The sequence below is a fragment of the Equus quagga genome, chromosome 15 (assembly GCF_021613505.1).
Source record: "Equus quagga isolate Etosha38 chromosome 15, UCLA_HA_Equagga_1.0, whole genome shotgun sequence".
NCBI lineage: Eukaryota > Metazoa > Chordata > Mammalia > Perissodactyla > Equidae > Equus > Equus quagga.
Window position 1 is genome coordinate 16,563,402 of NC_060281.1, and position 144,179 is coordinate 16,707,580.

At 37.4% G+C, this 144,179-nt stretch overlaps 4 protein-coding genes across 9 annotated transcripts; 1 reads left to right on the plus strand and 3 right to left on the minus strand.

The window, feature by feature from the left end:
* Window positions 1–3,973: 3,973 nt before the first annotated feature.
* On the minus strand, window positions 3,974–8,480 carry C15H6orf141 (chromosome 15 C6orf141 homolog). Of its 2 annotated transcripts, none has more exons than XM_046638832.1 (2): window positions 7,391–8,480; window positions 3,974–4,891 (listed from the first exon to the last, which is right to left on the minus strand). In XM_046638832.1, the coding sequence occupies exon 1, from the start codon at window positions 8,289–8,291 to the stop codon at window positions 7,695–7,697; it is 597 nt and encodes a 198-aa protein (XP_046494788.1). In that variant the 5' UTR covers window positions 8,292–8,480; the 3' UTR covers window positions 3,974–4,891; window positions 7,391–7,694. The 2 variants fall into 2 exon arrangements, with proteins under 2 accessions (XP_046494788.1, XP_046494787.1); XM_046638831.1 differs by having other exon boundaries at window positions 7,309–8,480.
* A 17,169-nt stretch (window positions 8,481–25,649) lies between these two features.
* Window positions 25,650–42,294, minus strand: GLYATL3 (glycine-N-acyltransferase like 3). Of its 4 annotated transcripts, XM_046639156.1 has the most exons (6): window positions 42,228–42,294; window positions 38,103–38,219; window positions 33,556–33,663; window positions 32,687–32,813; window positions 29,771–29,897; window positions 25,650–27,570 (listed from the first exon to the last, which is right to left on the minus strand). In XM_046639156.1, exons 2-6 carry the CDS (start codon window positions 38,178–38,180, stop codon window positions 27,144–27,146), a joined length of 867 nt encoding a protein of 288 aa, XP_046495112.1. In that variant the 5' UTR covers window positions 38,181–38,219; window positions 42,228–42,294; the 3' UTR covers window positions 25,650–27,143. The 4 variants fall into 4 exon arrangements, with proteins under 4 accessions (XP_046495112.1, XP_046495114.1, XP_046495115.1 ...); XM_046639158.1 differs by lacking the exon at window positions 33,556–33,663; XM_046639159.1 differs by lacking the exon at window positions 33,556–33,663 and having other exon boundaries at window positions 38,103–38,193; window positions 42,228–42,251.
* Window positions 42,295–46,734: 4,440 nt separating this feature from the next.
* Window positions 46,735–65,085, minus strand: CENPQ (centromere protein Q). Its single transcript, XM_046640325.1, has 9 exons — window positions 64,983–65,085; window positions 60,539–60,681; window positions 59,720–59,774; window positions 58,529–58,655; window positions 57,870–57,938; window positions 54,875–55,004; window positions 49,197–49,316; window positions 48,981–49,058; window positions 46,735–47,654 (listed from the first exon to the last, which is right to left on the minus strand). Exons 2-9 carry the CDS (start codon window positions 60,638–60,640, stop codon window positions 47,523–47,525), a joined length of 813 nt encoding a protein of 270 aa, XP_046496281.1. The 5' UTR covers window positions 60,641–60,681; window positions 64,983–65,085; the 3' UTR covers window positions 46,735–47,522.
* Window positions 65,086–65,213: 128 nt separating this feature from the next.
* MMUT (methylmalonyl-CoA mutase) lies at window positions 65,214–96,363 on the plus strand. Of its 2 annotated transcripts, none has more exons than XM_046640553.1 (13): window positions 65,214–65,345; window positions 69,792–70,216; window positions 71,233–71,600; window positions 74,798–74,955; window positions 76,672–76,843; window positions 78,383–78,631; window positions 81,052–81,163; window positions 82,251–82,366; window positions 84,320–84,435; window positions 85,998–86,129; window positions 87,298–87,445; window positions 91,183–91,350; window positions 96,023–96,363. In XM_046640553.1, the coding sequence occupies exons 2-13, from the start codon at window positions 69,832–69,834 to the stop codon at window positions 96,149–96,151; spliced, it is 2,253 nt and encodes a 750-aa protein (XP_046496509.1). In that variant the 5' UTR covers window positions 65,214–65,345; window positions 69,792–69,831; the 3' UTR covers window positions 96,152–96,363. The 2 variants fall into 2 exon arrangements, with proteins under 2 accessions (XP_046496509.1, XP_046496510.1); XM_046640554.1 differs by having other exon boundaries at window positions 65,223–65,326.
* Window positions 96,364–144,179: the final 47,816 nt, after the last annotated feature.

Below are 144,179 nucleotides of genomic sequence, written 5' to 3' on the forward strand. Positions count from 1 at the left end.
TGGTGGTGTATACTTAGTGAACCTAACACCAGAAGCAGATAATTTTTAATACCAATATGAGAAAATAATGTTCAGCAATGATCATATAGTAAAACAAATAACTTTCATCTTTTGATTAGTCTGATATAACAATTTGTGTAAATTAATTGTCAAGTAAATTGTTAAATAAACTTTAATAAAACTGAAATGTCAGTAAAAGAAACAGGACCACCACTAAATTATACCACTCAAGTAATGTTTTATTTTCTTGAACCATTCTTTAGTTTTAAAATAATGAGCCATAGAAAATAGATTTCATGTTAAATATATTCAAATCCAGTAAAATAGTTCACGTGTGACCTAAGTTTGCTCTCATCAAACAAAAAATACTACATTTTGCTGTTTCCCTATGTAAAATTTTACACAATAAGTCACATATAATGTCAGAATTGAAGTAACTCAAGCTCGTTTTCTTAATCACTACAATCGCTGTGTTATTTATATTGCATCTGCTCTTCAAATGCAGGAATAGATAGAAGTTGGGGACACAAAGAACACTCCAAGTGAGTTTGAAAGATTTTGAGTCCTTAGGAATTTACTGTCAAAATGAATGCAGGTAGCTGCTTTTATGTGTGTGTGTGTGTGTGCGAGCACTGTGTTTATGAGGAGGCCAGAGAGATTAGGAGGACAGTGCTGAGGGTTCTTTAAATTATCTTTCACATAGAAAAATATAGCAAAGGAAAAATTAAAATGTGCTAATTCAAAGCTTACATCAGTATTATTAAAATTCAAACAATAATCACAGGAATTTTTTAGAATTTGGATCAAGAAGACTTTTTTTTTCAGAGAGGGGTCTTTGATCACTAAGCACATGGTGATGATAAAAGGCAGACAGACTTTTAGTCCAGCTTTATCACTGTTTTAAAATCTTGAAAGATGGTGCACTGCTTACTGCTCACTCCTGGGGCAAACTCTGCCTACTGCCCAGTCTTTGGCATGCCGCTGAATATAGGTCACAGAATCTCCTTTCTTCCACTCCAGCATTTTGATTATAAGGTTATTTCACTTGTAAGTTTGCACATTTTCCCACCCAGTTATGTTGGGATGGAAAGACTGCATAGCCTGAACCTTATAACCTCGGGGATCTGGGTCAATATTGAGGTTGGCTTGGGAAGTCCATGGGCACGCTCAGGGCTTCTCTCTGAGACGTGGACATCAGCTGTCAGAGAATCCTGAGAGAAGCTGACTGTGTTCAGAGACCCTCCCTGAAAGTTCTCTTGGTTTGGTAGAAACTATCTGGTACCCCTTATACCATCCTACTCTTCTCTCAAGTAAGTTGAATTTGGGATATTCAATTGTACCCACTTTTGTGTAGACCTAGAGGACTTTCAAAATAGCTTTAAAGTCACAAATTATTATGGAAGTAGGACATGTGCCCAAGGATGAGCCAATGGGCATAGAATCAGCTTTGACGCTCAGGGTTCTGAGCCTGGGGAAGATTGTCCAACAAACCAGTCTTAAGCTCAGGCTTATGCACTCAACACCCTCAGTGACCACTGCGTAATACCCCATGCCTGGGAGTCTACACAGCTCTTCACTCTCAGTAAGATGGCACTAATCCATTATATAGCATTTTGTCAAGCCTGAACTATGTCAAAGAATATTTCACCCCCATAAAGAAACTACTTGAAATCTGCATTCTAGATGTTTCTAGAATATAATGTGATTGTCTTAAAAAAGAATTCTGTGACTGGGTCTTCTAGTTTCTAACTATCTTCAAGATTGTCCTAAAACTAATGCGAGACCAAATATATAAATAGACAATGACTAGACCACAGATAACATGAAAAAAGAAGAATCTTCACAAAAACCACTGGTTTGGGTTTGATATGATTTCTGGTGTTGTATGTATTCTGCTCTTTGTTATTAAAGACTAAAGCCTGGTTAGGATGAAAAGTGAACTAAACAATAACAGTAACAGCTAATTTTGAGTATTTTCTGCTGTTCTAAGTACTTTTAACTCACTCCTAGAGAAAACCCTGTGAGGTTGATACTATTTATCAAGTTGCAGAACTCCAACCTACAATCTCTGGGGCAACTAGCTTGGGAAATCAGACCACAGCCTCTGCTGCCATCAGCCCAGAAAGATCAGAACTTGGTCAATGACTACCAGCTTCCCAAATTTGTTGCACCCTTCCAACTGAGGACCCAGCCGAGAAAGCCCTAAACCAATCACATAAGAAGCCCTTCTCGATAGCCCACCTCCAGCTTCCCCATGCTAATGGCTTCCAATCAGAGTATACAGGAAGCCTTCCTTTTCCCAGTTGTCAAAGAAAAGCTGCACCAGACGGAGTTAAACAGGCAAGGAAGACTCTATTCAAGACTATTGTAACAGGAGAGAGTGAATTCAACTCCTTTGAAACAAAAGGGGGAGGTGATTTTGAGCACGGGAGTGAGGTAGTGGGACAGTACTGGAGGACGTTAGGGAGGAGGTTGGTCAGTACGATTAGGCCATCTGTGTTTGCTAATTGATGCTTATATGGAGCTGGGCTCCTACCCTCTCAGAGAGACTAGGAGTTAGGGACCCTGTCTTTCTTCATGATTATATTTCAAAGGGATGGCTCCCAAGTCCTTGAGAAAGAGATTCCTGGGCTGTGAAACTGGCAAGAGATTTTTTAGAAGATTTACATCTCAAAGCGGGCAGAGAAAGAATCTACAATTGAAAGTTTTCTCAAGCAAGTGCTCTAAGATAAAGAAATCAGGGACCTAGAGTCAGGAAGAAATCTATTTAAAGTTTAGTTGAGCTGAGGATAATTGTAAAGTCATCTTGGTCACTATGATGCTTTCCCACCGCCCGCCCTGCCTGTCTTGTCTTCCCTGCCAAGTGCAAGTGATGCTGGTTGACTCCCTTCCTACACTGAGCTCTGAATAAACAGCCTCTGTCCTACTTCTGTGAAGGCTGCAGTCTCCTAAGAGTACTCTTTCTGTCTCATACTTAGACATCCGAGTTTGAATTTAAAGTTAATTCCTTGCTTTGAAGCCAACCAATTTTATGCTTGGTTAACTATTGGCTGCATAGTGCCTAAGAAGTGATTATAATTCTTCACCCTTTCCAAAGTAAACTGGATTGTTTTTCTCCTTATCTTCATCTAGAGAAGTGAACTTACAAAGATTTGCCCTCCCTAATTAAAGAGCAAAGTACTGACTAGAGTTATAAAGATATCAGGGTGTTCAAGAGTCACGGCCTTTGTTTTCTTACCTGAATCAGTTGATTCAAATTCAGCCTCCACCTTTCCCCTCTCCCCCGGCCATTCACTACAAGTGGCTGACAGTTCTGACTCAGCCAGCAAGGGCTGCAAGAGTGCTTTTCTTTTTTTAAATTTTTATTTCACTGAACGTAGGGTACTGCATGAGAATTATATACCAATTATTTTTCAGTCTGCCTTCCCCTCTTATTTTTTAAAAGATTGGCCCTGAGTTAACATCTGTTGCCGATCTTCCTCTTTTTCTTCTCCCCAAAGCCCCCCAGTACACAGTTGTATATTCTAGTTGTAGGTCCCTCTAGTTGTGCTATGTGGGATGCCACCTCATCATGGCTTGATGAGTGGTACTAGGTCCGCACCCGGGATCTAAACCAGTGAAACTCTGGGCCACTGAAGCGGAGTGTGGAACTTAACCACTCTGCCAGTGGGCCAGCCCCTTGTGCTTTCTTTAATGACTTTCTGGCCTTCTTCCCTGAAGGGGTTTTAAAGTATTGTTTCACATTCTCAGGCAATAAAACAACATTTCTGAAATAGTTTGAACTCCAATAATCAATGTTTCATTAGGAAAAACTTTAGAATAAGGCTCTTTAAAAAAACATTATAAAGCTTTTTAGAGATCTCTTTGCCAATTCATAAACCAGTATATATTTCACTCTTTTGCAACCTCTAAATGTTTTCATAATTCTACAGAGTATTATTTCCATGGCATTCTTAACAATTAATGGAGAATATAAAAAAAAAAAAGTTTTATTTTTGGTAAGTGACAAAGCAGGATACAGACTAAATCCAGCATATATGTCAATGCTTCTCAAACTTTAATGTGAATCACCCAGGGATCTTGTCAAAATGCAAATTCTGATTCAAGTAGACCTGGGGTGGAGCCTAGATTCTGCATTTCTAAAAACCTCCTTGGAGATGCCCACGCATGCATCATTCTGTGCCTCGTTCACAGACCACACCTTGAGTGGCATCAGTGTATGTTAGTTTATATAAAGACAATACTCAGCTCTTATACACAGTTTATGGTCAGGAAAGTGTACACACACTCAGGAAAGTGTATACACATTAAAAACAGATTAAATAAATAAAACCAGATGGAAATATACCAAATATTTTAAAAGATTTGGTGTCATGGAGAGTTCTTTTCTTTTATTCCATTTTTCTTTTTCCTCACAAAGTAATATTTCTTCAAATTTTCTGCAGTGAATATAACTTTTTATTTTAATAGAAAGTTTTTCTTTTTTTTTTTAAGCAAAAAGTCACATCAAGTGCTGGTGATGACCAACAAGAGCAACAAGTCAAATATAATGAATCTCCAAGGACAGAAGTGGTGGACAAAGGTTTTAAGAGAGGTTGACACTGGCCTGATCCATGGTGGTTACGTGACTGTGTATTCGTCTTATGGTCGCGTGAGTGGCCAAGTGGCTTCCGGAAGTCCTTGCTGTGATTAATCCCCCTAAGAATTTTACACGATCACATTTCCTGGTGACGTGGAGGTAAGACCCAAGAGTCCAGACCCAGCCATTCTCAGAGACTTCTTAGTATTGAGGATGCCCAAGTTTCACTTTGGATTCACTCCCAGAACACTGTGAATGGGAAAAGATTCCTCAGGCTCCTCACCTGATGAGGTTCTGCTTGCATCAGGAAACCTGTGAAGCAAATTCAACAAGACTTCAACTTACTGCTTTTTATAAGAGAGAGACATCTGTTTAAAAGAAATCTATAAGCATGTTGTAGGCAATTAACAGGAAGGTTGGATACGTGTTTTAAAAATAATTTTTACTTAAAGGAGATAAAATTAACCCAAATATATTTTGATTAAAGGAATTAAAATGACTTGCAAAAATGCATTTTTGACAGAAAGGAGATAAAACGAGGATTGTGCCTATTCTGCTTTTCTGAGACGACAGGACATCAGATTTAAAATTCTAAATCGAAAACAAACCAACATGACAGGTTCTAAAGAAAGTATTCGAAGTTCCTACTGCCAAGGGGAACCTACTGGTCTGTGAAACCTCTTCAAAGACTGTCAGGGAGTATGGAGCACCTCAGGACTTTGACCTTTAGGATGAATCTTTATCACAAGAAGTGGGCGTCATTTGTAAGGAATTTAAAGAATGTATTTACTTATCTATGAAATGTTGGGAAAAGCTAGAATAAGTCTTTTCTTTCAGGAATTCAGAAAAAGAACCAATGAAAACCATTGGTTTGAGTTCTATAAGATTTCTTGTTGTATGCCTTCAGCTGTTTTTTCTTAAATAAAAGACTAAAACCTGATTAGGATGAAAGTGAACCAATCAATAACAACAACACTGATAATAATTATAGCTAACTTTGAGCATTTATTGTATGCCAAGCATTGTTGTAAATATTTTTCATTTAACTTAATCCTAGGAAAAAGCCCTTTGAGGTTGATAGTATTTATTGCCTCTATTTAACCAACAAGGACACAGAGGCACATAGATATTAAGCACTTGCTGAAAGTCACCCAGTAAGAGGCGAAGTGGTTTTGAACCCAAGAAGCTGAACTCCAGAGCTGGCCTCCACAGAGAAGGCGACCAAATGATGCTACCATTTGGGTCAATGTTAATAAGGCTTTTCTTGTTGACCATATTCCATGCTCAATCATCTGGGGCATATAATGACTCACAACCAAATTTATTCAGTCAGGTGTGAAATTTGTCTGCCAAGAAGTTTAACCTCACATAGGAGCCAGGCAGGTTGTTCGAGGAAAGATAACTCACTTTCCGGGGCCTATATTACCTGTTCTCCCTACCAAGCAGTTTTGAACACAGGTGATGTCAGGTGCTGAATTCCTCTCTCACATGAGGATCTCACAGGCCTGAGAATGCTAGTGGTGATTCTCCAGCCAACAGGCCCTCAGGACTAGGGACATCAAGGGGATTGTAGTACTTCTCATAACAGGAGTCAGTCAGGATGCCCCCAGTCATCTCCTGATCCCATAGAAGTAAGCCCTTCTAAAGCCCACACCCAAATCTCTAAGAGAGAGATGATCATATTATTATCTACTTGGTAAGCACATGCAAGTACTAGCCGTGTGACCTACACAAGCCACATGACTTCTAGGCGTAGGTTGGTTCATCTGTAAAATAGGGACATGTCTTAAGTATCTTGTCTGCCAAGAGGCAAGACGTGTATCAGAGGATGTTTGAAAGCATTTCAAGCTCTAAACTGAAAATAAGGTGCAAAGAGGGAGAAGCCGCATGGGGGGCACTGTCCAACAGTTTGCTCCTCAGCGGCCAGAGTCCCACTTGTCTTGTTCATTCTTGCAGAAACCAATTACTCCAGCAGCAGCGCTAAAGTCACCAGTGCACTTCTGGAGGGCGCAGTCTGCCCCACACAGATGTTCCAACCAGGCCACGCGACTAAAGAGTTAATAAAGATAGTGTTTAATAAAAAAGAGGAATAAAAAAATGAAAACAAGTTTCAATAGCACCAGGAGAGATTATTTCCAACAACATCAGAAGAGATGTATATTCAATCCAGTCTTGACCACAAATGTTATTAAGAAAAAATTATGAGTAAGAATACTATATACAACCATTTTACGGCAAACTATACATTTCTATCTACCTTTAGATCACAAGATTTATCTGCAGTATTTTAAACATTAAAATAATTAAAAATTTCAGGTTAAAAGCATTCTTACTGGACTAAATTAGATACGTTAGGGCATTTCACCTTCAAAGCTCAGTCTTCTGTTCTCCCCTCCCTTCTTTACCTAGCTCCTCATGCTTCCTAACACTTAAATGTGAAAAAAAGGAAAAATGTGCACATCAGAAGAGAGTAAAAAGAAAAGACCTTGTTCACTTGCTGCTGTTTTAATTTTCCCATTTCTTTGTACTTTCTTTTTCAGCTTTTAAAACAAGCCTCTCCCCCATCCACTCCCACCCCCTTTGCAGAGAACAGACCTCAACTTCACTTCTGCTTTTAGGCCTCAAAGAGAAAGGAAGGAGGCAGAAAGATCAACTGAGGCTTGCAAAGTGAGTGCTAACAACAGATTTTCTTATTTCAAAATTCTCGCATTCTGCCAATTTGAAAATACCTTTTCTTCTCCTCTTCTGAATGGCTTAGGTCCCCAAACCGTCACAGTATTTGAGCCACAATGGAGGTATTATGTTGCTTACAGTTCTTCAGTGGGGATTGGGTGCCATCGTCTGCCTCCCAGAAGCGCTGCGCCAGCCTCTCAAAAGGTTCTTGCTGTTGGTTAATTACAGGTTGGAGTTCCCGGAAGAGCATTTTCTTTTCTTAAGGATTATCGCTCATTCACCAGCCCGGAGCATTCCTCAGGCTCCTCTTTCCTGTTTAATCTCCTCGGGGAATCAGGTCCTTGGGGACCGTAAAAGGAGCCTCTCTCCGCGGCGTGGACACGGGGTGCCTCTCTCTGTGTGCCCGGGGATCTCCCGTGGTCCCGGCGCCCCACAGTCTGCCTCACTCCCTGTTGGTGCGAAAAGTGACGGCGGTCATGGAGCACTCCTCGGTCCGTGTGGTCATGCAGCCCTTCGTCCACGCGGTCTGCAGGACTTCTTCTGTCACGTGATAATCCACGACCCGCACAAGCACGGATTTCGGTGGGGCTGCGGCGACTCGCGGCGGGGCTCCAGAGGCAGCATCTAAGTCTATACCGCTGCCAGAAATTCCCTTTTCTCGTGGAAAGAGGGGAGAAGGGCAGTCGAGTTCCCGATCGTCTCCGCCTGTCTGGGAAAGATCCTCTCCACCGGCCACCTCTTCCCGTGCAGGGTCCTCTCGAGTCCCCAACCACCTCTCAGGGTGCAGAAGAAAGAGCACTTTCTCTCTGACCCAGGACTCACGATCCACGTTCTCTCCGGGCCGGCGGTCCTCGTGGGCGCCGCCCCGGCTTACTCTCGTCCCCGCCGCCGTGGTTTTCGGGGCGTGCGGGGACAGGGGAGCCCCGCGCCCCACTTGGCGCGGAAAGGACGCAGCGCGCCCCAGGCTGCGGGGGAAGTCCTTGAGATTCGTACCTCCGCGGGGACGCGGCGCCCCCATCCCGGTAGGAGGGTCATTCATTCGTTGGGCGTTTCACCGGTTCACGCAGCCGACTCTCGCCAAGCTCGGAAAGCGCGGGACCGGCAGGCCCCGGGCGCGGTCTCCGCGCCGCCGGGACTCCTCGCGGTGAGAGCAGGAAACCGGATCCGCCTCGGGCCAACTTCGCGAGGAACCCCGCCTCCTCTCCCTCCACCCTCCTCTCCTTCCACCTTCCTCTCCTCGCATTCTCTTCTCCCTGCTCTCTCCTCTCCTTCCACTCTCTTCTTCCTCCTCCCTCCTCCCTCCTCTCGGTCCTCCTTTCTCTCTCTTTTCCCTCCTCCCCCCTCCCTCCTCCGTCCTCTCCCTCCACCCTCCTCTCAGCCTCCTCCACCTTGCGGCTTTCTAACCATTTAAAGACAAAAAGCGTGACATCCCTCCCAGGCGCTCCTCTTCTCCTTCTTACCCCCACCCTGGCTCTGCTGCCTCTGTCGTACTTCTGATTCTATCCTCTTTTACTTCTCAGCGCTATCCGAGTTTCCATTCCCACCTTCGGTTTTGTCCAGAGCTGAGGCACCAAACACACCTTTCGCACTGCGCCCGCTGAAATGCCCAAGATGACGTGCGTCTTCTTTCGAAGGTCACTTCTCCAAGTGTAGGAACAAGGAAGCCTCGTTTTTAAAAAATTACTTGATTTAATCAAATTCTTCTGAAAAGGGTTTTGTATCCACCCTCACCGTGCTGCCAAGATCATCGAATGCAGATGGAAGGATCGGATTGGAAAAGTGGAAGCCTTAAAGAAAACGGCTTTTGGTTTGTTGTTCCTCCTTTGGAAGGCCAGACGCTGTGGGACGGTGGGCACACCTGTCCTCATCTGGGTTCTACTCATTGCCTATCCCAGGAAGGGGCTTAGTGCCCTTGATCAAACAGAAACGAAATAAACAAAATAAAATGGCTCAGTGTACTTTCTCGGGATTTAAAATTTTGTGTTCACGTCGTTTTTAAAAGTTCCCCCTTTACTCCCATCCCCACCCCCGCTCCCCTTATCGTTAACTGCAGAGGTTAAAAAAGGGTATCTCTGATAGGCTTTTGAAATCTACTCATTGCCAGGCCCTCTGACACACCAACCTGCCTGCAGTTCATGCGGAAGGCTAGCTAATAGAAAAGGAAGGCCTTAGTTTGTGATTTCCAGTCCACCCTTGGGAAAAGGTGCTTGTTTTATTAGAAAATGCTCAGCTTTCCTGTCTGATGTAGCAGAATGACTGCCATGGTGGAAATTTCTGTCCATATAGGAAGGACCAAGCAGTATGTGAAAGAGCTATTTTGGAAGGAGAGGATCTTCTGATATCTGCCAAGTCTTGTATATATTTTTAAAAAGTGTAGGAGGAGCGAGAGAATTTAGATCAGATCTGACTGAGTGGATGCCTGGCCTTGGGCTGGTTGCTGCTAAATCATAATTAATTAAAGTTTTTCAGTGTTTTAGACAAGAATTGTTCTAAGCACTCAGTATGTTTAAACATTTATTCTTCACAACAAACTAAGGAAGTGGTACTCTTACTACAGTCTCCTTGAGAACTTTGAAGAACAGGGAGGTTATTGCGCAAGGTCCAGCAGCAATAAACATGGAGCCAGGATTCTGACATAAGTGCTTCCTCCTGTTTTCAATTACTTTCCTATTTTAAGCCTGTGGCTTCATGTTCTTTTCTGTTCATCTAGTTAAATAGTAATCACTGAGTGTGTGCTAAAGGTCAGCCACTCTTCTAGGTGATGGGGACATCTGGGGGAACAAGCCAAATTGCCCTGGAAGTTTGCATTCTTTATATATAGTAACACACATCAAAGCCTCTGTCCAAAAGTAGGAGATAATAAATTAACTTTAATGTACATGAAAATCTCCTGTGGATTAATGCCCTATTCTGTTCTCAAAGTTTCTGTTATAGGTTTGGAGTATTGCTTAGAATATGGATTTTTAGCAAGACCCTCAGTAATTCTGATGCTTGTGGTCCATGGACAGCATTGTGAGAAACATTACCAAAAATCTGCATAGATAAACTCTGGGAGTTTTTTGCTGCTTTCAAGTGGCAATAACAACACTGTACTCTCCTTCCTTGCAGGAATATTGGGGAATTCCATTGAAGGTGTCTGTACTCTGAGGGAAGGGTAGTGTAAACCACAAGGTTTGTTGCTTTAAATCGTTTTCTTGCCATTGGGTTTGGGTGAAGGCTTAGAGTGGGATGGGGAATGGGGAAAACCTATTTGGTGAGGAATCAGACAGACTCACCCTTTATATAACACCTGAATTTCTAGATGTCAAAAAGTTATGTATTAATGCATAAAAGAATATTAAGAGCAAATGCTAAGTAAATTAAACTTCAAAGAGATAGTCTAAAAAGAATATAAAACGGAGAAACAGGCAGCTTCGCCAGGTTAGTGATGTCTGCTGTGCTGTAATATCTCCAAGTGCCTAATAGGCTGATAAGGGTGCTAAAGTGAACCTGTTTACTTCCTCTCTGAACGCCTACCACACGTACAAATATACAGGCCAGTGAGCTGTAGCTAAGCAATTTCTATCCCTGGAGTCTGAAAGTGATGGCAGACACTATGCCCTGGGAGGGTCAAAAGAAGCCTGTCATTGGCAGCCCAATCTCCAGGGGCCAGGGCCTCGCACTGTGCCCGTTAGATTCAGAACTTATTTTAAATCCTTATGCTACAGTATGACTCTCAGTTATTCTAGGGTCCCTGCCTTTAGAAGGTTTATGCTCCACTGGCACGCTTCTGCCTTTAATTTATACTCATGCTAGTATTTTATAGCTTTCTTCTCCTATTAGATCTCAAATTCTTGATTTAAAAACAGGTCTACCAAATGATTTTTTACTTGTGAGAAAGTAACAAGCAGTCCTGCTGGGAGCCGGGCCAAGTTGGGCCCAACTGAACATAATCAACGCTCACAGAATGTAAACATGGTCAACGTTAGGGGCACTCTGTGAGCAGAAACAAGGCCACTATAAAACCATAAAAAAGGTTCAACATCCCCCTCTTATGGCCAACCTAAGTGACTATCGCTGCTTTACCAATGACGCGTGTAGTCTACTCCTGCTTTAATTCTCTCATTTCCTAGATAAAAATTCACCAAGGTGACCTTTCTCAGAGCTGCCCCATTTCTTGACAACAGCAAATCCAGCACAGCTCCTACTTCCTTAAAATCATCTAGCTCAAGTCTAAATCCTATGAGAAGCCCCTCCCAGCTCCACATAGCGAAATGTCTCGTAATTTCTCAAGGGCACACTCTTACTTGCTGCAGCAAGATAAATAAACCTAACTTCATTTTTTTAGTATAGGCGTGTTCCGACCGGTCTTTGGTTACTGGGATTTAAATTGGCCAATTTGGAAAGCAAACAGTGCCATGCCCCCAACTGAAACAGGGCCATATGTTGGGGAGGGATGGGTGGATAGTGAGGGGGACAAAGTGGGGCCAGAATGGACTTGTAGTCATTGGTTACAAACAGCTGTAGGTGGCTCCAGCCTTAGGAAATGAATCAATGCATCTATTGAATCAATACATTAATCAGATAAAGCATTAATAGAGTTTCACTTTTAAAAGTTAGGAAATGCAGAGGGCTGTGCAAAGTGGAGTGATAAAGAAGAACTTTTCTGTTTCATCATCTTAGCTACAGTTTGCCTTCTTGATCTGGTTCTAAAGTGAATGGGACACTCCGTTCTATAGGAGTCCTTGGTACACTGGCGGATTAAGAGCTGACTGTTGCCTCTGGTAACAGAATTCACAATTCAGACAACAGTCTTTCTTTCAGCAAGGATTCTTAGGCCCACTTACTCTTATTGGGTCCGTTGGTAAATAAATTTGTCCAGACAATTCTTTTCTTCTTTAGAAATAAATGAGCCTGCCATGTTATGACAGGTTGTGCTCACTCACACATCAGTTTCATCAGGAAATAGGTTAGCGGTGGTTCTTAACTATGGCTGTTCGTGAAGCTCAGGCCTCTCCTGATACTAATAAATCAGATTAGGGAGTTGGGAGAGGTGCAGATAGGAGTACTTTTTAAACCACTGTGTCTGAAATGATTAACAGACCACCAGATAATAGAGCTTATTTATTGTTTGCCAGATATGCACCCACCATGACTAACTATGCTATTCTTAAGTAAATGCAAGAATTCCTATTTCTAGGAATTTACAATCAGGTTAGGGAGACAAAACTAATAGATATGAAACAGCCATATTTTTCAATTTGTGAATGAGACTGAACTACTTCATTACTTTTCAAACTTGATTGTACGTTGGAATTACCGTGGGGGGTGTAAAAATAAATGATAGTATTATCTGGCCCGCACCAAAAAATTTTGACTTAATTTGGGGGCAGCTTGGGGCAGTGGCAAGTTTAAAAATATCTTCCCAGATGGTTTTAACAAGCCACCAAATATGAGAACCACTGAATTAGATTATCTTTAAGGCTATGACACTAAAGAAAGAAAAATTAAAAATAAAATTTATATTAGGGACAGTTAGTTTTTGTTTTGTTTTTGAGGAAGTTTAGCCCTGAACTAACTGCTGCCAATCCTCTTTTTGCTGAGGAAGACTGGCCCTGAGCTAACATCCGTGCCCATCTCCCTCTACTTTCTATGTGGCATGCCTACCACAGCATGGCTTTTGCCAAGCGGTGCCACATCCGCACCGGGATCTGAACTGGCAAAGCCTGGGCTGCTGAAGCGGAACATGCGAACTTAACCGCTGTGCCACTGGGCCGGCCCTGGGGACAATTAGTAAAACAAAAAAAATTAAAGAAATCTAGTAAAGGGAAGATAATGGGTAAGAGCTAGAGTAGTTGAGAAAAGCTTTACAGAATAAGTGGAATTCTATCTGTATTGGTTTGTATACTTTGGTTGGAAGTTCTAGAAACCCAACTGCTGTGGACCGAATTGTGTCCCCCTCAAAAATCATATGTTGAAGCCCTAATCCCCAATATGTCTATAGCAGGAAATAAAGTCTTTAGGAGGTAATTAAAGTTAAATGAAGTCATACGGGTGGGGCCCTAATCTGATAGGACTATGGCCTTATTCTCTCTCTCTCTTGTTCTCTGCCATGTGAGGACATAGCCAGAAGATAGCCATTTGCAACTCAGGAAAAGAACTCTAGCCAGAGCCCAACCATGCTGGCCCCCTGATCTCAGCCTTCCAGCCTCCAGAACAGAAATAAATTTCTGTTGTTAAGCTGCCCAGTCTATGGTATTTTGTTATGGTAGCCTGAGCTAGCTAATACACCAACTCTGTGTGTATGTGTGTGTGTGTGTGTGTGTGAGGAAGATTGGCCCTGAGCTAACATCTGTGCCATTCTTTCTCTTTTTGCTTGAATCTTCCTCCTTTTGCTTGAGCAAGTTACACCCTGACCTAACATCTGTGCCAATCTTCCTCTATTTTGCATGTGGGGCACCGCTACAGCATGGCATGATGAGTGGTGTGTAGGTCTGCATCTGGGATCCAAACCTGCGAACCCCAGGCCACTGAAGTGGAGCATGCGAACTTAATCACTACACTAGTGGTCCAGCCCCATACACTAACTCTTAACTAGTTTAAGGAAAATAAGCTCTATCATAAGGATATTAGGAACTCACAGATTTGTTGGGAAAGTGTGAGTCCCAGACTTTAAAATAGGTAAAATTAAAGCAATTGCAGAGAGATGGGAAGTTGGTACTACCTAAACAGATTCCATTGCTGGGCTGAATGAACTCCAACTCTCTCACTTATCCTTGTGACACTTACTCAGGAGTCAAACTCCACCTCAGAAGTATCTAACTGGCTGAGTTTATGCAACCTGCTTACCCCTTAACAATACAGAAAGTAAAAAGGAAGATTTAGTTGGAAAAGCCCCTGGGAACCCCCTTGCATCTGTAATGGAAGAGCAACCAGCTGGACTTACCACCTAACAAAATGGTACAATAGGGAGAGGTAATATTCCCAAAAAGAAGTCAGGGTGTTGTTAAGAAGAGGTTAAAAAGCCCTCACTAATGTTACCACACTAAGTATTATAAGTAGAACTTGGACATGGAAGTGATGAATAGGGTATTCTGGGTAAGGAAACATTATGAGCAATGGTGCAATGGTAAATATGGAAGCATACGTAGAGAATGGTTTTGCCCTTCACATTTCTCTTCTCACAAAGTCTGAAATACTCTCCATGATTTTATCCATTCCCATGGCTTCAAATGAAACCTGTAAACTGATGATTCTCAAATGTATATCTCTATGATAGACCATGATGCTTATGTCTAAACTTGAGGTAGCTTATATTATTGTATCAAATGATGGTCCTCTTCCTGAAAGAGGATCATATTTCCTGGGTGTCTATCACATGACTTGCAATTCTCCCTCTATGGGAGTATACTTCCCTACCCCATTGATGTTGACTTTGGCCATGTGACTTGCTTCTGCTTATAGGATGTAAACAGATGTGACATTGGTTGCATCTGAGCTGAAACATGAGGAGTCATTGCCAGGTTGTCTCTGGGCATGCCCCAGGTTAGGGCTGCTGTCTCGGCTGTGATCCGAGAATGAAGACAACACATAGAAAAGAGCTGAGTAGAATCCAGCAGAGCTGCAGCAGATGATGAGTATTCTAAGCAAGAAATAAACTTTTGTTATCACAAACCAATGAAATTTGGGTGCAGCCACTATGGAAAACAGTATGGAGAGTCCTCAAAAAGTTAAGATCTACCATATGATCCAGCTATTCCACTGCTGGGTATTTATACAAGGAACATGGACACATAAATGTGTAAAGATACATGCACCCCTGTGTTCACTGCAGCCTTATTCACAATAGCCAAGACTTGGAAGCAACCTAGGTGCCCATCAAGGGAGGAATGGATGAAGATGTAGTAATATATACACGATGGAATACTACTCAGCCATAAAGAAAGATGAAATCCAGCCATTTGTGACAACATGGATAGACCTTGATGGTATTATGCTAAGTGAAATAAGTCAGAGGGAGAAAGTCAAATACTGTATGATCTCACTCATAAGTAGAAGACAAAAACAACGACAAACACATAGAAACAGAGATTGGATTGGTGGTCATCAGAGGGTAAGAGGGTAAGGAGGAGGGTGGAAGGGGAGATTAGGCACATGAGTGTGGTGAAGGATGGTAATTAGTCTTTGGGTGGTGAACATGATGTAATCTACCCAGAAATCAAAATATAAAGATGTACACCTGAAATTTATATAATGTTATAAACCAATGTTACTGCAATAAAAAAAAAAAAAAGAAAAAAGAAATTTGGGGGTTGCTTCTTATGTGGGGGACTGGAATTGGCCACCCCAAGATATATCTCTCCGGCATGAGGATTATTTTGGGCCAGTTACTTTTAAAAACTGCCGACATGAGAGAAACTCTGAAAAGCAGAATTTACTAACCCTTTGTTAAAAGACATTTATGTTTGTAAAGGAAATCTCCATCTGTAAATGTGTCTCCCTGTCTGTACCAGGGAGAAGTGAGGATGACCTTTCTCTAGAAACTCTTATCAGTGGGGAAGGCAAGGACTTCAATCTGCATAATAACTTTACCTTTGTTTACTGTGCCTTTCTGGTGATCTCCCATAACTGGCTCCCCCCACCCTCAACATCCTCTTTTGTCTTTAGCTGAGGATGGTATTTAAGGTAAGAGCTTCTGCCATTTTGGTGAGTTGCTCAGTTTGCCTGAGCCTCTCCCATGTATACATTTTATAAAGCTTTGTTTAATTTTCTCCTGTTACTCTGCCTCATGTGGGTTTAATTCATTGTCCAGCCAGAAGGACCCAGAGCAGGTAGAGGAAATGTTTTCCTCCCCTAGACTTACCACAGTCCAACCTAATGAAAAATGTTTCTGTTCAATTTTTTGTGGACACCTCTTCTGAATGTTCCATGCTCACTATAAACCCAAAATACCTAAAGGTGAACTTATCATTTTTTCTCCTAAATCTGCCCCCTCTTTATTTGTTCCTTATCTCAAAGATGAGTATGATTGGCAATTCTATTATCTTTCCTTTCTCTTGATGGCTACTTATCTTCATATCTACTATTTAACCAAGTGTGGCAGACGCCACTTCCTTAATATACATATATATATTTTTTCCTGTCTGTCTCTTGCTCTCTAATCCCTTCAGCTACAAAAATGGTGTCAGACTCTTAGGCATGGCAGAAAAGGTCTTCATAAGCCTACCCCAGCCTGTCACTGTACATAGTGGAATGAATGAATTGAAGAAGGAACAAACAAGCTGCCTAAATAAACACAAAGTGCAGGTTTGAGAACAGTGCGAGGGTAGTCTATAGAACTAAAATCCAGCCTGATTATGGATGGATCTTGAACAAGCCTTTTAAAAGAGATTTTAATCATATTTCCTTTGACAACTAAGGTTCTCATGACCTGGAAAACTCAGACACTGGAAAAGAAAATCAACACTGGACTGAGTCAGGAGACTCTGACGGGCCTCGTTATCTTGGGCAAGTCTCCCAATGTCTGTAAACCTATGTTCTCATCTGCAAGGTAGACATAATACTTGTCCTGCATGCTTCCTAGGGCTGTTGTGGAGATCAAATGGAACAATACTTCTGGTAACACTTTGAAAACTACGAAGCCTGCAAAATATTTTTTTAACTTAATTTTAAAGTTCATCATTAGTTTTTAGAACTGGGAACTCAAAGAGGAGTTTTTAATGAGATCCTCAGGGAAAGATGCAGTAATCAAGGGCTCGAGCTAGAAAATGAGAACCAGACTCATAATCTTGGGATAGAGGAGCAAATATTGGTAGGTATAAATTGGGGAAAAAAGAGCAAGAGTGGGACTGTGGCAATCCTGTGAATATTGAGCAATTTAGCCCAGCGGCCTGATGTAAAATGGAAACTGGGGCAAATTTTTTAAAAAGCGATCTTTGTCTTCAGTTTTGAGTGACCAATAAGTTCTTGGGAGAAGAAAAAAAGGGCTTAGTTTACCTAACATGTGGCCCTAAGACTAACCTGCTCTACATATTTTCTGAATGAAACGTGAGCATGTTGTCTTTTCATTCCATAGAGAAGTGGTGGCCCCTAAATGATGTTAGCCAGACACTTGGAAATCTAGGGGTTAAAAGACAAAGAATACTAGGTTTGCCAGGTAACTTCAAGGGATGACTCATGTAGCACTCTGAGTACTGGCTGCTCAGGTAAGAGTTTTAAATTGTAATTCAGTGCCAACTGTCTGCATTATCCAGAGTTTTAAAGTCTAGTCATCATCACCATTCTCTCCTGTCAGAGTCCAGGATTTAAGAACCAGCTTTCTCATTGTGTATGAGTAAGCAACTTATTAAACAGGAAGTTGAATCATTAGTAAATGAGTCAGCATTTAATGATGATAATAAAGAACAAGTGTTCCTTCCCTACATCCATCTTGAGCATAAACAAAAGTTGACCTGTTCAACAGCAGCACGTAGCATTATTCTAGAGATGATTTGATCTTGACTTAATATGGGTGAATCAATGTTTATTAAATATTTCAAATAAAATAAAACTCAGATTAGTAGAATAAAGGTCATGATCTTAATACCCAATCTTGATTAGGTTATAATAAAAAATTGTAAGGGGGCAAGGCAATTTTTCTTCCCATTATATTACTATATTAATCAATGTACATGTGATCAGGTTAGGAATATGACAGCTGTGGAAATCCTCAAAAACATTTTACAGCCACAGAGACTTCATTCCCCAAATATCTAGCTGTTATAATGCGCTACGTTACATCAACAAAGCCCAGAGTGGGTGGAAAATACTGAGTGTCTCGTTTAGCAAGTCTGCAAACAAGTTGATCCAGAATGTCGATGAATTCAAAGAAATTGTTCATAGTAATCCCTCTTTATCTCTTATACATACTTCATAATTCACCCCTCAAGGGCAAGGCTTGGACAAAATGGTATAGCAGGTTGAGTTGGTCGTTAGTAACCCCACTGCCTATCTCTACTCCCCCCTCTTTCTCAACTCTTGTATTAAGGACAATCTTATGTTATTTTCTTATTTTCAATACCATAAATTCATAGAATTTATTGAATTCATAGACAGGCATAGAATTTAGTCATTCACTTTAATACTCCTGATAGCAATATTTTCCTCTGACCACATTTTGTGTCTCTTTTACCTTTTCTCTGTGCTTTCTCCCCCTCCTTGCTCTATTTTTTTTTTTTTTTTTTTGTCTTTTATGCAATTCCTTGCTTGCTTCCTAATATTATATAGGGCAGATTTTAAGAGTGTGAGTGGTGGATCCAAACTCCTGGATTTAATTCCTACCCCTACCACATACTAGGTGCAGACATTAGGTAGCATACTCACCCTTTCTTTGCCTTAGTTTACTCATCTGAAAAGTGGGGGTAAGAATAGCACCAATCCTACAGGGTTGTTGTTGGGATTATGTGAGTTCATGCATGTAAAGTCCCTAGAACAGAACCCACCACAGTCTTCTCTTCTGGGATGAGTGAAGGCAGGGATTTTTGTCCGTCTTGCTGACTGCAATGGAACTATCACTGTTCCATCCCCAGTCCTAGAACAGAGCCTGACTCCATGGTTGAATTAATCAAGTTTCTGTTTCTACCGTGTTTCTCTTTCAGTGTTTTCTCTGGAGCCCTGTTTCCTCTCTCTTTCCTCCTTGAGTCTCCTTTGTTTCTACTTCTGCATTCTTTGCCTCTCAGGTTTCCATCATCTATTGCTGACCTAAATTGTCTCCTTTGTCTGGGTTTAAGGTTTTTGAATAGAGTAAAACATCGCAAATTCAATATTTCTTAATAATTATTAGTTATGGGGTTACCAATGAGAAGATAAAGAAGAAATCCTTACTCACAGAAAAGTGAGAATAAAATATCATTTTAAATATAATGTTTTATATTAAATTTGTGGTAACGTTTGTCATTTGTGCACAGTTTGAGCTACTTGTAAATCTGCCACTTTTTTAACCATACTTTTACTTCGATTCAAACATAAAAACAGTTGAAAGAGTAGTATAATAAACTGCTTTGTACCCTTCACCTGGATTCACTAATATTAATATTTTATCATATTTGATCTCTCTCTGTCTCTCCCACCACACACATGCACACACAAAATTGTATATACATCCCTTCACTAGGAAACTAATGGAAATTGTTACAGATATCATACTCTAACATTGAATACGTCCCCATGCATCTTAAAAATTAAATTTCTATGTAACCACATTACCAGTATCATACCTAAAAAAATTAACAGTAATTCAATATTCTCATTTAATATAGAGGCCACATTTAATTTTTACCTATGGTCCCTAAATTGTGTATTTTGGATTTTATTCCCCTGATCTAGAATTCAATAAAGGTTCATAAGCTGCAGTTGGTTAAGTCTCTTTAGTTTCTTATAATCTAGAATGAAGCACTCATATCTTTTTTTTTCCCGTGACACTGACTTTTTTAAAGAGTTCAGGCCATTTGTCTGATAGAATGCTCCACATTTTGGATTTTTCTGAGTGTTTCCTTTATGATTAGATTTAGGTTAAGTTTTGGTAAGAATTCTCCATGGGTGATCTATTGCGCTTCTCATCACATCATATCAGAAGGCACATGGTGTTAGACTGTCCCACTATTGCTCATGCTGAGCTTGATAACTTGGTTAAGATGGTGACCACTAGACATCTCCATGATAAAGGTACATTTCACCCTTTACAATTAATAAGCAATCTTTAGGATGAGAATTTGACTCTATGTTATTATCTTGTTTCCCAACAGCCATTCTTATTACTACAAGTTCCCCATTGTGTGGATGTATCATAATTCATTCAACTAGACACTTAAGGATGGGAATTTAGGTTGTTTCCAGAAGTTTGCTATTACAAATAACGTCAGATGAATAACCTTCTGAAAACATTTGTTTTATATTTATGGATGAATCTTCAGGATAAATTCCTTAAAGTATAATTGCTTGAATAAATGCATATGTATTTTATTAGATATTACAAAATTCCCCTCACTGGAGTTATAACATTTCCTGCTCCTATTATCAATGTATGAGTATGCCTGTTGTCTACGACTTCATCAACCTTGTGTTTGAATGTTTTTATTTTTGCCAATCTGATCGGTGAGAAATGGTATCGCGTAAAAGTTTAGCGGCATTTTTCTCTTAAGGGAAGTTAAGCGTTTTTTCATATGTTTAAGGGCCATTGTTTGTTTTTCTGTGAACTAACCGGGTCTCTTGCCCACTTTTCTATTGAGTTAGTATTTTTTCTCCTCTCAATTTTAAAGGTTCTTTATATTTTACAGAAATATAAATTTATTTCTGATATAACTTGAAATAGTTTCTCCTAGATTGTCATTTGTATTTTGACTCTAGCTATGGTGCACGTGTACATATATTTATTTATCAAACAAAAGGTTTTCTTTTATTACTCCTGAATTGGGAGTTTCTGAATTTGGAAAGGTTTTCCTCATGTCCAGGTTATAAAGGAAGTAAACCATGTTTTCTTCTGGTATTTGCATGACTTCTTTTCTTTTTAAAGGTATTTATTTATTGATTGATTGATTACTTTGGAGTTTATTCTGGCATAGGGTGTGAGGTACAACTCCAATTTTATTTTACTTTTTTCAAATTGCTATCCAGTTGTCTCATTGCCATTTATTTAAAATTCCTCTTTTACTCCAGTGATTTGAAATGCCACTTTGATCTTATTTTAAACTTTCCTGGGTATTTGTTTAATTATTACTGGGCCTTTTTTTTTCTGTCTCATTGTTCTACATAATCATGTACCATTACAATACTTTAAATTATATAATCTTTATAGTATGTTTTGCTATTGGTGGGGTTAATTTCCCATTTTACTCTTTTTTTTTTTTCAGAATTTGTATTGCTATTCTTAAGCATTTGTTTTCCATACAAACCCTAGAATAAACTTGTCTAGCCCCAGGAATATACTGAAAGGAAACAGTGCAAAATGCAGCAAAAATTCTAATGAAACAATTAGAAGTAATTCAAGTGCTCTCTCTTTGGGAAATACTCTAGAACTAAAGTCTGACATCTAGTGGTCACTTTAGTAACTGCATGGTACTAACTAAACGTCTGATAGTCTTCCTATATTATAAGCAATGCCTTTTGACAGTGTTTAAAACCTAGAGCATATTTTGCCTTGGAAAAACGAAGATCTGTTAGCGGAAGAGAAAGTGGTACATAAATTAATAAGAAGAGTAGCCAGATGTTAGCTATTCTTATTCATAATTGTTTAAATCACAAGAGTAGGGATAAGGGGAAGTGAAAAAATTCTATTGAGAAAAAGTTCGTTCAGGAAGTGAACAAAATTGGAACAGGGCTGGGAGCATAGGGCACACCAGCACTGCTGAGGTAGGAGGGGTCAAGAAAAGCGGAGAGGCTGGGAGTGGCTACCTTCCCTCTTTTATCTCATTCTTCAGGTACAGTAAGGGAAGGGCCAAGATCAGAAAAAGCAAAGTACCGGCAATTGCGTTTTATAGTTGGAGCCAAGATTTCTATCAGAGATTGAGAAACTTAGGCTATTAGAAACTTGGTTAAAGGGAACAAGGCTGTTAATTCTAGTTACACTGATATAGAAAAACCCCTCCATCTGTATTTTATATATCTACTATTTTCATTTTCGCCGCTGAAATCACTTTACTTTTTAAATCATTTTAATGAAACTAGGGGCCAAACTTGCTTTAACTATACTCAGTTGGTTGTTTGCAAAAGCAGTTGGATAATGCATTACTGAAGCCCACCCTATATAGATAACATCTCTGATGTTTGCCTCACCATGGTAATGAGTGCTTAAGCAGTTTTTCAGGGACCAAGAGTCCACTCCTGGTCCAGTTCAGGCTGGTTAAGACCACCAACTCATCAACTGGGCCTGCATGAAATGCCCAACAGGTGACCCTTTGACGTCAGGGGGCTGAGAACTCCACCCTCAGGGCATGCTAACACCACCATTTTGTGAACGTGTCCTATGAAGAGCCAGGAAATTGGACTGCACTTGCACAGATCATCGAATACCCCAATTATCCTTACCTCCAATCATCTCTCCCCACCCTTCAGACCACCGTGCCCCTTTATCCCATGAATATCTCTAATCCCCATTTTCAGGGAGGCAGATTTGAGACTTGTTCTCCTGTTTCCTTGCTTGGCTGCCTTGTGAATATACCCTTTCTCTGCTGTGAACTCATTGTCTTGATGATTGGCATGCCCTGCGACAGGCAAAACAAGCCTGGTTTGGTAACATTAATGCAAACATCCCAGGCTAGAAGGAAGAAATCATCTTTGTACTTGGCGCTCTGCTATTCCACCTGCTGTGTTTTACTTGCAGGTTTTATTTTTGCCCTGCCCCTAGTGTTTACTGAGCTTAGAGATAGTGAATACAAAACTGTAGGTGTTATCATGGGCAACTTAAAGAAATTTAATTCATAGTTATTTCATGCTCTTTCCCAAAATCCAAATCACCAAAAAAAACTTAGTGGTTAAACATGCAAAATGAATAGGATTAAACTTGTATTATTAGATGAGATTCTGTTCTAGAGGATGTTCAAATGTCCCCCAAAATTGCACTGCCTTATCCTGTTCCCAAAGTTCAAGCAGACTGAATTCTCTGTTTTCCTCTATCTTTCCCCTTTGTAGGCCTGAGGCAGAATGAATATTCATTCTTGCAAATAACACAGACACTTGCAAAACCTAGTCAACATCCACCCAGAGCAAACAAGACAAGTACACACCTCAGGAGAGCTGACCATCTTACCTGCACTGGTTCCTCTCATCATCATATCCAGCCATGGCCACACCGTGAAATACTTGCTACCACTTGCCAAAGTCTTCTGCCTTCCCAGTAAAAGCCATTAGGCAGCTCTCCAAACTATCTATCTATCTGCTTCCTTACAGTTGAATTTTAAATAGATGATACATACTTTTCTATAATTGCTTTGCACTGCTTTGCATTTAGTATTATCATGTACATCCCTTCCATGTCAGCAATCATAATCTTCTAGTGTTCTGTAAGAGTTCCATTGAATGGTTCTGCTATACTTAATCAGTGAGTTACTTAAAATACTTAGTATATTTTTTATCTTTACAAACAATTCTGTAATGAACATTCTTTTATATAAATCTTTGCATACTTGCTATTATATCAGTAGGATAAATTTTAAAAAGTGAAACTGTTGGGTCAAAGGAGTATGCCATTTTTCCCCCCAGATTCCAGGCTTGTTTTCTGTTAATGGGTATTTCATATTGCAGTGTAACATACATACAGAAAAGTGAATAAATCATAATTGTATAGCTTGATGAGCTTTCACAAAGTGAAAACACCTGTGTAGCCCAACCAGGTCAAGAATCAGCATATTACCAGAAACCAGAAGCTACTTTCATGCTCTCTTCTGGTTGCTATACTTCTGAAGGGTAACTATTTCCTGACTTCTAAGGCTCTAGATTAGTTTTGCCTGGTTTTGAACTTTATGTAAATGGAATCATACAGCGTGTATTCTTGTTTATTGCTTCTTTTTGGTATATGTATTTAAAATATTTGATGATGCAATGGAAAATTTTCATTCCTTACATGTTCTTGACTTCTCATCATAATTTGACTCCGTTGACTGTCTCTCAATCTTGAAATTTTTCTTCTTTCTCTTCTATCATCTCCTGACTTTCCTCCTATCTTCTGGCTGCTCCTTCTCCTATTCCAGAGCCTTCGTCTTCACTCAACCTTAAATCTTTGATGTACTTAAAGTCCAGTTCTAGGCAATCTCAGGCAAATACATGGCTTCCGTTACTATCTATATGCCTATGACTCCTAAATTTATATCTCTATTGCAGACAACTTCTCTGAGACTCAAATATACAACTTGATTTCATCACTTGTATATTTTGAAACTCAACATCCCAAAACTGAGCAAACAATCTCCTCTACTCTCAATTGTCCCAGATTTGGTGCTGTTCCAATGTTTCCTACCTCAGTGAAAAATACCACCAGCCATGGGTTTCACAACATAGAAACCTAGGAGTCATCTTTGATATTTCTCTCTCATCGTTCCATGCAGTCACGAAGTCCTGACAACTTTTCCTCTTAAATAGCTTTGGTAATAGTTGACTTCTCACCATTATTATTGCAAGCATTCAAATCCAAGCTAAACTTGGATCATCTCTTACTTAGACTATTGCAAATAGCCTCCCAACTGATTTCCAAACAGATTAATACTCTGCTTAAAACTCTTCAACGGTTTGTATATTACACTGAAGAAGTTCCTTAAATCAGCCTTAAGGCCCTCTGCTGATCTAGTTCCGTCTTCCTCCTTAAATCTCTCACTTGTTTCCTTGCCTTTCTCCGCTTACTCCAAAATTTGCTCTATACCATTCCTTAAAAGGGTCAGAAACAGAGTTGAAAGTTGAGCAATGAAATCCAACATGGTTATCTAGAAGATAAAAGTAAAAAAATAATGTCATAGGTGCAATTTGGTGGGTAAAAAGCATCTTTTTTTCCTTCTTAAAACTTCAAAATATATAGTCCATTGTTGTGGTGGGGGTGGAGATGGAAAATTCCGAAAGCAATGAGATAAAGGAATAATTGCCCCAAAGAGTTCCAAGCTGCTTAAGAGGCCAACTAGCATAATAACAGTACAGGCTTCAAATCTGACAAACTCAGGTTCTGATCATGACTTGGCCACTTAAAATCTGCATCACTTTCGGTGAGTCATACCACTCTGAGCCAGACTTCCTGCAATAAGACAATACCTTACCCTTTACAAGGAATAAATTATATATACACTTAGTATTTGGCACAATTATTAGCACCTACTTAATTTTTAAATAAATGGCAGGCATATGATTACAAGGAAGAAAAGAAGGCTATAATATTATTGCTACCTACCAGGCAGGAGTAACCCATGCTTAACCAATGCTAAAGATAATGAGTATCCCGAGGGCAGAAACACATTCTCCCTAGAGCTCTATGAACTCCCCTTACTGGTGCTCTTCCCTCTACACCAAGGATGTTTCTACGTAACCACCGGCTCAGGACGACCTAAACAATTCACTCCCAAGAAGTGATCTTTTTATTAAAATGAAGCTTTCCTTCAGCCAGTTTTTTGACTTTTCTCAGTATAAACACCTAAAACTTGGATTTCCTCTTATCTTTGTAGTTGGGATTTTGTGACCTCCACTGGGATAAGAAACTAATATTTTCTATATGGCTGAGTAACTATGCAGACTAGACAAATCCAACCATTGTGTTTGTGCCCGCTTCTACTGCAAACGCAAGAACACAGCTCTTCCTTTACTGTTCTCAGAAGATACACAAGCAATTTGAACTCAAATTAAGAAACACTGACAAGGATAAAAGACTAACGAAAGTACTGTTTTATTTAAGCATTTAAATTTTGTTTACAAAAAAGATACATGGTTTAGTGAAAAGAATAGATTGAAATCTAAATGACAACATTCTGGCTCAGCCTCCAGGGCTGATTATCTACATAATCTTTTTCTTTTTTTGAGGAAGATTAGCCCTGAGCTACCATCCGTGCCCATCTTCCTCTACTTTATATGTGGGACGCCTGCCACAGCATGGCTTGCCAAGCTGTGCAAAGGTCTGCACCCAGGATCCGAACCAGTGAACCCCAGGCCGCTGAAGTGGAATGTGCAGACTTAACCCCTGTGCCACCAGGCTGGCCCCCTACACAATCTTGAAAAAGTCATTATGTTCCCTGGTCCTCAAACTCTTCATATGTAATAAGAGAATTAAAGTTTATTATCTTATCAAAATTTATGAGTATATACATATGCATATAGAAAATATGAAAGGAATGTACATATACATGGGTATATGTTAAGTATGTAAGTACAGTGGCCCTATGTGTCTGTGGGTTTTGTATCCGCAGATTCAGCCAACCGTGGGGAAACTGTTTTCATTGCACTACACCATTTTATACAAAGGACTGGAGCATCTGCGGATTTTAGCACCCCAAGAGTTCCTGGAACCAATCCCCCACCAATACAGAGGGATGACTAGAGTCTATACGTGCATTAGCAGATCCACATTCACACCTATATATGCATCTTTAGCTTCTTATGAGAAAGTAGATTACAAACAGAGGCTGGAATCGGTGATAGGTAAGATGGTCCAATCCTATGCCGACATCATGTGTTTCTAACATTTAAAATGCCCATATCCTCCATCTGAGGCAACTGAGCAGTGGGAACTTGTCAGCAATGCAAATTCTCAGGCCCTACCCCAGACTTACCAAATCAGGGACTGTGGGGGAGAGGCCCAGCCAATTGTGTTGCAACCTGCCCTCCAGGTGAGTCTAAAGTGCACTAAAATGTGACAACCACTGCAATCAGACGTTCTCAGGGAGTAACTACCAGCCAGTCATAGGCAGAAGTGGAGAGCCAGTAACTAGAGGAGAAAAAGCCTGATATTCTACAGAGAACTCGGGTAGAGGCAGTAGGGACCGAGTTTGGGCAGACACAGCATGGGCGAGCACAGGGAGTGTTACTTATGGTAGGAGGGAAGCGGTGTGACTGTGAGAATGCAGAGCAGAAGAAGCCCAAGCAGCAATCATAAAGCAGTTCATTTGTTCTCATGCAGTCACATCTGCTATGTGCTAAGAGCTGCTGGCTTTAGAATCGTTTTCCTGCAGTGGATCCCAAGAAAGATCATTATCCTCTCTTCTCAGCCACAGCTACCTCTGACTGCCCCAGTTATTACTGTGCAAACCTGAGATGGGGAGAGTAAAGGCTCAGGCTGATCCGGCATGTTTTCTCCAGACCCTTTTCAACAACCCAAGATTCTCCTGATTGCAGTTTTAGTTTTCCCCTTCTTGGCAGCTAAGGAATGTGTGTATGTTTAGTGAAAGGACAAAAATTCTTAGTGTTTTATGGGCTAGAGGTGAACTTGGCCAGAGAAAGTTGCAGGGGTGAGAATGAGCCGATGAAAACGACAAGGCAAGAACTCAGCATGGACACTCTTCAGGAGGCTTATGGATGCCACGTTGTCATCCAGGACATTGCCCTGAGAGGGGAATCCTCGGCTCTGTAACTTCCTGGCCAGTGTGAGTGCCACCAGCCGGCTATAACCTTTCCTGCGATGCTCTGGCAGGGTATAGCCATGGCACATGGTGGCAAACTGGTCTGTGAGAGACCAAGAGACTGGGTCTCCCTTGTCATCACGGACACACACACTGGGGAAGCAGGAGATGAGGTTGGCGATGTATTGGAGACACTGTTCATTGCCACCCCGCGACCAAGTCCGGTTGAGTAGATCAGCATCAGCAACACTCAGGTAGGTTAGTCGTGGGGAAGACCCCATTCTAGAAGAAAATGCCATGAGAAGAAATATGAACTTGGGATCGTGCGACTACAAACAAGTACTTCTCTTTTATGCTAATTCAAACTGAGAAACCATCGCAGGGATAGTGCCTAGCCAATACCTAAGCATTTTCAATGTTAGAATCCATCACTCCCACTTATAAACATCTTTCAGGGTTTCACTTCTGATAGTACAAAATACTCATTATGCCATATTTAAGTCTTCTCTTCTAAGTTCATGCCCATTTGTTATTGTCTTCAGTATAGATCAAGGCAAGTATTTCATTTTCCTGTAAAACAATTCTAAGACTTGCTCTTAAGTCCCGAGTCTGTTGACACCCTTTCTGAATCCTTGAAGAAGTCTAGATCCTTGGGCCCTAATCTTCTCCTTGGTTAAAACAAAAAAAAAGTTTTAAGATAGAACTTCTATCTTTATGCATCCATGCCCAGAAAAGAAATACAAATTGCTTAACGTTCCAGGCACATGGAGAGACTCAAGAAATGCTAGTTCTTCCAGATCTGCCCTGAAAAGGTCTGCAAAAAGGTCTAAAAGCCCATGGTGTTAAGACAAAGATAGGAATTGGTACAATTTCTAAGAACTGAGATGGATTACTTAGTTGAAAGCCTATGGGGCTGGTTGTGCTTCAAAATTTGCTTTCACTCTTAAAGTTATCGATATTGTGAGACCATCCCCAGCGACTGTTAAGAGACTGGTAAGGTCATTCTTGCTTTGATCTTCTTTATGAAGTACCAGTTTGTGTTTTCTTTTTATTAGTGGTTCGGCAGTTTTAGCTCACATTCCAGGCATATTATGGGCTCTGGCACTGAATCAATCATCTAACCACTAAGCTGGGGGAAAGATAAATAAATACAAGCAATAACTGGCTTAATAGCATTTTTAACTTAATTTTTGAAAATGAAATTTAGAGGCTGGCCCTGCAGCCTAGCGATACAGTTCAGCACGCTCCACTTCCACCACCAGGGTTCAGTTCCTGGGTGTGGATTCACACCACTCAGTAGCGGCCAAGTCGAGGCATCGACTCGTATATAACTAGAGGAAGATTGGCACAGATGTTAGCTCTGGGCAAATCTTCCTCAGCAAAAAAACAAAAAAAAGAAAGAAAGGAAAAAAAAGAAAATGAACTTTAAAACAAGGGCAAAGAAGCCTCAGGCAAAAATGTCACTGCAAATAAAAACATTGCCAAGGCAAACGTTCTGGAGTAGTTATATTGGAGACTATGACCTTGTATCTGAAAGCCAAATATAAAATAAAATAGAGTGTACAAATTTGGCTAATCACTTAGGTGTTAAAGACATATTGTCTAACTTCCTACACAGAAGAGATCCATTCACATCAAAACCTGGTTTTTAAAGGACTGTCTGGGGATAGAGGACAATTTTAAATAACATCTCAGGGATATGACAGTGAGACCATGGGAAATTCAAACTCTAACGGACAAACAGCCTGGTTTCTTCAACATTAAGTAATATAAGAAATAAAATAGATGAAAGGGGAATCTATCAGTCAAAAGAAACTTAAAAGAGCTAGTAATCATATAATATACACAGCCATATAATATATATTATAATGTATGAACTTTATTTAGATAACCAGTAAATGACAGAGCAGGGACTCCACGGTAAGCAGAAAAGAAGAATGCAGAAACAAACTAACAAATGTTTTGGAGGATTGGATTCTGGAATCAGACTTCTTGGGACTACTTCCCACCTTTACACTTTACTCCTGTGTTTTACTTCAACTCGGGTCCAAAAAAGAAGAATAATAGTGCCACCTTACAGGTTGTGGAAAGGATTCAAGGGGTCATATATTTAAAACATTTACTGCCTGGCACGTGAGAGCTCAACATAAGTCAGTCACATGCCTTCCTCTCTGAAACAACAACAAACAGTAACAACAACCTTGGACTCAGACAATAGAGCTCATTAAGAATTTTGAGGGAGGAAGATACCAAGGAATTATTTCTCCATGCATACTGCGAAAATGCAGGACAGTGAGTTCATTTATTACTAGGGACAAAGACCCCGATTTGATTTTGCAGGAAATTATGAACAGTCAAGTACAGCAGAAAGGAATAAATGCACACTTAGACTCAATGGCCTAAACCCGAGACGCCTAAGTTACTGCTATTTGTACTTCCGTAGAGTAAGTCCTATCCCAAAGCAGAAACTCGGTTCACCTACAGGGAACTGGTGTCCGGCGGAGCTGAAACAGGCGGGAGGTGCACGGCCTTGAAGGAACTGAGCTTTACATCCAACCGCTTTGACTCGGCCACAGCCTTGGAAACACCATGTAACTCACTCTGCAGCCCTGTATGTGGAAACACGTAACGAAAAAGGGGGGCATTTTATTTGAAAACTCAAAAATGAAATTTGTTGCAGTATTTTTATCATCAATACCACCCCGTATTATCCTGACTGCTATGTATTTATACATGAATTATTACAGCTACTCTCTGTCTGATTTTCAAACTTTGGGTGGGATTTTCAACCTCCCCTCACGTTGTCCACCGTGATCATGATCGTCCATGGAAATTTCTGATGTGAATATCCCTTGGTAGTTTGGAATTTCTTGTGGGAATTTTGATTTTTCTGACTCCTCAGACTATTCTTAAGGGAAGGGACATTTTATAAGCTCTAAAAGTCTACAATCTACCATGCAGCTAGAAGTGTAAGAGAGCTTAGATTTATTTGGCGCAGCATTCTGACTTTAAAGACCCTCTGCCAGCCTCTTGCCTAAACGCACAGTACAGAAATATCAAGGTATAAATTTCATGTTGGTGAGATTTATCCTGAACTTAACTCAGCCACTCCCACCCATTTATCATAGCTATACTATATTTATATTACCCATAAATCTTTTTTCAGTACTTGTATACAAAGCACTGTAATGGGCACTGCTTCACACAGGGACATAAGAAGAGTCTGGTCTCTGTTTTGATAGAGCTGATGGCATGGGAGGTTAGCTTCTCTTTACTTAGAGCTGACTTGCTCTGCTTCTCCTAATCCCCATCTGCCCTATCCTTTCCGGTCTGGGTCCTGATGGATTGACTCCTCTAGAAATGGACTTTCCCACTTCCTTCCATATCTAATGGCTTGTTTCCTCCTCCCAGTAAGTCACTTGCTCTTGAAAAATACGTGAGTGGGAAGCAGTGTTGAACATAGTCAGATATCTGAGCTTTGGCTCCTTCCTCAGGGAGTTAAGTCTAAGAAAAGATAAGCAGGTCTTCAAGTTAATGCTATTAAAATTATAGATGCCGTGGCTAGCATCCCATATTATAACACTGAATTACATGTAAGTAATTAAAAAAACTATCTATGAGACATAGTTAGTGCTAACCAAGGGCTTTTGGAATTGTTCATGATTTGTGGATGTTATGGAAACAGCACTTTTTTAGGTGCTCTGATTAAGATTAGTAAAAATAATGGTGACTTCTTAGAAGCTATTCAGTATTCCAAGGAGATTACAGTTGTACAAGCTTACAGTCAGGAGACCCCTTCAGAAGCCATGGCTAATGCCTGCACTGACTTACGTGCTAAATGAGGAGCCCTTACCACTCCAGCTGTATTAGGTGCTACTCATTCACATCTGTCCCCATCAAACCTTCAGGAAGGATGATTGGGTCAATTTAGTTGACTATAACTGACTCACGACTATCAGCTCAGCCTTCCGAAAAAAAAAATATATTGACAATTACAGGGATATTCACTCCGCTTTTTTTTTTGAGGAAGATTAGCCCTGAGCTAGCATCTGCCACCAATCCCCCTCTTTTTGCTGAGGAAGACTGGCTTTGAGCTAACATCCATGCTCATCCTCCTCTACTTTATATTTGAGACGCCGACCACAGCATGGCATGCCAAGCGGTGCCAGGTCTGCACCTGGGATCCGAACTGATGAACCCCGAGCTGCCGAAGTGGAATGTGTACACTTAACCACTGCGCCACAGGGCCAGCCCCGGATGTTTGCTCCTTAATGATGCACTCAGGTGATTTGAGATAGTAGGCCCACAGCACCGAAATCCATCCAATTACTGTGATGATTTTTCACATCAAGGAAGAGATACACTCATTTCCACACTAAAGTAATATTGGTGGGAAAATTTTTCTACATTTGCTAAGTGAGTGGTAGGAGCATGTCTCACTTCTGACTGGCATAACTGGGGTAAATCAGCATAAATGGGGTAAATCTTAAAGGTGAGAGAGAGTTTAGAATTTCCTCCATAAGTTCTTTTTGAATATTTGCAAATGGATTTTATACAACATCCCAAGTCTTTAGGTTATGAATATGCATCAGTCATTGATTGGAGGTTGACAGAAGCTTCCCCTTGTGAGAGAGGTTCAGCTGTTTGTGGCTGAAAAAAAGTAACCAGACTTTATATTTCTAACAGGGGGATCCCTACCTTCCTGTAAATGATCAGAGAACTCATTTTGCTGGAACAGTTATTAACAGTAACTTCATTGCCTGTTCAACCCCCAATCATTATGAAAAGTTGAAAGAGTAAATGATACACTGAAGCTGAAACTGGCCATCCAAACTATTAGAAATCTTAATCTGCTTCTGTCTTGGCAAAAGTCCTTCCACTAGTATCAATGGCCACGCAGTTATCTCCCTGGAGCTCACATATACTCTTTCCCGAAAAATCCTTTCAGGAAATCCTATGCAGATCAGTTGATTATCTCTTTCCAGAATCATTTACTTCAGAAATAAGGAAAGGCTTACCTATTGGCTTAGACTTAGAGTTATTCTAAAAGGTTGTGATTGAAAAAGGTTAATAGTAATAAGGAAAAATATGCTGTGATACTCACTGATATCCATATCATGGTAACAGTGGGAAAAAACATGTCACTTAAAAGAAGCCCCACTTAAATGGCCCCTGCATACCCCAAAGGCCAAGCCTCATTAGGAGTAAAAAATGTGTTTTTACAAAACTATAACACCTAAATTGTAAATATATAAATGTATGTGTGTGTATATATATGTATAGTTGCGCATATGTGTATATATACCATACATGTGAAACATGTCATATCTATCTGATATGTATGACAAAAAGGAGAAAAAAAAAAAAAGACTGCTTAGTGCCTTGCACCTGACCTCACCTTGTATTTGAAAAACTTGTTCCCAGTTGATAACATCACATTCTTCCAACAGCCGTTGGTAAGCCCTAACATCCTTGTAGAACACAGCATAGGCATTAGTGTAATGGTCCAGGTTATCTGTCTCAGCCTAGGACAGAAGACATAATCATAAAAATATAAACATGTCCTCTAGGTAACTCAGATGCTAGCTAGATTAGACCCTGTTAGCTGTGCATGGCTAAATAATTTCCATTACCAAAATTAGCCACCTACAAACGATGGCTAAGTGGGAACGTGGCTGATAAACTGTAGTGAAGGAGAAGACAAATTTGGGGGCTTTTGCTTGATTATTTCTTCTGGTATTCGGGAGGTTTTAAGACATTCATTTCACATTTTTCTAGGATTTGGTTTATACAAATAAAAAGGGTATAACTCAATGAATCCATCTGCAAGAATCAAGTAGAACTCTCGGAACTTTCTTAACATGGTCAGGGCAGCACATCTTTGAACACTTGAGCCTCTCTTTGATCTCAGGGGTAGAATGGGGCAGATAATTGTCTTTGTCAGTCTTCTTCTATATTTACCCACATGACCAAAGACATCCATCACAAGGAATCACCAACCCAGTGGAATAACTAGTATGTACAAGTCTGTATGCTTCCTGCCTCTAGAGACTATGAAACACCAAAGAAACACTTCCATCGAACACACGCAGATTAGACATTTTCCATATGTCTGATAGTCCAAAGCCAGTCAAATTAGAAACGAACAGTGAAATATGCAGCTTGTTAAGTGCAGGTATATGGCAATGATGGTTATAATATCTCCTTAACCTATCTTTTCTTTCCAGTGGATGCCAACTCTTACTTTTTTGCCTTTCAAAACTGTACCTCTTTCTGCCGCCGGGTGATAACAGCTTTGAAGTCTGGCCATGAATCCAACACCACTTCCTTTTGGAAGGGATTCCCACGATTTATGTTCATCACTGCTCCATAAACCTGAGCCAGAACCCAGAGAGACAAGCCAATCTACTAACTGTTTCAGTTGCAGATGACCCTTTTCACTTCTTTTTCTACTCTAAAATTGTGGCCATGAGAGGAGAAATTACGAATATATACACACATGTAATAACATCCACACAAACTTCTCTCTTGTTATTTCATCAGTACACATGAAAACTGGTAAAAAGTCTATGAGGGCCTATGAAAAATCTCCCTAAACCTAGATTTTACCGTTCAACAGTGAGAGATACTAAATCAACAGGCTTACTAGATGGGTGCTTGGCACATGGGTCAGCAACAAATACTTCCTGAATGAATCAGAATCTTATGTATGGATTTAGGGCTCATACATCTTTTAAAAGTCCCATAATAATCTTTGTGCTCAGCTGCTGTTGAAGTTTATTATATTATCTGAAAATACCCTGTGAAGTACAAGTGTTCCTTCAACCCTGAATTACAATTAAACATCACTTAAGGGTAAAACAACTCCCTACCAAAAACAAAAAGCCCAAAACATCCCCCTGCATTTCAGATTTGATGGAGCAAGGCTCTGTCAATATTCCCTGAGGATCGTACCTACGTCTCATTCATTATTGCATCCATGGAGTCTGACATAGCTGATCAAATGCCTGTTGACTAAACATTACTGAAGTAATATTAGAATTCTGCTCTGTGGGCTTTCACATTTTTTCCTCTACTAAGAATCAAAGGTGTCTGTCCTGGGGCCAGCCTGTGGCCAAGTGGTTATGTTCCTGCGCTCTGCTTCGGTGGCCCAGGGTTTCACAGGTTTGGATCCTGGGCACAGACATGGCACAGCTCATCAGGTCACGCTGAGGCAGTGTCCCACATAGCACAACCAGTGGCACTCACAAGTAGAATCTACAACTATGTACTGGGGGGCTGTGAGGAGAAGAATGAAAAAAAAAAGGACATTGGCAACAGTTGTTACCTCGGGTGCCAATCTTTAAAAAAAAAAAAAAAAGTCTGTCCTACAAAACAACTTTCATATGTATGTGTGTACTTACAGAGAAGAGAAAGCTATGGTGGTAATGAGGACAGCTGAGATATAGGTCGGTATTCGTGGCAGCATTTTCATAAGAGCCAAAAACTGGAAACAATCTAAATGTCCATCAACAGTGGAAAAAATAAACTGTGGCATATGCATATTCCTACTATGGATTACAAAACAACAACATAATGTTGAGCAAAAGAAGCTAGATACAAAAAAGATACTTATCATTTGATCCAACTTATATTAAATTCAAAAACAGGCAACACTAAATTATGGCTTAAGAAGCCAGGATAGTGGATCCTTTGGGGAGAAGGGAAAGGTAGTGACGGAAGGGCACATTGCGGGGGAGAAGGAGTGGCATCTGAAATAATGTTCTTAACTGGAGTGGAGGTTACACAAATATTGCTCTGAAAATTCACTGAGCTACATAATTATGTTATGTGCACTTTCTAGTATGTGTTATACTTCAATGAAAAAAATTAAATTACAGGGGCATTGGGACCTATAGTTTTCTTTTTTTATCACTATCTTAATTCAAATCACTCGCCTCAATGCCTAGAACACTATCCAACTCTTCTGTCTTACCTCACTCCAATTTTCTCATAATGTATTTTTCCAAATTTAATCTGGCTGATACTATTGTGTAACATGGATCACACTTAGCGAAAATCCAAGAACTAAAGTAACCTGGAAGTGTCATGCTTGTTTCTGTTAATCATTAAATTCGGGGGCTGCTAATCTTACATACACAGAATACATTTATTAAAATGGTTTACATGAGGAAACCATATATCCTTATTCAAGAATGGAGCTTAAATATGATTGGAATGTTCAGAAGGTTAAAAGGAAAAATCTCTTTTCAATATTCAAACTCTGAAAGAAATAAAAAACATAACTTGTTTGTAAAAGATTTGGAACCATCTGAAAGATTTGGCATTGGTTGAAAACAAACAAACCCTTCCAATAGCTCTTATTAATTAATTAATTAATTAATTCAAAGAGTGAATGTTGAGAGGAGATAGGAAGTGGCTAGGGGGAGTAAAGATGCTGGAAAAATGAGCACTTAGAGCTTGTAAAGGAATTTGCGAGGATGTTTAATCACTTAACCACTAAGGTGAGATTATAAAATACATAGCTATAAATTCCAAAAAATGAAAGAGGGTGGACAACAATACTATCTTTTTATTTTCTAAAGGACTTAGTGTAACTGAAAGGCTGTTTTGAAAGTACGGTCAAAGATCCAAAGCCAGACATTACATAACAATGCAATCATTGAAGTAGCTTAAAGAGAAATTGGGAGTATCAAGTTAAGCAGCTATTAAAGAGAAGATTAAACAAGGAAGGCATCGGTTTGTACCTACATGTTTCCTTTCGTTAACTCTGACTTCAGATGGTGTTATGAGAGGCAAACATTTCGAAAGAACACTCAATTTGGAATCTGATTACCTGAATTTAAATCTGAACCCTAGCACCTAGAGATGGGGAAGTGGCTTAGTAATATCATCTATAAAATTATAATATAAATATCTGCCTATTCAGAGGTATTAACACTACTGAAGGGTTAGTATTACGGAGGTATTAATATTAGTTTTTATGATGCTCAAATGAGACAGTGTGAAAGATATTTTCAAAAATTATACTTACTATTCAGATCAAGTCAAGTAATCTGAATTCAGAAGTCTTTAAAAATAAGATCTGAACAGGTAGGGAATTAGTAACTATTATATAAAGCTTCCGTTTACCAATCAACAACAGTTTACTGAGTAATTATTATGAGCAAAGCCCCATGCCAAGCACTGTGGGAAGACTGAAAAAACTTCAACATCTATACCTGGGCATCTGGGAGCTAAACTGATGTGGGAAAAGCAATAGATATGAAATCAAAACAACCGAGATTTCAGTTCTGCTTCTTTACTTGCCATGTTATCTTCTTTAAGCTTCAATTTATTCATTTATAACATGGGTTAATAAACATGTTACGAAGTTGTTGGAAGAACAAAAAATTGCAATTCTATGTATGCTAGTGTACTATCCAAGTATAATATTTATAATCTAGGGGCCAATCATAATGTTGATGATTATAGCATCTTTTATGACCCTGTGAAGGTCACCGAAACCTTTTTAGTTCTCTCTGGCAAAAGAGTAAGCCAAACATTGTCACAGCAAAGTAGTCTACCATCTTATTCCACTTATTCGCCTCCGTGTCAGCATTCAAAACAGGAACATTTGGATCAGTGTCCATTTGGTTCTTTTTCAGCCATATGATCCCAAATTATCACTCAGATTTTCCCTACCACATATAGTTAAGCATGATCAATAGGCGAGATGACTAGATTTTAATCAACTCAGTGCTAGAGGACATTCTCTAGATTATCTTCATTCAAATTTTAGTGTGAATAAGGATTATCCAGGGTGTTGGAAAAATTACAGGTCCCTGGTCTGTCTTTAGAAATTATGATTCATTATCTCTCTTCTCGGTTATTAGCATGCCACTCACATTTTAACATCACTGTTTGTAGAGGTTTTTCTTTGCTCAAGAAACTCCGTCCTCAAAGACAATTCCATTACATTTTGCATTTTTTCTCCAAGTGCTTAAAATATTTCTAATCTTACATTTATTAGTAATCTTTGATTAATGTCATCTTCCACAGTAGCTCTGAGTTATCAGCATGCTCTCATGGACTTTTAGAAGACTCCACAAGTACAGGCTTGATGACTAACAAAGCCATTGAAAAAACTTCAAAAGTAAAGATCTTTAAATAAACAGAAAAAAACTTTATAATAACCCCTAAACTTCAGTTCCATTGTGTACCTAGACCATGTTCTTACCAGCAGTGCCACCCAATCTCTACTCTTCTGCCGCTTAAAAAATTTTAGAAATCAAATTTACCTTAGAAATACTCTAGTCCAGCATTACTTAAATTTTCCTAGGAGTCGTCTAGAGCTACTGGCAAAAAATATAAGTTTCTAGGGGCCGGCCTGGTGGCATAGTGGTTAAGTTCGCACATTCCACTTTGGCAGCCTGGGATTGGCAGATTTGGATCCTGGGTGCAGATCTACACATCACTCATCAAGCCATGCTGTGGTGGCATTCCACATACAAGATGGAGGAAGTTGGCACAGATGTCAGCTCAGGGACAATCTTCCTCAAGCAAAAAGAGAAGCTTGGCAACAGATGTTAGCTCAGGGCCAGTCTTCCTCACCAAAAAAATAAAAATAAACTAATTAAAAAAAATAACCTTCTGGCCCATATGCACAATCCATTGAATCAGTCTCTAGCAGGAGGGGACTGGGAAGCTGTATGTTTAACAAGTGATCACAAAGAACTTTATTATCAGAAAAATGTTGGAAACAGCCACAAGTCTGACAGTATTTCACAGATTAATAAAATTAAAAACAAGCAAAACTCTTAAATTTATAATACCTTGAGTGATTCAGGAAAGTGACTCTTCAACATTTTTTCCAGTATCAGTAACTTGGTAGAACAGCTTAGCACCAACATCTTCTCCAGAGCTCTAGCAATTCCACACCTAATCAAAAACTTGAAGGTATACGTTTAATTTTTGCCTGTTAACATTCGACTCTACCTTGGGATATCCTTGAAGACCTGTTTCCCCTGGGTGTAATTCTGGATGCCATTGCTTCCTCTGAAGACGGAAGGAGGAGGAAGATAGGGAGGCACTGGGCTAGGTAAATCAGAGGACACATGGAAATGGAGAGTGTTGCTGACCTAACCCTGGAAAGCTGTGAGTTTCTATGCTGGGTTAATCTTCCTATTATACACGTTCATTGTACCCTAAACTCTTCCTTCAGGACACAAGAACAGTTGTAATTTCATATTTCTTTGTGTTTTCTTTGATTTAAGTCTGTCTCAAGTAGCCTGTGAGCTGCATGAAGGAAGGGCCCACATGGGCTTTGCGCTCCACAGCATCCCCAGCACCCGCCACAGGGCCTGGCGCATAGTCACGGGCATCTAAGTAGTTGTTGAATGGTGATATGATGTTCGGAGTAAGAGTCTTAGGGTTAAGCAGAGAAACTTCTCAAGGACTTGAGTGGGTCAGGTGTCAGGTGGTTAAGAGGAGCAACTTGGAGAGAAAAAGATTGAAGATGAAGAAGCAGATGTAAGCAAAGGCTGAGGCTCATTTTAGGCAGATGAAATTAAGGAACGAAAACCAGCCTCAATGTACTGTACGTAACTTCATTCCTTCTAATGCAATTATATTTTCTACATTTGGGGGCTCCATCGCTCCTGCTTTCTGTTCCCAAGAAAACTTTTTTCCTCAACATTTCAATCAGGTCTTGAACGAATTAAAGAAAAAAATATTTTTTTCTATTCAATATAGTAGAGCTTATCCACTCACTCTTAGCAGCCAGGCGCTAGGACGCAAAGATAACTCAGCTGACACAAGAACCTGATGCTTCTAGGATTGAGGTGGGTCGTTCCTTTACAACACAATTTCCAGACAGAGAAAACTACTTGATTTCCTTATGTGACATCTCTGTGTGGCTATAAGATACTCAGAGTGGCATAGTGGTTAAGTTTATGTGCTCCATTTCGGTGGCCCAGGGTTCACAGGTTCAGCTCCCATGTGCAGACCTAGCACCACTTGTCAAGCCATGCTGTGGCAGCATCCCACATAAAATAGAGGAAGAATGGCACAGATGTTAGCTCAGCAACAATCTTCCTCAAGCCAAAAGAGGAAGATTGGCAACAGAAGTTAGCTCAGGGCCAATCTTCCTCACCAAAAAGAAAAAGAAAGAAAGAAAGAAAAAGAAACATCTACTCTAAAACTCTATCATACCATTTATGTGAGTTTAAGAAGCATGTTCCCTACAATCAAGCCCTGTGGGCTCCAGTTCACTGAGTGGTACACCTGATGTGTCTGTATTCTCTGCAGGAGTCAGAAGAGATACTAAGGGCCAAGTAGCACCTGAAAATCAGGCTTCTGGACCCTGGTACTCATACTCTGAGACAATATTAGGAACTGTGAACAGATCAAGTTTCCAGAGTTCAGGTTGAGCAAAGGAAGGAGAAGTGTAGTGATCATCTCTTCACCCTGTATCTGCTTGACTTTTCACTCACTTCATCTCTAAACAAAACTTTAACTTCTTAGGAGATCCTCATGTTAAACACATTCATTTATTCTAATTCAATATCTTTTCAGGGAAAATTAAATGAAATTATTTCAAAAGGAAGGCGATCATGTGTCTCTTATTACGTTTGATGTCTATAGATTTTTGTGTGTCCTAATACATAGCAAAGTAGCTGCTGCAAAGAGTAAGAATTCTAAGTATTTGTTGATGGTTTGTTTATTTATTGCCTGGTTTGTTCCCAAAAGGATCTAAAACCACTTATAAACATAGGTAAAATATATGAAGAAAAATTAATTTTAAATTAAAATTCAGGCAATGGGAAAAGGAGAGGTACAAAAGCAATCTGGAGTCAAGAGTGAGGTCCGTAGGGAAAGCCCATGGAGTGCAGTCCTACATATAAAGTTGATCCTCTTTGTTCATGGATTCCATATTTGTGAATTTACCTACTTGCTAAAATTTATTTGTAATCCCCCAAAATCAATACTGACTGTGCTTTTGCAATTGTTTGTGGACATGTGCTGAATAGTGAAAAATTTGAGTCTCCCAATGTCCACATTTTCAGCTGAAGTCAGAGAAGCTTTTTCTTCCAGATCTCATTCTGTAAACAAGTCCTATATGTGGTTTATTTAGTGCCATGGGTTTTTTTTTTTTTTTGGCATTTTTTGCCTTTTGTTGGTGATTTCACAGTTTAAAAATAGCCCCCAAGCATAGTGCTTAAGTGCCGTTTAGAGTTCCTGAGTGGAAAAAGCCTGCAATGTGCCTTATGGAGAAAATATGTGTGTAAGACAAGCTTCCTTCAGGCATAAGTTATAATGCTCTTGACTGTGGGTTCAATGATAATAAACCAACTATATATATTTAATAATATGTCTTTAAACACAAATACACATAATGTTTCCTGGGACTTTATTGAACATAACTACCGTGAACAATGAGAATCCACTGTACTTGCAGGAGGTGAGAGCCTATTTTTTACCCAAAGTTTTCTAGCAGCTAACATTGTAACTCTCTTGTTGAAGAGAAACAAACATGATTAGTTACAGGATTCAATTTGCCCATAAAATCATCCTTAGCTCTTTACCATATCATTTGCTTGACTTTCCCACTTGTACCATCTATAAATGAAATCCAGTTCCCTAACTTCTAAATAATCAAAACCCTCCTTGGTCTGGCTTCAAGATACCTTTCTAGACTAAGATGCTATTTCAACTCACAAATTACTCATGGTGGCAGATACTGGTGACATTAAAATGAGAGAGACATTTCTCCCATGGATCCACACAGAGAGGACACTATAATTAATGAACAACACTGGGCCATATCCTTTCAGTAAACAGTGATGAATTTCATAGGAGATGTTTCTTAAGGTTGGCGCCTGAGCTAGCAACTGTTGCCATTTTTTTTTTCCTGCTTTCTCTCCCCAAATTCCCCTAGTCCATAGTTGTATATTTTAGCTGTGGGCCTTTCTAGTTGTGGCATGTGGGACGCCGCCTCAGCATGACCTGAGGAGCAGTGCCATGTCCCCACCCAGGATCCGAACCAGCGGAATCCCTGGCCTCCGAAGGAGAGCGCGTGAACTTAATCACTGAGCCACGGGCCGGCCCCGGAGCTTTCTTTTATTAAATACAGATATACTTTTTACAGGACACAAAACAAAATGCAGAAGTTCTCAATGAAGCAGAAAATATTTTTTTAACACATTTTTGAATTATATTAGACAGTCATAATGACTACTTTTAACTCTGAAAGGTGCACCATCAGAATGTCATATCTTTATCACTCAATTATAAATTCCCCATAATTAATGTGTTCTAGAATTGGAGGGTAAAGTTTTGTAAATCCTTTAGCCAAATTGTTATCAACAATAGGGTCGCTAATTGAAGTCTTTTCCAAGGAAAATAACCATATTTATAAGTTTTAGGAACTAAAGTTTCTTTGCAGCATTTAGGCGTCCATCAGCACACAGCAAGATCCTAAAGTATTTTATTGATTAATATTAATCAGACAATGAAAACATGACACTCTCCTGGGAAGCTTTTAATTCTTATAAGATCTCTGTTTTTATGGTGTAATAAATCATTTATAATACAACGGTAGTTGTTTGTTAACAAGGGAAAAAAGTTCTTTGCTTTTAAAGTTCTTGATATCCAATGCTAGTAATTATTTTTCAGATGATGGGTTTTCTGTTAAGAGGGATTTCCCTCTTATCTGTTTCTCTAGTTGTGCCCATGTCACAATGCAAAGAATTTTATATTTTGTAATGCTTATTTCCCCATAACCCCCAAAACCCTAAAAAACCAAAAGCAAAAAGAAAATATCTTTTCCCCTAAACCTGATTAATTTATTCCTCCCATATGATGTCGAATTTCATCTCTCCTCTCTCTATTTCTTCCATTTCTTCTTGTGGTTATAACCAGTGATTTGAAATTTAATATTTTAATAAATAAATGCTTACCTGCTGCTGAGAGTTCAGTCTGAAACTGAGGCCTTCCACCGCGTGTCAGTGCAGCGGCTTGTTCTCCAGAAATAGTCAGTATTCTTCAAGCCTACTTCCCTAATTAGTCCTTAGTGAGAAAAGGAGGGAGAGGGGAAACTGTCCACACCTGTACAAAGGGAGGAGCTTATGATGTCAGGTGAAAATCGTCACATATACCACGCAAGTGTTTTCACCCCCTCTCCTCCTTCCTATCGCATTTAGTCTTAGGGTGTGAAAGCCAATGAAAACTAATGTTGATTTAGAGATGGACATTTTCTAGACGCAGAATCTATCTGTCAGGATCTTGTGGAAGGGAATAAAAAGGAATGGGACCCAGGTAAATGGGGTACGCTAAGAAAACAGTACAGCGGTACTGACCCCTTATATATATTTATCTATCCTGAAGAAAATGATTTTGCTGTCTTAAACTTCCAAGGCTGGAAGGGGGTAAGCGCTAAAGAGGAGACTTGTGGAATTGAGAGTATTTTTGAGAATTTTAATTCTTTTACTCTCTTCTTTTAAAGGAAAGGTCATTCAGAGTTTACTAGCTTCCTTCAAATGGCTGCAATTTCAAGCACCGTATAAGCATTTATGTGGGCATCTTGGCACACAACACGATATCTGAATAATAAAAGCACGAATGTCCCAACAGCTTATGGAGAGTGCTTCAGCTTGAATGTGGTCTCATGGGAGGATACTGTTTACCATCTTTATGTCTCATAAAGTCAAGATCAAATGAAGGGGTAAGTTAGGGCATTCTTGACTTGAAGATGTTGGTTTAAGTAATATAGTGGGTAGTTGGCAGTTGAAAATGACTGGAGAAATTGTATTAGATGACAATTACTGGATGAAAAAATGAGTATTTTTGATTTTGGCATATTGGTAACTTTTTTTTTTAAGATGTTACTGAGGGCAACATATAGCTGTGCATGGCCCTAAGGATCCTATATAAATCTAGTCTTTTCTAAGTATTATCTCAGGAAAATCACTTGAAAAAATGAACGGAAGCTGTTATTTGTAGAACAGAAACTGGATTAGATATGAAACACGATATCAGAAAAAATCTTCAAAAGTTCGGGGTCAAGTTATTTATGGACTGAGAGACATATAACTGTCTTCCCAGGTTTAGACTATACCCCGTTCCCAAGTGCATCCAAAACAGAAACTTCTATTGTTTTTTCAGAGTTCTTTGCTCCCTATAAAACATCACAACTAATTAAATAAAAATTTGCTTTTTGCCATAAGGAAAAATAACCAAAAAGGAAAAGCAAATTACTTTTCCAGGAAAACTGCACTGGTTGAAGGTAATTAAATTCAAAATACGTCCATCAAGCTGAGCCGAACTTTTAACTCTGAAACTAAAAGGAAAAAGAGAAAGAAGGGAGGGAAAAGAGGAGGTTACTAATGTAAGAAAATTTAAAGAGATTTTCTTTTATAAATCCTTGTGAACAAATCCATGATAGATATTATTGTGACACCTGGAGAAATAAATGGACTTGTACATTGTTGTAATAGGACTTACTCATTAGCTTCAGTAACTCCTTCTATTTGTAGCTTATCAGCAAATTCCTATGAAGTCAAAATTACAATTTTTTTTTTCACTTCCAAGTTCTATCACTCCCTCTTTGAGTGATCTTAAGACAGTCTCTTAGCCTCCTTGTGCCTCAGATTCTTCACCTGCAGGAAGATGATAGTGACTATTATGAGGTTTAATCCCCATAGGGTTGCTTTTAGGATTAAACTTTGGTATAAATGCATGAACAAATGTAATGGGCTTAGAATAGTGCCTGGCGCATAGCACACATCAATAAATGTCAGCCATTTCAATCGTCGTTATTATTGTTGTTAGACCTGTTGTCCCTTTTGAAAACCTACATTAATTTCAAGGATCTCCTTGGGGATGGAAATGGGGAGAAATTGGCTAAGGCATATTTGTTTCTGTTAGCTAAAAAATGAACAATTTCATTTTACAAAGTACTCTATAGTAGTTCTGTTGAATTTGAAAATCCTCTCTCCTCCATCTTCCCCTTCGTTCAGTTTTAACAACTATAATCAATCTTTGGAGACGGTTGCTACAGCAACTTCATAGCCTTGATAACAGGAGAGGTCACTTTAATGAGGAGAGCAACACCTAAGCCAAGAGAAAGTGGTTCTGTGGGGTTTAGTAGCAGAGAAATACACTCAGTGGCAGCAACTCTTAACAAGAAAAGCTCGTTAGAACACAAAAAGGGCTCAGTCACGTCAGACACAATAAAGCCCGAACGGGAGATTTAAATTTCTCTCTACGTTTGGTTTCCTTCTTCTCTCTCTTTTCCTCAAAGCTCAATATTTCTTGACAATGAATGAAACATGAGAGGATTTAGAAGACTTGTTTGGAAACTAAGCCAACTTGAGTTATTCAAATACACATTTTGACAGGCGCACCTGTATTTATTTTTGGTAAATAGAGAATGCCAGGAAATTCTGTCCAACCAAATAGAAGAAAGTAAATCCCTTAATTTTAGGTCCCAGTGCAGGTGTCTCATATTTAAACAAAACCTGTTTGTTAAATATATGCCCAACTGAGAGTTGGGAAAAGTGGAAGGGCTCCTGTAAGAATTTTAGATGACTGATGGTACACTAAGGCTCTGCCACCTATCTGTACAGGCTGCCTTCCCCAGTTACACTGGTTTGCCTGCCTTCCTTCAGCAGCATTACTGGCGACACATTTTCCTGTATGTTCAGCAACTTTCCCTTTTAACCTTTTTCAATCCGATATGTGAAAACATCTCATCATTTTAATTTGCATTTAAGTGATTAGTATAAGGTCGAACATCTTTCAAATACTTAATAACCATCTACGTCTCTTCCTTTGCCCATTTTCCTATTGGTAATCTATTTGTCACTGATATTTTGGAGCTCTTTATGAGTAAGGATATTATTTCTTTGATATATGTTGTAGATATTTTCTAGTCTGTGCTAGGTCTTTGGCTTTGTTTTTTTAAACCTTATTTTAAAAAGTTCAGTTGTATGTAATGATCTATCAATATTTTTCCTTTATGGGTTTTATCTTTGTTTATACGCATAATAGGGCTTTTGCTACACTGACATCAGCTATTCATTCGTAAGTTCTTTCTAGTTTCTATTTTTATATTTAATTTTACTTGGAATTTAATTGGCATAAAGTAGGAATATTAGCCACTATCCCTCCATCCCCATCTCCCAGTGTGGTTAGGTAATTTTCTCAAGACCATTTACTGAATAATGTATTTTTACTGCATTTTATTTGAAATGGTATCTTAATCATATGCTACAGGTTTACACTGTATATGCTCCATCCCAAAATATGTATTTTTTAGAATTTAGTTTCTGGCATTGGCATTTAGTCACTGGAGGAGTTATAATATAGCCAGCGTGGCCTGTGCGTGTGAGAACTTAGATGGGTTAGGATACTGCATAGGAGGACAGCCATCTGAATCACTGGGAACATGTGCAGATGAATTTTGAGTCTGTAAGTAACTCTTAAATTCTTCAGAGCATACCGAGATTCAGTCTTTGAAGAAAATATTGTGTATATTTTGGATTGCCTGCCACCTGCCAGAAGATACTATAGATCTCCCCAAATTAGATCGCATACTTTTCAAAGCTACAAGAGGGTAGTATGACCAGTTCACGCATGAAGAACTCACTTAGCAACAGTGGTAAGTAAAAATTCCGGTTGACGTCCAATGTTAATAGGTGATCTGAGAGAAACAGACTTTTAATGTAACTCCTCCCTCCCCACCGGAAGCTACTATAAACGTTACAATTAATGATAAAAATTAGTGAGTTGAGGCTCTATTAGTCACTCCAAGATGAAACTTTAAGTTTCCAAGTGAAGGGTTTTTAACTTTTTTTTGAGGAAGATGGCCCTGAGCTAACATCCATGCCCATCTTCCTCTACTTTGTATGTGGGATGCCTGCCACAGCATGGCTTGCCAAGCGGTGCCATGTCCGCACCTGGGATCCGAACCGGCGAACCCCAGGCCACCAAAGCGGAACATGTGAACTTAACCGCTGCGCCACTGGCCAGGCTAAGGGTTTTTAACTTTGAAGACATTTTGTAGTATCTTTTACTTTTAGTTGCTATGCCTGGCATGTAACAGGCAGTTCCGAAGTATAAGATAATGTCTTCTTTAAATGCTGTGCTACAGTTTTCCTTTCTTGAAGACTTTCTTTCCCTCTAAAATCCATTAATGTCCTCCTTGACCGTTATTTCCTTAGAGGATATTGCTTTTGACCCTTTTACTGAGCTGTCCAGGGTTCTCCATGATGTGTGGTCTCCCTAACAGCAACGAGCATGAAGCCCAACTTGTTTAACTGTGGCTGTGTTCCTGGCGGCCTCTGCCTGGAGGGTATTAGCAGAATCACGGTACCTTCTAAATTAACTGACACAACATTGTAGGTTAGACAGAGAAAGAATTAAATTGCAGTTATTTTATTTTACAAATAGATAAAAGCAACCTAGACAATATACTGTACTTGGTTAGAAATGATTTTTAATATATTTAAATGATAATTTATTCACATGTATATGCTTATTATCATAATGAGGAAAGGTTTAGAAAAGGTTTTTTGTTTGGTTTTTGTTTTAAGGGAATAAATGTGCTTAGGTTCCTTTTTAATAATTTTATGAAATAAAAGTATGCTTTGATGACAGTGGAAAATAAATATTCAACATCTATTCACTAACCCCACTAAAGAAATAAAATCTTCATGCTACCTCCAAGTTAAAGATATCTGGCAAATCTTAATTATGCCACAAGAAGTGTAGGGAGTTATGTAAAAGAGTAAAGGCATTTGGGGATTTCTCAAGTTCTAGATGACCAGACAGAAAATGCAAGTCATCAGCTAAATAATAATGACAGCAAGCACTTCTGTGTGTATGTACGAGGCACTAGAAACACTGCTCATACATTAAGTCACGCTATCACATTTCCTCTGCACCAACCAATAAATGAGCTCTACTCAGCCTTTAGAAACCATTAGGTTGTGGCTGTTCTCACTTTATGGTTTCAGGAAAATCAGTGGGGATGCAGCAACATAAACGTGAGTTCCTAGACTTGGAAACTGCTAAAACCAGAGATTTCAGGACTACATTAGATGCTAACAGTAGACCTACAGAGGCTAATTTTAAAGTGCACATCAGGAGAGAATAAATCCTCAAGAAGCCTCAGCCTCTGTAATATCATCGTAGGTTAACAGTTTTACAAATTCATAAACATTAAATGAATATGGAACAATCTAAACAACTCTTTAAGAGGCATCCAATCTCTTATAGGCTTCTTCGATGAAAGTTAACATGTTCTTCGTCGGGGATGAGTTATGGAGAACATCCAAGTCCTGCAGAAGAGCCTTCTGGTTTGGAATTAGAGTCAAAATTTCTTTCTGTGGGCACAATAGTATAATTAGTTAAAAAAATTCTTTTTTCACTGAGATATAATTGATGTATAACATTATATTAGTTTCAGGTATACAATACAATGATATGATATTTGTATATATTGCAAAATGATCACCACAATGTCTAGTTAACATCCATCACTACACAGTTAACACATTTTTTTCTTGTGATGAGAACTTTTAAGATTTACTCTCTCAGTAACTTTCAGATATGCAATACAGTATCATTAACTATAGTCACTATGTGTACATTACATCCCCATGACATATATTTTATAACTGATACTTTGTACCCTTTGACAACCTTCACCCATATAGTTAGTTTTTAACTTTTTATTATGAAAAATGTCAAATGTATGTTATTTAAAGGTATAATGAACCTCATGTACCCATCACTCAACTTCAGTAATCATCAACTCATTGCTATTCTTCTTTCAAATCTATTTTATTTTCTTTTCTTTTTTGAGAAAGATTAACTCTGAGCTAACATCTGCCGCCAATCATCCTCTTTTTGCTGAGGAAGACTGGCCCTGAGCTAACATCCATGCCCATCTTCCTCTACTTTATATGTGGGACGCCTACCACAGCATGGCTTGATAAGCAGTGCATAGGTGTGCACCAGGGATCCAAACCGGCAAACCCTGGGCTGCCAAAGCGGAGCATGGGAACTTAAGCGCTATGCTATCAGGCCAGCCCCCTATCTTATTCTGTTTTCCTTCTGACCGTTCCTGCCTCTTTCACCGTAGGTGGATAATAGATAGGAAAATTTTAAATTACTTTTTGAGAAAACATGAAGACTTTCTAACACTGTAAACATTTATACTACAATATCTACTAGGCTCCTTTGAAGAAAGATAAACTACCAGTGTACTATCTCCTACAAAGAAGATACAGTACTATTTTATGGAGAGTTATATGCTATTGTTAGAAGCACAAACAAAAGCAACTTTTAGAATTTACTTCCAGGAATTTATCCTACAGTTATGACTACACAAATGTGTAAAGATATATGTACAGGGAGTACTCATTATCTGTAATTGCAAAAGTTATTTATTCCATCAGTAATTCACAAATTATATTATGGTATATCCATACAATGGAATAGTAAACAGCTACTGACAAGATAAGACAGATCTACATGAACTGACAAAGAAAGATGTTTAAACTATACTGTCACGTGAGAAAAACAATTTTGCCTAAGAGTTTACATCACAGATTCCATCTGGTTAAAAAAAAAGGAATAGGATAGAATGTTTTTATACATGCAATTCATAAATGGTGATACCGTCAATATGGTAAACTGGTACTTACCTGAAGTGTGGGTGCTTTGAGACTCTTCTGAGAAAGTTCTGGAAGAGACAGTACCCCACTGCTCTCTATTTGAAACATCTAAAGTAGAAAAAGCAAGCTACAGATTACCTAAAAAGGCTGATTCCTCTCATCTTACTACACTCAAAGGTTGTCTTGAGAGAATCTAAGCATTAAACGTCACATCCAGAGTCTAGTGATACATTTTTCAACAATTACCTGTTTTACCTTCTCCTCCTCGTCCTCCACCCCACTTGTCAGAATTTGAATTTTGTTCTTCAGGCTCTCAATATCCCCAGTCATTGACTCTATGGTCTCTACTATTTTATCTATTTCTTCCTGAGACAGAAAGAGAAAGTTAATGTTTTAAATTAAACATATTATCAAATGAGACTCAAACAGATATTAATGTACATATATATATTTTAAAAACACCTCACATATTGAAAGACTTGTAGAAGAAATCAGTAAATTTATTTTCATTTTTCTTTTAAAAAACAGACTTCCTAGAAACTGATTTACCAAGATAATAATGCATTATGAAATTTAATTTCCCTGGAACAAGGAGATATACCCCATGTACATTTCCTCAAGAACTTCCTGAAGCTCCTAGTGTCAGAGATCTTGGAAGACCTGTGTGAATCCAGCAAAGCTGAAGCCCTGCTGGGCCTAAAATCCTGTGCTCTGCCTATTCCTCTCCACCCCCACCACACACCCCGGCAATCACTGATCTTTTTATTGTCACCAAGGTTTTGCCTTTTCCATAATGTCACGTAGTTGCAATCATACAGCATGTAGCCTTTTCAGATTGCCTTCTTTCACTTAATACTATGCATTTAAGGTCCCTCCATGTCTTTTCAGGGCTTGATAGTTCATTTCTTTTTAGCGCTAAATAACATTCAATTGTCTAGATGTGCCACAGTTTATTTATCCATTCATCTACTCAAGTACATCTGAGTTTTTCCCAGGTTTTGGTAATTATGAAAAGCTGCTACAAACACCCATATACAGGATCCTGTGTGGACACATTTTCAACACCTTTGGATAAACACCAAGGAGCATGATCGATGGATCGTGTGGCAAGAATATGTTTAGGTTTGTAAGAAACTGCCAAATCGTCTTCCAAAGCAGCTGGATCATATTGCATTCCCACCAGCGGTGTATGAGAATTCCTGTTGCTCCACATTCTTGTCAGCATTTGGTGTTCGTGTTCTGGATTTTGCCCATTCTAATAGGTGGGTATTAAGTCTCTCTTCATCTATAGTTTTCCACTCCAATTTTTTTGGTTCTTAACCAATTTGTGCAGGAAACTGGATAGTTTGCTCGGTAGAATTTCCCAGAGCCAGAGTTTTGCAGACGGCATTTGCTGGTCAAGTTTCACCTGTTCCCTCAGCCTTGAATTTCCTGTGAATTGGTTGTTTGATTTAGAGTGCTGTCCAATACAAATATAACGTAAACCACATGTATCAGTTTCTGGTGTCTGCCATAAGGAATTGCCATAAACTTGGTGGCTTAAAACAACAGAAATGTGTCCTCTTACAGTTGCAGAGGGCAGATGTCCGAAATGAAGGTGTTGGCAGGGCACTGCTCCCTCTAAAGGCTCCAGGGGAGCAGCCTCTCTTGCCCCTTCCAGCTTCCGATGGCCGTCGGCATTCCTTCGGCTGCATCCCTCCATTATCTGCATTTGTCTTCACAAGGCCTTTTCTCCCACGTCTTTGTGCCTCTTATAAGTCTTCCATGTTTCTGTTTCCTGAAGGACACCTGTCATTGGATTTAGGGCCCACCAAAGATAATCCAGGATGATCTCATCTTGAGACCCTTAACCTAATTACATCTGGGAAGACTCCCTTTCCAAATAAGGCCACTCACAGGTTCATATCTTTTTTGGGGCCACCATTCAACCCACTACAGAAGGGAATGAATAACAGCACTGAATGAAGAAAAGAGGTAAAGAAGGAGTAAAATTTACCTGGTCCATTGCTTTGGGTATTCCTATCATACCTATGCTGTCCCTTTGCCTAACTTTTATATTTGTCATTTTTTCTCAATACCTTTACACAATGTCTTTCTTTTAATTAAAATTTTCTCATTTTACTTTGTATTTATTGTAAGCATTACCTGCTATGCTAATTTGCTTTAGTGCTCCTTCTAATTTAATCTGCATATCTGAAAAGTTTTTCCTTTTATTTCTAATATTTTCCTGAATTCTGTAACTTCCTTTTTTAGTATTTATGATACCGATTTTATGAGTTTTTCCCCATGCTTTCTATTGTTTTTCTGAATGTCTTTCAGGTCACTTGAGAAATTAGGCTGGTGTTCAACGTTTTGTGAACACATATTTTTGGCATGCTTTTCTTATCTGTAGGAATGTTATTTTTTGTCCTTATTCTTTTATTTTCTTGTGCTAATTCTGTGAAATTCTATGGCTCTGATTTTATGATGAGTTCGAGAGAGATTAAAAAACTATGCTCCAGCAGTTCGTATATCATCTTCTCAGAATCTCTGAGACTTGTTCACCACTGCCTTTTCTCTATCACCATCACTGACTGGGAATACAATGAATGTGTTGTTGAACACACAATTCTGTTACTGATTTAGCTGATACACATTTTGGAAAGTCACACTGGCAATAACTCTACGCTTCAGTGGGAAAAAGCAGTGATTCTAAGTAAGGCATGCAGGAGAAAACTAATGGATACATACGAAATCTACAAACCCCTAGTTCAAAGACTCTCTTATGCCAATGAAGAACTGTTATGCCCAAAATACCAATAGCACTTCCATCGAGTAACTGGCTGTCAAGCAAACCATAGCCTGTTGTGGTATAAGAAATATATATTGGGTCTTCATCCCCAGTTCCTGGCACAGAGCTTCTAAAACCCTTGTAACCTCATGAGTGATAGAGGTGATAGGAGCATATTTTGTTATAACATTTGCTTTTTTGTACTGGTTCCTGGCACAGAGCTTCCAAAACTCTTAGAATTTTCTGAGTGACTGGAGTGGGAGGAGCATCTTTTGTTATTCATAAGTCCTTTTTCAATCATACCTGCGTTTATGCTAATGATGGCTCACTAATGGATGACTCCTAGTGGACGGAGGCTGGCTGCCAGCGCAACCAATCATGTCATTAGAGGGTTGGAACTTTCAGCCCCACTGCTTGATCTCTGAGAAGGGGAGATAGGCTGGAAATTTAGTGAATGATCGATTATGCTGATGTGAGGAAGCGTCCGTAAAAACTCTAAACAATGGGGTTCTGAGAGCTTTCAGGTTGATGAACACACTGAGGTGCTGTGAGGGTGGCATGCTTGAGAGGCATGGAAGCTCTGAGTCCCTTCCCAAACACCTTGCCCTATGCATCTCTTCTGTTTGGCTGTTCTTCAGTTGTATCCTTTATAATAAATCAGTAATAGTAAGTAAAGTGCTTTCCTGAGTTCTGTGAACTGTTCTAGGAAACTATCGAACCGGAGAAGGGCTCAAAGGTACCCCCAATTTACACTTGGTTAGTCACAAGTATAGGAGGCTCAGATTTGCAACTGGCATCTGAAGTATTGGGCAGTCTTGTGGGACTGAGCCCTTAACCTATGGGGTCTGTGCTAAGGCGAGTAGTTAGTGTCAGAATTGAATTAAATTGTAGGACATCCAGCTGGTGTCCATAGAGAATTGGAGAATTGCTTGATGTGGAACATCCACACATTTGGTGTCAGAACTGTTGTGAGTACAGAAAAAGTTTTTTCCACTTAACTATATTTATGTTTTTGGAGCATAAAATTGAAGGTTCAATTTTAGCTGTAAAACAGAAATGCCTCCCAGTATTACAAAAATCACATAATCATTTACTAATTAATTTCAAGTGACTTATGGAAATGTTAAATGTTAAAATAACATTTACCATTATTATACTTTAAAACCTTTTAAAATAACCTTAAAAAAAAAGTCAAGGGGGCTGGTCCCGTGGCCGAGTGGTTAAGTTCACATGCTCTGATGCAGGAGGCCCAGTGTTTCGTTGGTTTGAATCCTGGGCTCAGACATGGCACTGCTCATCAAACCATGCCGAGGCAGCGTTCCACAGGCCACAACTAGAAGGACCCACAACGAAGAATATACAACTATGTACTGGGGGGCTTTGGGGAGAAAAAGGTAAAACATAAAATCTTTAAAAAAAAAAAAAAAAGTCAAACTCATAGAAGTAGAGAGTAGGAAAGTGGTTACCAGGGGCTGGGGGTGACAGAAATAGGTAGAGGTTGGTAAAAGGGTACACCCTTTCAGCTATAAGATGAAGAAGGTCTGAGGAGCTAATGTATAACGTGGTGACTACAGTTGATAACAGTTATCGTATAACTGAAATTTGCTAAGAGTCGAACTTAAGTGTTTTTACCAAAAAAAATAAAATAAAATAATGTGAGGTGATGCATGTGCTAATTAACTAGATGGGGGAACCTTTTCACAATGTATACATATATCAAATCACCACAATGTACACTTAAACATCTCTTACAATTTGATTTGCCAATTATACCTCAATAAAGCTGAAATTAAAAAAAAATAACTTACATTAATGTCATCCAACTGTTCATTAAATGGAACTAGTGCCAGTACTAAAAATATATCCTTGAAAAGTACTAACATTGGGATGAAAATTAAAAATAATCCCACACTATGAAGAACCCTACTAATTTACAACATATGTAGATTTGTTGCTCAGAAACTAATCCTTCCAATATCATTCCCAGTCATGTGAAAAACTTGAATGAATTATTTGTGAATTTTGAATTATTAGAAATGCTTGCATAAACTACTACCACCTTGTATTTACTGAATTGCTACCAAACACCTAAGCAACACATCTATAAACTACTTTGACATGGCTAAGGGATATATGGGCCAATCTGTTTTAGTTTTTTAAACTTATTTAAGAAGCCCCTGAAGGTTGTTTTTCTTAATTGTTCAAGTATCCACTAAATAAAAGCCTGAAGTTAATCATGACAGCTAGGGCCGGCCCGATGGCGCAGCGGTTAAGTTCGCACATTCTGCTTAGGTGGCCCGGGGTTCACCGGTTTGGATCCCGAGTGCGGACATGGCAACGCTTGGCAAGCCATGCTGTGGTAGGCATCCCACATATAAAGTAGAGGAAGACAGGCATGGATGTGAGCTCAGGGCCAGTCTTCCTTAACAAACAGAAGAGGATTGGTGGCAGATGTTAGCCCAGGACTAATTGTCCTCAAAAAAAAAAAAAGAAAAAATGACAGCTAATGTTATCTCCCATTATCTTCCACAGGATAATGATGAAGAATCATGCTCTGAAGTCAGACTGATTAAGGTCTGCATCACAACTTTAGGCAGTTCGTCTAAAGTTCAGCTAGAAATGTCAATATGTCTCTTTTTCACATTTGTAAAATGGGGACAATATAGCACAGACCTCTTTAAATCACTGTAAGGATGAAGGGATATAACTATAAAGTTCATAGAATAGTGCTTTGAACACAGAAAACCCTCATTAGGTTAGCTATAATAAAAATAACAATAATGGTGATTGTGTTCTTCTTGTCAATAAAGTACTATATACAAGACGGAAAAACCACTATGTTTTGAAATCCTATAGCATTTAGTGACAAGTTCCTATCATCTGATAATCAAAAATACTAAGATAGTTCAGTTATAGTTAAAGTCTGATAAAAAAAAAAGAGACTGCTATTTAATCACTAATATATTAGAAATACTTTCAACTTTAGAAGCCCAAAGTTAAGGCAATGGTTTTGCTTTCATTTAAAAAAAAAGAGTTTAATGAAAAACCTGGTTCAAGATCTAGTACTCTTACTAGGAGGATAGATGATAATTTAAAAAACGTTTTGGTCTCTTCTCCTCCCCCTCTCTGTGGACTCACTGTTCAAATGCCATACCTGCAATAATGCCAGACCTTCTTCATTAGCTCTGTGCTGCGCCCTTTCCGTTTTCAGCAGACTTGACACATTAGTTAAATCTTTCGGCTTTTTGGGAGGGACTTTCAAGGTTTCAAAGACTTGTAGCAATCTTAGGGAGAGAATAAAAGCATAATTATTATTTTTGAGTACCATTAGTATTATTTTTGCTTTACTGAATTGTTTTGAAATATTGCTGTCATCTTTTTTTCTGCCCTCATATTCCAAAGGGCTATAGGATTCTTTATTAACAGTGGCTAACCTTAGCAGTAAATCTCCCAACAAAAGCCCTCACAAATCTTCATTTAACCTTTCAACTTATTAAGATTTACCTCAAATCATGGGGCACTTAAGGAAAAGTTTCTATTTTACACACTTACCAATTATTTATTTATATACATTTTAAAGTAAAAATTTCCTTGTATCTTCTAAATGTGTTTCCTAGACTATTACAGCACATAAGTCTATCATTTATTGTGAATTGCTGAGTAAGAGATAGAGCAGTACTCTGTAAGTCTTAACTTTAACGCTGGACTCTAAATCTGTTGTTTTAGAGAACGTGTCCAATAAAAGAGAACTTCTCCACCAGTTACTCTAACTTAATGATTTCAAAGAAAACTGAGTCCCATAGAATTTAAGGCAAATAAAACACAAAGATTAAAGTGCTTTATTCTATAGTACTATCAACATGCATAGTATTCAATATTAAAGTTAAAAAATCCTCCTTCAAATTTGGGTTGATTAGATCACCATCAGAAACAGACCTACTTCTGCCCTCACTTCTAGCAGAGAGCAAGATAGCTTTCCTAGATATGATTTTTGAATTCCATGAAGAAGAAATCAAGGAAGGAAATCTAAATTTCATTGCTTCTACCTAATAGCAGCATCTTTGGGTAATAAAAAGTTCTACTACTTAAGATTTGCAGGCACTTTGTGGAACAAATAGTGGAACACAAGACTCACCTTCCTGGGATCTTATTCAAAATATTTATTTTTGTATAGAAAAAAGTTGACAGTATAAAATTGACAAATCATAATTATCAATAAACTGCTGGGGGAAAACTTCAGTGTTCCAGAAAATCAGCATTAGGCTAACACATTTAAGCACAAGAACCTGTCTGTATACGTCTTCCCAAGAGGAACAGGTTTTTTGATTTCTTAACTAAAATAAAGATTCCATTTATGAAGTTTCTTCTAAAAGTTTATTACATCAATTCTGTAGAAGGGTCATTCACTGTTTCAAAAGTTCTAAACAGTGGTTAGATTTCCAGGATTCTTACAAAATCTGATTAAACTACAAGAGTAACATGAATATATCTTACTATATCAACACCACCTGATCACCATTTATAACATTTGCTCTATAGGGCAGACTTTTCCAAAGTATGTTCTTCTAGAAACTGCAGTGGCTAACCATTTTGTTTGACTAGGAACCCTGTCTGTCTGACTATGGGGGTAGGCATATGACCCAGTCTACATAAATCATAACAGCTCTTGCCACAAAAGCAGTTCAAAGATAGGCGCATCATCTAAGCTGGGCCAAACGGAGTCTATCTCTTAGAATTTTCTAACTGAAGCTAAAAGGAAAAGAGTTTTCTTTTTCCTTTCTTCACAAGGCTGAAAAGATAAATAAGGAGCTTCCTATATCTACAGTTCTAATTTGTTGAGGACAACTTGTCTAAATGAAAGATGCCAAGATGCAGACATAGGCAGAGATGAGACTAATATATGAAAGAGACCTCTTGTGGTAAATATCAATTTGGGAGAAACGAGGTTAAACAAAATGAAATATATTTATTTACTGCAGGACTTTTGATACACTAATGTGCCTAAACATAATTCACTATATATCACTTTTATTCATAGAGTATCTTTAAGAACAAGGGTTCCAGATATACTGTGAGAAATACTGCTAGAGGAAAATTTATTCAGAGATCCAATTAGAATCAATTTGCTAAGGCTGTACTCTGCTATATCGGTAGAAGGGAAAGTATCTTGAGTATTGTTACTTTGGGAACTAAAGAAAGTGAGTTGTGAAAGCAAAACTGAGGAGACCAACAGGCAGTCTTTGAAATGTATATCTTGATGGCTTCTACATGATGAAGAGACAGCCTATATGTTGAACAGAATTTAATATTTTTTGATGATCCAGAGTAATCACTGTGAAGAACAGCTATTACATACTGTAATATTCTTATTACACACTAAACATGACTATTTGTTCTATATCCACAAACTTCCACCCTCCACCCATCCTATCCCATTCCATCCTTTCGATTTTGCTACTATCATTGAGAATTAAAGTAAACAGAATTTGTGCTCAGACCTCCCAAGAATAAAGTACTTGGTCATAAACATTTCCAGGCAAATCTGAAACTAAGATGGAGAACATTCTTCTATGAAAGGAAAAGCTGTGCAAATACTAGAAAAAAGCAGTCACTAAAAATCACTGGCAGTGGTAAGACTTTTAAGAACACTTGAAAAGAAATCTCCCTTTGTGACTTGCCACAAGATGAAGAGCAGTAATATCCTGGAAAATTACACTTGTGGCTTGTGCAAATAATGTAGTACAATATGAAACGAATGAAAAACACAGTGAGAGGATAAACATCAGATAAGAGTAGTGAACTGTTAACTTCTATAATCGTTCAAAATGAAGTTCAAGGGAGTTAAAGTTGACAAAATATTTTTCAAGTCCCAATACAGAAAAGTGAACTGTGGAAGTAGGCGTTTGTGATTTTCAGATTCTTCTTTATAAATTCTTTTAAAACATAACTTACTTCAGAATCACATGCAGCAGCAGTTTAGGGAAGTATATTCCCTAATTGTTCATCTCTTTAAAAGAACAACAACAAAAAAGCAAAAACCCAAAACAGAAAAGTTCTATATTATACAAATGCCTGTTCTGACAACATAGAAACAGGTTAGACTTTTACAAATTATGTTTTAACCATTTTCTATTGCAAAACTGTATTACCTTTTCTTTAGGAAGTTAAGATGATATTGAACTTGTTCATTTTTTATAACTTTATTACTCAAAATTGCTCTAGAAAAGAAAAAAAAGGGATTGAATAAATATTAGTTTGAAACACAACTAATATAATCTGTCTACTTTTTCTCTTTAATTTCTTTCAAGTGCCCCTTCCTTACTAGCCAGGCAGAATCAATCACTTTTCCTTTTACAGTAAATGTTTTTTAAGCAGAGGTATAATCAAAGTTTTTTTTATCACATTATATTGTCATAAATAATTTGTATGCCTGACTCTTCTAATGGATTCAGCTCCTTGGTGGCAGAATCTGTCTTATCTTCTTTGTATCTCTTCTAGCACAGTAGCTTCATATAAAGCATCAATTTGAACTCAGCTTCTTCCTAAAGTATCCCTAACAACAGAATAAGTTAAAAGTTTGCAGATAGCAATCAGGCCACATAGACTTCATTTTTATTTCACTGATGGAATTCCAAGTTTCTGAAATTAACAAAGACTTTTTTGAAGACTAATGCCATCAAAAGACATACTATCTTCTTCTGATATAGAAAAATACCTTACCACTATAAAATACATTTAAAAGGATACTGTCTATACAAAACATATAATTAGAAATCAAATGAGTGAAATGGAAAAATTTCATACTTACATTATTACTGATTCCATCATAGTTTGCAAATGCTCTCTGCTACTCTTTGAAAGAGGTTGCCAAGTTTTTCTCTTGTCAGATGATATCTTTACCTGTTTTAGATTAGTATGCTTTGTTTGTCCCATCACTGGTGAAAGAAGAGACTCTGGTCAATCTAGAAGTTTGTATGTTTTTACTTAAAAAGTGATTCAAATATAAATTTATCTAAAAAGCTAATGGAATTATGAGAACCAAAATATTATATAGTTGTATCAACTTTAATTTCCTTTTTATTGCACAGCCATAAGACGCCAGGTGTTAAATATGAATATGCTATCTAGTGTTATGTTAACTGAAACACCATTAACTGATACTGCAGATTCAAACTCAAGACAATTTTAAATGAAGAACCAAGCTATAATTCTTAGGATTTGGCATAAAAGTCTAGATCTCAGAAATGACCTGAATTAAAGAGCTTCATCAAGAAGACTAGAAAACTTTTTCTACCAAATGTTGGATGGCAACTGAAACAAGAGAGATTAACCAAAGCACAAATAGACATGCAGTATCTACTAGGCTGTCGATACTGTTCTACTTACAAGGGAGAAACAGAAGAGACATACTATGGGCTCATATGAAGATTAGGTTTGGACAGAAGGGAGACCAAATAAATTAATTATTATTACAGGAATGCAAAGCATTATAAAAGAAAATGTCCTGTGTGCTATGAAGTATAAAACCAGAGGACCTAACCTGGTATTGGGGGAGGAGAGGTAGGAAATTTTTCTACGAAGAAGTGATATTTAAGTAAAGATGACTACTCCAAACTAATTTAATCCAAACAAAATTAGATAGTGTCTCCAAGCTACTCTCTACAGTGGTAGCAGAACAGAGGCATATTTGTCTTAAAGAGAAATCTGTAGGTGTGTCTACATATCACAGATAAGTAATAATTCAGACTCTGGGACACTTTTTCTCTAGTTCCTATCAATTTAGAACCCTACACAGTATTTTGGTTGAGGTGGCAAGTAAAATTCCACTTGACCAAAATAACTGATTAACCAGCACTACTTATTCTTGCAAAAGCGAGAATGCAGCTGTTTATTACTATCTTCTGCTTTTGCAGAACTCATAGACAAGATGCTGAGGATTTTTTCATGCATATAGATAGCCTAAGAAAGACAGGTTAAACAAGACATAGAAAAGAAATACCTTCAGAAGACAGACGCTTTGGATGATTTTTACCTTTTTTCACTGTGTTTCTAACCTAAAGGGAAAAACACGGGCAAACACAGAATTAAACATCAAATAAAAGATACTGCTTTTGCAATAGATTTGTCATATATGTTGAAGAGTATTCATACACCTTCTGGCTAGGTAGAAAAAAAGCATATTGCCACTTCTCAGAAAAAGAGTGTACATTTATCACAGGCAGAGGATATACTAAAGCAATTCCTGGACAATGGTAAAAATGTATAATAGAATTTCATATGGTGTTAAAGAATGTTTTAAAGAAATCATTACTCATTTTGCCTGTGAAACAGTGTTACATACTTTACCTGAAAAACAAATATAGGCATTGCCTAATAAAGGGTAAAACAAAAAATTTTTGATTTTTCACTTATTCTTTTAGAAGAGAGGGGTAAAATTATGGTAGGAAGAAGCTAATTGTTCCCAAAGTATTTTTCTCTGTGTTAATAAAAATCGCCAACTGACAGGTTCTCTTGTCTTTTAACATATGAATGCCATAGAATTTGCACACTTTAAACACCTTAGCAATGCCCCATGACCTCTTCTTCCCCAAAGAACTCTATGATCAATATCTTTAGAAATTGAAGTAAACAATTTTTATCTGAGAACTTTTACAAATCATGTTGCAACACAACCTTGTGAATTATATATTATCAAGTTCCCACATAACTAAATTACTATAATTTGTAGTAAAACTGACCATTAGTCTTCACGTACTCTTTTTACAGATGATATTTCTAATCAAAGAGTTCTGAATGACAGACTTGATATTTTCATTACCTCTTTCTCCGAAAATTCCACTTCCTCATCATCAGTTTTTCTTTTTAGATTTCTTTGTAACTGTTGAGACTTTTTTGGGGAAGCATTTGCTTTGCCTGGCATCTTGATCTAAACAGAACAATTGCAACAGTGCTTCAGAAAATCTGTAAAGATGAAAAGGAAACAAAAATGCTTAAGACTGTATAATATTTTTTAAAAAGAATATCTATAAATGTTTCTAATTTGCCTTTTAAAAAATCATAATGAAAGTTTTGGGATAGTATTGTGTTTTAAAACATTTAAACATATTTTAAAATAACATTGGCTCTCATTAGAGTAAGGATACCTAATTCAATTTCTTCCTAGAAATATCTTCCATCTGGAAGACTTTAAAAAAAAAACATAAAAATGCTTTTGTATCTTCCACTTTACACTCCCCCATACAACAATGTTATCTCCATGCTTAAATTCAAGAAAATGGAAGTAAAAGGTGTTGAGTGGTCTTACTCTGGTCACAGATAACATCAATTCAAAGAGTAATACTCAAGTCATCTTATTTTAAGCCTAATGGATTTATCATTGAACTTATGCCAAGGGTGGAAGGAGATAAATTTTAGGATTATGCCATGAATCTGTGTTGTGGAAATTCGTGTGGTAAATTCACTCATAAAGACTTAAACTACAACTCTGAAGTATACTGAGTACTCTTTCCTCCCGCAAATTACGAAACAGGCACAGAAGTAGGGATGGTGATGTCAATGACAAAATTTAGAAAAACTCCTTTTCCCTATGTAATAGTCCTTTATCACCCAACTCATTTCTGCTAAAAGGTACAGAAAAATAAGTTATTTATTCTTGTATTAGACCACAAGTAGTAGCCAGCTTAGAAGTTAGGTACAGTATACATGGAAATAAGTATATACACACACATACATATGTGTGGTGTGTACATTATATATATTGTTTTCAAGGCATATATAGCTAGATATATAGATAAATTAGTCACCATTCCTTTTCTAAAAATTCAGAGTTAATTACACTAATAAATTTAAATGTATATGCAGATTTAGAGACAGACAATAAAGGGGGTACTCTGGATAAATCTATTCCCTTAAATTTTAAAAGAAAAAATTTCCAACTTTTTTTTCTTTTCTTTTCAGTAACACTGAGAAAAATAGCGGGAAAGAAGTAGTTGAAAGATCACAAACTACACCTGGGGATTGCATGTCAGATCAGTTATGAAAAGCAGTAGAAACTAAAATACACTTTACCCTGCTCTTGAACCATGTGGTACCTTACTCTACATCCAATCTCCTGTGTTCCATTCCTGAAATGCCTAATTCTTTCAACTTGACATCCATGTCCTTATACTTCCCCTTCTTAAAAACCAATCCAAATGAGAGTTTCATTTGTGGATGTCTTCTGGAAGGGCTGCCATGTACAGCCGTTCAGGTTGTTCACTGAAGAAGAGTATCCAGGTGAGGGAGTAAGTGAGGGCTGAGATTTAGTCCTCATTCCATTTGGTAGATTAAAAATGGTGCAAATTCCTTCTTATTTCTGTTATTGAGAAGTGGAGTCTATGTCCCCTTGTCTTAAATCTTGACAGACTCTGTGGTTGTTTGAGCAGTAGAATATGGTGGAAATGATTCTGTAACAGTTTACTGGTCCAGGCATGAAGAGACTGGCAGAAGCAACCTCCTCCTGTTTGAAATATTTGCTCTTGGAACCCAGCTACCATGCCATGCGGAAGGCCAACATGGAGAGGAACTGAAGCCCAGGTTCACTCCCAAATGAAACTCCCAACCAACAGCCAGCACCAACTTGCCAGCCTGGTGTAGGTACCTGAGCCAATACGCTGCAGCTGACACTGCATGGAAAAGACATGAGTCAGCCCTACCAAATCCTTTCAATCCCAAATTTTGGAAGAAAATAAGTAATTTTTTCTTTAGTTTTAAAAAAAAAAAAATCCATGGTGCCAGCCCAGTGGCATAGTGGTTAAGTTCAGTGTGCTCCACTTCAGCAGCCCGGGGTTCTGGGTTTGGATCCTGGGTGCAAACCTACACCACTCATCAAGTGTGGAGGCACCCCACATACAAAGCAGAGGAAGACGGGCACAGATGTTAGCTCAGGGACAATCTTCCTCACTAAAAAAAAAAAAAAAAAAAAAAAAAAATCCTTTCCCAATACCTACTTTTCAACATCCAACTCTTTACCACGCCACTTACAGTCCTTAACAATCCGGCCCTGCCTAGCTTTCCATACTTCTCCCTAATTGAATCTGCCTCTCTAGCTACATTGGATGATTTTATGAACACACTTTGAGTAACGCACATACTGTACCCTCTACCTGAGCTGCTCTCCCCTGTCTCTGCCCACCCTCCCAGAACGTGAGCCACCTCTCCTCAAAGCCTTCCTAACCACTCCACTTCATTCTGTGAATGGGCTCTTATGCTCTCTGACTCTCAGTTGGCACTTACTTATTGTTTGGGTCTGTTAATCATTTTTTCTTAATATTCTTTATTCAGTAACATGTAATTCAGTCCTACTCCAAATCTGGTTCACAAACTACTTGCTATAGTCATTTTAAGTATAGAAATTGAGAGTATTCATTTAGAAACTCTTACAGTAATTTGGCAATTTTATGTACATTGAATCTGATCAAAAAATAACTGGCTTTGTTTTTTGTTTTTCTAAGTTTCATTTTTCTAGAATTTATCTTTAAAACAATATTAACTTTCTTTTTTAGAGTAGTCTTTGATTCACAGCAAAACTCAGCAGAAAAGACAGAGTTCCTGTATACCCCCTGTACCTCGCTCCCCTCCCTGCCACAGCCTTCCCCCCATCAACGTCGTGTACCAAAGTGGCACATTTGCTACAATCCATGAAAACTACACCAACACATCATTATGACCCAAAGTCTATAGTTTACATTAGGGTTCATTTTTGCTGTTGAACATTCTATGGATTTCACTAGCAATTCATTTTTAATTGTATTTTATAAACGTGTTAGTTGTGACTGATTAAAAATAAAAGACAAACAAAAATTGGCCCTTTACCACAGACAGTTTAAGAAGCACTGTTTTCACTGATAACCTACTTGAGGGAATAAACCAAAGTGCAAGAAGTTTCTCAACCTCAGCACTACTAATTTTTGGATAGGATAATTCTTTGGTGTGGGGGTTGTCCTGTGCACCACAGGATGTTTAGCAGCATCCCTGGCCTTTACCCACCTAGCACTTTCCCTAGTTGTGACAACCAAAATTGCCTTCAGACACTATCAGAAGTCCCCTGGTGCAAAATCATCCCAGGTTGAGAACCACTGCCAAGAGTGAGCCGGGGTGAGGATAAACTGCCCAGGTTCCAAATCCTGGCTCTGTCATTTAACTAGCTGTATGGTCTGAGGCAAGTAAACCTACTCACTTTCCCCATTGGTAAAATGGGTTAAGAAAAGTACCAACATCAAAGGCTTTTGTAAAGCTAAAATTCTGTACAGAATACATAAACTTGAGACACAGTAAGAACTCAATAAATAAAAGCAATAATTTTCTATCACTATTGGGCTAGTTGTAGCATATACAAAAAGGAATAGAAACTTTGCCGTTTTAGATGCACAGGAAACCATAGCCTAATGGTTGTGTGTAGAGACATATATGAAAACAATTACTATACACAATTATACACAATGTGACAAACGTTATAAGAGACGAGTCAATGACTATCTCAAATTGGTGTGTGCGCGGGGTAGGAGGGATATACAGCATTCAGAGAAGAAAGTAGTATTTGAATTACATTTTGAAACATTTAACTAGAAGGAACAGGAATGAAGTATTCTAGAGAAAACAGCAAAAGCCTCATGCTGGACAGCTTGAGAGACACGGGTGTGTTCAGGGACTGGAAAAGTTCAGCGAGACTTTTCACGTATATGAGAGAAATAGAGAGAAATCAGACTGGAACGGTATTTGCGGCCAGACTGCACTGCAGTAAAGAGTCGATCTTTACCGCGTAGGAAAAGCGAAGGCAGCCCAGGTTGTCTTGATTCGTGACCAGCTGGCTAAAACTGGGGGAAACCAAGTATCTCAATCTAGACCTCTATGTGGGCACAAGAGGTGAGCACGACGTCTGGCAAAACACACACAGCGTTCACCTCTTGACGAGCGGCGCCTCCAGCAGCGCCGCTGCCGACCGCAGTCACCTCGAAACCAAAATTACTGAAGCCTAAGGCTGCACTTCGGCCCGCGCCTGGCTGCGGGAGAGATTAAGGAAGGAGGACGAGGATGAGGAAGATTCGGGGAAGGGAGGGAAGAACGCTGCGTGGCTTCACTCGCTCCTCGGGAATCAAATACTTCAATTCGTGGCCCCGAAGGGCAGAGCTGTCCGGATTTCCCCTCCCCTTGGAAAATAGCCTCACGCTCCTCAAATGCAAACCGCGGAGTTGACCACAAAACATCCGTCAATCTGGACCTACCGGCAAGCGAAGCGCTTTCGCTGCTCACCGACGACGCCTCTGGAACCTTTCAGGCAGCCGTGCTGGGGAAGTTCGCGCCCAAACAATCGAAAGAGGAGGAGACCCGGAAGTGGGCGGGGTGGAAACAGGAAACACCGGTGGCGAGAGGCGGGCGTCCACCATAAGCCTGACGTCATCAGGAGCGCGCCACGAGAACGCGATGAGATTGGCTGAAAGGTGGGAGGTGTCGGCCGACGCCCCCTGACCGTCCTGGCGGGCTTCTGCGCCTGCTCAGTGGACCCAGGTGTGTGGACGTCTGACTTGCAGGGCGCGGGAGTGTGCAACAGCCCTCTTCGAAAGCCGAGGTCCGACACAGGCTGGCCAGTGAGTGGGACTGTGCACCTTGGGGGCACGTCAGCTTTTCAGATCCCTCCATTCTTCTTGCTTCTCTCACCCCTTACCCCTGTTCTCTGAGCCTGTCTTTTCCCACCTCCCAACTTCCTCCTTCTTGACCTTCCTACTGTGATGGGATCCCACGCTCTACCTTCTTCTTAGGTTTAGATTCTCGACTGACCTCTCACTTTCAGTTAGGTCCTTGGGAGTTCGGAGATGCTGCTGGAAAGAAGGTGCTTTTACTACCTTAGGGGCCATGTCACCATCTTTCCTGGGCCCCCAAGCATCCCGAACGAAGTTCCTCTAAGCAGGGGTCACTTGTACGATTCCCGAAGGGTGCGTGGGCTCCACAGGGTTTTCTGTAAGAGATGGCAAGACTGAAATTATCTTTCTGTATACAGGTGGAGGTAAAGGTGAGAGGCAGAACAGGAAATCTAGGTCTAAATTGATATAAATTATTAACGTATCCTCAGTTTTATCTAGAAAGAGAGCAGCTTCTGAAAGAAGCTCAAAACCCTGGTTAACGTATGTGTATAAAGTTTTAAATCACTTGATGGGTTTTTCCCCAATATATTCTTATGTGTAATGATTTATTTATGCTAATAATAAATTTAATTTGCATGCTGTATGTTGTCATCTGCCCAACTCAAAATGGGTAAACATTGGAAGCTAGCCTTCTTGGAGTGTTAATGTGTAATCGTAGGTAAACAGTCAAAACTTGAAAGTTGTTTGATTCAAAACTGTAGGTGTCGTTCTCATATGTTTTTTGGGGGGTGGGATGGGCTTCATCGTTGCTCTTTAACACATTCTAATCATCAATAACATATTTGCTTTGCATGTTGCTTCTTTGAGTGCTTGAAGCCTCTCGATGGATCTTCTGAGAAAATTCACAAGTCCTGTTGCTATCAGTGGTAGTGGTGTTCTTATCTAAAAATGATGTCTATTTCCAGCCTTTACCAATTTGCCATGTGATTTTCAGGAAGTCTCTTATATAGGGCTCTTTCCTATCATTTCTCCAGGTTTAGGAAAGCCTCATGAGTATTTTGTGTGAAACGAGGGTGTATTTACTGTCTACAATCTAGTCTCAGAAAGTTTTCAAATTACCTTTTATATCATTACTACTTTAATGGTTCAGCTATAACTTAGTTATTTTTCTCACCCACATTTTAAGCTAGTAGATATAGTGGATGGCTTGCAAGAAGATGGATGACAAGGACCCCATGGATTTAATAGAATCACAATCATAAAAGCTTTAAAAAATAATAGGAATTGTTTTTGTTGTATTTCCGTGTAGACGTTGTTCTATGTACTTTTTACCTAGTTGAACATATTGCATTTACAACTTTTTATCCTGATTCATTCACTTAACACTTTTTGAGCCTGTCTCCTTTTTAAGAAACTGTATAACATATTTTAAATTTTGGCTCATGTATAATATACTTATGGATAAGTGCACATATTATAATTGTAATTTGACGAATTACACAGTTTGACGAATTTCCACAAACTGAATAATGTATCTGTATAATCAGTATTCAGATCAAGACCATCACCCCAAAAGCTCCTCTCTTGTTCCCTTTCTGTACTAACCGCCATAAGTAACCAATCTTCTGACTTCTAACATCAAAGATTAGTTTTGCCTATTTTTTAAACGTATTGTAATAGCTGCATAAAATTTTATTGGTCTGTGCTATAATTCACTTACTCATTCCTGTGTTGTTAGACATTGATGATGTTTCTGAGTTTTGTTTTCTTTATTACAAGTAAAACTATAGGGAATGTATATTTTAAATAGTAGCTTTCCCAGGAGTTATGTTCCTCAGTGGAATGGCATAATCATTTCTGAGACTTTCTGCACACATTGCCAATTTGTTTTCTGAGGTGGTTAAAGCGATTAATACTCCCACCAGTGGTTTAGATCTTTTGTTTTGCAACCCCCTAACAAATGTTGGGTATTCTTTTATTTTCTTTTAAGCTTCATTAAATTGGTAGGTAAGAAATGGTAGGGAAAATAGAATTTTAAGTGCATGTTACTTGTTGCCTTATCCATTATAAAACAATATGACATGATTAATCTATTAATAAAATTTGCATCTCAAAATCTTTTAAAATACTAGGCTCAGGATGTTGAGGCTATATGATTCTGACAAGTATTCAGTTTACTGCTTTGCTGTGTGGAATTTTGATCAAGCTACTTTATTTCCTTATTTCTCTGGGCCTTAATTTCTACATCTGTAAAATGATGAAATTGGACTTAGTCTCCTAGTGGAAGACTTTCTGTTAGTTATCAGGAATATATATAGCTCTAATATCAGAGCAGTTTCTAGACTAGCAGAGATATATAGATATAGATGTATATATAGATGAATTTTATATAAATATAAAGTGTATCATATAATATATCTTATATAAGCATAAAAAACAGTGTTCTAATATATTGTAGTGTGGAAGATGATAGATGTATAAAAGGGAAGCAGAGTGCTGTAGATTACTGAAGAGGCCATTTAGTCCAGCTTGTGAGTATAGGCAGAGGCTGTGAGTGTATCAGTTAAATGCAAGGACTTTGAAACAGGGCTGTGTAGGTTCACCTACTGGCTCTCCTGTGCCTCAGTTTCCTCATCTGTAAAATGGAGATAATATTAGAATCTATCTCTTGGTGGTGTTGCGAGGATTAAAATTGCTTCTCTATGTAAAGTCCTTAGAGCATTGCCTGGCACATAGAAAGCCATGCATATTGAAGAGGATGGCTTAGCTGAATTAGCCAAAAAAGGACATTCTAGGCAGATAGAAGAGCAAGAGCATGTCACAGAACTTTGACATATGCAGGGAACTGTAGGTAATCAGGTATTTCTAGGACACAAAATGTCTAGAGGACAGAGGCAGAGATGAATCTGAGAGGTAGGCAGGGATCAGGTCTTGGAGGGCTTGAATGCCTGTTTGTCTTGTTCACTACTTTTTTTTTTTTAATTGAGTTCATAATAGTTTACATCAATGTGAGATTTCAGTTGTACATTATTTCTTGACTGCCACCACATAAGTGCTCCCCTTCACCCGCTGTGCCCCACCCCCCGTAACCACTGAACTGTTTTCATTGTTTATATTCCACATATGAGTAAAATCATCTGGTGTTTGTCTTTCTCAGACTGGCTTATTTCACTTAGCATAATTCCCTCTAGGTCCTTCTGTGTTATTGCAAATGGGATGATTTTGTCTTTTTTATGGCTGAGTAGTATTCCATTGTATATATGTACCACATCTTCTTTATACAATCATTGGTCAATGGGCACTTGGGTTGCTTCCACGTCTTGGCTATTGTGAATAGTGCTGCAATTAACAGAGGGGTGCGTATGTTATTTTGGATTGTTGATTTCAAATTGTTTGGGTAGATACCCAGTAGTGGGATAGCTGGGTCATATGGTAGTTCTATTTTTAGTTTTTTGAGGAATCTCCATACTGTTTTCCCTAGTGGTTGCACTAGTTTGCATTCTCACCAGCAGTGTGTAAGGGTTCCCTTCTCGCCACACCCTCTCCAACATTTGTTATTTTTAGTCTTAGTTATTATAGCCATTTTAACAGGCGTAAGGTGGTATCTTAGAGTAGTTTTGATTTACATTCCCCTGATGATTAGTGATGTTGAACACATCTTTTCATGTGTTTATTGGCCATCTATATATCTTCTTTGGAAAAACGTCTGTTCATCTCCTCTGCCCACTTTTCGATCGGGTTGTTTGCTTTCTTATTGTTCATTTGTGTGAGTTCCTTATATATTATGGAGATTAACCCCTTGTCAGATATATGATTTGCAAATATTTTCTTCCACTTGGTGGTTTGTCTCTTTGTTTTGATCCTAGTTTCTTTTGCGTTGCAGAAGCTCTTTAGTCTGATGAGTTCCCACTTGTTTATTTTTTCTTTTGTTTCCCTTGCCTGAGAGGACGTGGTATTTGAAAAGATCCTTTTTAGTTCAATGTCAAAGAGTGTACTACCAATATTATCTTCCAGGAGTTTGTTCACTACTTTTTTCTCCTACATCCAAAACAATGCCTGTCATAAACCGAGTGTTAAATAAAAACTTTTTGAATGAAGAAATTAATTGGGAGCTATACTATGTCCTCTACATGATGCAGAGCCTTTGAAAAATCTTAAGAGAAGTGTGACATCAGATTTGCGTTGGTGTCAGTGTATAGAATGGATTAGAGGGGCCTAAGACTGGTCAGTCAAAGCAGCTAAGAGGCTACTGAGGAAGAAGACTACAACTAGAGCAGAGATAGTAGTTGTGCAGAAGAGGGGCCAAAGTTATAAATATCAGGTACAAGAAGCAGAAAAGGAGAAGGGAAGAAATTATACTAATGCCCTCTTCCTTCTCATTTCTCTTCTCACCAATAGCTCCCATTTTGCCTCTCTCTTGTAAAAATGTATACACTGTGCTTCTTTCTCTAGGTCAGTTCTTGTTCCTGCTGGGTGTTTTCCATGCTTCATCATGTTGAGGGCTAAGACTCGGCTTTTTCTGCTTTCACCTCATCACCTGAAGCAACTAAAAGAGTCATCAGGCTGCAGGCTTATATGGCAGCGACTTCTACACCAGCAACAACCCCTTCACCCGGAATGGGCTGCCATGGCTAAAAAGCAGCTGAAAGGCAAAAACCCAGAAGACCTGGTCTGGCACACCCCGGAAGGGATCTCCATAAAGCCCTTATATTCCAGCAGAGATACCAAGGACTTTCCTGAAGAACTTCCAGGAATGAAGCCATTCACACGTGGACCATATCCCACTATGTACACCTTTAGGCCCTGGACCATCCGCCAGTATGCGGGCTTTAGTACTGTGGAAGAGAGCAATAAGTTCTATAAGGACAATATTAAAGGTGAGATTTTAGTATTTGTGATCAAACATACACTTCCTAATCTGGGCTTTTTTTGAGGGCTATTTAATCTCTCTAAAGATAATAGTCACTTTATATTTCTGTGGTTAAGATTATACTCTGAAAAAAATGAATGTTTTCCAACTTCTATGGTCAAAAAGATAGATAAGCCAGAATAAAGTACTAAATTCTTGAAAGAAACCACACTTAAATGTGCTCTGTGTAAAAGGAATTAGGTTTAGTTAAGTTGTATGAAGAAAAGAGATATTGGCTTTGCTTTTGAAAAGCTTTTGATTAACATTGTTAGGAAAGGAATTGGAGGGGGAAATGGTTTAAATGATGCCCAGAGGAAGTAATAAACAAATAATAATGTGATACAAACATATTCAGTGCAATCTGGCATTCATTCTATGGAAATTATATTTACTATTTCTTTTTTCTGATCTATAATAAAATCATATTGTTTGAATGCTAAACTTGAGGATCTTTAAGTTTGTATTGCCCATGAAGGCCTGAACTTACATTTGGTGTGGAATATTTTAGTTTTTTGCCTGGTTTTTGTAATTCTGTTTCCCAGAATATTTGAATAGCCAAGACATCCTGTCATGACCATATTAAGTAAAATAACAACAATAAGTAAGTGAGACAAATACTAAATTATTTTAACTATATATAAACAGCCAGATGTTTTTATGAATCTTAAAAATTTTTCTACACTGTTAAGATAAAAAATTCTCGGATGGACATGAGATAAGTGAGATGTTTTGTTCCTTTCATTCTTGTTTATAGTGAGATCTGGAACTCAATTTGTGTATTTTAGCATATGGGAGATAGCTGGCTCTCTTAGGAAATAAAGTATCTTTATTTAAATTTGTTTTCACATGTATAAGCATAAAATATGTTTGTTATGAAAGTATACTACGATGAGATGAATCAACACTTTTAGTAGTGTTAAAGTAAATCAGTTTACTTTGATGCCAGACTCTTTAATCCTAAATTATTTTTCTTTATATATTTAGCTGGTCAGCAGGGATTATCAGTTGCTTTTGATCTGGCAACACATCGTGGCTATGATTCAGACAACCCTCGAGTTCGTGGTGATGTTGGAATGGCTGGAGTTGCTATTGACACTGTGGAAGATACCAAAATTCTTTTTGATGGAATTCCTTTAGAAAATATGTCAGTTTCCATGACCATGAATGGAGCAGTTATTCCAGTTCTTGCAGCTTTTATAGTAACTGGAGAAGAGCAAGGTGTACCTAAAGAGAAGCTTACTGGCACAATCCAAAATGATATACTAAAGGAGTTTATGGTCAGAAATACTTATATTTTTCCTCCAGAACCATCCATGAGAATTATCGCTGACATCTTCCAATATACAGCACAGGTATCCTTTGTGGTTATTGTAGGATTTACTGTAGTACTTTGAATGTAGGAATTTTTATAACATACTATAATCTAATTTGAATTTGGTAACTGAGTCTGAGATAGTTGTAAATATAAAGTCAGGGTGTGGGTTTTTTTTTGTGTGTGTGTGTGTGTTGTTCGTTTTTACCTTTTGGTCTTTCATGTACTCATTTTATGGTCATTACCTGTAGGAATCTGGGCAATAGACATTTATTATATTTTCTTTATTGTTAAAATTTTTATTGTCTGATAATTGTTAGAATCAAGGAGGGCTCATAATTTATACTTCTTTGTTTCTCTCCAGAATTCAGATTCAGTTGTGAATAAGACACTGGTGTCAGACAGATGGCGATCAAAATATCAGCTTTATTTCTGCTAAAAACTGGATTACAAGATATCTCCTATATCTGCAACCAAAATGAAGTCCCTAATATTTCATTCCTTAATTTAGTTAATCTTCCCCAATCAGGGTGGTGGGAAAAGAAGGTTCTTATAGTGTTCCTATATTAGCAGCAGTCCCTCTGCAGGAAAATACAAAGCTTCTTCATTTTCCTGAGTATTTCATGTATTTTTGCCCGCATCATTCACACTTTGCATCTTGCTGACAGTGTTCTCCTTCTCTTTATGTACCTTAAAGTTAGACCATTATTTCATAGCAAAGGGCATATCTTTCCTCCACCATGAGACCTTTTTAATCTCGTTCATCTCTTGTAATTGATGTTATCTCAGAACTCTTACAAGCATCGCCTACTCTCCTCATTTGATGTTTAGCTTTTACACTTTGGAATTTTATTTCTTTTTATAAACTCCATCTGCCCACATGAATTGTATAGAATTGTACATTTTTGTCACCTTTTTTCAATTTCAAGAACATATGCACGGGAAGATTGCATTTAGCTGTATATAACACACACACACACACACACACACAGAAATGAGTAGCAGTAGCTTCGACTAAATAGAAGCCAATTCTCTTTCACTTAAAAGAAGCTGCAAGGTAGGCTGGCAGGGGCTTGGTTGTGTGGACGCTCCACAGTCATCAGGGTTCCAGGCTCCTTTCATCCTTCTTCTCCTCTAGTGTGTGGGCTTTTGGTTATGGAAGTAGGTGGGCCAGGTGTGTTTGTAGGGGGAGAAGGACCCAACTTCTCTGATTATAGGTGAACTTCCCGAAGGAATAAACTAAACTTCCACTTGTATCTCAGTGACACCCACAGTAGTGAGAGGAGATTGGAAATGTAGTCCTTGCACATTGGCACTCTGAATTTATGGTTCAGATATTGTAGGAGAGTGGAGAATGGTTATTGAAGTAGAGAGTAGGAACTGTGTTGTTACGTACTTGGGTGTTTCACCTTGTAAAAGATCCTATTGTCATCTACAAGTTCAAAATTGCTTTATATAATCCTACATATAAGTGATAAAAGTGCCAGTGTCAGATATTGATCAAATAATGTTATATTGAAGTACTTTGTAAACTGTAAACTTTTATATTATTTCTTTTAAAAAAATTTTAATTGTGGCAAAATATGCATAACATAAAATTTACTTTCTTAATCATTTTTAAGTGTACAGTTCAGTGGCATTAAGTACATTGACATTGTTGTGCAACCATCACTACCATCCATCTCCAGAACGCTTTTTATCTTGCAAAACTGAAAATTTGTACCTATTAAATAATAACTTTCCATTTTCCCCTCCCTCCAGCCCCCAGCAACCACCATTCTACATTCTGTCTCTGTGAATTTGACAACTGTAGGTACCTCCTATAGGTGGAATCCTACAGTACTTGTCTATTTGTGACTGGCTTATTTCAGCTAGCATAATGTCCTCAAGGTTCATTGATGTTGTAGCATGTGTCAGAATTTCCTTCCTTTTTAAGGCTGAATAATATTCCAGTATTCTAGTATTTCTATTCTTAAAGAAATTCTGCTACTAATCTCCTCAGTAGAGAAGTACCTGTTGGCTTCCTTGCTTCTTATTTGTAAACTTCAAATATACTCAACTGATCTCTCAGTTTCATGTAATTCAATCCTCTTACTGCTTTTGTGATGAAAGATTTTTCAAAAGTTCTTGGTTAGTTATAAAAAAAATACTCGCAAATATAAAATACAGATAATCCATATCATATGCAAACAACAAATAATGTTTTTTTGAATGCTTCCTATATACTGGCATAATACTAACTGATTTAGCTGAATCATTTCTTTTAATCGTACAATAGCTCCATGAGGAAGGTACAATTATTATATCTATTTTATACTTTAGGAAACCAAGGAGTCACAAGGCTGAGAAATTTGCCTATAGTTTCATGGCTAGTTAAGTGACACAGCTAGAATTTGAAGACTCTAACTCCACCGCCCATATTTTTAACCACTGTATTGAGTTTCTGTGATTTAGTTTTTATTATTTTATGTTTAGTTAAATCTTGGGAAGGATGATAATTTTTTTTGGCTCTGGAGGATATGTATGTTACATACCCTACCTAACATGAAATTTTAGGGGAATAATGGAAATGCCATTTACTTAGTGATTGTGGTAGAAAGAACCTGTCTGAGATATGCTCAGTGTTAGTTAGATGTTACAGTAAATCAAACTGAAACCTTTGATTTGTAAGCCATTCATTTTATCCTGTTTGTTTCAGTATATAGTACTAAGGATTGAATCATTTTCCTTTTTTTCCTCTCTGTGTTTCTTTTCATGTTCAATGACTTAATTCAAAGAAGATAATTAATAACTAGTAAATAATAATTAAATTTATACATCTTCACAGATTAGCCCAAAGTTATGAGGTCTTAGGACCTCTTATAAGGTTGAAGTCATTTCTTTGGAACTAAAGATGTCTTCAATCAGTTCTCAGGCCAACGGTAACATTCCTAATCTCAGCCAGCTAATTTTAAAGTTTAAACTTTTGGTGCTAAAGGATGGTTTGTGCACATTCTTTTCTGCTAGAAAAGCAAGGCAGGTACAGTCCTTACGATGGTTCATTGAATCAGCCATTTAAATTGGAAAATGAATTAACTGTAACAAAGTAAGCATTAAATATTTTCAGTTAATATTATGAATTACTTAGTATATCTGAGTTGAACATCATTTTAAAATAATGTTGTCTTTTAGAAAACAGTTTTAATAGAACCTTTTCATATTTTTATTCACTGTTGTGTTTTTTATCATTTTATATAGCACATGCCAAAATTTAATTCAATTTCAATTAGTGGATACCATATGCAGGAAGCAGGGGCTGATGCCATTCTGGAACTGGCCTATACTATAGCAGATGGATTGGAGTACTGTAGAACTGGGCTCCAAGCTGGCCTGACAATTGATGAATTTGCACCACGGTGAGTAAATTAAACTCAGATATCGCAACATTAAGAAAATTCATAGGACCATTTTATGAGTGTAGAGGAAAATGTATTGTTAAAATAAATTTGTATATATAAATGTCATACTGGATTTTCTTATCTTTTATCTGAGTGGTAATGGGAGAATAAACCAATACTGTTTATAATTAAAAATCAGAATTAAGTTTGACCATACTTCTGGGTAAATTAGAGGAATCTTGTCTTCTGCTATTCATAGAACACAATTGTTAAAATAATATTAAAATGTAAACATAATGTTTTAGACAGATTTGCTTTTATGCTTTTAATTTTTCCATTTTAAAATACAGAAGTTATCTATTACGTTTTATTTTTTTTCTGTTGCACTTATGTAATATAAATGTTTTGGAATACATAGTGCTATTAAGACATTTTTGTTTCATGATAGCGTTTTCAGAAAGTCATATGAAAAATATGGAAAGCTTAAATGAAGTTTATGAAATGTTTAAATTTGGGGGTCACAGATCAGTTGGATGAGCAATCACTTGCTAAGCTTTGCTCTGGGCCAAGCACTGGCTCATATGCTGGGAATACAACAGGTGAAAAACATGGCTTCTGAGTTTAGAGTCTGGGAAGTACTCCTCATACCAGGGGCTGTTGCATACTTATTACAACAGCAGTTCTCAAAGTGTTGTCTCAGGACTCCTTGGAATCACTGTAACGCTTTCTGAGGTCTTAGAGGTCAAAACTGTTTTCATGATTATATTAAGATTTTATTTGCCTTTTTCGCTTTCATTCTCTTAAGAGTGTACAGTGTTTTTTCCGGATATGTGATGTTGCAACAGATTGAATGCAGAAGCAGTATGAGACTCCAGCTATCTTTCCTTAAGCCGCACATTAAAGAGGTTTGCAAAAATGTAAAACAATGACTCTTTTATTATAATTTTTTTATTTTAGGAAAGTGTCATTTTTTTCATAAACATGTACTTATGTTAACATGTTGCAGATATGTTATTTCTAAATCAATATATAAAATATTGATAGAGATTATTCAAATAAAGAAATGTTCTTTGGGATCTTTAGTAATTTTTAGAGTGAAAAGGGATCCTGAGACAAAAATATTTGAGAACTGCTGTGTTAAGAACTTCTTCCAAATGTATATCAAGAATTTTTATTCATTTCTTTACTTTCACATTGTTTCATATAAGGGATCACAATCTTTGTGCCTTTAGATGCAGGCAAGTAACTCTAAATGTGTACAGGATATAAGATAAAAGGGAGTAGTGGGTTTGGAACAATTGGAAAAGTATATGCCTAGACCAAATACATGGTCGTTCTTTTAAACTTTCTGGCTATCCAAATAAAGCATGTTTGTGGTTTTATTCCTTTGTAGACGACCTCGCCTTTGTTTATTGTTGGAAATTTTTATTTTTTTAAGAAAGTGAATCATTTTTTAATTGAGGACATAAGAGGAGCTTCTTTCCTAAAGAAAACCAATTGTAAAGTGAATAATTTTTACCTGAAGCAAATTTCTTCTGTAGGCATGGAACTGTACTTTTATATTTTAGGTTTAAAGTTACTGAAGTATATATGCCTTGGTTTTAATTCAAATTAAGTTGTTTGAAGTTAAATTCTGGACATTTTTTGTTTTTTGTTATGTGATACAATTAGTTTTATTTTCCATTTTATATTGTTAAGTATAATCAAATTCTGGATTTAACATTACTATTTTAGGTTGTCTTTCTTCTGGGGAATTGGGATGAACTTCTATATGGAAATAGCAAAAATGAGAGCTGGGAGAAGACTCTGGGCTCACTTAATAGAGAAAATGTTTCAGCCTAAAAACTCTAAATCTCTTCTTCTGAGAGCACATTGTCAGACATCAGGATGGTCACTTACCGAGCAGGTATGTATATAGTTTAAAGTGGGGAATTTTAATAAGGTCATATGTTTTCTTCTAAGCAACATGGCACAGTCAGGAAATAGATTTAAGAACCGATCTGCTAATATTTGAAAATCATAATTATTCTGAAGTGTGGTGCGCACTTACGTTTGTTTTTACACATAATAAATGCATAGACTTGGCTCCCTCTAGTGGTTAAGAATATAAAATCATTTAAATCTTAGCTTACATGTAGTGCTGTTTTACTCTTTTAAAAGTAAAAAAATATGTGATGAGGAAGAAGTACAAATCATAATATAATTAATATTGTCTTAAATATAATTAATATTGTCTTAAATATAATTAATATTGTCTTAAATAATTCTGAGTTAAAATTCTTAAACTGCCTAATTAAAATTTGGTTTTATGCTTTTGTACTTATGTTTTTTATTATAGTTGTGTATTTAAATAAGCATGCATGTAAGCAGACCATTTAAAAACTATTACTTGGGTAATTTATTTTAATTTAATTTCATTCTCTTAAAAATTGTGTGGTGGTGATCTTTTTTTACGTGTATTTTTTTACATATTAAATTTTTTTGATACATTTAAAAATAATTTATACCTTTAAAGTTACATTGCTTTTAGACATTTAAAAGTGAATATAAACTAATATACTCCGTAGTAAGTATAACTTCATGTCCTTATAAATAGAAAAATATAGATTTCAGGGTTGGAAGAAGCGTTAATAATCATTTTTGTCTTAACCTCCTCAAGAGCTAAGGAAATTAAAGTTCAGAAAGGTCCAATGACTTTTCTAAATCACAATTAGAAATCAGAACCAAGGATTTTTATCTTACAGCCCCTGTTCATTTGTTCTATTAATCATTTATTAATAAACCATTTATGGAGTACCTGTCTTGTCCACATCTTTGTGTTAGATACTGTGAGGTATACAAAATAATTAGGAGATAGTGAATTATGAAATGAGGGATGTTATAATCTAAGTAGACAATGTACACATTCATGTTACCCTTATAGAAGATTATTTAGACAATATGAATGTAAGCACAACAAATATTTAATATTTCAGGGGATTATAGGAGGCAGTATTTTTTTTTAAAGATTTTTTTATTTTTTTCCTTTTTCTCCCCAAAGTCCCCCAGTACATAGTTGTATATTCTTCGTTGTGCGTCCTTCTAGTTGTGGCATGTGGGATGCTGCCTCAGCGTGGTTTGATGAGCCATGCCATGTCCGCACCCAGGATTCGAACCAACGAAACACTGGGCCACCTGCAGCGGGGCGCGCGAACTTAACCACTCAGCCATGGGGCCAGCCCCAGGAGGCAGTATTTTAGTGCCTAAGCACAGATTAGATACTTTGACTCTTAATTCTAAGTCTGGCTCATTTACTAATTTGTCTAAATTTCTTTGATATTCTGAAGCCTACGGTAGACATTGGCAAAGAAAGTATGCAGCAACCGCTGCTTAATCGTATTGTCTTTTACAGTTGTATGTCAACTGTTGCCTTGTTTTGTTTTTTGTTTTTCACTAAATGTTTTAGGATCCTTACAATAACATTATTCGTACCACAGTAGAAGCGATGGCAGCAGTGTTTGGAGGGACTCAGTCTTTGCACACAAATTCTTTTGATGAAGCCTTGGGTTTGCCAACTGTGAAAAGTGCTCGAATTGCCAGGAACACACAAATCATCATTCAAGAAGAATCTGGGATTCCCAAAGTGGCTGATCCTTGGGGAGGTTCATATATGATGGAATCTCTCACAAATGATGTCTATGATGCTGCCCTGAAGGTCAGTTTCTCCTCTTTGAAACTTTGCTTTCAAGATTTACAGGTTTATAAAGATTTATAGGTGTTTTGATTTATAAATCAAATCATTTATAGATTTGTATCAAGATTTATAAAATGTTTGAGAGAAAAAGGGAATTTTAGATTTGGCTTTATAGTATTCAAAACTGAAACAATTTAAAAACGCATTTGTATAAAAGTATTTTATTCAAAGGGCTAAAAAGACAACTAGTATTAAAAGGCTTATAACAAAAAAGCAACAGTCCTTTGTCCTCCACTTGTTTTTTTCCTGCTTCCTTGAGTCAGCTACATCTTTTTTATGTGTTTTTATCTCCATATTTTAGAATTACACGTATTTACTATTTGTTCTAATTCCATTAATTTTAGACATGCTTTATTGCTTTGTTAGTCTGGTAGTTTAGTATTTTAGCTGATTCTTAGCCCTTCTTTCTCTTGTCCCATACTACCAATATGATTATATCTCAATATAAATCCTTCCTGAAGTCCTCTTATGTTCTCAATTGATTTAGACTGGTTCCCTAGACCCCTGCTGTCTTTTGACTTCCCTTTGCCAGTGTTTTGGGAATTCTTTTCACCACTGCTCTTTTGAATCTGTATCCTGAATCCTGTGTCAATCTCTGTTGATTTGTCCCTTGTTATTAAAGTACATCTCATAGGAACCTCCTAAAAATGGTGCATGGGAGGTGAATTATTTGAAACTTTTGATGTTTGAAAATGTCTTTATTCTACTTTCCTATTTGATTGATAGTCTGATTAGATGTGAAATTATTTTCATTTGGGAGTTTTTAAGCAAATTGGTAATCATTGATCTATTTTTTATTCTATTTCCAATATTTCTGTTCAGAAGTCTGATGCCATTCTCACTCAGGATCTTTCTTTCTGAAAATTTCAGGATCTGTATTTTTATTTTTGTGTTGATATGCCTTGGTGGGTGTATATTGTACTGGACCTTTGGTGATCATTTTTCATCTGGCCCTTTTTTCGTATTCTCATAGCTCTGGGAATTGTCTTGTATTATTTCTTTGATAATTTCCTCTCTGCCATTTTTCTGTGGTTTCTCTTTCTAGAACTCCTAGTTATCATGTAGGGACCTCCTTAAATGATGCTCTGTTATTCTTGTCTGTTCTATAATGTATCTTTGAGTTTTTGTTCTATTTTCTTGGAGAGTTGTCAACTTTATCTTTCTACTTAAATACTAAAATTCATATGTCATATCTTTAATTTCTAAGAGCTCATTTGTGTTTTTTAATTTTCCCTCTTGTATGTCACACTCCTTTGTTTCATTAATGCAGAATCTCTTTGTGTTTTTCTGAGGATGTTAGTTATTTTTTTGAAGTTTTCTGTCACATCTTGTATTGCCTCTGTTTCCTCTGTGTGCCTTTTGTCTTTAGTTTTATCATTCAGCTTGCAGGTTTTTATTTCAGTAAGACGTCTTACCCTTGCCTCTCTCTGTCATTACCTCTAGTTCATTTTCTGCAGACAGTAAACTTTCGTACTCCTGACAGAATGGAAGATGGGTGGTTGCAAATTGTTAAGTACTCACCCTCTTTTTAGCTTCCTATCTTACCCTTGGTTTCTGTTGAATCCAATACAGATTCTTCTTTCTTGAATTATTCAAGGGAAAGCAAGTTTGATCTTGTTTCTTTCTGCTAAGTCATGTACCATTCCATCAACCATTTTCCACCATCTCATTTGTATGTGAGGCTGTGATTCAAGGTTAAGATGTTTCCTGGTGTCAATAAAGACGGAGTTATAACATTACTCTTCTGCTCAAATCAAAAGTAAAATTGCATTTTGAAATATACTTTTTAAACTTTTTAAAGAGTTTCCTTATATAAACATGAAAACTTTATTTATGTAACTAAAAATGAAGCTTAGAGAATTGACGTTATCTTTTGTTTTCCCCCAAGAGTTGAGTGAGAGGTTTTATGTTTTCCAAAATATACTTGTTTGTTTTACTGTTGTCTTTCCAAGTAACTTTAAACACAAATTTTTTTCTTGTTTTTTTAGTTGAGATGTAATTGATATATAACATTGTATTAGTTTTAGGTGTATAACATAATGATTTGATATATGTGTGTATTGTGAAATGATTACCAAAATAAGTTTAGTTAATGTCCATCACCACACAGTTAAAATTTTGTGTGTGTGTGTGATGAGAACTTTTAAGACTTACTTTCTTAGCAAGTTTCAAATATACAATACAGTACTGTTAACTCTGCAGAATTTGTAGTTAACATACTTGATGTTAACTTAATTCTTTTTTTATGAATCATTAAATTTACCACTGACATAGTTTATAATTTTATTAATATCAGTAATTATGTAACATAACAAATTTGTATAGTTTATAAAAATATTTTTACATTCTCTTCTAGTTTTATTAATCTGTTTATGTTTTAGCTCATTAATGAAATTGAAGAAATGGGTGGAATGGCCAAAGCTGTAGCAGAGGGAATACCTAAACTTCGAATTGAAGAATGTGCTGCCCGAAGACAAGCTAGAATAGATTCTGGTAAGATAAAGTGAAAAAGTTCATATGTGAAATTCAGTATTTAAAAAGAAATATTAATTTGCATTTGAAGACAACAGATACAGTTAATAAAACAAAAATAATGAAAAAATGAAACTTGGGTAAAATGTTTCTCATCTATATCCATCTGTCTGTCTATCTATCTGTCTGTCTCTGGGTTTGTAGTTTTGCATGCATGCATGTACATGGCAGGCATATGTACAAACTCTTTGTGGAAGTATGCCCACTGTGTACATGTACTTGTGTGTGGGTGGGTATCGCCAACATTTTGAAGATGACATTATTATTGGTCATTGTGCTCTGCATGGGAGTATTCATTCATTCATTCAGTCAGTCAACACTTTTTTAGTCTTTAATATTTGAGACACACTGTGCTATGTCTGGGCATACAACTGTGAACAAGACAGGCATGATCTCTTCACCCATAGAGCTTACATTGTAGTAAGAGAGAGAAAGAAAATGAACAAATAAATAAACAAAATAGTTACAGATTGTGGTAAGTTCTATGAAGGAAATTAGAAGGATATAATTTCCTTCTGGGGCGGGGGTGGCAGGAGGTCTTTAGATAGAGTGATAATCTGGTAGTCTGAGTCAAAATATATTCTTTATCGTGTTAAAAAAGTGTCTTTGTAGTTTTGATTTATCACTTAGAGATTCTAAAAGTATTTTTTTGTTTAAAAGCGATTGGCTGTAAGAGAATTCAAGAAAATATTAGAAAAGCTGTTGGATGTTAATCCTCTGCTTTATAAATCTTAGATGGTAGCTGCTATTAACTGTTTTAATTTTGAGTGTTAGAAGAGGGCTTCTCAGAAATTCTGGGAAAGCATATAGTTTGGGAGAGTGATAAAAGTCTTCCCTTACAGAGATTCTGATATATATCTGTTCCTTCCACTCCCACTCCCATTTCGTATTGGGATTTGCTGTTCTATATTGAAGTTCATTAAGAGTTAAGAATATTACTTAAAAATATTAAAACTTATAGGGAAAATACCTGATGATCAGAGCATTACCATTACGCAATTATTTTTGAAGATAATCTACATATTATTTTCCTCTGGGAAATTAATAGGTTCCGAAGTAATTGTTGGAGTAAATAAGTACCAGTTGGAAAAAGAAGAATCTGTGGATGTTCTGGCAATTGATAATACCTCAGTGCGTAACAAGCAGATTGAAAAACTTAAGAAGGTAATAATAGCTATCATTTTTTGAGTGCTTTCTGTGTTCTGGGTACTGGCTAAGCCCTTACATTGTCTTGCTTAATTCTTGCAACAACCTTATGAAGGGGGTATTATTTTCCAATATTTTACAGATAAGGAAACTAAAGATAAGAGAGATTGAAAAACTTGCCCGAGGTAAATAATTAACCAGCCAAGACTCCAATCTAGGTCTGTTGACATTAAAAGCTCATGTTTTAAATCACGATATCTGCCTCTGTGAAATGTATGAAAAACCCACACCATAATAATAATACCTCCCATAATTTACAGACTAAAACCAAGGCTTAGGTGATTATATAATTCTCTCAAAGTTAAAAACAAAATAAAGTTCAGAGTCAGTATTTGAACGTAGAACTTCTGAATGTAATTTATTTCCACTTGACTATGGTTCTTGAAAATACTGTAAAAGAATCATTTGCTTTCTCTTTATTTTTTAATTCAAATGTATTTTGTAGTGTTTTAGTAAGTAACAGTTTATAATGAACTATATTTATTTTGATTGAAACTAGAGTACTGTCTTTCTATTTTATTTCCAGATGATCCAAAGAATATGAAATACTAGAATAGATAAAACATATTCTTACTGTTGTAACCTGTATATTTCTATTGAATGAAGCTACCATAGTCTCTGAATCTCTGGCTTTTGTAATTACCACTATTTCCAAGGCAGGAAACTTGAAATTTTTCAATGGTTCTTTTCTGTTCACTTTCACTGTGATTGTTTAAAATATGACTTTTTTCTCTCTCAGTTCAAATGTTCTTTAAGAATCTAATAGACTGTCCAGTTAGATTGAATGTGTAACTATCGTCTTCTGTTTTTTTTTTTCTCCCATTAGAGTTAATGGCAGATGTTTAATGATGTTATTTCCTCTTTCACCCTCAACCGGGAGATAACGACTCTTCTCTCACATTTTGTCATTTTTTGAAAGGCCCTATTTAAGACGTAGCATTTTATTTTTAGTGATCACAATATCTCAGTGTTTAACATTTGGAAAACTCCTTTTCTCTCTTTTATACTTTAGGTTCTTATTAACTCTATATCCTCACAGCTTGAGGGGTTCCATTTACTATAAATGATGATAAACCTTCTTTGGGGCAAGAGAGAAATTCATTAATGATAATGGAGTTAGGTTTTTCCTTGCCCTTAATACAAATTTTCTGTCCCACCTCTGCTTATAGATACTATATGATTTTAGTGGCAACTTGAGGAGTGTCATATTTTCGACTCTTTTACAGTTGGTGAAGACTTTGTAAAAAATTGGATTTTAGGTAACTTTGTTTGGGCAGGATGTTAGTGGAGAAGAGTAGAGCTAGGATCTGAGGAAAGAAGTTTTTGACTATGCTTTTCATTGTCTTTCTCTAGCACAATATTTCTCATTGTCTTTGTCTCTCTCTCGGATTATTTTTAAATAGAAAAAATGGCAATATACATACGTATTATTACATATATTTAGTTAGCTAAAGGAAACTTAAATTATAACTAAAACATTCTCTAAGTTCTAATCTATTATTTTTTTCTTCCTTGTCGCTATTTGTCTTTATTGTACCTTCAAAATTCTCCATATTCAAGATCCATTTATTTTCAACATCTTGCTACATTAGAAATCCTAAGGAGCATGTTACTACTTGGGAGGGTCAGCACTATTACTTATTATTGCCCTGCTTGTTTTTGATTTATCAGGGTTACACAGAATTTAATATTGTTTTAGAAAGTCCTTAAGTGTTTGTTGAATGAGTGAATGAATAAATTAAATATATATCAGACCTAGGATACGTATTATTCTTTTCTTTTTTTTCTTTTATTTTTGAGGTTAGGATTATGGAACAATTTCCATATGATGTATACCAGAATCTAATCTCCTGATCTCTGTTTTATTCTCTATTCATGTAAGTTGTCCCTTTTCTTGACCTTTTCCATTAGGTCAAATCCAGCAGGGATCAAGCTTTGGCTGAACGGTGTCTTGCTGCACTGACTGAATGTGCAGCCAGTGGAGATGGGAATATTCTGGCTCTTGCAGTGGATGCCACTCGTGCAAGGTAGGGATATGTAAGTTTGCAGATTTCCAAATACTAAAAGTTGACCAATTTAGCTTTTCAGAGTGTACTTAAATGAAAAGTTGATCTTGTAAACCATGTGAGCCCAAAACAAAATATTGGAAACCAAAATAAAATTAATTCTTATTTTTCTTAAACATCTGTGCATGTAAAACATTCATATATTTTGAATGGAGTGTATTAATACTTGTGTATTTCCCTGTGGCTCAGGACCCTTGACTCTATTGTAATGAATCCATTTCACTGATTTGTGGGTTTTAGTTTGATGTACTTTCAAGTCTAGGGAGACATGATTATATTGGATACTGAGCAAACCTGCCCTTTGTCCAGAGGTGGACAATATCTCTGCCTTCAATTCACTACACAGACATCTTTGAAAAGTTAGTCCAAAATAAAGGGCAATCAGTGCTTTGCCTCAAAGGACACACAGAAAAGCAAGTGATCCATGGAAACTTTTCCCAGTATATGATAATGTCACTAAATAAATTATTTTTGCTTTTCTTATTTATTGCCTAATATAATGAACTTTTTAAAACATGTTTTAAGTGCTTAAGGGGTAGACTAAGTAGTATGTGGGTCAGTTTTTTTTCAGTTTTAATTTCTTAAAAAAAAATGACATGAGTTCTCTGCTTAAAATACTCCAAGGGTCTCCTTTTCCTTTTAAATTAAAACTTAATCCTACCATGGCCTGCAAGACTGTGCTGAATGTGACTCTTGCCTACCTCTCCGACCTCATCCTGCTCCCTGGATTAGGCTGTGTCCCCAGTGTCCTCCTTTGTATTTTTAGAACACAAAGCATGTTTTCCTTCCTCTCAGCCTTTGCGTTTAGTGTTTCCTTTATCAAACACTCTTCCCCCTTATGTTCCCTTGGGTTTCTCCTCCTCATCATTTAGATCTTAGTTCAAAAGTTATATCTTGATATCTCCGATATCTGTAAAGTAGCTTTTCTAGGCAGCCCATTCCATTTTGCCTATTTTAGTGTCTTCATAGTACTTATTACCATATGAAATTATCTTATTAATTTTTTTGTTTGCTTGTGTACTCTCTGTGTCCCCTGACCAGATGATGAGCCCTGTAAGAGCAGGTACTTTTTTTTTCAGTCTGATTTATCACTGTAGCTCTGCTGCCTACCCGTGCCTGACCTGTATCAGGTGCTCACTAGATGTTGAATGAATTAATAAACAAATGGCTGGAATATGCTAAAAGATTTACTTTTTATCAAAAAGTGTCAGTCAGAATCTTGTTCTTTGCCCATTCATATTAAGTGGTGAGTTATTCAGTAACCTATAGACATTTGTCTATTTATAGTTTTTTGATTAACAAATGTTGAAAAGAGATTGCTGTGTTTAAAGGCATCCAGAATCATCTTTTCATAAGTGTTCTGAAGAAACGTGCCTTCATGAATGTAATAAAAAACATTTAGATTTTTAGCAGCCTATTTTTTACTTAGGTAAAGCAGATGTCTAATTGTGTTGAATATTAAGGTGAATAAATATTTTTATCTCAAATAATGATGTTAACAGAACCTCCATTTAATATTTTAGATGTACGGTTGGGGAAATCACAGATGCCTTGAAAAAGGTATTTGGTGAACATAAAGCGAGTGATCGTATGGTGAGTGGAGCCTATCGCCAGGAATTTGGAGAAAGTAAAGAGATATCATCTGCTATCAAGAGGTAATATGTGAGACTTTTAAACCAGAATGTCATCTTTTCTGTTAACACAATCCTCATAAATCTACTGGGGGCTTGATTTTCTCACATACCACTTGGAAAATATTTGATTGACTTTCCTGTTAGTCTATAGTTTTACGAAAATAAGATTATGAACTTTTACCATAGTCCCCTGTAGGAGTTTCTCACTTCAAACAAGTGTTTGTTTAACTAACACCGGTATTGCTTCATATCCTCCAGCTAGGTACATTTCAATCTCTTTACTACCGTACACTTTCATATTTTCTTAAGTTTATTTACATTGTTTAATTGCTCAAATAATTGTGAAATCTTAATTTCCTATTTGAAAGTAAATATTTGGTTGCCATCTATGCATAAATTAAAATCAGTCTTCACTGCACTGACACTGAATAACACTGTCAAGTATGATTTGGAAATATAAATTAATATAAATTGATCCTGCTTCTCAAGTATAGAAGGTAACTTCCTGATGATTTGTTTTCTCAACTCTTGTAATAAATTTCCCACTAAGAATTTTATGTCACTCCTTATAAATGAGAGAAATATCAAAACAGCTAAGGTGAAAGTTATCAAAATGGAACATTTTTTTTCTTTTAACAAAAACGGATGTGCCTTTTCATGTAGGGTGTAAATTTATTAGTTAATTTATTGATTAGTTATTTTATTGAGTAAGCAAGTACTTTGGTTATACATCACTATAAGACACCACATTGCAGTCAGCTGGGGGAGTTCACTCTTGTGAAGGGTAGGTGAGATATGGATAGTTCAGAACAGCTGGTGAGTCACATATGTGTATAAATAACTCTGAAAGGCAGCTGTTAGTTTATATTGAAATATTTCTGCACATTGTACTCTGGAGACTGGCTTAAGAAAGTGAAAAGTTGTCATATTCTCATCTTGCTTCACTGTGATGTTCTCAGTGTTAGGGGCTTGCAGGTTTTGCCCTCTTTCAAATTTTCCTCTAAGAGGGAGATAGTAAACATATTCACACTTTAATGGAGTTCTCAAAGTAAAATAGAGATATTAACAAAGTATGAGTAAACAGATTAGGTGTTTTTAAATAAACTTGAAAGATTTGCTGTGAATATAGTTTTTATATTTTACTTTTGGACAATTAATATAACTTACTGTATTTCAAAATGTTCCTTAGGGTTCATAAATTCATGGAACGTGAAGGTCGCAGACCTCGTCTTCTTGTGGCAAAAATGGGACAAGACGGCCATGACAGAGGAGCGAAAGTTATTGCTACAGGGTTTGCCGATCTTGGTTTTGATGTGGACATAGGGCCTCTTTTTCAGGTACTGAAAATTGTCAGGGGAAATTTCAAAAGTATGTCATAAATTACTTACATTTAGGAAAAATAGTAAAAAGATGATAGAACAATTTGATGTTTTTAAATTTGTAAAAGAAGAACATGAATTCAACAAATTCCCTAATTTATTTTTGAATGCATATAATCCAATTAATTATGATAGAAATAAGAATTAAATATAACTCATGTTAATACTTGTTACTCAGATTTTGTAAAACTCAATGTCAGTTCTGAACTAAAACTTTTATTAGGCTTCTGAAACTGAAGTTTACTTTCAAAGATCTTACTGTAGTATTTATTTGAGAGTTGACTAACATTTTATGGGAAAGATAGCCTACATTGGGTTGATGGAAAATGTTTTGAAAGGGAAATCAAGCATCAGAGTAAGCTCAATTCGTAATTAGATTTTCTGTTTTTTTGCTCTCTAGTAGCATTTTATTTAATCGCAGAATATTGACCCAGCAGGAAAATAATTTGTTGGAAGTAAATGAAGCTGAAATTCACTATAGAGTGATAAAACATTAACCATTTACCGCAAAAAAATCTTTAGCTGAGGAGTACATTGTAATAACTTATGTTAAAAGCTTTATCCACTACATGTTTATTGATCGTCTACCACATGCTAGGTTCTGAGTTGAATAAGATACAGTTTCTGTCTTCAGGGAAGGTTACAGGCCCCAACACAGAGAAATTTACTTACCAGTAATCATAGCAGAGTAATAGTTACTGTAATTAAGTTTGGACAAGGAACTTGTCCCAGTATCCTAGGAACTTATGTTTGAGCTGTGCCTTTCAGAAGCCTGGTGAACATGGCAGGGAAGGGCATGCTAAGAGGAAGGGTTGGCATGAGCAGAGGTGCAGAGATATAGAAGACATGATGCCTTCAGGTAACTGCAAGAGGTTCGGTGAGATCCAAATACAGTGCTTGGGATGGTGTGTAGATTAAGATGAATAGCCTTATATTCCATTCTAAGGAGTTTGAACTTCATTCCAAAGGGGTTTGGGTAGAGTGACACAATCAAATTTATACTTTAGGAAGCTCACTTTCTAGTAAAATCGCTTTCTGAAGTGGGTTCAGAGGAGCTGCGACTAGATGCAAGGAGTCCAGTTAAGATGTTCAGTAATTTGAGTGAGAAACAATGAAGGCCTTAAACAAGGCAGTATCAGGATCTTACCCGAAACAAAAAGTTAGCTAGGATTTTGGAGAAAAATTCGTGAAGGGGCTATTTTTACAGATAGGCAGGCAGGCTTAAGAGAACCAATTTGTGCAACATTCAGATGAAGATGTCTATACATGTCTGGAGCACTGGAGAGAGCTTGAATTATAGACAAGGTTTTGATACTTATCAGTATATAAATGGTACTTAAAACCCAGAAAATGGATGTAATTTCTCATGAAGAGTATATGCAGCAAGGTGAGAACCTGAACATTAAAAGGAAATAGAGGAGAAGGAAGCAGCAAAGGAGTGAAAGGAAATGGGATGAGTAGTGGGATAAAAACTAAGGAGAAGAAGAGTTTCAAGAAGGAAGTACTATTATTACATACTGCGGATAGGTCAACTGAGATGAAGACTAGAGTAGTCATTGTATTTTCACTAGTAAAGAAGTAAACTTCCTGAAGAGGCCTAGCCTTTGTAGAGTCTCCCATGAGTTTTCCCTTTTTGAATTTTTAAATATTATTCTAGAGAATCTAGTGGAAATTGTTACTGTAAAGAGTTAGCCCAGACTTCTAGAGATATGTCCTTGAGCTGTGTTGGTAGGTAAATTCATAAATGTGTTTAGAGTCTTATGTATTTAAGGTAGGTTTTGTTAAGAATCTCAAATAGATTTTGGATTAAATAAATATATATTTAAATTGCTTTCATTCCTCCTTTAATTTGAATACTTTCCCATTTTATTTTTTTACTTATGTTCTACTACCCTTTTACTTTAGTTTTTTGTTTAAGTAGTGATCGAATATAATGCATTTCCAATTTTTAGTAGTTAGCGTTTGGGAAATATTTTTTCATAAAATCAGAGTAATTTTAAAAAAACTCTTGTCAGCTATTGGCAGCTAAAGAATTTTTCAAAGAACTGAAAGTTTATTTCCTCATTACATCCCATCTATAAAAATATAATATGCCTTTGGTATCACCAACTCTGTTAACATAATACTGTGTCATTTAAAAAAAGACTTATCTGTGGCTGAAAGTACAATTCTGCAGTTCCCTGATGACTGATTTAATCAAAATTAGATCTGAAGTTTTAAATTTTCAACATTTAATAATGTAAAATACAGTTTCATTTATATAAGCATAAAGCGTGGAACTGAATTGTTTAAATAGAATTTTAATCTAATAAATTTTGGTAACATGGATGGTATGAACGACAAATCCTACTTAAATTAATTACCTTTCTTACCTTTAAGAAATCAATAGCAAGAGGGCCCGCCCCAGTGGCCTAGTGGTTAAGTTCAGTGCGCTCTGTTTTGGCTGCCTGGGTTTGGTTTCAGGGTGCCAGACCTACACTGCTCTGTTAGTGGCCATGCCATGCTGGTGACCCACATACTAAAAAATAGAGGAAGATTGGCATGGATGTTAGCTCAGCAAAAAAAAAAAAAAAAAAGAAAGAAATCATTAGCAAGAATGTGCATGTTTTCTTCCAAGGTTTCAATTTTATTTGTTGATATTTTTCACAGACTCAAGGTTTTACCTATATGCTGTATGACTTACCTAGAGATCCTCTTGAGTGTGGCTCCATTATCAAGAGTGTAGAATCTTTTTGTTTCCACATTAAATTATGAGCCTAAAATCTTACAAAACTCAGAAAATTCACAGATTTTAATAATTTTTTTATGCTTATAATTGTGCAGTGATTTCTGAGGTGGCCTCATCCTTCCCAAATTTCTCAATTTACATTATAATTGTTACAGTTGGAAACTTGTAGGCATCTTTTATATGGAATGATGTAAATACACATAAAGTATCAAAGCAATGTCACAGACTCATTGCAGAGAATGGATGTGATCTTGGGTAACTCAGTTCATGAAATTGTCCTTTCTGATTCTGTATCCCAAACTGGCTGAGTCCAGTTAACAAATGAGAAACACACCCTCCTTGGCATCATCCCTTCTCTTGTTTATGTACTTGTCTGGGTGCTGTAGCCCCCTAACTAATTTCTAGAGTTCTCACAATGTTATTTTGGTCCATATATTGCTGTTAATTCACTGTCTCTGTGGGAAAATAAGGTCTTGGAGCTTCCTAGTCCGCCATCTTGTTAGCATCACTCTTGTCATTCTATTTTAAAACTGAAAGTTTACTTTTTCACATTGCATTTTATGTTTAGTCTTTTACTTCTTCATAGATACTATAACATGTTGCCTTTTATTGCATAACCACTCAAATCTTGATAAGAAGACAACTGATGTATTTTTAAAAAATTACAATGAAGAGATAATATAGTTTACTATATTTCTTCTTTATCTTGAAGATTCTTTGGGGAACTATATTTTGATGTAACTTAAATCTAATTGATAAATTCTCATGCTAGAAGCAAATATAGTGCTGTTTATTGCATCAGTTGGATAAGTTGGTGTTTATGGTTTGAGAATAATAAAATATGAAGTTATTTTCCCTTCAATATTTTTAATGAGGAAAATCTTGGAATGTTGATTAAGTAGATAAGATGTTTAAAACACTTTTTGGAATACATGATAGTTTGTCTCTTTCCTTTCTAATTGTTCAGACTCCCCGTGAAGTGGCCCAGCAGGCTGTGGATGCAGATGTGCATGCCGTGGGTGTGAGCACACTTGCTGCTGGTCATAAAACCCTGGTTCCTGAGCTCATCAAAGAACTCAGCTCCCTTGGACGGCCAGATATTCTTGTCATGTGTGGAGGGGTGATACCACCACAGGTATTTTTCATCTCCTATATTTTTCTAGTTCAGTAATGGGAATCCTGAGTAACAATAGCTTATATGTAGTTCTTTAATTTACTGTACACTTTTACTAAAGATAAATTTGTTGTAGATTTTGAGCCCAGTTATTTCCTGGTGATTTTACTAAGTAAATTCTATAAAGTCCAAAAGTGAGCAATGTTGTTTTCTATTCAAGCTATATGTAATTCATTATGTATAGTTTAAACACTTTACAAAGCTTCTATGAGGGAATTACCTCCTGGCAAACTAGTAACCTAGATAGGGATCTACTTTCTTCATATTCAATAAGCAGTGATAGAGAAGGAACAGGATAAAAGTGATAAAATTTCACAGCTGGACTAGAGAAGAATGGTAAACACACAGTGCCTATATCAACTCCTTGCCAGAGAGACAGTGAGCACTCCTTGTCGTGCTAGTCCTTTAGTTAGCACTTGACAGCACTTGCTTCTGTTGTATCTACCTTGTCCATATCTTTCATGTTTTGTCTCTAAATGTTGCCCTGACTCAGAGGTGTATCAGTTACATGGACCCATAAAACTGCTTTTTTTATTAAGGCTAATCTGATTGAGGTATAGTTTTCTTAGAGCCAAAAATATCCTAAATGGAATTTTAGGATGGACATAAATGTACATAAATGGAATTAGCCTGTCTTGAAAATTATTGGCTGAATGGGGAAGAGGTGGATTCTTGAACAAAAATGTAAATCCTCTTAGGGAAGGAGAAATGGAGGCTAGGTAATAATCAATGTTGTCAGTGAATTTATGAATGGAGTGAGGGGACACCGTCTGCATATTACTGTACCTATCAGTTGAAATAATTAGTTATAATATAAATTGGGCCTAGTTCCAATCCAACTTTGAATTATATCAAGTTTTCTTTTTTTACTGAGAATGGAAAAAATATTGAGTTAGAAGAACTATAGAGGAGATTGCTCTAAGTAAATGATTTATAGATGTTACACAGGCCTAACCACTACAGCAGGAGTGTCTCAGCGAAATGTGATCTTGTGCCCAGTCTACAAGTTTTTTCCTCCATTACAACTCAGGATATAAAATAATGATGTTATGTACTAGTTATAAATGAGAAAATACATATGTATGAGGTTGTGAGATTCATAATGTGGGGCTAGCAAGTAAACCATATATTATTTATTCTTTCTAACAACACATTATTTAAGGTGATATAGTCAAGACAACTGCTTTTGTTAACCTACTTGCCTATTATTTTCATAAATATAGTTTACTATTCGGGAATATAAAGGGCTTTTATTCTTTTATTGCTGTCTATCTATGGAACACTTCTATCTATATTGCAGTTTTAGAGTCTATAATATCTAAGCTCTTGGGCATGATATTAAAATTTAAGAACCAAAATAATTAAGCAGCAGAAAATATTGGAATTAAAATATGAGTTGAGAAAAAGCACAGGCCTATTATATAAGTGAGCTGACATTTTCAAGAAATGTATTTCACACAAGTTGTAGTAACCCTCTGGATATTTGAATTACTTAGAACATCTGTAGGTGTTTTCCATACTTTTCCCCCCATAAGTTTAAAGATTAAGGATCATTTTCTATAATGGCACACTTGTGTGTTAATATGGATATCCTTTATAATATAATTATAACAGTCAACACCCATGTATTTTTCTCATAATTTGTTTGCAGTAAATATATAACATGTTGCTATTATTCAGCTGAAGGTCACTTAGACTTTAAATTAGAAAGCACTAATACGTGATAGTTAAACAGATTTAGCCACCGCCATTATGAAGCTTACAGTTTCTGCAGCCCGCTTAAATAAATATGGTCTGTTCTTGCCAGTGTGTGTTACTACCGTCGGGATCTTCTAACCCGCTTAATAGCAATGGCTTCCAAGTATTTTAGGCAAGGTTAGCAGCCTCGAGGTCTACTTCCATCATGAAGCAGCCAATCTGGTATGCTTGGCTCAGCTCAGTGGAGGATATTTTATAATAATGACTTTTTATTTGGAAATAATTTCAAACTAATAGATAAGGTACAAAAATGAAAATAGTACAAAGAACACTTGTATACCCTTTACTCACTTCACTTATTTCTGACATTACATCCCCTCACTAAAGTACATTTTACAAGGCTTATGTAAAGCTTAGGTAAGTCAAGAGCCCTTTCTTCAGTTGCAGCATTTCACAGTCCCCTCTCAGTTGAGTCCTCCATTCCTAATCTGTAACTCAGAGTCAGAACAAATGGTACACAGCATTATTAGGAAAGATAGACGGAGATAACCTATCAATTTGACCATCTCCATTTTGACGATAATTGTTATTACACATTTCATCAAATTTTCTTATGAACTCTTAAATCTATAGCACCTGCCCAAGAACAGTGGCACATTTTGAGCACCTTTATGTGTCAAACGCTTAGGATATAAAGATTAGATGTGATCTCTGCCCTTAGAAGTTCACAGACTAGAAGGAGAAAAGTTCAATAAGATGTGTTAAATGCCATTGCAGAATTACAGTATTACAAGAATATTACAAGGAAATAATAGAGACAGAAAAGAAGTAGATGGGGGATAATTAGCATGATCATATAATTTATCATACAAATGTGATCACTTTTGAGAATGAAAATGGGTGCTATTAAAAAGGGTGCTGCAAAAAACAAACAATCTGGGGCTGGCCCCGTGGCCGAGTGGTTAAGTTCGCGCGCTCCGCTGCAGGCGGCCCAGTGTTTCGTTGGTTCGAATCCTGGGCGCGGACATGGCACTGCTCATCAAGCCACGCTGAGGCAGCATCCCATGTATCACAACTAGAAGAATCCACAACGAAGAATATACAACTATGTACTGGGGGCTTTGGGGAGAAAAAGGAAAAAATAAAATCTTTAAAAAAAAAAAAACAAAAAACAAAAAACAAACAAACAATCTGATTAAAAAATGGACAGAGGATCTCAATAGACATTTTTCCAAAGAAGACATTCAGATGGCTAACAGGCACATGAAAAGATGCTCAGCATCACTAATCATCAGGGAAATGCAAAGCAAAACCACAATGCGGTATCACTTCATGCCTGTTAGAATGGCTGTTATCAAAAAGACAAGAAATAATAGCTGTTGGCTAGAATATAGAGAAAAGGGAATCCTTGTACACTGTTGGTGGGAATGTAAATTTGTACAGCCATTATGGAAAACAGTATGGAGTTTCCTCAAAAAATTAAAAAATAGAACTGCCATATGATCCAGCAATTCCACTTCTGTGTATTTATTCAAAGAAAATGAAAACGCTAACTTGTAAAGATATTGCACTTCCATCTTCACTGCAGCATTATTTACAATAGGCAAGACTTGGAAACAACCTAAGTGTCCATCGATGGATGAATGGATAAAGAAAATGTGATATATATTTTTGAATAATAAAATAGTATTCAACCATAAACATGAGTGAAATCTTGCCATTTGCGACAACATGGATGGATCTTGAGGGTATTAAGCTAAGTGAAATAAGTCAGACAGAGAAACGCAAAAATACTTTATGATCTCATTTACATGTGGAAGAATAGATTGATGGTTGCTAGAGGTAGGGGGTGGGGTATGGATGAAACAGGTGAAGAGAGTCAAAGGTATAAACTTCCAATTATAAAATAAATAAGTCATGGACGTGTAATGTCCAGCATAGTGACTATAGTTAATAATACTGTATTGCATATTTAAAAGTTACTAAGAAAGCATATCTTAAAAGTTCTCAAAAGACACACAGAATTTTCTAACTATATATGGTGATGGATGTTAACTTGGATTTATTGTGATCATTTTACAGTATGTGCAAACATTGAATCATTATGTTGTATGCCCAGAACTAATATAATATGTCAGTTATACCTCAATGAAAAAGAAAAAAGACTCATAAAAAGAAAAAAAGGGTGCTGCAACAATAAGCAACAAACCAGAATGTCCTGGAATATGTGATCTCCCTAGTGGATGAGGATCAAGGCTTTAAAGCATGTCCTAATCTGGATACTACAGTACAAATATTCTAATATTAAACAGCCTAAAGCCTCGAGCAGTACTTGTGGCCTGGGAATCTTTTCACTCAAGCTTAGGCTATTTAAACTAAACTAACAAACACAGCAGCACCAATAGGGAATTTTAAAAAATGAGCTAATCTTCATTTATAGAAAATCTAATTCCATCATAAAGCCAAATTCAAAGTACCACCATTCAGTAGCTGCAGAAAAAATACCTTGGAGAAAATAAATAACCTTGTAAACTCAAAGCTATAATATGATACTCAAAGCTATAATATGATACTCAGTTTAACACAAATAATGACAAGTAGTGAAAATCTAGGTGAAAAAAATTATGGTTTAGGGTTCAGAAGATCTCAATCGGTGGGCCATAAAGCTTGCCACCACACACACAAACAGTAAAACACTGGGGTATTTAGAAAATGGGCAGAGTGTGTTTTGTTCTTTTAATGACTTGGAATGTATGGGTGATCTAGTGGCCATTAGTTACAGTCCCAACCTAGGAAGATTTTTAGCCCTAAATGCCAGTGGTGTACCAGTTGAGAAAGTTTGGGGCATTAGGGACAAAGAAGAAAGGACAGCCTTCATTGTCCTTGAAATTAGAAATATTGTCTCTTCTATTAATTAAACAAATTCTTTCAACAGGATTATGAATTTCTGTTTGAAGTTGGTGTTTCCAATGTATTTGGTCCTGGGACTCGAATTCCAAAGGCTGCCATTCAAGTGCTTGATGATATCGAGAAGTGTTTGGAAAAGAAACAGCAATCTATATAACATCTTGTTTTTGAGTTAGCTTTCTTTTTCTAAAATATTCTTTCAATGATGATCAAAGAGAATACAGCCATGTCTTCAATTTAATTCAACACCTGATAATGTGCTTATCTGAAAGCTTTACATTAAAAAGCTTGATTTATAAGAATGTTGTCATATTATAAGTGTGATGTACAGTTTCACTTTAAAAATTAAAAAAATGTATCCTTAAAAAACTCTCTGTATCCCTTGCTCAATACTTTAGCAGAAATTCTAGACAAAGGTGTTATTTTTTAAAACATCATGATATTTATTTGAAATATTTCTTATAAATCTATTTACTTTCTATTTTAAGAATTAACTTTACCTAAAAATAAATCTTAGTAGTCTCATTCTTCAGTTTAGCATTATGTCGACTCGAGCACCAGAAAATAAAATCTATATATGAATAAAATAGTTATACTTATCTTAGAAGAATAGTGGGAAATGTAGGGAAATCTATTGTGGTTGTGGTCCTCAGCCAGACTCTACCAGGATTACCTTGAGTTTTAAATCAGACCTGAAGGTTGGAACAGGGGAGAAACAGCAGAATATTTCTTCAGGTCTGACTTTACTTTCTTCCTGGGAGTGAACATATGACCTTGTTATTGCTGGGCTTGGCTCAAGACCCAGGAGAGTGGATGTTTATGAATATTCCCTGAAGTGAAAGTGCTTAGGTTGTCAATATGGCTTCCTCCAGAATGATGATGTAAGTTGGGAGGTAGCAGGGCTATGGTGTATATATATGTATAATTTGCAAAGCCACTGGTATAATTTATTCTAAGTCTGAGGGCCTGAGAACCAGGGAGCCCATGCTCTAGATCCCAGTCCAAGGGCTAGAGAAAGTGATATGAGGTGTCTCAGCTCAATCAGTGAGGCGGGAAAACGGGTGAATTCCTCCTCGCTCTGCCTTTTTCTCTGTTCACGCCCTCAATGTGTTGGATGATGCCCACCCACATTGAGGAGGGCAATCTACTAAGTCCACTGATTCAAATACTAATTTCATTCAGAAACACCCTAACAGGTACACTTAGAAATAATATTTAATCTGGGCACCCCGTGGCCAGTCAAGTTGATACATAAAATTACCTATCACAGAGCCCTTGTACATTTCTGGTGGGAATGTATAATGATGCTGCTGCTGTAAAAAATGATATGATTCCTCAAAAAACAGAATTACCAAATGGCCCAGCAATTCCACTTCTGGGCATACAGATGGTCCCAGACTTTTATGATGGTGTCACTTAACGATTTTTGAGTTTTCAACTTTACGATGGCGCAAAAGCAATACGCATTCAGTAGAAACCATACTTTGAATTTTGAATTTTGATCTTTTCCTGGGCTAGCGATATGTGGTACAACACTCTCTTGTCATGCTGGCCAGTGGCAGCGAGCCACAGCTCCCAGTCAGCCATGTAATCATGAGGGTAAACAAGCCATACACTTACAGTCATTCTGTATTCATGCAACCATTGTGTTTTCCACTTTAGTACAGTACTCAATAAATTACATGAAATATTCAATACTTTATTATAAAATAGACTTTTGTTAGATGATTTTGTCCAGCTGAGAACTCATGTAACTGTTCTGAGCATGTTTAAGGTAGATGAGGCTAAGCTATGATGTTCGGTAGGTTAGGTATATTAAATGCAGTTTTGACTTATGATATTTTCAAGATATAATGGATTTATTGGGACATAACCACATCCTAAGTCAAGGAAGTTATATTCACAAGAATTGAAATCAGGGACTCAAACAGATATTTGTGCACCCATGTTCATAGCAGTGTTATTCACAATAACTCAAAGGTGGAATCAACCCAAATGTCCATTGACAGATGAATGGATAAACAAAATGTGGTAAATACTTAAAATAGAATACTATTCAGCCTTGAAAAGGAAGGAAATCCTGACACATGCAACAACATAGATGAACCTTCAAGATATTATTATGCTAAGTGAAATAAGCCAGTCACAAAGCACAAATAGTGTATGAGTCCATTTATATAAGGTACCTAGAATAGTCCAATTCAAAGAGACAGAAGGTAGAATAGTGGCTGCCAGGGGCTTGGGAGAGGAGGAGGTGGGGAATTAGCATTTAACAGGCATAGAGTTTCAGTTGGGGAAGGTGAAAAGTTCCAGAGAGGGATGGTGATGATAGTTGTACAATAGTGTGAATGTACTTAAAGCCACAGAACTGTACACTTAAAAATGATTAATAAGGTAAATTTTATGTATATTTTACCACAATAAAAAAGTAGGATAGTGCTGACATATGGCACCTGTTTTATAAATGGTAGTCGGTAGTAGTAGTATTGATGTTGTATGGTTACTGTTGCTATTATTATTGTTATTATTACAAAAGAATGAATGATAAGGTATGACACTGGCAAGGTAGGCAAGGGCCAGATCATGTGTAGAGGCTTGTACAGTTAAGGGATTTGGACTTTAGCCTGAAGATAAAGACAGAGAGTCATACAAGGGTTTTAACCACAGAAATAATCTGATAAGATTTGTGTTTTAGCACTGCAGCTCTGTGGAAGATGCCTTTTAAGGGGGGTGGGACTGGAGATAAGAGACTGGTAGAGCAATGTAATAGAGAGATTGTAAGTCTCCAAGCTTGTGCGCTTAGGTCTGCTCAGAGATGGCAAAGATGGAGAGGATATGATCTTATTTTGGAACATTGTATTGACAGAATCTGACTTTTTTATCTTAAAAAAATGAATAGGCTCTTGATCCTTAGGTATTTGCTGTGTGGATTCTGCTATGTCCCCTCACCTACTTTTGGTTGTTGTTTTGTGGACCTTTCGTGATGTGCAGTTTCGTGACTGGATACACTGGTATAATGTCAAAGTCAGAAAAAGGTAAAATTATGGGATTTGATTTTCAATGATCTTTTTGTCAGTACTAGAGCTTTGGAAGCATTTCTGGCTTTGGAAGTACTCTAGAATGATGTCTGTAGGGTACTTTGAAGACATCAGAATTTTTTCCCTGCAGCTTAATGGAAATTTAAGTGTTATATAAATGTTAGAATAACAGTATAGGAATTGGAGGAGAGGTTTGAAGAGGCATCCTATCTGAGCAAAACCTGCATGGAAGTAGGAAAGATAAAGTAAAAAATAAAAAAAAAATAGGACAAATTCTCCTTTCTCTGATTTCCATTTCAGGGTGTGGGGATTCATGTAATGGAGAGGAGAGGTGAGGGGGGTTGTTAAACAGCTCTAGAGCTGTCTATCCGAAAACAAGAATGTGCCACATGTCACCATTACCCCCCACTGATATCTGTAAATTCCGATCCACTTCATACTACTCAAAAACCTTCTCTCAAAAAAATAAAGGATCTAATAAAACCATTTATGTTAAGACATAACTGTCTGCTAATGTAGAATATGTTTATTTTACCAGGGATATTTTTATTTTAAATGAGGGGAAAAAAACTTTATCAAAGTGATGAATATTTAAATAGACTTGTTGCTGTTTGGTAGATACTCAGTAAAAATGATGATGATGATAATAACAACTAATGTTATTTCTACCAATTGTAAATCTTGACTCATTTCCGAAGAATTATGGACCATCTTTTAGGCCATTAGACAAAGCTTGCTTTTATAAGTAGCCTAAAGTTGAGAGATAAAATATTAAAAAATATACATATATATACAAATATGTATATATTTTTTATTAAGGTATCCTTGTGTAATTTGTGCTTATCATTATGAAAAATGCTCTCAGCATTCAAAAATATTTTCAAAGAAAAATCATTTTGGTTTCCTGATTAAACATAATGCTTTTGTTTTCTGATTCTCAGATCCTCCTTTTATTTTTTTCTGTTGTGCCTGTAGGTGTCTCCCTAAGTTCAGGATTATTCTATTTCCCTGAAACAATATTTGAAATGATGTCCATCCTAGAGATGCATAGGTGCTATAAACACTCTCAGAAAAAGCACATCTCTTTAATAATCTGCTTAGTGCACCTAGTGTCATCCTTTGCGATCATGATCTGTGGTCAATGAAACTAAATGTTGATAATTGTTCCTGAACCGTGCTGCATTTGTGCTAAAATGATTAGTTGATTAGCAGTGAAGCTAGAATATGACCTTGGATATGAGATTATTATTGAATTTCATTCAGTAAATCATCGCTAATTCTCATTAACTCATTTTAAGTCACTAATTCTTCATGGCCTATTTCCCCCCTCTGCATTCAAACCTCTTATTGTTATACTGACCTCCTCTTATCATTTACCATGAGATCAGGACATGATATTAAAAGTGTTTTTATACAACCTAATATATAAATTCCCCTGAAGTCCTTTAAAAAAGAGAAATGCAGAATTTAATAACTTCTTTCAGAATTATCTTAATACCCTTTTGATTCTGAGGTCATGGAGAACATATTAATTCAGATAAATGTCATGAATTCATGTAATAGATATTTTATAGGTTAACTATCATTTATTAAATAATATTCTGATATGCTATTACTTTTGGAAAATAAAAGCATAAAATATTGTATTTTAGCAGAGCTCCACATGGCCAATAATCATTACATATGTCTCTAGCAAAGAGACATTTTTGCTGTTCAGTCCTTTCCGTGAATGGAAAGCTTAGCCTAGAGTTTGCTTAGGGGGACAGAAGAGTAGAGTAACAGTGATGAAATTCTCAAGTTTTCTGAACTGTCTTTCTTGACTTCAAACAGTCTGTCCTATTGTCTCCTTTAGTTTTGTCATTCTCATTAGACCATATGGTCATCAGAGCAATAGTAGTGACAATTTTCTATCAAAAGAAATGGTTATCTAGACAATAAGTTTTGGAGGATACTAGGCAGATGGCCCTCCTTGCCTCTAACATGTTCTTTGTTTTAAGGCATAAAGACCTCTAAAAATATTCTTTAAAATGGTAAATACATCTGATAAAAGCCTAATATTAAATCAGACAGTTAAATTTGACTCTAGAAATGTTGACTGAGAGGGCCATTGCTAACTGTGCACAAATTGTGCGTTACCCAACTCCAGGCATTTACTTTGTAGTCTTGCACTGCCCTAGCCCTGTGTACTTTGTCCTGCAGTTTCCTATCTTTAAAAATGGATAAGGATAGAGCCCATGTCAAGGTTTGTTTTAAGGATTAAATGAGACAATTTATATAACCTGCTTTGAACTGTGCAATATACAGTAAAAGAACAATAAATATTTTCTATAGTAATTATTATTATAATTTATGCTAGCCTCACTTCTAGACTTTGGAAATAAAAATACTATATGCATATGACATGGTTCTTCTCAAGGAGCTGGTAGCCAATTTGCAGAAGATGAACTCATAAGAAGGTTGCGACTACGTGTTGTAAAGGAGGTCTCCACATAGTGCTGTGAGATGCAGAAGGAGTTGCTAATTTTGTTTTCTGGGAGAAATGAAAGTTTCAATGAGGAGACATCTGGGGCCTAAAACAGAGAGATTCAGTGGGCAGAGGTATGAGTATGTCTAACAGGTATGTGGAAACAGCATATTCAGGGAAATGGGAGCAGTCGATGTGGTTGAAGCATGAAATTCATGATAAGGTTGAAATATAGGATATAGATTTTATCATTTATTAACATCTTACTGTGAATTATCTTTCAAAAATTGATTTCCTCCAGGTAAATTTTTAAAAATTTAAAAATTGAATTCCTTTCTGATTTCAGTAGAAGGTATTTGTATATTATTGAAGTAGCCAAATAATTCTATATTCTTTTTTTTCTTATCTGAGCTACAAGACTTTTTTCTCTCACATATTTTCTATAACTAAGGCTTTTGTGTAGATAATAGCTTTTTCACCTACCAATGTGATAGTGGGTAGGGAGACATTTGGCATTTCCCTTTTTGCCTAGGATTGGCCAAGGCCTTTGTGATTAAGGAGATATTTCTCAAATTGTGGCATGTGGCCCACTTGCTTTGGAATCTTTTATGATTGTTTGCTAAAAATGCAGTTTAGCTCAGAATAGACCCCTTAATTTTAATCCTTTTTATAAATCCCACACTCAAACCCAGGGTCATTGTATCGAATATGTGTTACTGGAATAAGGCACAAAGGAATCTGGCATCACTGGCAAATCATTCCATTGTTTGGGGGAGAAAACAAACTTTTCAGATATGTGCCTTATATGGAATTGCATTGGCAGCATCATTCAGATAAAATGGTTCAGAGAGATGGTATCTGCAATAGGCCGAAAAATTAAGACAACCTGTGTTCCTTGTCTTTTCAGGTGAGGGAAGTTAACCATTTCCTGTTTTGGATTACCCCAATAAAAAGACCTTTCTCTCAAAAAACTAGACTTTTTGACTAGAGGATTTATTTTGATCATCAAGCAAAGAAACAGGAGCAGAAAGGAATTATTTTTTGTCTCCAAGATTCAAAGTGTCCTCTCTGTCCTCAAAAATGCCAGACTTCATTATAGCAGACATTTGAGATGCTTCTAGACTTCCATTTGCTAAGAACCCAACTAAGTGTTTTTTAAACATCTAATTGTTAGCCAGTCTGTGGGTATGAATCACTCTTCAATGGAGTAAAAATGGTCCTATGAGATACCTTTCCTCCATCATTTTTCTGAGGATGTGGTTCATTGGGATTACCAAGATTTACTTGATAGAAAATAGCATTTTACTTCTCCAAAATTTTTGACTCTCATCAAAGTCACTCTTCAGTTGGACAATAAATTTGTAGGCCAAGAGAAGAAGTAATCAACTAGTATGATTTCAAACATGCCACCAAAAAATGTACTTTCCTGCATGCTTAGTTGTGCTGGAAATTCCTTTAACAGTAGACCACCTCCTTAATTCCAGTTAGAACTGAAAGTAAAATGTAAGTAATTCTGGGAGAGGTGTTGACATTTCATATTAGGTCTTTTTGCACACATGCATTTTGATCTGGGAGAGATTACAAAGGAGCTAAAGGAGTAAATAGGGTATTTGTATGAGTAATAGAATGAGGGAAGGGAAGATCGAGGCATATTCTTGCAGTGGGTTTTCCTGAGCAATGGGAAGTTGGAACCAAAGTTTTGCTTAGTCACCTGTGTACAGATTATGCTCTTATCCACCCTACTACCCCACCCTTTATTCCCAATGAAAATATGACTTTACTGAGGCCAAATTTGGTTCAAGAACCAGGTGAGCCCAATATATGTATGATAGGACACTTCCTGAAGAGAATGTCAACAGGAACTGTGCACTCCATAGGGAGCCAAGAGTGGAAAGAAAATAGTGCGATGAGGAATGCCGCATGTACACCTCCTCCATATAGATATATTTCCCCTATTGAACTCTTTGTTTTCATTATATAATGTGAATATCGTTAGGTGCATATGTGTGTATTTGCGTGTGTGCATGCACATATGTATATGTGTGTGTGTATGTGTATGCAGGGATAAAAGAAAACATTTTTTGCTTCATGTCTTTCTGAGGGTTCACTAAATAGTAGTGAAGATGTGCAGGTGATGTGGAAGTAAACTAATTGTCAGTATTGATGTGTATGATGCTTTCAATTTCTAAGTTTCGGATTTCAATTTGAAAATACATTTCCCTTTCCTGCTTTCTGTCCCATTGATCAAGCTTCCTCTCTAGGCTTTTACAGTTGTGCATTTAGTATCTCAGCAAATCATATTGAGTTGTGGAAAAAGCATGGACTCGGGCATTAGATTGACCCAGGTGAGAGTTCTATTTCAGCCTCTTACTGGATGTTGGATTCTGGACAAGTTGTCTACATATCCTGGTAAGCTTCAGTTTTCTTCATACTTTAATACCCTCCTTGAATTTCTTTATATGAATATGTATTTCAGACAGAGTAACACTGAAGAATGTTGGATTTATTTCCCTCAGGGTGAGAGAAAACAAATGTGTGGGTTATCCAATAAGGCAATGGACAAAATTTTTCACTCAGTTAGGACTGGAAGGAAAAAAAATCAGATTTTCTCTTTTACCTTGACTACTAAAGGTATCGGGGATCACTGGTACATAAGGTCTGATATTTATTTAGTCTTTTTCCAAGGTGTGGATTTGTGACATGTAGAAATCTACAGCAGCGCATCCAAAGTAAGTCCTGAAAATGGATTTGATTTGAGTCACCTTGTCAGTTTAGAAACAATATCATAAATATAAATGACAAAGTCCCAAGGAAAGGCAACAGACATGCCATTTTGCTAGCTTTCACAAAACCTAATTTTCCATGCAATCTCTAGTGCATTAAAAAAATGAAATGTAACATCAGTGTTGAAAGGTGTCTCCAGATGGCCCTTTATTAGCTACCAAGGAGGCTGCTTCTATTCCTCAGCATCCGTCCACATCGCAGGAAAATTTTCACCTTTATATACAATAAGCTATCATTGTTGCATGATAATGCAAGACACTTGGAACACTGCTTCCTGAAATATTTTTTGAAATGCCATGCTCATGGCATAGTTCACATAATTACAAATCTGGATTTGCTCTATTTACTTGAAAGTCAGACAGTGTTGGTTCATAACCCTGGGAGCTTCCTGGGTGAAATGTGAAATTGGCCCCCATATAAAGAGGGCAAGGAGAGATGGAAGGAAGAGGCAGACCCCTCCAGATTGGTAGGTGACAGTTTTAATAAGTGAGGGAACATACATACAAGGCTTTTCTGGGGCGCTGTAGACCAGTAGATCTCTGCACCTATTAAGACCAGAATCTTAAAAAGTTTATATAGAGGCCTTAGCTGGGTTCAGTCATGTATTCAGTCCAGATGGTCTCCATACCACCTTGCATCACTTTCATAAGCTTGTGCATAGAGCAAATTCATTCACAGTTCCCTAGTAGTACAGATTTAAGGGGAAAAAACACCTAGAAAGATGAAGAAGAGTCAGGGCTTAATAAATATATTTTAGGCCAAATTTTGGATATAATCTAGATCCTAACAGTATGTTGATTTACGTGATTATTAAGAATGCGAGAGCCAGATCATGATAAGGCCTTGATCTGAATAGGAGGAATTAAGAATCACCAGGAACAAAGTATCTAATGACGTTGAGGCCAAGGACTCTTCTGACCAGCTCATTCTGGTCCTCCAAGGAGGCCTACATGAAACCATGGAATGTGGCTCTCTCAACTCTTACTTACAAGTAATTATCAGAATTACTCGGGGCATTAAGAGCATGGCATACTGGTCAACATCCCTCCTGACCAGTTAGTGTTCATGTCAAATGATCTGGGAACCAAAAATAGTTCTATAACAAGAGAATAAATTCTCATTAACAGTGAACATTTCATAGAGGGAGAAGACAGCTGAATAAAAGACTGTGGTATCCTGTAAAGATGAAGTCTTCAATCAAAAAGAAAAGGTATGGAGGAGAACAAGAGGAGCAGAGGTAGGACAAGTGACATTTGTTCTTGTGCTGGCCACTTTACATTTGATGGTCACAATCACTCTGAGAAGAATGTGTTATGATCCTCAAATACAGATGAGAAATGAGGCCAGATGCTTAAACAGCTTTTCAGTTAAGTAGTAGAATCAAGCATCGAAACCAGTGACAACACCAAAGTCCACTCTGTTTCCACAGACTGTGGATTCATTCTCTGTGTTACTTCCATCCTTCTTGCAGAACCATTAAAGACATAGCTAGGCTATTTCAGCTGGAGCCAGAGATACCTGCCTCTTAATTATCTTTGCTGTTTCTATTCAACTGACATTTACCTTCCATTTTCCCCTAGTATGTTGACTGTTCTTACCTACTGTTCTTTCTTGTTACCTGCTCTAGATGATCCTTGTACCAAAAGCCTCTTGTCCCAAACTAAAAATTAATCTCTATTTAATGGCAAAAAAAGAAATCAATCATTTGTACCTTGATTCAGTTGCCAAAATTGGATTGGGACTTGTCCATCTGGAGTTAGGGGAAGTGGGGTGTTAGTTAGCAACCTGGGAGTTCCTGGGGTGAAACTCAAAACTGGCCCCCATACAAAGTAGGAAAACAGAGACTGAAGAAAGAGGCAGACCACTCCAGATTGGTAGGTGGTAGGTTTAACAAGCAAGGGAACTTACATACAAGGCTTGTCTGGGGCAGCTGCAAGATGAGTAGATCTCTACACCCTTACACAGAGGCCTTAATGGGGTTCAGTCATGTGTACAGTCCAGATGGTCTCAAGAACACATTACTCTCTCAAACCTGTGTCCTTGAAGTGGTTCCTAGTATGGGAGCAGTGGGAAAAATGTGCATTCCAAGGACAGGGGAGGGGGTGAGGAGCTTCCAATTACATGGGTCCAGTTTGCAGGTCAACCTGTGGTCACCTTCTCTCAATGACCTCCTCAAAAGGGAGATGGTCCAGAAGATACAAGGAACTGACTAAAACACTGTGAAGAAGCCCAGGATACTCTGAATATCCTTAGAAGAAAGGGAAGTCTAGTTTTTTATTCAGGGAGATTTGGATTGGGTACCACAACATCAGACAGAGCCAAGGAGCTTAAATGGATAAGCACAGCTCCCTTGAATTCAACTCTGCCAAGGTGTTGATCCTCTCCCCGCTCCTCTTCTAACAGATGAGAAAGCTGACACTTTGAAGGGTGAAGTAACTTCCTGAAAGTTTTACAGCCAAGTTGTGGTGAAGCAATGGTTAGACTCTCAGCTGCCTGTATGAAGCTGGGAGTGTAAGGCAGGACAAATTGTCGACAGCCTCTGGAGGGTGAATATAACATTTGCTATAAAATGTTATGTGGTATCATTTATGTATGTTTTTACGTTATTTTTATATAAATGGGACAGTTCTACATATGTGGTTCTATGAATTGCCTTTTATAAAAATTTAATATGTCTTATGTCAGTGTGGATGGATCTACCCCGTTCTTTTTAATTCTCCATGACTTTTCAGAGCGATAGTTACGGAACAGTTCTTCTATTGATGAACAATTGTAGTTGCAATGTGTGCACCTATCTTAGTGTTTATTTCAAATTGATTCCCAGAATTGGAATTGTTGTTTCAATGCTTTTCAGCATTAATATTCATTCTTTAATTAAAGAATAGAAGAAGCCTCCTCTCAGTGCTCTAAATTTGAAGGGAAAAGCTGTAATAGTGTGCCGGCATGGTCATTCATCCTGGTCATAAAAGAGGGAGTAAGGTGGCCTCACCGCAGGTGAGCAGTAACCAGGAGCTTTCCCTCAGATGGCTTTATCTGTGTTCACCTGTCCTAAGCTAGAGTGTCTACTGCCCAGACATTTGATGTGCAAGAGAAATGTCAGTTAACGGAGGCCTGAAAAACCAGTGCAAGTGAAATATGACTATTCCTTAATATTACCTTGAGTTGGAAACATAAAGGGACTGTTTTGGGGCCACACTTTGGTCTGAAATTTGTCTTTTGGAGTTCTGCGACTTTTACTCCTTGCCTTATAGAAAGAGCTAGTAAAATGACAAGACTGACAAGACGAAGGGAGTCTAGTGTCCCTGATATTTGGTCAGGAATTTCTCCAAACACTAAGATGATTTACTTGTGGTATTTTGAGCTTGTTCTGGAGTTTTTATTTCATAAGCGACACCAAAGCTCTAAAGTCAGAGGCATCATTCAGAGGGTAAATGCAAGGGGAGACGCTCACTGTCTAAGTGGATTGACAGAATCCTGCAGGGTGAAATTGACTGTAGCCTAGTAGGGTCCAACTCCTTGGCATCAGCTCTGTGGAGCCTCGGAGTTAGGTATATTTAAATGCCCCACTCCTGTCTGGCTTCCTCTTTTGAATGTTTTGTTCCATGGGATTGCTCCCCTCAGCCAAAGGGCTTGGCTGGATGTCTGGGTCACTTAATTTCAAGAATATTATTAACTGATGTTTATGATGACACACACAGCATGCCATTCTCACTCCTCTCTCACCCACTGATTTCTACCATCCACACATTCTACCCGTTCTGTTAGACTCCTTTTTCTATTATTCTATACAGCCCAGTCTCTATTATTACTTTTCTTTGTTAATAAGTGTTGCCTCCACCCGTAGTACACTTTCTCCTGATCTCTATTCCTTCTTTAACGTTAGGCGAAGATACTGCGTCCTTCCTAAAATCTGCCTGTATTCTTCCACCTTTCCCCATGTATTCATGGAATATTGAGCTTCCTATTTCTATTACAGCATTTACTGATTAGTGCTTTATTAGACTCTGCTCTTAGAGCATAGAGAATAAGTCTAAATCACATTGATTTTCTCCACGGTCTAAACTTTGCACAAACAGTAGATTGGTGCCCAGTAAATACTGTGGAATTAAACTTCTCAGCCATCTTGCACTCATGGTTCCTGTTTAAAATTTACCCATTATTGGGTGCTAATTTTTTCTTGTTTGCTAATTTCCTCCCCTCTGAGAGCATTAGCTAAGTTTTAGTAGCGATCTGGCTCTATAGCACCTGGTTCCCCTGACTCAGTCTCTGTCTTAATGTCTCCTTTCCACTTCCATTTGATGTCCATGATTTCCGTTTGTATACATAAGACTTACAAGGCTGACAGAGGCTTAATTTGTAGTATATCACTAGCCTTTTTCCATACTGAGATTCATTTTCATCATTAAAAATATAGGAAGCATAATTTAATCTATTTTGCAAGGTAATGTGAAGATTAAGTGCGGTAATTTATTTCCAAAAGTCTTTGTGAACCATCAATCACTGTACAAAATGATGCTATTATTAATAGTCAATTGTAAGCTCTTTCAGAGTAAATCATACCTTATACTGTGTGGCAGATTGCGTGGATTGCTCATCTGTCTGGTGTCTGCACCCTACAAGATCCTTCGTGTTTCCCAGCCAGCAGACTCCTCATCCTGTGTAGAGGCTGAAAATGTCTAAATACTCTCTTCATTAGATCTCCGGCAGCTAGGACTTGGGCACTGGACCCAATTCTGGCCATTAATACCTGAGTGGAAATCCACTCTGTGGTTTCTGGGAAATATTGAACTCCCTGATTTTTGAAAAATGCATGAAAATAAAATCCCCTGTTTTCTGCATTGCTGGGTTTACTGGGAGCTGTGATGGCTATCTTATCACCGAAGGAGAAAAGCCAAAAGTGAGAGCCAGTAATCTGAAGATGGCAGAGTGGAAAGCTCTGAGGAACTTGGGTCTCTAATTCCACTGTTGAGCGACTACACAGACCCTGGAGCTGCCTTGCCTCCAGAACTTTTGTTATGGGGGAAAATAACTGTTTTTATCAATTAAACTAGTTTTAGCTGCATATTCTGTTCCTTGAACTCAGTGAATTCTAACTGATCCATACTTCTATTAAATCCCTCACAGTGTCAAGACAAGTTTAGGTTCTTAAATACTCTCTGTTTGATTAAAATTAGATGTATCTCCATCGCATGTTTTTGTGAAATGGGTACTCATGTTTTTAGACTTCTTGCAAAGGCAAAGACATTGCACCCCAGGAAAACAAAGACAGATTGTTCAGATTGTACGACCATGTCATTAACAGGACTCCAGAGGCCCAAGGCCTGACATAAACTAGACTTAAATTGAAAGCAGACATGCTGTAGGCAAGATACAAAGATTCAGCGAAAGTGGAAACTATGATCAAGGGCAGTGCTTCTAACGGTGGCCCTGCAGTCTGCAACGCAAAGCTTAACAGCCTCGTGCTTAAGGAACCTCCATACTTGCTTCATTGTGGTAACTGCCTGGTTCTTCTCTATGCCCTTCTCTTCTTTCTCATTCCTGGAGTCAGTCTATCAGATTTATGTAATTTAATGGGATATATAATCATTTAAATCCAGAAAGACTGACCCAAATATGCTCAGAAACACTCAAAATCAAGTGCATGCTTTCTAAGGGAACTGCCCTTAGAAAACCCCAAGGCTAGTATTAAAAACTGGTGTCACCTAAAATAATCCATCTAAAATTGTTTATCAGGCTACAACCATTATAAATGGCATCAAATTCATTTTATGAGTTGGATAATCTTCATTGTTAAAGCTTTGCTTTCAAATTCTATCTTTGCCAGCAATTAACTCTCAGCATGAAGAGAAAGTATTGCTTGAATGACTGACAAATGCCCTTATTAAGTGATTGTACTAGTCTGGTTGCATTGCTGGCAAGAGAGCTGGCTGGTCTTTAGTGGCTACAGCAATTTTGTGACCCATGAAATTGTTTAGTAGTGTAGTGATTGTCCATAAGAAGTGACCAAAGTGAAGGCTGTGTTTTCAACCATAGCTGGAGACCTCTGGAGCCACCTTTAGGATATTAGGACAGAGCCCCTTCCACTGAAATTTCCAAAGTGACAGGTTGGATTTCAGTAGTTCAAGGGCCTGGTCTTCCTTCTCTCATATCTCTTCCATCTCTCATGCTGCCAAATTCAGTAGGTTTATTGTCTAGTGTGGAGACTCATAATTATCAAAATGAATCATACTGTTCAGTTAGGCAGACGGAGGACACAGGTGTGAGCAGAAAGGTGTGAAACCAGGGAACATATATGAGAGTGAGAAAATTCAAATCAGTGATGGAAACCCAGTCTGGGAAAAACACATGAGTCTGAAAGTGTCCACAACAGAGAAATCTCCAGTGCTCGTGGCTGGGTGGTAAGAGTGCCCAACCATTGGGAACTTGGATTGCATAATGGCAAGACTGACACCAAGGGGATTTAAGATTTTCAGTGGGTTCCCAGCAGCATTAGCCTCTCAGGCCCCTCTGGTCATTTCAGCTAATCTGTAACATTGAAGAGAGCAACAGGTTGACAGCTGCCTCAATATTGAGCTTACTGTGGCTGGAAGAATGCAATAGCAGAAATGTCCAGGAGAGGTCACCATTCAGGAAGATATGGGAGGACTCGGAGATTTGGGAAAGCTGTAAAGGCCACAAGCAATTCAAAAGTAATAGATATCTTTGACACAGAAAGGAAAGGTATGGTTTTCTCTTGGGGACTTGAGCGTGCAATAGGTTTTTGGTGAGTTTAACATGGTAGGATCGCCATGTGCCCAGTCTCTTCCTTCATGGCCCAAGACCAGAGCTATTTATTTCCTTTATAATTGCCTATTTCCTACTATCTCCATTTCTCCCTGAAATTTATACTCTTCCTTATCTTTCTGTTATTAATGCTTAGCCCTTTACACAATATTTATGTATGTCTCTCTAATATAAACATGCGCACATATATGACAGACATACATGCAAATATGTTTGCATGTAACAACACAATTGAATTTTTTCTTTCTGACATTGTTTATCCTAAAATTCCAAGTCATATCACATTATTTTGTTATGTCATTAAATACTTTTGGAAAACCTGTTAACAACTGCTGCCTATTCCATTAACTGGATAGAAGTAATTCATGTAACTCTTCTTCTATTGTTGAGCTTTTATCTTGTTTAGTGTGGGGACTACTTGACCTCAATGCCTTCCTCCTCAGGGAGAGGCGAGCTAACATGTCCTCTGTGTTTTGAGGACAGAAAATCAAGGAAGCAGCTTAGTCTAGTAGAACTTCTCAGGAACTATGCTCAGTGGGTCTAGATTTCCGTCCCGTCTACCCTCTTTTAGACAATAGGGTAACCTCTTTTAACTTTAGTTTTCTCACATATAAAAATAGGATTAATAATACACTATTTATAAGGTTATTATTATTAAGTTATATGGTTATAAGTTTGTTGTGGAAATGAGCTGACCATTCCCAGCAATGACACTTAAGAAGTGCTAAAAAATATATTTTAGGACTTTTCCTTTCCTAAGCAAAATCATTAGAAGTTGTTGAAAACTAAGGTACAATACCTGCACCAGTCAGGGTTCTTGGTTACAAAAAAGTAGAAACCAACTCTGACCAAATGGAATTTATTGAAAGGACATTACATAGATCTCTGAATTTAAGGGAGAGCTGTAGAAAGAGACTCAGAAAGTGGACCAAAATTTGGAGCCGTGTCAAGCAAAATTCCATCCTGCAAATAGAAGCAATCCCTTGCTCCATTACCACTGGATACTGGACTCTAGGACATCAGTCCCTATATCACCAGCATCTTCATCCTCAGATATTCTGCTATTGCTTGACTCTCAACTTCATCACAGCTGCTCTGAGTAAACACTAATTCTTTCTTTAATTTCTTTCAATAATAGTTTTGTAGTTTTTAGCATACAGGTTTTGTACTCCTGCTAAATTTATTCTTAAGTATTTTATTTTTATGATGCTATTTTAAATGAACTGTTTTCTTAATTTCCTTTTCAGATTGTTCATTGCTAGCGTATAGAAACACAATTGGTTTTTGTATATTGATCTTATTCTTCATGATTTACTGAATGTATTTGTTAGTTTAGTTAGATTTTTAGTGGATTCCTTAGTATTTTCTATATGCAAGACTGTGTTATCTGAAAATGGAGACAGTTTTGCTTGTTCTTTTCCAATCTATGCCTTTAATTTCATTTTATTGCCTAATTACCCTGGCTAGAACCCCAATATAATGTTGCATAGATGTGGCAAGAGTGAACACATTCATCTCATTCCTGATCTAAGGAGAAAAACATTGCCTTTTACCAGTGAGTATAATATTAGCTTAATTTTTCATAGATGCCATTTATCAGCTTGAGAAAGTTTCCTTCTATTCCTAGTTCATTGAATGTTTTTATCATGAAGGGGTATCGGATTTTGTGAAATGTTTTTTTCTGCATCTGTTGAGATGATCATGTGGTTTTTGTCCTTTATATTCTAGTGATGTGGTATATCACATTGATTTTCAGATGTTAAACTACTTGATCATGGTGTACAATTCTTTTTATATATTATGGATTCTGTTTGTTAGTACTTTATTGAGGTCCTAAGTTTCTCTGACATTTTTTGTATTACTCTTTCAAGGTTCAAAGGCTCAAATTCTCTACTGAGACTTCTGTTGGCTGATGCTATGCCTGACACTCATGCCAAAGCTGTCAGAGGGCTGGGAATGACAATCTTTTTTTGGGGTAGTGAGGGATGGAGCCTCATCTCTACTTTAAGATTTCCCTCAAATAGGAAAAATATTTGCATACTAGACATCCAAAAAATGACAAATGCTCATTATATCATTCCATACAAACATCCACATTTTGGACTTCATTATTTTGTGTTATATATTGATACTCATATTTATAAGGCTACAGTGTAATACCATGAAAGGGGCGGCTTTTGATTTCATAAAGTGAATTGAATCATACCTTGTTCTGCATTTTCACTTGATGTGCAACTTCACTGGTGCCTCCAGGCTAACAATAGGCATGGGGAGAGGTTTACTGCCTAAATTACAGATGCCAGTGGTAGTGCGGGGGATGATTTTTGGGGGAATGAATATATTTCAAGTGCTAAAGAGCCTCCCTCTCTACTTTTCTTCTCAAAGCCATTGCCTGCTGCTGAGTGAAGATGGTAACAACAAACCTCAGGAAAGTCAGAGTTCTCCCCGTCTCCTCACCCAGTTCCCGTGCTTCTGTATTAAAGCTTCCTCTTTACGCCGTCATTCTACTCTCAACACACGTACTCAAGTGTACTGGCAAAGCAAGTGTGGAAATCCTCACCAGCCCTGGAATGGCACTTGGAGCATGTGTCAGAGAGAGGTAAGTGCCACAGCTGAGCTCTTCTAGAACAGTGAGAAATCACTAGTTGAGGTGCTCAATGCATGCTTGAGGATTGATTATCTTAAGTTCCATGATTTAACACAGTGCTGCCTTCCCAGAACACTAGCAAGAGCGCAGGACATTTCATATTGTGCTGAGCAGAATTCACTTTCGAGCCTAGATCACAAAACCACCAGCCCTGGAGCTGAGGAGCTCTCCTCTGTTACCCTTCAGTTTATACTCTACTGAGGGCAAGGCATCGCTGATAATTGGACACATTAATCTTTTGGTGACAGGGGAATGTTACTTAACATCCAGCCTGTCTCCCAGTGTGCTATTCAGAGTGAATGAGCTCATTCTCTGATTATAGAGGAAGGCAAGGTAAACGTGCTCTTACGTTTTAAATTAAATCCTGCATTTTTTTCTTGGAAATTAATTTAAAACGATCATGTAAGTGTTTATTTGATTGAAGAAATGCTTTTGAATGCTAGAGAGACATCAGATGAGGATTTCAACATCAAGATGGAACAGGCCAACAGGGTCATGACTGGGCCAGGAAGCTGCTGGTGGCAACTGAGAGATGTTGATAAGACACTGACCCTCTGGGGACAAATGCTGGGATTTATGGGCATCGTCGCATTCTGATGTGAAGAACAGGGAGGTGTGAGACTGCGAAAACCCTTTTAAGGTCATTTACAGTTTTTTGAAAACAGTGTCAAGTTCACATTTAGGCCAATAGGAGAAGCCTGTTCATGCAATGGGATTTGAAAAAAGTGAAAAATGGTCTCTGAACTCTGTGAAACCCCAATACTTTATCCTTAATGATTCTAATTCCATCATTCAGAGACATTTTTATGGGTTTCAGGCACAGCTCTTCAGTAATGCTCTTTTCAAGTTCAAATATTCCTAGGAAAGGAGACATGTGAAACCATAGTCAGCTTTTCTCTACTTAATCTGAAACACTTACTTTTTTCCCCTCATTTATTTAAGACATCATTATTTGGCATCTGCCACATAGGATTTTCTTGGTTTGTGTGTGTGTGTGAGATTGAGGATACACAGAAAACTTACAGAATGTTTCCTCTTTAGAGCTCACAGTCTAGTTAAGAAAATAATGCCTGTGCATAAATAACTTTAATGTAAGGCATGCAGTGAAATGTGCCTTGAGCAAAGAAAACGTAGATTACAGAAAGAAGAGAAATTTCCCTTATTCTTAGGTCCATTTACTAATTTAAAACTTTATTCAATAAATATTTGTTGAGCCATGCTTTGTGCCAGGCACTATGCTAGACACAGGTAAAAAAACAGGCATAGTCTCTTTCTTCATGGAGTTCACAGTCCAGATGAGAGACAGAAATTAAATACATAAGCCACCATTGCATACATGGTTACACTGTGTGGGTTAACTCCAGATAAAGGAAACAGACTGCCATAAATAAGGGTAGTAAGATGGGCTTATTTAGTCTGGGATGCTGGGCAAGGCCTCCCTGTCAAAGTGACATGAGTGAAGATCCAGTATTGAGGAGTTAGCTGGACAAAGATTGGGATAAGAGCAGAGGGAACAGTACTTGCTAAGGCTTAGAGTAGAAGAGAAAACAAAACAGACAAACAAAACCCCCTTGTCATGCTGGAAAGCAGAAATCTGGCCAGTGGAGTATAGGAATCAGGGAAGATGAGAGCAAGAGAGAAGTAAGAGACCAGCAGGCAGGAGAAGGATACAGGGAGGGGAAGTATGCGGAGGGAGCAGTATGTAATGGAACATTGTGGAAAGTAATAAAAAAGGGAGAACTTTTCCCTTCATGGCAGCTGGGGTAAGAGCACTGAGTGACCATGTCCCTAAAAATGGAAATTATGTTCATATGAGAATATCGTGAGTGTTTATTAATTAATTAAAGTAGGTAAAGTACCTACTAAGTGTCTTGGTCTATAGTAGCTGCTCACCAAATCTTGGCTCTCTTTGTTTCTCCCCTCCAATTTCCCTCACTTCATTTCATACTCTCGCTTTCATTCTTCTTTCTGGAGAAATGAGGAGGCATAGCTGGATAGCTTAGTGGGGATCCGATGTTGTTGGACATCTAAAGATAGGGAGGTATACAAAAATGGGAGCAGGAGGTGGCTGAAGGCAAATTGTTCATCTTATTGAGGCCTTGGGTGGCAGAATGTGCAGTAGTTAAGACCATGGGGTTTGGAATCTGGAACTTCACTCTGGTTCCTACTAGCTGTGGGATCATGATCAGCTAAGCCTCATCTGCAAAATAGAGATGAGTATCTACATCAATAGGGTTACTGTGAGAACAAATGTAACAAGATAATGTATGTCAAGTACCGAGCACAGGACTCAGCACATGGTGTGGTAGCTATTCAGAGCTTTACCAGAAAGTGATCTTTCCTAAGTGATACCCTCCTTCTTCTTGTGTATGAACTGGGCATGTCTCTCCTTCATGGATCCTTCTCCGTGGGCCTCAGGAAACTCTTATCTGAGTCATATGGCTTCTAAGAAGCAATAGTCCCAGCAATTATGTTTGGGGGAAGAAAGAGAAAGGAAGCAGGAAGAAACAGACAGGTGGAGAAAGAAGATGACTTCAGAGGAATTGCTTAACATCCCTGTTTCAAATTTGCAGGTGTTTTATTTAAATATATCTTTGATTTAAAATTTTTATTTTAGAACAGTTTTAGATTTATAGAAAAATTGAGATGATAGTACATTGAGTTCCCATATTTCTTCTATTATTAACACATTACTGTGGTACATTTGTTACAATTAATGAACCAATATTTATAAATAATTGTTAGCTAAAAATCCATATTTTATTCACATTTCCTTAGTTTTTAAAAATTTTAATTAATTTATTAATTTATTTTCGGATGTACATCATATTTCGAATTCTGTGTACATTACATCATGTTCACCACCTGAAAACTAATTATAGTGCATCCCCTCACATGTGAGCCTAATCACCCCTTTTGCCCTCCCCCCGCCCCCCTCCCCTATTGTTACCACCAATCCAATCTCCAATGCTATGTGGTTTTTTTGTCGTTGTTTTTATCTTCTACTTATGATTGAGATCATATGGTATTTGACTTTCTGCCTCTGACTTATTTCACTCAGCATAATACCCTCAAGGTCCATCCATGTTGTGACAAATGGCCAGATTTCATCGTTTCTTATGGCTGAGTAGTAGTCCATTGTGTATAAATACCACATCTTGTTTATCCATTCATCCCTTGATGGGCACCTAGGTTGCTTCCATGTCTTGGCTATTGTGTATAATGCTGCAATGAACATAGGGCTGCAAGTATCTTTATGCCTTTGTGTTTTCAAGTTCTTTGGATAAATACCCAGCAGTGGAATAGCTGGATCATATGGTAGATCTATCCTTAATTTCCTAAGGATACTCCATACTCCTTTCCATAGTGGCTGCACCAGTTTGCACTCCCACCAGCAGTGAACAAGGGTTCCCTTCTCTCCACATCCTCTCCAACATTTGTTGTTTCCTGTCTTGTTAATTATAGCCATTCTGACCGGAGTGAGGTGATACCTCATTGTAGTTTTGATTTGCATTTCCCTGATAGCTAATGTTGTTGAGCATCTTTTCATATGCCTGTTGGACATCCGTATGTCTTCTCTGGAGAAATCTCTGTTCAGATCTTTTGCCCATTTTCTAATTGGATTGTTGGGGTTTTTTTGTTGTTGAGCTGTATTCTTTGTATATTTTGGATATTAACCCCTTATCTGATATATGGTTTGCAAATATCTTCTGCCAATTGTTAGGTTGTCTTTTAGTTTTGTTGATGGTTTCCTTTGCTGTGCAGAAGACTTTTAGTTTGATGTAGTCCCATTTGTTCATTTTTTCTTTTGTTTCCCTTGCCCGGTCAGACATGGGACTTGAGAATATGCTGCTCAGACCGATGTCAAAGTGCGTACTGCCTATGTTTTCTTCTAGAAGTCTCATGGTTTCGGGTCTTACATTCAAGTCTTTAATACATTTTGAGTTGATTTTTGTGCATGGTGTAAGGGAATTGTCTACTTTCATTCTTTTGCATGTGGCTGTCCAGTTTTCCCAACACCATTTATTGAAGAGACTCTCCTTTCTCCATCGTATACTCTTGGCTCCCTTGTCAAATATTAGCTGTCCATAAACTTGTGAGTTTACTTCTGGGCTCTCAATTCTGTTCCATTGATCTGTGTGTCTGTCTTTGTTCCAGTACCATGCTGTTTTGGTTACTATGGCTTTGTAGTATATTTTGAAATCAGGGAGTGTGATACCTCCAGCTTTGTTCTTTTTTCTCAGGAATCCTTTGGCTATTCGGGGTCTTTTGTTGCTCCATATAAATTTTAGGATTCTTTGTTCTATTTCTGTAAAAAATGTTGTTGGAACTTTGATAGGGATTGCATTGAATCTATAGATTGCTTTAAGAAGTATGGACATTTTAACGATGTTAATTCTTTCAATCCAAGAGCACGGAATATCTTTCCATTTCTTTGTGTCTTCTTCGATTTCTTTCAATAATGTTTTATAGTTTTCAGTGTACAGAGGTTTCACCTCTTTGGTTAAATTTATTCCTAGGTATTTTACTCTTTTTGTTGCAATTGTAAATGGGATTGTATTCTTAATTTCTCTTTCTGCTACTTCATGGTTAGTACATAGAAATGCAACCGATTTTTGTACGTTGATTTTGTATCCCACAACTTGACCATATTCCTTTATTATTTCCAAAAGTTTTTTAGTGGAATCTTTAGGGTTTTCTAGATATAAAATCATGTTGTCTGCAAAGAGTGACAGTTTCACTTCTTCTTTTCCAATGTGGATCCCTTTATTTCTTTTTCTTGCCTGATTGCTCTGGCTAGGACTTCCAATACTATGTTAAATAAGAATGGTGACAGTGGGCATCCTTGTCTGATTCCTGTTCTTAGAGGAATAGCTTTCAGTTTTTCTCCATTGAGAATGATATTTGCTGTGGGTTTGTCGTATGTGGCCTTTATTATGTTGAGGTATTTCCTTCTGTACCCATTTTATTTAGAGTTTTTATCATAAATGGATGCTGTATCTTGTCAAATGCTTTCTCTGCATCTATTGAGATGATCATGTGATTTTTATTCTTCATTTTGTTAATGTGGTGTACCACATTGATAGATTTGCAGATGTTGAAGCATCCCTGCATCCCTGGAATGAAACCCACTTGATCATGATGTATAATTTTTTAATGTATTGTTGTATTCCATTTGCTACTATTTTGTTGAGTATTTTTGCATCAATATTCATCAGTGATATTGGCCTGTAATTTTCTTTTTTTGTATTGTCCTTGTCTGGTTTTGGTATCAGGATAATGTTGGCTTTGCAGAAGGAGTTAGGAAGGCTCCCCTCCTCTTCAATTTTTTGGAAGAGTTTGAGAAGGATAGGTATTAAGTCTTCTTTGAATGTTTGGTAGAATTCACCAGGGAAGCCATCTGGTCCTGGACTTTTTTTGGGGGGGAGGTTTTTGATTGCTGTTTCGATCTCCTTACTGGTGATTGGTCTATTCAGATTTTCTACTTCTTCTTGGTCCAGTTTTGGAAGGTTGTATGTTCCTAAGAATTTATCAATTTCTTTTAGATTATCTAATTTGGTGGCATATAGCTTTTCATAGTATTCTCTTATTATCTTTTGTATTTCTGAGGTGTCCGTTGTAATCCCTCCTCTTTCATTTCTGATTTTATTTATTTGAGCCTTCTCTCTTTTTTTCTTGGTGAGTCTAGCTAAGGGTTTGTCAATTTGTTTATCTTTTCAGAGAACCAGCTCTTGGTTTCATTAATTTTTTTTAGTCTATTTCATTTATTTCTGCTCTGATTTTTATTATTTCCTTCCTCCTGCTGATTTTGGGCTTTGTTGTTCTTTTTCGAGTACCTTTAGGAGCACTTTTAGATTGTCTATTTGGGATTTTACTTCTTTGTTGAGGTAGGCCTGAATTGCTATAAACTTCCCTGGTAGAACCGCTTTTGCTGTATCCCACAGGTTTTGGCATGTCATGTTTTCATTTTCATTTGTCTCCAGGAATTTTTTGATTTCTTTGATTTCTTCATTGACCCAATCCTTGTTCAGTAGCATTTTGTTTAATCTCCACATTTTTGTGGCTTTTCTGACTTTCTTCCTGTAGTTGATTTCCAGTTTCATACCTTTGTGGTCAGAAAAGATGCATGGTATTATTTCAATCTTCTTAAATTTATTGAGACTTGCTTTGTGGCCTAATATGTGATCAATCCTGGAGAATGTTCCACGGGCATTTGAAAAGAATGTGTATTCTGTGGTTTTGGGATGGAATGTTCTGTATATATCTACTTAGTCCATCTGGTCTAATGTGCCCTTTAAGGCCAGTCTTTCCTTATTGATCTTCTGTTTGGATGATCTTCTGTTTGGATGATCTATCCATTGCTGTAAGTGGAGTGTTAAAGTCCCCTACTATTATTGTGTTACGGTCTATTTCTCCTTTTATGTCTGTTAATAATTGCTTTATATATTTAGGTGCTCCTATGTTGGGTGCATAGATATTTACAAGTGTTATATTTTCTTGTTGGATCGTTCCCTTTATCATTATGTAGTGCCCGTCTTTGGCTCTTATTACAGTTTTTGTTTTAAAGTCTATTTTGTGTGATATAAGTATTGCTAACCCCGCTTTCTTTTCTTTGACATTTGCATAGAATATCTTTTTCCCTCCTTTCACTTTCAGTTTGTGAGTGTCTGTAGGTCTGAAGTGTGTCTCTTGTATGCAGCATATACATGGGTCTTGTCTTTTTATCCATTGGCCACCCTATGGCATTTGATTGGAGCATTTAGTCCATTGACATTTAAAGTAGCTATTGATAAATATGTATTTATTGCCATTTTGTCACTTTTTTTTTCTGGGTGTTTTAGTAGTTCTTCTCTGTTCCTTTCTTTTCCTCTTGCTCTCTTCCCTTGTGGTTTGATGGCTATCTTTAGTAATATGTTTGATTTCTTTTGACTTACCTTTTTTCTTGCTTGTTATAGGTTTCTGATTTGTGATTACCATGAGGATCCTATTTAATATTCTATGCATATAACAGTCTATATTGAGTAGATAGACTCTTTAGCTTGACCTCTTTCTAAAAGCTCTACTTTTTCACTCCACTCCTCCCACATTATATGTTTTTCACATCATATATAGTCTCTTGTTTAGTGTGTGTCTATCCATTACCCTCTTATCATTGAAATAGGTGATTTTAGTACATTTGTCTTTTAACCTTCATGTTATCTTCACAGGTAGTTGAACTGCTGCCTTTATTTTTACTTTACAAGTGATTTTATTGCCTGGTTTTTTGTTGTTGTTTTTTGATGATTTGTTTTATCTCTATTTGTGGTCATTGCTTTCCCACTTAAATAAGTCCCTTCAGCATTTCTTGCAGAACTGGTTCCTTGGTGATAAACTCCTTTAATTTTTGCTTGTCTGGGAAACTCTTTATCTCTCCTTCCATTCTGAATGACAACCTTGATAGATAGAGTATTCTTGCTGTAGGGTTTTTCCTTTTGGCAGTTTAAATATGTCATTGCCATTCTCTTCTCACCTGTAGGGTCTTGACTGAGAAGTCCGCTGATAGCCTGATGGGCTTCCCTTTATATGTCACTTGTGGCCTTTCTCTTGCTGCTTTTAGGATTCTGTGTCTTTAATTTTGGACATTTTAATTATAATATATCTTGGTGTGGGCCTCTTTGAGCTTATCTTTTTGGAGCTCTCTGTGCTTCCTGAACTTGGATGTCTGTTTCCTTCCTCAGGTTAGGAAAATTTTCCTCTGTTATTTCTACAAATAAATTTGCTGCCCCTTTGTCTCTCTCTTACCCCTTCTGGGACCCCTATAATCCGAATGTTAGCACACTTGATATTGTCCCAGAGTTCCCTTACACTGTTCTCTTTCTGTCTAATTCTTTTTTCTCTTTTCTGTTCTGCTTGAGTGATTTCCTCTAGTCTTTTGTCTAGCTCACTGATCCATTCTTCTGCATCCTCTACTCTGCTATTGACTCCCTCTAGTGAATTTCTCATTTCAAGTATTGTATTCTTCATTTCTGATTGGTTTTTGTTTATATCTTCCAGTTCTTTGCTGATGTGCTCACTGTGTTCATCCATTCTTCTCCACATGTCTGTGAGCATCCTCATGATATTTTGTTTGAAGTCTTTGTTGAGTAGGTCATAGCTTCTGTTTCACTTAGTCCTTTTTCTGGGGTTTTGTACTGTTCCCTTGCTTGTAAAGTATTCCTTTGCCTCCTCATTATGCCTCTTTCTCTGTGCTATTTTCTTTGTATTAGGTGAGTCGACTATGTCTCCTGATTTTGGAGAAGTGGCCTTATGTATAAGATGCCTTATGAGGCCCAGCAGTGTGCTTCCCTCTCATCACCAGTCCATAAGAACCAGGAGTGACCCCTTTGTGGGCTACTTGTGTCCTGCTGTGGCAGGGTTGCTCCCACTGCAGGTACCCAGGGAGTCTGATCTTTCCTTCCCTGGCCAGCTGTTTGTAAATCCTGTTTGGGGAGCCTTAGCACTGTTGGCTACAAAGTTTATCAGCACACTCCTACTGCAGTTTTCCTCTTAATTGGGTTGGTACCCAGTGTAGCTGGTTGCTAGGCTCAGGGGCATACAGTTGTGATAGGCCTCAGGCCAACAAGTCTGTTGTCAGTTCTCTTAGGAGTGCAGCTGGGTGGGGCTAGCCCTTGGCATGGGGGCACTCAATTGCTTCAGGCTTTGGAAGGTGCAGCTGATCCTTTTTATGGCTATTTGTGAAGCACACATCTTCTGCCGCTGATAATCCTCACCCTCCACAGGACCACATACACCGTGAACACAGTCCTGGCCCGTGTACACTTCTCAACCCCCTGGAGCATACCCCGATGCCACACTGCAGAGGCCCCCACCTCTCCACCAATGCCCCCCACAGTTCACCTGGTCCTCACACAGGCCCTGCCCCACAGAGGCAGACACCCTTCCTGCCTGTAGAGGATCAAGGCACCCAGTCAGTGCAGGCTGAAAAGTAGCTTGAGGGCTTGCTGTTAGGTGAGGCCAGTCCCTAGGGTGGGTTGCCTGCCCTGGCTGAACTGGATTAAATCTGTGCTCTAGTGGGCGTGGCAGACCCCTGGGGTAACAGGCCAAGGGATGAACCTCAATGGCCCCCACCTGGGTCTGTATCAGCACGCCTGGACCAGCTCAGAACAATGGCCCCCACCAATGTCTCAGTCTCTGAAGAGGTCCCTCCTCTCACCAAGATGCCCCCAGATCCCACCAGGTGAGTCTCGTTTCACCAAAGGACTGTCAGCCTTCTCTCTGGTGATTTTAGGTTGCTGCAATGAGTGAATTTGTGCGTGGGCCGTTTACGACCCGGGTCTTTTCGGCTTTCTGCCCGATCGCTTTTCTGGGGGTATCCTCGCTGCAGTTAATAGCCAGCAAAGCCAGACAGTAAGACCCCTGTCTCAGTTGGGCTGAGTCTGAAGGATCCTTATAGCAGTATCGACTCTGCTCCAGATCTCACTCCTCCAGGGAGGGCTGCGTACCTTAGGGTGGCTCCTGCCTGGCCAGCTGAGAAGCTCAGCTGTTCCCCAAGGTGGCCTTTTTCCTCTCCAGCAGTAATTACTGCCTCTTCTGCCTTTATCAGGACTGTCCCTTGTTGTGGGGGTTCTTTTTATCCAATTTTCAGTTTTCAATCCAGGGTAAGTCTTCCAAAAATTGTTGTAACCTGGTTGTGTTCATGGGAGGAGACGAGTTCAATGTCTGCTCACACCACCATCTTGACGAGATCCCTCCTTAGTTTTTACTTAATGCCTTTTATTCTTTTCTGGGATCCCATTTAGGATATCACTTTACGTTCCTGGTCATGTCTTCTTAGGTTCCTCTTGACTGAATAGTTTCTCAGACTGTCTTTGTTTTTTGATGAGCTTGACACTTTTGAGCACTACTATTAAGATAATTTGAAGAATGTCCCTAATTTGGGATTTGTCTGGTGTTTTTCTCATGATTAAACTGGGTTGTATGTTTTGGGGAGGAACACTACAGAACTGAGGTATTTTTTTCATCACATCATATCAAGGGTATATACTATCGACATGACTTATCGTTGTTGAAGTTGAGGACAGCAAGTATCCACTGAGGGGACTGCAAGGGAAGCAACATGCAATGAGCATCTAGCCAGGTGTGTTTTGTTTATCACCTCATTTAATGTTCTCAATCATTTTATGAGGTATGTTTCAATCATCACCATTTTGTAGTTGAGGAAACTGATATTGAGAGAAGCTGAAAAGCTTTCCTACCCCAGCATGTAAAATACAGACTGAGTATTCAGAAGACTCAGGTCTGTCTGATGCCAAAATCGGCTTTCTTTCTACTACGCTATTTTACCTTCCTTGTAATTGGGCAAGATCTCCAGTGCTGGTGGGGTTTGAGATTTATCTGAGTAGAATTACAGGTATCGTGTGATATGCCCTTTGATAAATTGAGTAGGAAACATGTGGCTTCTTTGATATTGGATTCAGATGCAGTTGTTACCTGGACACACTTGTTGGTAATTTAAGGGTACACTTCATCCTAATTTAGTGTTAGGTGAGAGCTCCTTTATGAATTGAAGCTGGTGAGTACAGATGAAATGAAACAGGCTGAGGTGAGAAAATATCATGTGCAGTTCCCATAAATAGATGAAATTCCTTAAATTTGGTCTCAAATTTTGATAAGCAAATTGATGAAATATTCAGAGGAAAATAATCCTATAATTTGCTCATGCCAATTCACTGTTTTAAGTAAAAGATTTTTTGGTGCCAGGAGTGACAGCAGAAGGACTGACTGTGAGTCACTATTTAAATGCTCTGGGCACTATGTTCTGTCTCCCTGGCAGTATTAGTTTGATCAGTGAGGCAGTGATGTCCAGGGAACACATGTATAAATGAGTTTCTGAACCTCATTTCTTTCTAGGCCAGATGCACCTGCCTTAAACAAATTTTAATGTATTGATTACAAAATAGAAAGATGTCTCATCTCTACTAGATACAAACTTTACATAAGCATTTAATAGAGATAGCTTAGAATAGTGTTGATATCAGGGATACAGGAGTTTAACTGACCTCGGACTGAATCATACAGATATGGGTATTGGGAATGACTATAAGTGGGACAAGGTTCACATCCAAATTTTTGAATTAGAATTGCAAAAAATAAATAGTAGCTCAGCTGAAGCTGGGGCTCCATTAGCTGATGTGCTAAAGGGTTTGGCATGTATAATTTTGCCTAAAGGCAGTTGGAATTCTGTAACAGACACTTAGTTGTCTACTAGTTATCTTCCCCATACTTCTTGGTCATAATACCCCAGATTTCTTTTGGAGAACAACCCTCGTTCCCAACCCAGGTCTCAAACTTGTAGTTTCAAGAGTGGATTCTGATTGGTTTAAACAAATCAGGATAGCCCTCTTCATAATCACGCTGATTGGTTACAGATGAGTAGGTGATTTAAAAAGATCAACTTATAGTGTAAATCTCAGGAATTTTGTTTGAAATGATGAGAATGAGATTCTTCTGGTGTTGAGAACAGAAGCTTAGAACAGCTGCAGCCACAACGGAGACAGCGTGGAGTTTGGAGTTGTTGGGGGACCATATGGTGGAACCCTAGAATGGAGCCAAATCTGAGAAAAGAGAATAAAGTGGTAAATTCTGGAGATGTATTTTGAATTCAAGATCAAGCTGGTGCCTGAAGTCAGATGTCAGACATGAGTAAATGAACCACATTTTTTGTTTGTTTAGGGCTGCTGCATATTTATTTATTTGTTTGTTTGTTTTCTATTTGCACCTGGAAGATTCCTAAATAATACAGGCCCTGAATTCAGCCATAACACAAGGATGAACTGTGGGGAAAATGAGAAAAATAAATCACCATACAAGTCACAGCAAGTGCAACGGGTGCTTGGCGTGTGTGCACATGCTACTGTGGAGCCTAGTGAGACCATGCTAGAACACTCTAACACCTTGTGTGCTCTGTGCATCGCCTCCCCTTACCCCTGAAGGACAAAAAGAGCAAGGGTGAAATCGATTCAGTAAGGGCTCAATAGGCACTGCTATGAAGTCCCCTCTGGCAGGAAATGCAGAGATGGAGAGAGGAAACTGGAGAGGTGGAACAGGGGTCAGTAGTCAAAGTTTGTTGCTACGGAGATGGCCAGGTCCTGAGAAGGTAAGCAGAGCAACAGCAGAGGGACTGCAGCCTGATTCTATGAGGAAACATACACGGAGGAATCTTAGAGGGAAGTTATCATAAGCTGCAGTCAAAGCTGCTGGGGTGTAAATCGCCTGCAGGTTACACATATAAGCATCCCTGAGGTGACTGAAAATATTTTGGAAGTGAAAACTCTAAAAAGGGAAAGAATATATATCTGTCAGCAAGGTGGGTTTGGGTATTTACCAGTCCCACATCCCAGAGAGAGCTTGGGATAGTGCGAACCCCTCAGGTTCACCAGACACATTCTGTGGTTGATCATTTTCATACTTCAGAGCATTCAGTCTCCAGACAAGAAAGGCGGTGCATCTCAGTATTGGAAATGTCAGTTTTAATCAATGCCAGGAATGCTCTCTGGAGATTTTTAATTTGTAAGTCTACCAAGGGATTAGATATTTATTTGAGGCCACTGTTGCCTACTGTGGCAGCCCTAGTCACCAGTCAGGAACCTGAGTTTTAGGTTCGGCTCTGCCTTTAATTAGCTGGTCATCTGAACTCCTTGGGTCTCCTTTGCCACTAATTAGTTATATATCCAACTAGTTACTAGTTGAATAAATTTTTAAACCTCCTTTGTTTCTTTTTCGCTGCGAAATGTGACCAATAACCAATACATCACAGAGCTGTTATGAGGATTGAAGGCAGTAATATATGTAAATACTTTAGGACAGTGCCTGGAACACAGAAAAAAAGACGTGAAGTGAGTCTACACATCTCCCCAAAGTTAGGATTTTTGGACAGGAAAGATGAAAAAACAACAACAACGAACAAACACATAGATACAGAGAACAGATTGGTGATTACAGACTGGGGAAGGGAATAGGGGAAGACTAAAGGGGTAAAGGGCCACATGTGTGTGGTGATGGATGGCTACGAGACTTTTGGTGGGGAACATGATACTCTATACAGAAGTCAAAATATAATGATGTACACCTGAAATTTGTAAAATATTATAAACCAATGTGACCTTGATAAAAAAAATAAATTAAAAAAAAAGATATGTGAACATTAACTACTACTAGACTTCTTATGAGTGAGAAATCCAAAATCCAATAATCTTCAGCCACCCAAATGACCCCCCAAAGATGAACGCAGTACCTTGCAAAGTGAGGTTTAGCTGGATTGTCTTCCTGAGAAAGATGGAACAGTTAGTATTCACAGCACCGGGCTCCAGGGAGGGCAGTGAGAGGTCAGGATATCTGTGGAAAGAATGTTTGAATATAGAAATGGCCCATTTCATCATCTATGATTTAGATCCATCTATATTCTGTGTATCCATGGAGGTGTCTTTGGTGCTAGCTGGTCTTCTCCTCTAATTGAGTGGAAGTTGTCTTTTGATATCAGGTCAATCCTTTTACTTATGTCATCTCTTCTTTAAGAAATTGAGGTTCAAATTGAGGCTCAAATTCTTATTTCCCTTTTGATGATATAAACATGTTTACCCCATTCGTTTACCCCATTTCTGAGGATTGTTTGAGCCTTCAACTTGTCTCTCTTTTAAGATCTCATCTTCTCACATCTCTCCTGGGGCATTACCTTTTAACACACCTCTTTTCTGTATCTTCAGCCTTTCCCTCTCGTCTGGCTTGTTTCACTTGGCTATTATCCATGTCCTTGATAAGAGATCCATTCTCTGTCACCCAATAGTTCTTCCTTCTTACGCAAACTTCTCTCCATCACATTCACTCTCTGTCATCAGTTCTTTCTCACCCCTCATTTACTCCATAACCCACGGCACTCTACTTCTGCCCTGATTGCAGAAATGAGACTGCTCTTGTTAAAGGCATTACTAATTTCCTGATTAGAATTCTGTTGGACATTTTTCAGTAATTGCCTTCTTGGATTGCTCTGTTTCATTTGCTACTGTTGATCTCTTTTGACTTTTCAAAATGACATTCTACTTTGACAGTCTTAACACCCTAGTCTAATTTCTCTTGATACTTCTCTGCCTATTTACCCTTCTGCCTTCTTAGTAGGTTCTTCTTTTTGTATTTTTTTTAAAAAAATTCCTATTCTCTAAAGTTTCTCACTCAACCTGCAGCTCTTAGCATGTACATACATTCTCCATGTGACCACCAAAGGGATTCACTTAAAATTGGGGTTTGATAATACCACTTGATTGCTTTAAATCCTTCAATAACTTCCCAAGGAAGAACTCTTTCACGTGCAAATATTCTCCTCTATGATCTATTCCTTGCCTAACTCTGTAGCCCCACGGCTCTTCATTCTCTGCTTTATAATTTTACAATCTGGCAATTTAGTGCTATTCATAGTTCCCCACTGTACATTCCCACTGTTAGAGCTATTGTTCATAACACCCCTTCTGCTTGGCGTAGCCTTCTCTACTTTGCACTCGCCCCCATTCTTTGCCTGATTAACACCTACACATCTTCTTGATCTCAGCTCAAGTACATATTCAGGAAGCCCTGAAACTTTACACCCCCTGAACAACAGCTTGGGTCTATGAATAAACCTGGCGTCTCAGATCTTGCTGATGTGCTTCCTGCCTATCATGTTTAGACCCCAGTGGCCTGAGTTAGGGGTCACTTCCTAGTGCATCGATAACACACATGTATGTCTCCATCAGTATAGCTATCTCAAAACTTTATTTATGGGTATGAAATTTATCTATTTATGGGCCCATATTCTGCATAGATGATAAGTTCTTTGTGAGCAGAAGCTATTTATCCATCTTTGTATACCCTGAGCCCAGCAGAGTGCCTGGAATATCAGTTTAGTTAATCCTTTGTTACTGTCTGCCAAAAAGACTTCTTAGGAGGAAATCACCTCTCTTTGTCTCATTCTGGCAGAAATTTTTGAATTTGATAACTGTTAAATTTTCTCAGACATATTTATTTTGTGCTACTTATGAAGATTAAAGGCTTTGAGAATCTAGATAAGAAATGAGAGATTAGGTAAAAAATAAAATAGGTGAAAAGAGATACTATATTCTATAGATTAATATTATGAGAATCCAAGATATTTGTTTTACTCTGGAATGCCAAAACTTACTAAGAGTCATGACATAGCGATTTTTCTATTTATTAAATACTATAGGTAGTACTTCTACTATTAGACTCCATGTGACTCACGACATAGGAAAAAAGTTTCTGTTCCTTTAAGTTTCAGTTCAGTTTTCTTTAGCTGTGTGCCTGAGAAACATCCAAAGAATGAACAACCTGGATTCTCCCACTTTTCATCCCAACTTTATACCCTAGGACTTACCTCAAAGTAAGGACAAACTTAGGACTGTGTATTTAGACAATAGGTAGCTCTAAATTGCAAAATGTGTTAGAGCTCTCTAATTCACATCCACATTCTTGAGTTACTTGATAACTGGTTATTAGACTTACTCTTAATATAAATCGCAGAAAGGAGATCAACTACTTCATCTATACTTTGGATAACCTGAGTCTGTCCTACTTTCTTATATACCCCAGCATTTACATATGGGTACATTTTCTTTAATTAAAGACATCATAAAAGTCAAGCTGAATGCCCCAGAGATGTTACTAACGGCGTAACTTTCAATTATTAAAAATTCTTCACAAAACCTGTGGGACTGCTTTTACATCCATGATTTTTGTTAATGCACTGCAACAAAGGGCCTCTTTCTTGTGATTCATTAGTTCTTTCACTGCTGCTGAATCTCCTTTGATTGCTATTTTATTCATGCACCACTGGGATGCATTGCTGCCAAATGAAAGAGGATGTCAGAGGAAAGAAACAAGACTCTGTCCCTAAATCACCTGGGGCCTTCTCTAAAAAATCAGGAGACTGGCCCTAACAAAATATTACAGGAAAACCAAGTTGGGTAGACCCTGGTATCACCTAAAAGCATCTCCCCACAGGACAGAAATCTCTTCCACAACTTTATTAAGTGCTACTGGTTCAGCTCTCGCCTGGATATATCAGTGAGAGAGAACATACTTGCTCATATATGCATATTTTCTATACATATTTTAAGTGATTGCTTAATATATATTTTATTTTATATTCTATTTATTAGCTTTACATTATAACTTTAAACTTTTCTCAAGTCTACATGGCTTGCCCTTCTCCCTTCCTCTCTTCCATTTAACAGGCATCAAATTTTAACACCAATATTAGTTTGGGGTCATACACATGTGCACCTGAATCTTAGCCCTAGTGCTTCTTACTGAAGGTCATTAGCTGTGTTACTTAATATCTCTAAGCTTTAAGTTCGCCTTTGTAAAATTGGGATAATATTGATTACCGAGTTGTTGTAATAATTAAGTTTGATAAGTACACACACATTAGTTATATACCTCTTTCCTTTTCTTTGAACTTGGGTATCCGGAAATATAAGACCCTGTTCCTGACCTCACGTTGCTCAGAGTTTGCTGGAGAAGAGAGATGACAAGCATTGACTAGTATAATGTAAAGTGTGTTGCTAGAGCTATCCACACAGTGTAGCCTTTCTGTACATGTTCAGGCTCATCAGACTACCCATAATTATCAAAACATAACTTTAAAAATTGCAAAAGTTGTATCTGTGTCTGTATGTCATGAATCTCAGAAATTAAAGATAATCAAAATGAAGGAAAGGAAAATCATACTCCACTCTAAAGACTGTTGACATCTTGTGGTATTTATTTTCAGATATTTTTCTTCTGTGTGCTATATTTATATCAACATGTTATATCTATATATCATACATTTGTAAATAAAGGGACTCATATTAAACACTGCATGTTGTAACCTTGTTTTTGCCTTCCACAATGGACTATGACTTGTTTTCCAGAGCCACAGTTTATAAATGCCCTTTATTTTTGGCCCAAATGCTGCATTTTAGATATTCTCATCCCCTACTTTGTTGTTTCTGTTTCCTTCTTCAAGGCATCCCAGAGAGAATTCAATGTTCTATCTAAGAGGTAATTCTTGCCAGGATTTGGTTGTGGCATATTGTGGTAGCAGCGTGCCATCAATTTTGGTTCCCAGAACGCTAAATGTTAACTTTCCACATCTGCTGTGCTGCTGGACCCTTGGCAGGAAAAATTAAATATAGGACAAGTTCCCCCACCCTCTTTAGGACTGAAGCACTTAAAACACAGTGAAAAGAGCGTGCAACCTCTTTAATCTACACTTCTAAAAAATCTCATTAAGTGACTCCATTAGTTTATATTCTGAACTAATGCTGACAGAAACAGGGCTGAAGGTTTCTTTTTCATAGTCTATACAAAACAATTCGTACAGAGAAAATTAATAACATAAACATGCCCAGAAAGGGATAATTTAGATTCTTGAAAAGACATTTTTTCATATCTTTGGGCACTTTATTTAGTTACAAACATCATTTATATACGTATATTTTGGACACCTCATTTTCTCACCTCATGCGCCTACTTTCAATAAATTCACCCTGATTCTCACTCAGAGTGGGCTGGAGGAAGGGATGCATAGTTCCGTGCAGCCCTCCTGTCCTCTCTCCTCTCCCTCCTTAGGGCTCTCCTCTCCTTGCTGTTCCAATAAAGTTCTGCTAAACGTGATAGGCAGGAAGCACATGAGCAAGATCTGAGACGCTAGGTTTATTCATAAGACCCAGGCTGTTGTTCAGGGGGTATAAAGTTTCAGTTATGCAAGATAAATTCTAGAGATTTGCTATACAATGTAGTGTCTAGAGTTAACAATACTGTGAAGTGGGTGGATCTTCTGTTGTGTTCTTACCACAAGAAGGATGTATGGGAGGGAGGGTGGAGGGGAGAGAGAGAAAGAGAAAGAAAGGGATTAACAGGGATATTTGAGACACTAAATTTGGATATCTTACTTTCTAATCTTTTATTTTCCTAATTATTTTACAGAGCTGTTCAAGTAATTGCCAAGCTGTAGCTTCAAATTTTCCCTCTTTCCTTAAGTAAAGTTCTCTTCACATCATTTTTTTTTTTTTTTTTTTTTGCAAATGCAACTATTTTTTCTCCCTTTCTAGTGGTGGGACATGGGAGAGAATCTTCCCTTCTCTGTTTCCATCCCTTCTCTTTTGGCATTCTCTTTGACTTACAGTTATCTTATTGATGAAGGATCCTTCCAGGCCTGTCTGTGTTTGGATTAGGAACTTCTTTGAAAGCCAGGATCTGATCCTTTCTTTCATTTTTTGTTTCTCTGACTGTGCTTTACACAGAGAGTGTTCAATATATTTTGGTTGAAAATGCTAACTGACAGACCAAAGTTTTAAATGTCAAAGAGAATATTTTATTGTATTGTACATAACTCAAAAGGCCTTTGAAGACCAGAAATAGCAAACAAGTGAAGTCACTGAAGACTCTTTGATTCCCAAAGAGAAGTCAGAGCTACGTTAAATATTCCTGTCAGAGAAACATCTGGGATGCTGTGCAATGTTTTTCTTCCTTACAACTAACTGCAGAACAAATTTGGACTATTTCTATCATATATTAAGGAAATAAGTAAGACATGCTGAAATATGCAAGGTCCACCCCTACAAAATCTAGGTACTTGACTTAAAGGCAAAGGGTATTACTATCTGCCAAGAGAAGAATGTAAATAAAAAATAAAAAGAATAAGGATGTTGACTCATAAATAAACTTCAGGATCTTTTCCCAGTTTGGACCACATGTTCAGAAATTCCAATAAATGATGTGTGTTGAGATATGCACTACAGCCAAAAAGCAAATCATGGACCTGCAGTGTTCCCCAACCCCCTCCACTTACCTATTGTTCTTTGGCTTTAAGCTACTTCTCCTAAATCAGAAAACAAGTTTCAAAAGCCCCATATTTCATTCATCAGTCCAAATGAAATGGCTTGCCTGTGTGTCAGTTTGCTGGGGCTGCCATGGTAAAGTACCACAGATGGGGTAGCTTAAACAGTAGAAATTTATTTTCTTGCAGCTCTGGAGGCTAGAAGTCTAAGATCAAGGTGTCAGTAGGATTGGTTTCTTCTAAGGCCTGTCTTCTTGGCTTGTAGATGGCTGTCTTTTCCCTGTGTCTTCACATGGTCTTCCTTCTGTGCATAGCTATGTCCTAATTTCTTTTTTTTTTCCATTTTATTTATTTATTTTTTAATTGCAGTAACATTAGATTATAACAATATATAGCTTTCAGATGTACATCATAATATATTTTGAATTCTGTGTAGATTACATCATGTTCTCCATCCAAAAACTAATTATAGTCCATCCCCTCACATGTGAGCCTAATCACCCCTTTTGCATCCCCCCACCCCTGTGGTAATCACCAATCCAATCTCCATTGCTATGTGTTTGTTTTTATCTTCTACTTATGAGTGAGATCATATGGTATTTGACTTTCTCCCTCTGACTTATTTCACTCAGCATAATACACTCAAGGACCATCCATGTTGTGACAAATGGCCGGATTTTATCATTTCTTATGGCTGAATAATATTCCATTGTATGTATATACCACATCTTCTTTATCCATTCGTCCCTTGATGGGCACCTAGGTTGCTTCCAAGTCTTGGCTATTGTGTATAATGCTTCAACGAACGGAGGGGTGCATGTATCTTTATGCCTTTGCATTTTCAAATTCTTTGGATAAATACCCAGCAGTGGGAGAGCTGGGTCATTTTGGATTAGAGCCTTCCCTAATGACCCTGTTTCAATTTAACTACCTCTTTAAAACCCTCTCTCCAAACACAATCACATTCTGAGGGACTGGAGATTAGGACTTGAACATACTAATTTTGGGGGGACACAATTCAGCCCATAACACCATATTTGATGATACATATTCATAATAACAAAAGCTCTTCTAGACCTTGCTAATAATGATTAATATTTTATACAATTTATTTCAAAAGGTAAATAAATAATCTCCTTATTCTCCATAAAAGTACCTCTGTATAAGGCAAATGAGAGCAGGATTATCAGAATTAGCGTGAATTTAGATTATTTTACACATCTTTCCATTTCATTTAAAGGGTCTGAGTCAATAGTATTCTGTTATTGTCTGTCATTTAAAACTGCAAAAGAATTTGAAATTACTTTTTAAAAATTAAGTTAAAGCTTGCAGGATTTCCCCTTTTATCTTTGCAAAAACATTTCCCCCCAGACTGTGTATCCATGTGTGTTTTGGAGGAGGTTAATACACTGTTTTCCTAGAACATAGTGACCCCTTTGGATTATATATGCACATGCTATTCCCTCTGTATGTACAGTTTTCTTCATGTTGTTGACTGCTTTTTCTCTTTTCCACAGGAACATTATAATTCTAAGGTTGATTCTATGTTATGTTTTCTATCTAATTCTTTCCCTTATGTTTTTCATAGCTGTCCTTTTCCTTACACTATGAGAATTTCTCAATTTTGATTTCCAAATGACAGATTTTATTTTCTGTGGTATCATTTGTGTTCTTTACGGTCTCCAATATGTATTTTAACTCTGTCTTTACTGTTTCAGTTTTCTTCTTTTTCTCACGTATGTTAAAAAAATTATCCTACTTTTAAGTCCTAAAGATATGTCCACTTTGGTTATGAGAATTCCACTTTATAAGGATTTTTATTTAATACCTTGGCTAATGAGGCAGTTCTTTAGATTTTTGTTTGTTCAGGTATAATTTAAATAAGATAGAATTCACCTTTTTTTGAAGTGGACAGTCTTATGAATCTTGACAGATTTATGCAGTCAGCCACCACCACCAGAAAGACGGCAAACGTTTCCATCACCCCAAAAAGTTCCCTTGTTTAATCCTATCCCTTCCTCTTCCTCTCTAGCAACTACTAAGTCGATTTCTACTTCTATAGTTTTGCATTTTCAAGAACGTCATAACTGGAATCACATGCTGCGTAGCTTTTGAATCTGATTTTTTTCACTTAGCATAGTGCCTTTGAGATTCATACATTTTGTTGCATATGTCAGTAGTTTGTTTCTTTTTAGTTTAAGTGATATTCCATTATGTGGATGTACCATGATTTCTTTATCCAGTCGCCAACTGATGGGCATTTTGGTTGTTTACAGCTTTTAGCAATTGCAAATAAAGCCTCTACAAACATTCGTGCACAGTTTTATGTCTTCATTGCTCCTGGCTAAAGACTAAGTGGAATTTCTGGGTTGTATCATAACTGCAAGTTTAATTTCCTAAGAAACTGCCAGACTATTTTTCAAAGCGGCTGAACCATTTTGCATTCCCACAGGCAGTGTATGAAAGTTCCAGTTGCTCTGCATTCTTGTCAGTACTTGGTATTTTCAGTTATTTTTAATTTTCAGCCATTCTAATAGGTGTGTAACAGTATGTCTATGTGGTTTTAATTTACATATACCTAATGACTACTGATGTTGAAAGTAAATATCTTTTCATGTTTTTGTTTGCTGTTTGTATCTCTTCTTTGGTGAAGCACCTGGTCAAACCTTTTCCTCAAATGTTTATTGAGTTATCTTCTTATTACTGACTTTTGAGAGTTGCTTCTTTCTTTTTTTTTTTTAACCAGTCCTCTACTGTATATATATTTTGCAAATATTTTCTCCTAGTCTGTGGCTTGTGTTTTCATTTCTTTTTTTTCAAGTAATTTTATTGAGATCATAATAGTTTATAACATTGTGTAATTTCAGGTGTACATTATTATCTATAAATTTCTGAATATACTTCATCATGCTCACCCCTAGTAGTCTAATTTTTGTCCATCACCATACATATGTGTGCCTTTATCCATTTCACATCTTTCTCAAGGGTAGAAGTTTTTAATTTTGATGAAGTCCAATTTACATTTTTGTTGTTGTTTTATGGTTCTAGCTTTTTGTATTCTGTTTAATAATTCTTTGCTTAATGTATGGTCACAATTTTTTTTAGTGTGTGCTTTCTTCTACAAGTTTGCGAGTTTGGGATTTTACATTTAGGTGTATGATTTATTGGGGCTAATTTTTTTTGTTTTTTTTACTGAGGAAGATTCACCCTGAGCTAAGATCTGCTGCCAATCCTCCTCTTTTCGCTTAAAGAAGGTTCGCCATGAGCTAACATCTGTACCAATCTTGCTCTGTTTTGTGTGTGGGTCATTGCCACGGCATGGCTGCCACCAAATGGTGTAGGTACGTGCCCAGGAACCAAACCTGGGCCGCCAAAATGGAGCACACTGAACTTAACCCACAGGCCACAGGGCTGGCGCTATTTGGGGTAATTTTTTGTATGGTGTGAGACATGGAATGAGGTTTTGTTTTTGTTTTTGTTTTTACATATTCATGTCCAATTGTTCCAGCACCATTTGTTTAAAAGATTCTTCTTCCTCCACTGAATCACTTTGGTACTTTTGTCAATAATTAATTGACCATATATGTGTAAGACTATTTCTGGATTCTTCATCTTATTTTATCGAGGTATGGACAAGATAAATAATTTTTCTAATACCATTGCTTTTTGGAATCTTTTTGCTAAAACCACACTCTACTGAACACTGTAGCATTATAATGAATCTTGAAATACAGAAATATGAGTCCTTCCAGTTTGGTTTCTCCCCCCGTGAAATTGTTTTGACTATTCTAGGTCCTATGCTTCTCATATAAATTTTCAAGCAGCTTGAAGACTTCCACTGAAAATCCTTCTGGGATTTTAATTTCCAATTTTTGTTTGTTTTACCCCTCTCTCTCTCTTTTTTTTTCTTTCTTACTTTATTGAATTGACTAAGAGTTCCAACACATTATTGAATAAAAGTGGTCAAAGTAGACATCCTTTTCTTATTTCTGATCCTGGGAGGAATTATCTCAATATTTCTACATTGAGTATGACATTAGCTTTAGGTTATTTGCGGACTTTTTTTTTTATCAGCTTGAGGAAGTCTCCTTGTATTTCTAGTTTTTTTAAGGTTTTTTTTTTAAAATCATGAATGGATTTTGAATTTAATCAGAAGCCTTTTTCCACGTCTATTGAGACAAATGTAGTATTTTTGTCCTTTCTTCTGTTAACATATGATTTACACAGATTGATTTTCAAACATTAAACCAACTCTACCTTCTGGAGATTAGCCCTATTTGGTCATGATTTAATTTTAATATTTTGTTATGAGAGATATTGCTGTTCATTTTCTTTTTGGTCATATCCATTTCAGGTTTTGGTAACAGGATCATTCTGGCTTCACAAAATGAGTTTGAAATTATTGTTTTCTCCTCTATTTTCTGTAAGCACTTGTTTAGGATTGAAATTACTTTTTGCTAAATGTTTGATAGAATTCACCAGTGAAGTATCTGGGTTGAAAGAATTTTTGTGGAAAGGTAATTTATTTACATATTCAATTTCTTTAACAGATATAGGACTGTTGGCATTTTTCTATTTCTTCTTGTATAAATTTAGTTAATTTGGCTCTTTCAATGAATAAACATTACTGGTAAGCTAAGTGTGGCATAATTTTTAAAAATAATAATTCCATGTCATTTTTTTTTTTTGGTTTAAAACAAAAAATTTATTTTCAAAGTTTTTTTCCTCTAACTTGCCTATTTGTATTACTTGCACCTGTTTCTTTTGGATTGTTCATCTTTTCTTTCTTGATTTATATGAGCTCTTTGTAAACTAAAGAACTTAATCCTTCAACTATTATATGTATTGCAAATATTTTTCCCAGTCTTTTGACTTCAGAGTATTTTTGGACATATAGGAGATGTAAATTTTTAATAACTCATTGAGATATAATTCATATATCATACAATTCCAAAGATTTAATTATGTAGTCAAATGTATCAATCTTTTCCTTCTTTGCTTTTGGACCATGTTATTTTTTTAACTTCCCTAGGATATATATAATAGTGTTCCCTCTTTCATTCATAAGACTGATAGGTTGTGCTTTCTCTTTTTGCTTATATATCTAGCCAGGGGAGCTATAAATCTTATTATCTTTTCAAAGAACCAAATTTAGTTTTATTGATTTTTTTCTCTATTATTTTTCTGTTTCCTTTCATTCATTTCTTTTCTTTATTATTTTCCTCCTTCAACTTAGTTTGTGTTTATCTTGCTCTGTTTTCTACATTCGGAAGATGAAAGGTTATATAACATATTTAATCATATTTCTTTTTTAATATAAGCATGTAAGCATTTAATGTAAGTGCGAATTTTCCTTCAAGCACTGCTTCTGCTGCATGCCACAATATTTGACATGTTGTGCTTCCATTATCATTTATTTTGAATTATTTAAAAATTTCCATTGTAATTTTTCCTTTGAACGATTTATGGTGGTTTAGAATTGTATTGCTTCATAGCTTATTAATATCTAATTTAAATTTATTGTGGTTAGAGAACATATTATATAATGAATTTAATTCTTTGAAATTTTCCTTTTTTTTTTTTTTTTCCGAGGAAGATTAGCCCTGAGCTAACTACTGCCAGTCCTCCTCTTTTTGTTGAGGAAGACTGGCCCTGAGCTAACATCGTGCCCATCTTCCTGTACTTTATATGTGGGACGCCTACCACAGCATGGCGTGTCAAGCAGTGCCATGTCCATACCCGGGATCTGAACCGGTGAACCCCGGGCCACCAAGAAGTGGAAAGTGAAAACTTAACCGCTGCACCACTGGGCCGGCCCCTACCATTTTTTTTTTTTAAACCCAGTTTATAGTCATCCTAGTGGATGTTTTATGAGGACTTGAAAAGAATGCACATTCTGCAGTTATTAAATGTAAGGTTCTATGAATGTCAATTAGGAAAATTTGGTCAAATTTTTTTTAGTCTTCCATATTTTGTATCTACTTGTTCTGTCAATTACTAAAACTGGAGTATTACAATTGCTAGTTGTATTTTTTGTTTCTCTCTTTAGTTTTGTACTTACTACTTTATGTTTTTAAATCTATGTTATTAGGTGAATGCTGATTTAAAATTGTTATGTATTATTGATGAATTGATCTTTTATCATTATGAAATATTCCTCTTTATATTTGATAATGTTCCTTCTCTTGAAGTCTACATTGTCTGGTATTACAGCCACAACAGCAGTTTTATGTTTGGTATTTAAACGATATATATTTCTCCAGTTTTTTACATTTTATTTTTCTCTTTGCACTGAAAATGCATGTCTTTTATACAGTGTTGGTTTGGTCTGGCTTCATTATCCAGTCTTCCAGTATCTTCCTTTTAATTGAAGTGTTTAGGTCTTTCAAATTTAATGAAATTACTTACATAGTTGTTTTTAAGTTTAATGTCTTGCTATTTGTTTTCTGTTTGTCATGTGTGTTCTTTCTTCTCCTTTTCCTTTTTTTCTCTCTTATTATGGATTATTGTGAAATTTTTATGATTCCCTATTTTTTCAAAGATAACTTTTAAACTATGATTCTTATTTGTTTGTTTCCTATTTTATGGATACTCTGGGGATTTAAATATGTATATTACTTTATTATAGTTTATGTTACATTCCCACTGGCCATGAACGAGAATTCTTGTTGCTTCATAGGAAAAACAATTATAACAACCTTCTGACAATCTTGTGACTGGCACTGATTAATTTTCTTTTTAATATGTTGCCAATGTTGGTCTATGATGTATTCTACCCTGCTGTGAGGGAAATTTTTACCTTTCTACATCTTCAAATTCATTTTTCCTTCATCATCAAGGTTAGATACTTTTACTTGGGTTTTTATTTACCACACACCTAGTAAACTGACTAGTCCAATATTTTGATAGGTTATGACCTAATACAAAGGATAGTATTCATTTCCTTTACATACTAAAGACCACTGAAAGTATAACAAGGAGATTCCAATATCTTTTTAAATCTCAATGTTTCTTAATTAATGAAAATAATTTCTAACTGTATCTGGATTGCAAACTCCTCTGATTGACTGTAAATTCCTTAGGAGTGTCAACTCTATAACCCTAGTGATCCAGCATAATCCTGGGCACATTGGAATGGCTCAACAAAAGTGTTGATAAATAAAAGAAGTATTCTTCTCTGGAAAAATGTTACAATATTGCAATCATGTATTAGATTTTATTTTTTTATCCCTTTTTCTCCCCAAAGCCCCCCAGTACATAGTTGTATATTCTTCGTTGTGGGTCCTTCTAGTTGTGGCATGTGGGATGCTGCCTCAGCGTGGCTTGATGAGCAGTGCCATGTCTGCACCCAGGATTCGAACCAACGAAACACTGGGCCGCCTGCAGCGGAGCGCGCGAACTTAACCACTCGGCCACAGGACCAGCCCAGTGCAATTATGTATTATATCATTATACACATCACTAAGCATTGAGCCAAAGGGGAAAGTTGAGATTGAGATATTAAAGGTAGATATTAAGAATTGATATAATGGTCCAAGCTAGGGAGTATGTTCAGGTGAAAGCAGGATTCGGGGCAAGAATTAAATATAACAATCACAAATATAATTCAAGAAGAGAGCTGGGGCTATAGCCAAAAAACAAGGCAATCAGATTCACATTTCTCTAGCCTTTACCATTAATTCCAGCCAAATATAAATCTATCATTCTTTTTTTTTTTTCTGAGGAAGATTAACCCTGAGCTAACATCTGCTTCCCATTCTCCTCTTTTTGCTGAGGAAGACTGGCCCTGAGCTAACATCCATGCCTATCTTCCTCTACTTTATATGTGGGACGCCTACCACAGTATGGCTTGCCAAGAGGTGCCATGTCCGCATCTGGGATCTGAACCAGCGAACCCTGGGCCACCGAAGCGGAACACGCTCAGTTAACCGCTGTACCACCTGGCCGGCCCCTAAATCTATCATTCTTGATCGTCTTTGGCTCTGAATATCAGTATTACAGTTTTGCTTCATATACTAAGTTGTGATGTCTTGTATTTTGATAACAGTCTCTTTGTTTCAAATGCTTCAATCTCAAGTTTGTAAGGGTTTGCAAGTGAAGAGACTATATCTCATTCTTGTTGGACTCTGAAGAGTTGGTGTAACACGTAAACATAGGAGTCTCTCATCACATGATTATTTTATGTAATTGAATTTTCAGGCTAGAATCAGAGGAGAAAAGTTATGACACATGTCAGATGTGAAAGTATTTTGAAACCATAAGGAGCTTTCCAAGTATGAGATACCGTTATCATCAGTTCAACAACTTGTCAAAGAAAAGATTACTATTGGCAAAGAACTTACCTACCATGTAATAGAAAATGACATTTATCATTTAATATGTTCTTGACAAATTGAAAAGAATAACATAACTCAGAGCACTGGGCCCAAATTAATTCTGTGAAAACAAGGGCCTTGGGCTGCACCCTCTTTAATAAGGAGAGCTATCCAACATTCCAGATGTATGCATGAGTTCCATTAGGGAGGTGGGTGTGAGTATGTGGGGGATTCTGCCTCAAATGAATCAAGTTACTTTTCCTGAAGTTCATGAATTGACCTGCCCTGAGTAGCATGAGATGTAGTTATAGTAAAATGGCACTGGATTTTCTGAGATTAAACAGAAACATTGGTAAGAATTTAATTATTATCTAATGACACAACCCTCTAAAACCTCAAATAGACCCGAGGCCAGGAAAATAGTAATAAAAAGTCAGCTTGAAAGTAGGTAAATAAAATCTTGAAATAAACAGCTGTAAAAAGGATGAAATTGGGAAAATAAAATCAGAGGAGATGTGCTGAGTAAAACACCTTTTGGACTGAGTAGAGCTGTTAGTGGAAAAACCCAATAAGATGAGAATGTGAATGAGGCTCATAAGAACTGAAAGGCATGGCTTTTTAAAAGCTGAGGAGAAAGAGACCTTGTTTTTCTTCTTAGGTAGCTAATTATGAACTAAAGAGAAAACACTGCATTGAATCTAAGACTGCCTGAATGATTTTCTCTGTCTGAAAGGGCTGAAAGTTTAACAAATGAGTATTAATGAATAAATTGAATGAATTAATTAATGCTAAGTCTCTGTACACAGAGATCATTCTAAATACCTGTAAGGGTTAGTATAACAAGGTCTGTGAAATCTCAAACTAGTTGAAATTGTTAGGCTGTCTTTCTATCCTGTTTCTCAAAATCTGATTTTCCTCTCACCCGTTTTATGTGACTTTTTAAATCAGAATTATCCTAAGCTTTCTGATAATAGCAGCTACATAATAAATTCATTAATGATTTATTCATTCAATAAATTCCTTTTTGAGTATCTACCATATGCCTGACATTGTTCCTGGTGTTAGAGATATAATGGTGGGCAAAACACATATGGTCCCTGACCTCACGGAGCTCACAGTCTAGTTAAGGAGATGGACATAAAACACATCACTTCCTAAATAAACTTGTAATTATAAACCATGATAAGAACTATGGAGGAATATGGTTTCTCTGAGAGCATATAACTGGGTTGGCTAGAGAAGTCTTTCATGAGAAGATGGTATTTGAGTGAGATCTGAAGGATTAACAAATAATATCTAGATGGAGAGGCAAACATTGGGTAGTAACTCAAGGAGAGTGTGTCAGGCAGAGGGAACAAATAGAATGGGCTGAGAAGCATGTGAAGATATTGGCTATTAATGAATAATATTGTATTCCTTCAAGGATTTTCTTTAACAGAGGACCTCTCCTCATTGGCTTTATTATTATGATAATACAAACAGTCCATGAAATTTTTCTAATTATAAATGATTCAAGCAACTTAGAATTATATACATTAAAGTTTGGAAAATTACTATCTCACCTTCCCAAAGGTAATCATTATTAAATTTTATACATGAGCACATATGCTTTTTATGTTCTATAAAATAGTTCATACCATACACATTTGAACTGCAATTTGCTTTTTTTTACTTAACAGCATGCCTTGAGAGCTTTCCTTGCCAATACATATAGTACATATACTCATCAGTTTTATGTCTGCATAATATTCATATATATGTGATTGATGATATATGATATATACATATATAAGGACTATATCATAATTCGTATAAATTCTCCTATAAATGCACATGTAGACTTTTTCCCAGATTTTGCTACTTTGAACAATGCAGCCAAATACATTCTTATATATAAAAGTTTTTATACCTGTGTAAGTATTTCTTTAGAAAAAAATGCCTTGGATTTAGAATTATAGAGTCAGAGTCACAAATTTTAAAAACTTGATAGCTGCTATAACCAAACCAATTCCTCTCCAAAAAGACTTTCACTTAGCTAAAACGTACAAAGGTAGCTGTTTTTCTGCACACTTGCCAAATCTAGATATGATTAATCTTTAAAGTTTTAACAGAGAGTTCTTGAAATCTGAGCTACCTTTTGCAGAAAGGCAATTGCTTGTAAGTCCAGTAGGTAGTATAACTGTTTGGATCAGGATATAAGACAATAAGTCAGAAGTAGCAGGTATTGTGTCAAAGTAGAGAGGGCCTGGCCAGCATAAAGGCATTCAAATTCAAATCAAAGCACTACCACAGCCAAAAAACCCACAGATTTGACCTGGAGTCCATCAGTTTGAACTCACTAATGTTAGAGGTCTCCAGTGGGAAGGTATTTGGCCCCAATGTTCTTGTCCTTCAAATCATTCCAATTGGCTGTCCACCCAACACCACAAACACAGAAGGTAGGCCTGGTCTCTAAATAGGCTGCTAGGCCCACAGATATGAAAACTCCTTTTTAAGGAGTGAGTTGGTGAAATTTCACTTGCTGACACCTTAGGATGTAGTGAATATTTTCATACTCCTGAGGGCCAGCCGTGCAACACAGTCAGTCAATATAATAGAAAAAAGAACATATTTAGAGAAATTTCTTATGATTTCATTAGGTTTCATTGCACAACAATGAAACAAACATTTCACTAACACTATGTGCTCTGTAAAGATCCAAAATATTAAGTAAGAACAGACATTAATTACCCCTTCCAGTAAACTCTATGAAACTGAGTGTTTTTAAAAGTTTCTTTCTTTAGAATTATCAAAGCAAAGATCCCACAGATAAAATGACTCAAAAATTTCCTAAGAGGTTCATTATTTTGTTTGTATTAACTACTTCATGTCAAGTTAACAAATAGGTATATTTGATAATTTGATTAATTATGGAAATAGAGGTCTCAGAATTTGGATAAGGCTGATCTAAACGTTCAAAAGAGATGTGCTTACCTATAACCAATTAGCTTTTTTTGCCAATTGTAGCATAGTTTGAAACCATCAATTTTGCAGAGTTGGCAAAATAAATAAGGGAAGTTTCAAACAAGACTTAGAGGAGGTTGTTGCAAATGCGGTAAGAATTGTTGCTTCCAATCTGGCTGAGAAATTGGGATCATAACAGGTCCATCTGACTATTTGGAAAGTCGAGCTACTTTCCCTTTAGCTGTCGTCGCCTATGACCAACACTCCCAAGACTTCTGAGGAGCATGTGTATTATTAATGTTAGGATAGACTTGCAGAGTTTCTGAGATCCAGATGGTTGTCACATGTGTATGCAGAAAGA

Bases quoted from the DNA above. Each gene is read 5' to 3' on its own strand.
- C15H6orf141 (XM_046638832.1), bottom strand. From the start codon at position 8,291: ATGAATGACCCTCCTACCGGGATGGGGGCGCCGCGTCCCCGCGGAGGT.
- GLYATL3 (XM_046639156.1), bottom strand. From the start codon at position 38,180: ATGTTGGTGCTAAGCTGTTCTACCAAGTTACTGATACTGGAAAAAATG. The intron at 32,814-33,555 runs GTACAGTTTTGA...CTTCTGTCCTAG, and splicing joins TCACCCGGCGGCAGAAAGAG to GCTGAGACAGATAACCTGGA. The intron at 27,571-29,770 runs GTAGGTGAACCG...ATTTTCTTCTAG, and splicing joins CCGCCGGACACCAGTTCCCT to AATGGGGTCTTCCCCACGAC.
- CENPQ (XM_046640325.1), bottom strand. From the start codon at position 60,640: ATGCCAGGCAAAGCAAATGCTTCCCCAAAAAAGTCTCAACAGTTACAA. The intron at 59,775-60,538 runs GTAATGAAAATA...TTTTCCCTTTAG, and splicing joins TGGAATTTTCGGAGAAAGAG to GTTAGAAACACAGTGAAAAA. The intron at 49,317-54,874 runs GTATGGCATTTG...TTTCTGTCTCAG, and splicing joins AAGGTCTGGCATTATTGCAG to GAAGAAATAGATAAAATAGT.
- MMUT (XM_046640553.1), top strand. From the start codon at position 69,832: ATGTTGAGGGCTAAGACTCGGCTTTTTCTGCTTTCACCTCATCACCTG. The intron at 76,844-78,382 runs GTATGTATATAG...TAAATGTTTTAG, and splicing joins GATGGTCACTTACCGAGCAG to GATCCTTACAATAACATTAT. The intron at 87,446-91,182 runs GTACTGAAAATT...CTAATTGTTCAG, and splicing joins ACATAGGGCCTCTTTTTCAG to ACTCCCCGTGAAGTGGCCCA.